Source organism: Thalassophryne amazonica, chromosome 1 (assembly GCF_902500255.1).
Source record: "Thalassophryne amazonica chromosome 1, fThaAma1.1, whole genome shotgun sequence".
NCBI lineage: Eukaryota > Metazoa > Chordata > Actinopteri > Batrachoidiformes > Batrachoididae > Thalassophryne > Thalassophryne amazonica.
Window position 1 is genome coordinate 172,083,981 of NC_047103.1, and position 144,179 is coordinate 172,228,159.

The 144,179-nt window shown below is 47.1% G+C and overlaps 2 protein-coding genes across 2 annotated transcripts in view; one reads left to right on the forward strand and one right to left on the reverse strand.

Moving 5' to 3' along the window:
• The window catches only part of LOC117520215 (spore wall protein 2-like), a 19,673-nt gene extending 8,485 nt beyond the window's left edge, over positions 1-11,188 (reverse strand). The window contains exons 1-3 of the mRNA XM_034181561.1: positions 11,058-11,188; positions 7,287-8,455; positions 6,768-7,245 (exon numbers count right to left, since the gene is read on the reverse strand). Coding sequence (XP_034037452.1) covers positions 6,768-7,245; positions 7,287-8,455; positions 11,058-11,145 — 1,735 coding nt within the window. The 5' untranslated portion in view covers positions 11,146-11,188. The remainder of the gene's footprint in view (positions 1-6,767; positions 7,246-7,286; positions 8,456-11,057) is intronic.
• Positions 11,189-39,930: 28,742 nt separating this feature from the next.
• On the forward strand, positions 39,931-118,363 carry LOC117520308. The gene is made up of 11 exons (XM_034181665.1): positions 39,931-40,681; positions 80,785-80,913; positions 81,583-81,719; positions 84,219-84,456; positions 85,078-85,209; positions 99,732-100,075; positions 100,165-100,516; positions 100,556-103,687; positions 116,215-116,308; positions 117,636-118,177; positions 118,233-118,363. The coding sequence occupies exons 1-11, from the start codon at positions 40,015-40,017 to the stop codon at positions 118,361-118,363; spliced, it is 5,898 nt and encodes a 1,965-aa protein (XP_034037556.1). The 5' UTR covers positions 39,931-40,014.
• The last annotated feature ends 25,816 nt before the right edge of the window (positions 118,364-144,179 follow it).

Genomic DNA, 144,179 nt, shown 5'->3' on the forward strand with positions numbered 1-144,179 from the left:
AATATATGGTAGAAAATAATATGCTTACATCCACTTCAGAGATTGTGCATTGTGTAATTTGGGAGATATTCGTATAGGAAGTGGGTGTCTACCATGACAAAAAACCCCACCCCCATGCAAAAAAGAAAACTGCAATATACGAGGTCTATTAGATAAGAAACCCTAACTTTTATTTTGTTTTTTTAACTATGGATTTGAATGACGTGCGATTACCAACATCATGCTTGAACCCTCGTGCGCATGCGTGAGTTTTTTTCACGCGTCGTCGGTGACGTCATTTCCCTGTGGGCAGGCCTTGAGTGAGATGTGGTTCAGCCCTCTCGGCTGAATTCCTTTGTTTCACACGCTGCTCGAGACGGCGCGCGTTTCTTTATCAAAATTTTTTCTGGACTGTGAGGAATATCCAAGTGGACACTATTCGAGAAATTTACTGGTTTTCAGTGAGAAGTTTAACGGCTGATGAGAGATTATGGGGTGTTTCTGTCGCTGTAAGGACTTCCCACGGAGCGGGACGTCGCGCAGCGCTTCCCGGCGCCGTCGTCAGCCTGTTTCGACCTGAAAACATCCTAATTTAGGCTTAATTCACCAGGACGTCGTGAGAGAACAGAGAAGATTCAGAACAGGCCGGCATGAGGACTTTATGCGGACATTCCACTGTTTTAAGGACATTTTGTAATGAAAGACTGCGCGCAATTCGCCGAGTCGTTTCCCGTGACAACTTGGCGAATCTGTGTGCGCCGCGACAGGAAAACACCTCCGTGTTGAAAACCATTGTAAAATTCAGCGCTGCTTTTTGATGGCTTTCAACAAGTGAGTAACTGAGAAATTGTTTAAACAGCTTGGGCATGTTCTAACTTGCCCGTTAAGGTTTCCAACGGAGGTGTTTTTCCTGTCGCGACCTCCCACGGTCGGGTCCGGCCCGACATGCGACTCTGCCCGCACGTTCTTTTTCATTACAAAATGTCCGTTAACAATGGAATGTCCGAATAAACTCCTCCATGCCGACTTCTTCTGAAAGTTCTCTGTTCTCTGACGACTTCCTGGGTCAACAGAGCCTGAAATGTGGAAGTTTTCAACTTGAAACGGCGAGACGCTGCCGCCGCGAAGCGCAGATCGCCGTCAGGCGCTGTGGGCCGTCCTTAAAGCGACACTACCAGACCAAAATCTTTCATCAGCCGTTAAATTTTTACCAAAAACCAGCTGAATTTATCGAATGGTGTCCACTCAGTTGCCTTACAGTTTTTGAAAAAATTTTTATCAAACAAAGCAGCAGTCTCTGAGCCATCCTAAACAATGAAAAAACGACGAGAGGGTGGGCAACCTCCTCACACAAAGACTGCCCACAGGCGAATGACATAACCGACAGGCGTGAAAAAACTCACGAGGGTTCAAGCATGTCTGATGTAATCACACGTGATTCAATCCATATGGTTTTTGAAAAATAAGGTCGGATACTTTTCTAACAGACCTCGTATACTGTAATTTTAACATCTTTCGAAATATTACAATGTAATTGTTTTGACTTCATTATTAGTTTTGTTGAACCCTGCATTGAACCAACATTCAAGTTTATGATAATCTACCAGACATTAACGCTTGTCCGATTGCCGGGACAAGTGCAAAATGTGATCGGACTAGCATAGCTCTAAATCGTTGTCAACCGGACAAGTTGTTTTCTCATTTACAAATTGTCTCACACCTCGCCAAGAAAGCGTCTTCAGTTTTTCCCGCCACTCACCACACAGCGGACAATTGGAAAACATGATATCACATGTTCTCCCCAGACAATGGAACAACGGCGCCGCACATCCAGAGTTTTCTGACAGCGCCGTCACACTCTGCCCTGCTATCAGGTAGTTTTTTAAAATCCAGCCAGGCTGTTTGTGCTGAACTGCCACTCATCCTCCACCGCCGACAGGCTGCAGCTCAGAGAGAACAGTGTAAAAAAAAAAAAAAAAACTCTGTCCAAGTCTTTAGGTAAAAGAGCTCATTCTGCTTGTATAGCCCCACAAATTCATTTATAGGCTTTATTTTACAGTTGAAAGCCTTCATGTTTCCAAAGTTTGCTCAATACGGTGTGAGAGTGAAAAGTCTTTCGTTCCCTCAGAGAGAGAGAGAGAGAGGGGGAGGGAGGAAAAAGTGTTATTAGACGCTACAGCTGTAAAAAGCAGCGAAACAATTTTAATAAACGATCATCTTCACCACACAGCCTCAGTGAAACAGTAAAGTGTGAAAAACTGATTCAGAAAGTTTATTACCCAGTTTGGCACAGCCCGAAAAGGCAGCATGGAACTTCTATCTCTACCCTGTGGGCTCACCACCTGCAGGGGAACCACTGGTGTCGTGTGCTCTGTCCCATGGGTGGCAGTGAAAAGTCAAGGCCTTGTGCACCACATCCAGACAGCAGGGGCTAGCTCTGGGGTGTGAAACATCACCTCGCTGAGGGCAGAGGTGGGCGATACCAGTTAGATCTGGAGGGCCTCGCCTCCACGCACAGCCTCGGCTCTGGAACCACTCTCCTTGATAGGATTTGGACCTATTCTTCTTGGAGTTACCCAGGGTGTGAGGTGCCGGCAGGTGTGGGGATACTCACAGTCCCCGGCTGAGTGCCGTTATGATGGAGTTTACCCCAGTAGATGAGAGGGTCGCCTCCCTGCGCCTTCATGTGGCGGGGGGAAAACTCTGACTGTTGTTTGTGCGTATGTACCGAACAGCAGTTTGGAGTATTCGGCCTTCTTTGAGTTTCTGAATGGAGTCCTGTATGGGGCTCCGGCGGGGAACTCCATTGTTCTGCTGGAGGAATTCAACGCACACGTGGGCAATGACAGAGACACCTGGAGAGGCATGACTGGAAAGAACGGCCTCCCCAATCTAAACCCAAATGGCTGAAGATTGATGATCTATTTTGTTGTCATATCATCTGATCTGAGGCCACATGTTCTGGACACTCGGGTGAAGAGAAGGGCAGAGCTGTCAACTGATCACCATCTGGTGATGAGTTGGATCAGAGGGTGGAAAGGACTTTGGACAGACCTGGTAAGCCCAAACGGATAGTGCGGGTGAACTGGGAATATCTGGAGGAGCCCACCGTCCGACAGATCTTTAACTCACACCTCCGGCAGAGCTTTTCTAGCATGCCTGTGGAGGTTAGGGGCATTAAACCAGAATGGGCAATGTTTAAAGCTTCCATTGCTGAAGGTGCTGCAGGGAGCTGTGGCCTGAAGGTCTTAAGTGCCTCAAGGTACGGCAACCCTTGAACACCGTGGTGGACACTAGTGGTCAGGGAAGGCGTCCAACTGAAGGACTCTTTCTGGGATATGTTATCTCGGAGGACTCCGGAAGCAGTTGCAAGGTACTGACGGGCCTGAAGGGCGGCAGCCTCTGCTGTGGGGGAGGCAAAGCAGTGGGTGTGGGAGGAGTTCGGAGCAATCATGGAGAAGAACTTGTGTTCGGCACCAAGGTGCTTCTGACGGACTAAGAGACACCTCAGGGGAAAATGGGAAATCATCCAAGCTGTCTACAGTAAGGATGGGACTCGATCAGCCTCAACTGAGGATGTAATCTGTCACTGGAAGGAACATTTTGAGGAACTCCTGCATCAGACGGAGCACCCTCTATAGTAGAGGCAAAGCTGGAAGCTGATGGAGGATTATCATCAATTTCCCTGGTGGAAGTCACTGAGGTAGTCAAACAACTCCGCAGTGGCAAGGCCCCGGGGGTTGATGAGATCCATCCAGAAATGCTGAAGGCTCTGAGTGTGGATGGACTGTCTTGGATGAGATGTCTCTTCAACACTGCTTTGAGGTCTGGGACAGTGCCTAAGGAGTGGCAAACTGGGGCGGTGGTCCCCTATTTAAAAAAAGGGGACAGAGAGTGGTGCCAAGTACAGGGGCATCAATACTCAGCCTCCCTGGTAAAGTCTACTCCAGGGTGCTGGAAAGGAGCCAATAGTCGAACCTCTTATTAAAGAGGAACAATATGGGTTCCGTTCTGGTTGTGGAACACGTGACCAGCTCTTCACTCTCTCAAGGATCCTAGAGGATGCCTGGGTGTATGTCCATGCAGTCTACCTGTCTTTTGTGGACTTGGAGAAGCGTATGATCGGGTACCCCGGAAGATACTTTGGGAGGTGCTGCGGGAGTATGGCATGAGGGGGTCCCTTCTCAGGCCATCCAATCTCTAACTCACAAGCGAGAGCTGTGTTCAGGTGCTCGGCAGTAAGTCAGACTCGTTTCCGGTGAGGGTTAGCCTCCGCCAGGGCTGCGCCTTGTCACCAGTCCTGTTTGTGATATTCATGGATAGGATATTGAGTGTAGTTGGGGGGAGGAGGGTTTCCAGTTTGGTGGGCTCAGGATCATTACTGGTTTTTGCAGATGATGTGGTCCTGTTGGCTTCATCGGTAATTTAATCGCCAAGACTTGGTGGGAGAGAGGAGCTCTCACGACGCAGCTGTGTACAGAGGGAGGGACTTTTCTTCACGTTTAGACACTGTTTTGGATTTGAAAAAGGGACGTTTTATGTGGATTATTTATTCAGATGAATCCCACTGAACTAACAGGCAAAAATTTATATTTACTACGTGTATTTTTATTCTGCCAATCAATGCATTAATGGACGTATTTCGGATGTTTAAGCTGCAGGGTTTAAAGCGTGTGAAAAAAGCAGCAGCTTTTAGTTTGTAAATGACGGTGTATCTAATACAGAGATAAACTGACTTCTAATACTGTGTTTTACTGCTTTTGAAAGATGAGTGTTTGTTGTTTTTTTGTTTTTTTTTTGTTTATTCATTTTTCATGTGTTGTTTGTGTTTGTGATCCTTGAATTTACCCAGCCCCCTGCAGTGATTAAAGTGAAACTGGTTTTGTCAGAAGCCGACAGTGTAGTCTGATGTGGCCGCATCCAAATCAATACTAAAAGTTATCTGTAACAAAGATAACTTTTCAGTTATCTGATTAATGGTTATCAAAGCTAACTTTTTGGTTAGCTGTGCACACCACTGGTAAAGGGTACTATGTACCCAGGACCCAGAGCATTTGGGGGGGGGCACAAAAAACTAGCATTAAATGCATTTTGTGTTGCATGTTAGTAATGTCCATACAATTCATGTAAAAGAATATAATTAGAATGAATGTATAAATGTTGGAAAACATAATTCTGCTCTAACAATAATACTGAAAGATCTCTGAGGGCCCTTCCCACCCCTGCACAGTTGTACATGGTTTAGTCCAGACGCACAGGTGGAACGCTGCCACACACACACACACACACCCAAACGGAATCAGACATGAGGAAAGGTGGTAGGCTGAAATAAGACATGTCTTTGCTAAAAAAAAAAAGTCCAGATTTCAAAAAAGAAGAGAAAAGAAGGACAGGGAAAAAACTGAGGGAAAACAGCTGCTAACCAAATTCTTTGAGAAGAGAGGTGCGCTCGAAAACTAGCTTAACGCACACGCGTTAGTTCTGAAAGTCTGTTGTTAATATAGACTGAGTTTACTGAAGACAATGACTATAAGATGAATAATCTGTTCTTTAACGTTTTGATTGCAGATGACTGTACATTGTATTATGTATTTTCCTTCACAAAGGGAATTACGCACTGTTAAGCCATGAATTACACTTTTATTTAATACTTGTTTTTTCAATTGTGTATTTATTTTTCTTTCTTTGACCAAATATAGAAGTAACATCCATCATCATTAAATGCAGATAAAACATATCAATAATCTGTACATCAGAGTTGTCCCACTTTGGGTCTGCCTCAGCCTCCAGTGCTGTGCAGTTCAATAAAACGTCTGAGAAGGAATTATTTTTATGCTTATACCCTGAACACCCACTCCTCCATCCAGTCACAGTATTATTAAACAAAGCAAATGTATAATAAAAAAAATACAAAAAATAATAAACCAAACGCGTAAAGTATTAATGATTTGAATGTCGAATAGTTGCGATTAAATTTGATATTTTGCTGTGACTGTAGATCTTATATCCCTAACTAGTAGTCAAGTTAACATTGGGGTATAGTCTGTTAAAATGGTGCAATTTGGTCCCCCAGATCCCTCAACTCAATATGGCTCCGCCAACTTAAAAAAAGGGTTCTGACTTCCAGGTGTGAGCTAAGGTATACATGATTTAGCCCTGGTTTGACTACGCATTAGAAATTTGGTGTTTCTGTTAATAAAAAAAGAACATAACAGTGGGGGGGCCTTCAATATGGGCCCAGAATTTGGTGCTATGCCCCTGGTCAGAGGTGGTCAATGTGGCCCAGGAAAGGCAAGACTGCAGTCCCCTGGTGGAGCTGTTGCCCCCGCGACCTGACTCCGGATAACCGGCTGAAGATGAATGAGTGACAGTGTAAGAGATGAATTCTGTCACCAAAACATCAAATCTAAGCTTGCTTAGATGTACCTTCTGGCAAATTGTACCTGTAGTTTTGACATAGGCACAGTAAGTGTTCTTAAAAGTACATTATGTGTTTTTCTTTTTGTTGCCATTTATTTATTTTTATCAATTTAGCTTTGCTAAGGGATCGATTCAGAAACACATCATTAATACACTTAAGTTTATATTGAGATATATATCATTACTGTGAATGGATTCAATTTATACCATGATATGAATTTTAGGTCATGGCCGCGCCCTGTGCACTCGCCTTCATTTGTCAGTTGACAGATTGCCCTCAGTAATGCGTCAGAGAAGGAATCTACGAAATCCGTGAAGGCATCAAAGTACAGACAGTGACCGTTAAGTGGTAGAATCTGTTTCGGTACCTTTCAGTTTGGTCTTCCAGCCACAGATCAAACAGACGAAGCGGCTGGAGGTGTAGTTGATGACTCTGGAGGTGGCTTCCATTTCCTGCTTTAACATCTCTCCGGTCAGCACCTCCTCCTCCTCAGCGCAGCCTCTCTGGGTCTGTCTGAGGGCCGCGGCAGCACTGGCGGTGTCCCGTGTGATGGCCTGGGCGCCGTAGGCTTTGGGAATGTCATGTTTCCGCACCACGTGGCTGACAGCCACAGACTTCAGCTGATGTTTCCAGCCACAGATCGTGCAGCAGTAACAGTAACCGTCGAACAGAAGGACCGATTTCCGCATGTCACGGGTAGACTTTGAATTTGGCGACTTTGTCACTTGTGCGTCATTTCGCTCATCATTCTCCTCTCTTGCCTTACCTTCCCCTTCCTCTCCTGCCTGCCCCTTACCTTCCCCTTCCTCTCCTGCCTGCCCCTTACCTTCCCCTTCCTCTCCTGCCTGCCCCTTACCTTCCCCCTCCTCTCCTGCCTGCCCCTTACCTTCCCCCTCCTCTCCTGCTGCCCCTTACCTTCCCCTTCCTCTCCTGCCTCCCCCTTACCTTCCTCTTCCTCTCCTGCCTCCCCCTTACCTTCCTCTTCCTCTCCTGCCTCCCCCTTACCTTCCTCTTCCTCGCCCCTGATTCCTTTAAGAGCTATGCCTTCCCCATCCTCTCCTACCTCCCCCTTACCTTCCCCATCCTCTCCTGCCTCCCCTTTACCTTCCCCCTCCTCGCTCCTGTTTCGTTTAAGAGCTATGTCTTCCCCCTCCTCTCCTGTGTCCCCCTTACCTTCCTCCTCACTGCTCCTCTTTCGTTTCAGAGGCATACCTTCCCCCCTCTCCTGTTTCACCCTCTGTCTTTTCTCCTCCCTCCTTTGCATCTTTGTCCTCACCCTCAGTATGTTTGGGAGGACTACCTTGTCCTCCTCCTCAGCGCCACGGCTCTGGGCCTGTCCAATGGCAGCGTCCTGCGTGATGGCCTGGGCACCGTAGGCTTTGGGGATGTCGTGTTTCCGCACCACGTGGCTGGCGGCCACAGACTTCAGCTGATGTTTCCAGCCGCAGATCATGCAGCCGTAGTAGTAACCGTCGAACCGAAGTACTGATGTCCGCAGGTCACGAGTAGTCTTTGGCGACTTCATCGCTTGTGTATCAGTTCCCTCATCCTTCTCCTTGTTCTCCCTTCCCACCTCCCCCTCTCCTGTTTTTCCCTCTGTCTTATCTCCTTCCTCCTCCTTACCTTTGTCCTCAGCACAATTAATAGGGCTACCTTCTTTTTCCTCCTCCTCCTGCTGCTGCACTTCATCCTCCCCTACTTTCTGCTCCCTTCTGTCACCCTCTTCTCCATCTCCACTTCCTGCTGGCCCTTTCTCCATCATGCAGTGTTTGGTTATGATGTGTTGGTACAGCTTGTTGAAATCACGGCACGTGTAGAAGCAGTCGAAGCAGTGGAACAGTTGGGCGGTGCTCTGGTACAGCAGGATGTTGCCAAGGCGACCCACAGACACACAGTCCAGGCGGGTGGGATGAGTGGCGGCAATGTGGGCCAGTTCCTGGGCATGACTTTTGGAGAAACTACCACAGAACTGGCACTGGAGGTGAGCCGCTACACTCCCACCCACTTCACCACGTGTTGGCACGGCAATGGACATGGTAGCTATGGTTACAGAGTCTGGAAACAATGGAGAGAAAAGACTAAACTCAGGTTGAAGAACATTGATTCTCAATGATGATTCAAACATTTCAGACTTTTATAATTTAAGAATAACCATTTGATTTATTTATAGAAGTTAACTCTGAACATGGTCTGCTTGTTTGGACTGGTTGCTGCAATCTAGGGCCCAAGATGGTTCCTTAGTAAACAGTTCCTACTGATGTATCTGTTGGCTGATAATAACGGCCGATATGAGCCAGCATTATTTTTGCGATATGAAAATGTTTATTTTACCAAATAATGCAGAAAGCGCTTTGCTGGAAATAGTGTCATTGCATAGTTTGTCCAGCAGATGGCGAGAGCATAGTTTACAACACTGTCAGGCAGGTCTGCGACCCCATCACCCCTTGGTCACATAAGCAACAAGGAGTTGTCAAAGCAGCCAGCTGCCATTCATTTTCAGGCAGAGTGGGCGGTTTAAGTCAGCAGGCAAAAATATTCCTGAGTGCGGTGATGCATAGCACCACCGCATGCTGCCACAAATTGTATACATTTTTTTCTACCCACACTTGCACAGTTAAAAACAGTAATATTGCGGAAGAAGGAACATTTCCAAGATCAGTCACCAGTATAAAAATGCTCTTTCACAAATTATGCTGAAATGACAATAACATTGTGATCACAAGGGGAACACTGTAATCAAAGCTCATCAATAATTAACCTTTTAAGTTATTTCAGATGTCAGGAGCGACGTTAGAAATGAGAAATGGAATGCATTCATGTCACGCTTTTCCATCTGCATCAGAAGCTCAAAGCACTTTGCAGTAATGCCTCACATTCACACCGATGTCAGAGTGCTACCATGCACCACACACCAGGAGAAACTGGGGATTAAGGACCTTGCCCAAGGGCCCATAGTGATTTTCCGGTCAGGCTGGGTTTTGAACCAAGGATCCTCTGGTCTAAAGCTCAACACTTAACCACTAGACCATCACCTCTTATAAGGAAGGTACAACTAACGGCTGGTTTCACTGCTGATGATTTTGTAAAATGGCAAAACTCTATTAAATTGACATTTTTCTGCTCAACATGCATTTTAAACACTTAGAAGGGAATGGGACTCATGCCACACTTTTGTCTGTGGATTTTTTCCTCTGCTTTTAATACAATCCAGCCCATGTATTGACCAGAAGGTTATTAGAACACTTTGATTTACATAACAATCTGGTGGGCTGGATTCTTGATTTTGTTAATAAACAGGACTCAGAGAGTGAGGGTAAATGGCATTTTCTCTGATCACAAGTGCACATCCACAGGTTCTCCTCAAGGGTGTGTACTGTCACCTTTACACTAATAGTGTTGGAGCAGACATGATAATAGAACGATACTGAAGCATGCAGACGATTCTGTAATTGTGAGTCTGCTCAAAGAGAATATCCGTCACGGCCCTGTGTTGATTAATTTGTAAAGTGGTGTGAGGAGTCTTACTGAAGGCCAGGCCATAGAATATGTGCAATCACACAAACCTTGGGACATTTATTGACTCGAAGCTGAAATTTGGAGCCAACTGTGAAGCAGTGTGTAAAAAGGGTCCAGCGCCTGTATTGTCTGAGAAGACTAGCACAATTTTGTATTGACCAAACAATAACTATGTTTTAGTGTGCTTTTACTGAATTGATTTATCATTTTCTTTGGTGGCATGGTTTGGACATATGTGTTTAAAGGAGAGAAATTCCCTTAATCAGATAGTGAAGTGGTCCATTAAGCTGATTTGGGGGGGGGGGGGGGGTGGCACAGCTCCATCCAGCTTCTCTGTATAAGAAGCAATTGCAGTGGATTGCTTCTTATATTTTAGAGGACAGCTCCCATCCTTTGCACAGTGATTTTAAACTTCTTCCCTCCAGATGGAGGTTTTCAGTCCCAAGGTGTAGGACAAAGCAAAACAGAAACAGCTTTGTTCCCGCTGCTATCACTGAACTGAATAAACACCAGCTATTGCACATGGATTTTTACTGTCTTTTACCAATCTATTCTTTAAAAATGCCCTGGACTTGTTGGAACCTTGAGCACTTTATTTTTAATCTTTCTTTAGTTATTTTTAATTTTTTTTTTTACAATTTTATGTCATATGTGTGGTGTAAGTGTGTTTTCTGTACATGGATACTGGATGTGTACCTCGATGGCTGCAAGCAAATCTACCTACAGTAACCTATTAAATCAAAACGTTAATTTTTTATTAAATGTCTAAATTATTAGTGATAATCCAAATAGGTGATCATTTGTCTGTGGATAAGCTAATTGATTTTTCACTTTAGCTCTACCTACTCCTAAAAAAAACTGCACAAAAATACTTTTCTGGGTGATAAATCACATGGGAGTATTCCTTGTATCTGTCAAAAAATGCACCATGAAGAGTGAAAGAAAAAATAATAATCTGGAAATAACATACTGTCAGACAAAATCTGAAACAAGACACTAAATAGCTTTCACTAACAGGCCACAGTTTTTAAAAGTTTCCGATCTTTGAATCCACTGAATTCTTCATCCTGTATTGCTTCTAAACAATTTGGTGGATGATGAAGAGCCGGTTCCTCCACTGCTAGGCTGCCATCATACTCACCATCAGCATCCGTTTCGATCAGTCCAGCCTTTCTGAATCCCGAGCGGATGGTGTCTCTTGTCACTGCACCCAGGCTTTGTCGATCCATCCCATGACTTCCTGGGAATTCGCGTGCGGCATCGTCCCAGTTGCAGTGAAGCTATGCTCCGTGCTGACCAACCATTTCTCCCACAGGTGACGTAAGATGGCCTTAAAGCTGCCGTTCACTGCAATGTCAAGCGGATGGAGGATTTTCTTCAAGCGCCAGGGGTGACGGCAGGTACGGTGTTGCAAGCTTTGATTTTGTCTGTGATCTGAGTGGTGACATGCGCTTGCTTACTGTCCATCACCAGCAGTGCTTTATGGGTTTTAAAGGCGCCATCCGGACGTTTGGAGTAACACTCGTCAGCCAGACGTTCATCGCCTCTTCATCCATCCAGCCTTTCTCATTGATGGTCACAACAACGCTGGAGGAAGATTCAGCACTCGGCACAGTCTTCCGTTTGAAAATGACCAACGGTGGCAACTTGGAACCGTCTCCGCAGCATGACAGCACCACAGTGAAGTAAGACTTCTCCTGAACAGCTGTCATGATACTCATGCTTCCTTCTTCCTCTGCCACACTTTGGCTCACAGGGATGTCAAAGGTCAGGGGAATCTCGTCCATGTTATCATATGCTCTGGCAACACATTGTGTGACGCAATCTCCTCTTTTACAAAAGCGTGGAAACTGTCGACTTTGGTTTGGAAATCTGGCGGCAGTTTCTTCGACGTGGTGGTCCGCTCTCTAATCGACAGGCGGTTGCGTTGCATGAAGCGGTAGCTCCAAGAACGCCCGCCTGCAAAGTCATCGATGTTCATCTCCTTGGCGATGATCTGGGCATAAAAAAGGAGCTGTTCGGTGGAGATGCGTCTGCCAGCAGCACGCTGTTCAAGGACCCAGCCGTGGACTCGATCCTCCAGCTCCGGCCATCGCGTTTTCAGCCCCCGGTTGGCCTTCTTGGACTTCTTCATGCTGCTGAGCATCACCTCGGCCTTCCTCCAGTCTCTGATCAGCTTCTCGCTCACGCCGAACTTCCTCTGCGCTGCTCGATTCCCCTCCTTGGCTGCGTAATTTATCAGACGCAGTTTAAACTCTGCGGTGTAGCTTTTTCTTGTCAACGGTGTTTTATTTGTGTGTTCCATCGGTTTTACTTCACTAATCTGACTTTTATTGATTCGGAGGCAGCAGTAGCGTGCAAAGAATATAAATCACTAAGAAATAATAACTTAAAGTCCGGAAAACAGAATGTCTGAGTTCCTGTCAGTCATGAAAAATAGCGCACATGTAAATGGGACCTGTGAGATTTAAACGTTAATAAAACCTGTCAGATTAGCACACGGAGCTAACAGGCTAACTGAGGCTAATTCTGTTCATCAGTCGTCTTCAGGACCCACCTGCTGTCTGACTTTATCTTAAACAAAGCTCCAGGAACGCCTGAAGATTACACGATGAGAATTAACCGTTGGTATCACCGCGTTTCGTCTTTTTATTAAATTATCTTTTTAAGAATTGACGCCGCTAACTTCCGTGTTTATGACGGTCACAGCCAATCAGCGTGCTGCCGCCGCACGTCTTTCGATCAATCACAACAACGCTTCTGATCAAGACCTATCGCGAGATCTGAGCCTGTCCACTATTCAAAAAAAAAAAAAATCGTCGTCCTTTGTTCGAATACTTAATAAGCACTAATGCCGGTTACTAAATAAAAAACACAAATACCCGTAAGTGCGGCACGAAGTATAAGTGGCCGAGCGCGGAGAGGAGCGCCGTTAGCGCGCCGCCACCATGTTCCCTGCCCTTTGACCCGGATGTTTACAGACAACGCGTTTGCGCAGACAGAGTCGTTTTTAAACGTTTCTTAGAGGATATTTTTTATAATTATTCAGACGTTGTTGACGTTTATTCATCTTTTCGTTCCGCCACCGCCGTTGAAGTTTGCCGGTAAGTTCTTGCTGCTCGAGATGCAGCGCTGCTGATTTTTCTTCTTCTTCTTTGGTTTTTGAAAAACAATTGTGGTGCAGAGCGCCATCTATTGCTTCTTAAAACTAAAACCCCTGACCTAAAAATAATAATAATAATCCTATTATTTATATCTTCAGTCATGTCTCACATTTCTTATTTTTACTACAACCTCTTTTTTTGCTGTACAGTTAGTCAGTAAAGGTGTAGATTTAACTCAGGAGTCATCAGTAGTGATGGCAATTTTGAAGCCTTATGAACCAATGAGCCACTGCAACACAACTGGCTGAAAATCGACACACTGCTTCGACGCGTTTGATACAGTTTGAAGGGTGACATCTGCTGGATTGCTTTGAGAATGACCTTGAGCGAGTGCTCTGACAAATGTTTGCATTAATTCATGACTGATGTGGTTTGTTCTTGAAAAATAATACATAAAAAAGTCATATGTATTATTGTGTCTTTTTAATGAAATAAATAGTCCCTACAGATGCACCATAATGGTTCTGAAAGCCTTTATTGTAGACTATATGTAGATTTGTGTTATCATTCCTCAAACTATATTTGGATAAAATGTGACGGGAAAAGTGAGAAAGACATGTGCTTCTGCAACTGGTGCTTATGTTGCTGTAATTTGTAAATTAGAATAGAGGGGATAGGAGACGGTGATTGTGCAACTTTCAACAATTTTTATTAAAAAAAAAAAGAATAATGTCAACGGTGCTGGACTTTAATCGGCTCCTCTTCTGCCTCACCACCTCTCCAGCTTTGGAGAAGACCCACTCACAAGGCACTGATGTTGCTGCATTGACAAATATTTTTTTGCCATTCTCTGTAAATTGGGATAGACTGTGACTCGTGTCACCCAATATTTGAGCCGGTCTTCTCCTCTGGAGGTGGGTGTTGGGAAAGTGTAGTGACACGGACCCACAACAGGGGGCGCAAATGAACGGACAATAGAGGGAGTTAAATTTGAACACTTTACGTTGTGAATGTCACAACCACACACAGCAGATTATAGAATAAATACAAGTCAATGGATAAAGGTGTCGTGTGGGCAGGCTCGACGATAGGAGACTCCGTCTGGAGATGAACCGGAACCACACGATTTCCACCACCACCGAACCTGAAGATACTGGAGCCGCCAGGTCCCGAATTCCCCAGGTGGCCACCGTCTCAGCGTGTCGGATCTGGTACTGCTGGCGAAGAGCAAAGACAGTCAAGTGTGGGTGTGTGTACACTCAGTAACAACAACAGTGGGAATTCCACCTCCACCTCTAACACACACTCATGCAACGTCTGAGTACCACTTATCTGGTGGGACGTAGAACGAAACAGTCGCGGCCCACACCGGTCCTCTGGGTGGACAGCTGCAACAAAGTAGCTCTTGAAATCAATTAGTACAATAGGCAGAGAAAGTTACCTCCAAGAAGTACGATATCTTGGCGACGTGGTGGAGGTGTCATCCTGCTTTTATCCAGGGTGAAGGGCAGATGATCGGTGACAGCTGTCATAGTTGATGAGTGACAGCTGTCACCTCAGCTGTTCCTGTAAGGCAGCAGCGCCCCCTCGTGCCTGAAGCCCGCACTTCAGGCAGGGCGCCCTCTGGTGGTGGGCCAGCAGTACCTCCTCTTCTGGCAGCCCACACAACAGGACCCCCCCCCTCAACGGGCGCCTCCTGGCGCCCGACCAGGCTTGTCCGGGTGGCGACGGTAAAAATCGACCAGGAGGGCCGGGTCCAGGATGAAGCTCCTCTTCACCCAGGAGCATTCTTCGGGTCCATACCCCTCCCAGTCCACCAAATATTGGAAGCCCCGGCCCATTCGACGGACATCCAAGAGCCGGCGTACTGTCCAAGCTGGCTCCCCGTCGATGATACGGGCAGGAGGTGGCGCCGGACCGGTGTACAGAGGGTGAGGTGTGATGCGGTTCGAACCGAGACACATGAAAGACTGGATGGATCCACAGTGAGGCCAGGAGTTGGAGCCTCACTGCGGTGGGACTGAGGACCTTGAGGATCCGGAAGGGCCCTATGTAGCGGTCCTTTAGTTTGGGGGAAGCCCCTGGAGGGGTATGTCCCGTGTGGATAGCCATACCTCCTGCCCGGGCTGATATGCGGGAGCCGGGGACCGTCGACGGTCTGCATGGGACTTTGCCCTTCCGGGCCCTCAACAAGGCCGAACGGGCGGTCCGCCACACCCGACGGCATCTTCGCAGGTGGGCCTGGACCGAGGGTACACCGACCTCTCCCTCCACCACAGGAAACAAAGGGGGCTGGTACCCCAGACACACCTCGAACGGGGAGAGGCCGGTGGCAGAGGACACTTGGCTGTTATGCGCGTACTCGATCCAGGCCAGGTGTTCACTCCAAGCCGTCGGGTGTGCGGATGTAGTACATCGTAGGGCCTGCTCCAGCTCTTGATTAGCCCGTTCAGCCTGTCCGTTGGTCTGAGGGTGATACCCAGACGAGAGGCTCACGGTGGCCCCCAGTTTCCAGCAAAACTTCTCCAAACCTGCGAGGAAAACTGGGGACCGCGATCCGAGACGATGTCTGTTGGTATCCCATGCAGACGGACGACATGGTGGACCAGGAGATCCGCCGTCTCCTGGGCCGACAGGAGCTTCGGGAGGGCCACGAAGTGGGCCACCTTGGAGAACCGGTCCACTATCGTGAGGATGGTGGTGTGCCCCCGGGACGGCGGGAAGCCCGTGACGAAATCCAGACCAATGTGAGACCAGGGGCGATGAGGCACAGGAAGTGGCTGAAGGAGTCCCTGTGCCTTTTGGTGGTCCGCCTTGCCCCTGGCGCAGGTGGTGCAGGCCTGGATGTAAGCCCGGACGTCAGCCTCCAGGGACGCCCACCAGAAGCGCTGCCAGACCACTGCCACGGTCCTACGCACCCCTGGGTGGCAGGAGAGCTTGGACCCGTGACAGAAGTCCAGGACGGCAGCCCTGGCTTCTGGTGGGATGTATAGTCTATTCTTCAGCCCTGTTCCGGGATCCGGGCTCTGTGCCAGGGCCTCCGGACGGTCTTCTCACGTCCCAGGTAAGGGTAGCCACGATAGTGGACTCCGGTACGATGGGTTCCGGTGGATCCGACAGCTCGGTCTTGACTTCATGTTCATGCACCTGGGACAAGGCATCCGACCTCTGGTTTTTGGTCCCGGGGCGGTAGGTGATCCGGAAGTCAAAACGGCCGAAGAACAGTGACCAGCGGGCTTGCCTGGGGCTCAGTCGCTTGGCGGTCCTGATATACTCCAGGTTCCGGTGGTCATAAAACCGTGAAAGGCACTGACGCCCCCTCCAGCAGGTGTCTCCACTCCTCAAGAGCCTCTTTCACCGCAAGGAGCTCTCGATTGCCCACGTCATAGTTCCGCTCTGCTGGGGTCAACCTGCGGGAGAAATAGGCACATGGGTGAAGAACCTTATCGGTCTCTCCGCTGGGATAGCACAGCTCCTATCCCTGAGTCAGAGGCGTCCACTTCAACCAAAAACTGGCGACTGGGATCAGGCTGCACCAAGAGGGTGCAGTCGAGAAGCGCTGTTTCAACTCCCTGAACACGGCATCGCACCGATCCGACCAGGTGAAGGGAACTTTTGGTGAGGTCAGGGCTGTCAGGGGGCTAACTACCTGACTATACCCCTTAATGAACCTCCTGTAAAAATTTGCGAAGCCGAGGAACTGTTGCAGCTTCCTACGGCTCGTATTGGGGCCAGTCTCTCACCGCTGCGACCTTGGCCAGATCCGGGGTGACGGAGTTGGAGGAGATGATAAACCCCAGGAAGGACAAAGATGTGCGGTGAAACTCACACTTCTCGCCCTTCACAAACAGCCAGTTCTCCAACAACCGCTGCAGGACCTGACGTACATGCCGTACATGAGTCTCAGGGTCTGGAGAAAAAATGAGTATATCGTCCAGATACACGAAGACGAATCGGTGCAGGAAGTCCCGCAAGACGTCATTTACCAAGCTTGGAACGTCGCGGGGGCGTTAGTGAGGCCGAACGGCATGACCAGGTACTCAAAATGACCTAACGGGTGTTGAATGCCGTCTTCCACGTCTCCCTTCCGGACCCGAACTAGGTGATATGCGTTCCTAAGATCCAGCTTTGTGAATATTTTGGCTCCATGCAGGGGGGTGAACACCGAATCCAACAAAGGCAACGGGTATCGGTTGCGAACCGTGATCTCGTTCAGTCCCCGATAATCAATGCATGGACGAAGACCGCCATCTTCTTGCCCACAAAAAAGAAACCTGCTCCCATCGGGGAGGTGGAGTTACGGATCAGCCCGGCAGCTAAGGAGTCCCGGATGTAGGTCTCCATCGATTCGCGCTCAGGTCGTGAGAGGTTGTACAGCCTGCTGGACGGGAACTCCGCCTGGAATCAAATCGATGGCGCAATCGTACGGACAGTGCGGGGGAAGGGTGAGTGCCAGATCCTTGCTGAAAACGTCAGCAAGATCGTGGTACTCAACCGGCACCGCCGACAGATTGGGAGGGACTTTGACCTGCTCCTTAGCCTGGGAACCGGGGGGGACCGAGGATCCTAAAACACCCGATGGCAGGTCTCGCTCCACTGTACCACCACCCAGGACGGCCAATCAATCCGGGGATTGTGTTTAGCATCCACGGGAAGCCCAAAATCACGCGGGAGGTAGAAGGAGTCACAAAAAACTCGATCTCCTCCCGATGATTACCAGACACCACCAGAGTTACAGGTGGTGTCTTGTGCATGATTAAAGGGAGAAGGGTGCCATCTAGTGCCCGCACCTGCAATGGCGAAGAAGCGCCACCAGAGGGAGCCCTACCTCCCTTGCCCATCTGCTGTCTAGCAGATTTTGTATGTTGTATATGTTGTGTTTGGTGTGTGTCTGTCTATGTTAGATCCTATGTGTATGTTGCTAACTATACTAAATGAACTCTAAACTAGACCTAAATATAAACTAATGCTTTCCTTGGCTCCAATTCACGCGGTAATTGGCAATAACAGAGTCGCTAGCGATCTCCTCCTCTCAAAAACCCACGGTTTGAGCTGTGATTCAGATCTCATTTAAATACTTGGTGGGTCATATTGAAACGCCCAGATTATTCGGATTTTCCGCGAAGCTCGACACGTAGTGTGACGTAATGAGGCCTCACTCGCAGTGGTCACGTGATGGGGCGTGCACGAAACGCTGCTCACTGACACTTCTGGTTCAAAAAGCTCGATGCTGTGTCGAGTAGACTGACTCGAGCTTAACATCACTAGTCATCAGTAACATATGTACCTTCTGGTTGTGTAGTAACCTGGTCTGCCGTTGGACATGTGGACACAATAGGAGACAGATGGACACCCAGATGATCTGATGGAAGGTTTCTCTCGGGTTCTTCACAGTCATTGCAGATCTTCTGTGGTGGACCTGGCTGGAACGTGGACTTATGGAATGGATGGAATGGAATGAGATTTATTATCATTGTCATTACAAATGCAACAACGAGATTACGTTTACACTCCAATTACCTCAGAATACGAGGTCTGTTAGAAAACTCTCCGACCTTTTTATTTTTTTAAAAAACTATATGGATTTGAATCATGTGCACTTGCATCAGCCAAGCTTGAACCTTCGTGCTCATGCGTGAGTTTTTTCACACCTGTCGGTTGCGTCATTCGCCTGTGGGCAGGCTTTGAGTGAGCACTGGTCCACCCCCCCTGTCGGATTTTCATTGTCAGGAAAATGGCTGAGCGATTGGAGCAGCGCTGAATCGGAAGATTCAGACGGCTTTCGGTGAGGATACTCTGGGCGTCACACAGATTAAGGAGCGTTACAACCGGATTAAAGACGGCCCACAGCGGCAGAGGGCGCTCCGCACTCCGAGCGGCCATCAACAGGCTGAAACGACCAGATCATTTCCAAAGTGAAGGCTGTGTTGATCCGGGACGTCGTCTGACTACCAGAGAAATTGCAGAAGAGTTGGACATCAGCACTTTTGCGGCACATTCAACTGTTACAGGAGATTTTGTAATGAAAGACGGGCGGAGGAATTCACGCATCGGGATGGAGTTGCAATGGCACGCAACAAAAAGCACGTCCGTGTTGGAAACCATTCGGAAGATTCAGACGGCTTTCGGTGGCTTTTCAGTCGAGTGAGTATCCGAGAAATTGTGTAACAGCTGGGCATGTCACAAATTGTCCTGTGAGACTTCCAACACGGATGTGCTTTTTGTTGTGCGCCATTGCAGCTCCGTCCCGACGCGTGAATTCCTGCACGTCTTTCATTACAAAATCTCCTGTAACAGTGGAATGTGCCGCAAAAGTGCTGATGTCCAACTCTTCTGCAATTTCTCTGGTAGTCAGATGACGTCCCGGATCAACACAGCCTTCACTTTGGAAATGATCTGGTCGTTTCAGCCTGTCGATGGCCGCTTGGAGCGCGGCGTGCCCTCCGCCGCTGTGGGCCGTCTTCAATCCGGTTGTAACACTGCTTAATCTGTGTGACGCCAGAGTATCCTCACCAAAAGCCGTCTGAATCTTCCGAATGGTTTCCACCTGGCTGTCTTCATAGTTTCTGGAAAAATTTGATTCAGCGCTGCTCCAATCGCTCAGCCATTTCCCTGACAATGAAATCTGACGAGGGGGGTGGACCAGTGCTCACTCAAAGCCTGCCCACAGGCGAATGACGCAACCGACAGGCGTGAAAAAACTCACGCATGAGCATGAAGGTTCAAGCTTGGCTGATGCAAGCACACATGATTCAAATCCATATAGTTTTTTAAAAAATAAAAAGGTCAGATAGTTTTCTAACAGACCTCGTACAGCAATTAATCCACAATTATTACTTGTTTACCATAATAATGGCACACATCAAAATTAAAGACAACGCATATACATTGTTTATGTGCTCTAAACGTGAAGCAGTCCGTCATCCAAATTGAGGCAAAGTGGGTGAAGGCCGCAGCAAACATGAGTTGCACCGCCATCAGCTTGGGGGGGAATGGTGTGAGCGGGGGCCGGTAGGGCGGGGGGGGGGGGGGGGAATGGAACATGCTTCCAGTCTCTGTCCATGTGTGAGTCAGTTCTGTCCATGTGGGAGTTAAGATAAGGGCAGCCGAATGTTCACCAAGGCCATAGACATTCTTCTGGAGGAAAACAATGGGCATTTTGTCCTTCAGAGGCTGATAAGCCTGCTGTGTTTGTGGTTGAGTAGTGAAAAACACTTTTATAGTTTCACATGAACAAGCCAGATCCCAAATTATGAATATTCCCTGGTCTCTGAAATGTTCTTCTGCAAGGTGCGCATTTGCTCCGAGATGTCATCCAACTTGCGTCTGTTAGCGCAGTCTGAGAATGCATCGCCTTGCCCAACTCATTAATCATGACGGACAGGTGAGGGGTTGTGGTTCTGGTGGCAGCCGTCTTGCCAATTTTCCGGTAGGTCAGAGCAGCACATAAGCCAATAAGTACCAGCCCTCCTACAGTAAAACCAAATATAAATAAATCCTGGACGTCCTCCACAGAGAATGACGCAAAGCATGTGACTCGCCACATCACCCATCAAGAACATAGCCCACAGCTTAGGTTCCATCTGGGCACGCAGGGTCTCCCGGCCCTGATCTTCTTGTAGAAAAAATGGTGTCAATAGCATTCAGAGACCAGCTGATCAATTCCATGGTTAATCCAATATAGTTTGACAAATTCAGTCTGGTGAAGTAGGGACTTTGAAAGTTGGAGCAGAGATAGAGGAGAGAGAAGGACATGCGTCCGCCCTCGCCGAAGTCCAAGCCAAAGTTTTATATGTCCACATCTGCCCCAGCCTCCTTTGGTGCTTTGGAGTCAGGACCAGGTGTCCTTTTGGCAGCTTTATTCCACTGACAGAGTTTTTCCGTGAATCTGTTTCAAACCTCTGGCCACCAAGTCCTCCACAGCAGAGCAGCTACACGACTTCACGCTCCAAACAACAAGAAGAACTACTGCAGAAGTTTACTGTCATCAAATAAAGTACAAGAAGTATTTGGTTTGTGTGTGTGTGTGTGTGTGTGTGTGTGTGTGTTGTGTGTGTGTTGTGTGTGGTGTGTGTGTGTGTGTGTGTGTGTGTGTATGTCTGCCTGTGTGTATGTGTGTGTCTGTCTGTGTGTATGTGTGTGTCTGTCTGTCTGTGTGTGTGTCTGTCTGTGTGTATGTGTGTGTGTCTGTCTGTGTGTATGTGTGTGTGTCTGTCTGTATGTGTGTTTGTGTGTGTATGTGTGTGTCTGTCTGTGTGTATGCGTGTGTGTCTGTCTGTCTGTATGTGTGTGTTGTGTGTGTATGTGTGTGTGTCTGTCTGTCTGTATGTGTGTGTGTGTTTGTGTGTGTATGTGTGTGTGTCTGTCTGTGTATGTGTGTGTGTCTGTCTGTGTGTATGTGTGTGTGTTTGTGTGTGTATGTGTGTGTGTCTGTCTGTGTGTATGTGCGTGTGTCTGTGTGTGTTTGTGTGTGTATGTGTGTGTGTCTGTATGTGTGTGTGTCTGTCTGTCTGTGTGTATGTGTGTGTGTCTGTCTGTCTGTGTATGTGTGTGTGTCTGTCTGTCTGTCTGTGTGTGTATGTGTGTGTGTCTGTCTGTTTGTGTGTGTATGTGTGTGTGTGTGTGTCTGTCTGTGTGTGTGTGTATGTGTCTGTCTGTCTGTGTGTGTGTTTGTGTATGTGTCTGTCTGTCTGTGTGTGTATTTGTGTGTGTGTCTGTCTGTCTGTGTGTCTGTATGTGTGTGTGTGTGTGTGTGTGTGTGTCTGTCTGTATGTGTTTGTGTGTGTGTGTCCCCATAACCAAAAATTTACATATATTCAAACGAATTTTGAGATTTTAACTTTCCTCAGTCCCAACATTTTTAATGATGTGTGACTCAGACACATACGTGCAGATTCTAGCCAAAACATCTGCGATTCCGTGTGCGTTTCTTTGTGTCACAGATGTCAGAAGTTTGGATTGTATGTGACATTTCTGTCTGTCACCAGGATGAACCTGGATCTCCTGCACTCACCCTTCACAGAACAACTTGTACACTTTCTGTGTTCTCTTCTAAATGTTTGTGTGGTGGGATTGTTGACTTTGTGCGGTGGGATTGTTGACTTTGTGCGGTCGGATTATTTACTTTGTGTGGTGGGATTGTTGACTGTGTACGGTGGGATTGTTGACTTTGTGTGGTGGGATTGTTAACTGTGTGCATTGGGATTGTTGACCGTGTGCGGTGGGAATGTTGACTGTGTGCAGTGGGATTGTTGATTTTGTGCGATGGGACTGACTTTGTGCGGTGGGATTGTTGACTTTGTGCGGTGGGATTGTTGACTTTGTGCGGTGGGATTGTTGACTGTGTGAGGTGGGATTATTTACTTTGTGTGGGGGATTGTTGACTTTGTGCAGTGGGATTGTTGACTGTGTGTGGTGGGATTGTTAACTGTGTGCATTGGGATTGTTGACTGTGTGCGGTGGGAATGTTGACTGTGTGCAGTGGGATTGTTGATTTTGTGCGATGGGACTGACTTTGTGCGGTGCGATTGTTGACTTTGTGCGGTGGGATTGTTGACTGTGTGCGGTGGGACTGTTGACTTTGTGCGGTGGGACTGTTGACTGTGTGCGGTGGGATTGTTGACTTTGTGCGGTGGGATTGTTGACTGTGTGTGGTGGGACTGTTAACTGTGCGGTGGGACTGTTGACTGTGTGGTGGGATTGTTAACTGTGTGCGGGGGACTGTTGACTGTGTGTGGTGGGATTGTTAACTGTGTGCGGTGGGACTGTTGACTCTGTGTGGTGGGATTGTTAACTGTGTGCAGTGGGACTGTTGACTCTGTGTGGTGGGATTGTTGACTTTGTGTGGTGGGATTGTTGACTTTGTGTGGTGGGACTGTTGACTTTGTGTGGTGCGATTGTTGACTTTGTGTGGTGCGATTGTTGACTTTGTGTGGTGGGATTGTTAACTGTGTGCGGTGGGACTGTTGACTGTGTGTGGTGGGTTTGTTAACTGTGTGTGGTGGGACTGTTAACTGTGTGCGGTGGGACTGTTGACTGTGTGTGGTGGGATTGTTGACTTTGTGTGGTGGGACTGTTGACTTTGTGTGGTGGGACTGTTGACTTTGTGCGGTGGGATTGTTGACTTTGTGTGGTGGGATTGTTAATTGTGTGCGGTGGGACTGTTGACTTTATGTGGTGGTATTGTTGACTTTGTGTGGTGGGATTGTTGACTTTGTGCGGTGGGATTTGTTGACTTTGTGTGGTGGGATTTGTTGACTTTGTGTGGTGGGATTGTTAACTGTGTGCGGAGGGACTGTTGACTGTGTGCGGAGGGACTGTTGACTGTGTGCGGAGGGACTGTTGACTGTGTGTGGTGGGATTGTTGACTTCGTGCGGTGGGATTGTTAACTGTGTGCGGTGGGATTGTTGACTTTGTGCGGTGGGACTGTTGACTGTGTGCGGTGGGATTGTTAACTGTGTGCGGTGGGACTGTTGACTCTGTGTGGTGGGATTGTTAACTGTGTGCGGTGGGACTGTTGACTCTGTGTGGTGGGATTGTTGACTGTGTGAGGTGGGATTATTTACTTTGTGTGGTGGGATTGTTGACTCTGTGTGGTGGGATTGTTGACTTTGTGCGGTCAGATTATTTACTTTGTGTGGTGGGATTGTTGACTGTGTGTGGTGGGATTGTTAACTGTGTGCATTGGGATTGTTGATTGTGTGCGGTGGGAATGTTGACTGTGTGCAGTGGGATTGTTGATTTTGTGCGATGGGACTGACTTTGTGCGGTGGGATTGTTGACTTTGTGCGGTGGGACTGTTGACTTTGTGCGGTGGGACTGTTGACTTTGTGCGGTGGGACTGTTGACTCTGTGTGGTGGGATTGTTGACTTTGTGCGGTGGGACTGTTGACTTTGTGTGGTGCGATTGTGGACTTTGTGTGGTGGGATTGTTAACTGTGCGGTGGGACTGTTGACTGTGTGTGGTGGGTTTGTTAACTGTGTGTGGTAGGACTGTTGACTTTGTGCGGTGGGACTGTTGACTTTGTGCGGTGGGATTGTTGGAGTAGCCAAACAAATACATAAAAGAGGTGATCAAAAAATACTAAGTGAAGGTCTGTAACAGAAAAGCAACGTGGGGCTCAGCATAAAAATAAACATGCTACAAAAACTAAACAATAACCACAAGGAAGTACATTAACCAAAAAGTAGAGAAGAACTGAAACCAGTGAGGGAGTGCAACAGAAAAATAAAACGGGACAGAGAAATCAGCACACAAAACCATCTTGCAAAAACCAAACATAGTGACACTTAAAGGGGCACTAATGGGACAAACCACAACAGGATGAGAGTGCCTTGATTGGAGAGGCGTCAACTCAGAACATGATGCCATTTACTATTGACTACTGAATGGACCTTTTATATTTTTAACATTTTTTTAAATCATTTAACCACATACTGTTATGTGTCGGACGCAGTCGGAGCACCGACCCAGCGTTTGACATTAGGACCCAGCATAAAGGAAACAGAGCACGGGTCAAAGGATAACAGAATTTAATGACATAACAGTGAGTGCTCAATTAATAACCAATAAGTGCGCGGTCTGGCGAGGTGGAAAAACGGCGCGCTCCCAGCAGCACAAATGGTCCGGAGCCAGAACAGTTCAGACCCAAGGACCCTGCCGACACCCCCCAGGTGGCCGCGACCAACCGAGTCTGTGAAAGAAAAACCATAATGTGAGTCCACCACTCCACACACAGAGAGACCACTCAAAGGTGTACATAATCAGCAAACACTTCCTGGCTTAATCACCAATCAGCTTCCCACCCTGCAGGCATGGAACACCCAGTTCAATTCTCCACTGCAGTGGAAGCTGATTAAACGACTAACATAACAGCTCATATAATAAGGTGTGAGGGACACCACATCTACTGACTGTACTCATGTTAGTCACAAAACCTAAAGTACCTCAGGAAGTGTGCTGACAAGCGTGAGACCTCACCCCCTCCTCTTTCACAGACCATGGCATCAAACCTGGTACGGTCTCTGCGTCCATAATGATGAGATGGTTCTCCAAACGTCGATCTCACCCGTCTGGTCACAAGGTCGAGTCTCTGGCAAATACACACTGTGTACTCCAGACTTAAATGCCACCATGCCCCAATCCATACAGATGCACCACAGCTGTGAGTCCTGACGAGCTGCACATGACAAGCCTCAGGTGATCAGGGTGAGGTCCTGATAACTCAGCCCACATCAGACTCATTCCTGAACACCTGGAAGGAAAGACAGAAAACAGAAACAAAAGCCAGCCAGGCACCCCAGCCACACAACAGATACAGCAACACATCCAGGTACAGGTGCTATCAAAATAAATATAAAAACAGTTAAACTATCACATTTACATAAATTTACAATTTATGATGATTTATTTAATTAATTTAAAGCCTGATTTATGCAGTTGCTGCTCTGGAACTCCGTGTCATGCAGTGACGTGTGTGACAGTTTTAAAGTTCTCCGTCTCTGGATTATGTTTTATTCTGGATTAATTTGACCCTCAACAAGCTTTTCTTTCTGTAATCATCATTTCCAAATCAAAGGTAAGCTGAACATTTTTCTCTTTTACTGACTTTGTGCTGTAAATTTGCAGACTTTTCTGATCCATTTATCAGCGTGCGCGCTATAATATGATGAGAGACAAGGATTAAAAGCGGAAAAGTGTCAAATCACAGCCTTTTGTGTCAGATTTTACAGGTGCACGTCAGGTTTCGGGTCCGTGTCTGAGCACCATTTGAAAAAACTAAACAGTCGGACTTTTAATCACAGAAATGATTCCTCTCCCACTTTCCACAAATTGGCGAGTGTCAGCACTGAACTTTAATTTGTACCTCAGTTACTGTGCACGTCCAGACTGCTCTGGGTTTTTAATGGAAATCCAGTGGTCCCTCGTTTATCACGGGAGTTACGTTCTAAAAATAGCCTGTGATAGGTGAAATCTGCGAAGTAGTCAGAGTATTTTTTACAATTATTGTAGATGTTTTAAGGCTTTAAAACCCCTCACTACACACTTTATAACTTTTCTCAAACAGGCATAAACATTTTCTCACTTTTCTCTCCTGTGTAAACACTGTCAAAGTTCAAATCAAATCAAATCATTTTATTTATATAGCGCCAAATCACAACAAACAGTTGCCCCAAGGCGCTTTATATGGTAAGGCAAAAGCCATAACCATAATTAGGAAAAACCCCAACTGTTCAAACGACCCCCTGTGCGCAAGCACTTGGCGGACAGTGGGAAGGAAAAACTCCCTTTTAACAGGAAGAAACCTCCAGCAGAACCAGGCTCAGGGAGGGGCAGTCTTCTGCTGGGACTGGGGGGGTTCACACCTTAGTAGAAAAATAAGTCCAGTATTATAAATGAAACCAAAGATCAAAACCTGTTTTCAGGCCCAAACATTTGTTTGAGAAATAAAAATAGAACGTTTTCCTATAAATAATTATGATGGCTTTTAGAACTAATGAATTTAATTTTAATGATCAACCTACGAGGTTGGACACATAAGAAATTATTAATAGTGACTGACCAGTATTTCACAGTTCATCTGATCGCGCCTCTTCATCCTGGCGCCGCTCCGCAGCGTGTTTTTCCACTGAGTGACACCTCGGTGCAGGTGTCTTTTTCTGAGTGAAGAAAACAGTTATGGGTAGTTGTTGGCGCTCTTTTTTCTTCTGGGTGAGAAGATTCTTATAAACAGACACGCAGAACACAATGCGCGTGCTCTCCCTTCGCTCACTGCCTCTGGTGATACCGTTGCGGGACGGATGTGGGACCCGCAAAGAATCCAAGTCATTAAAAAAACTTTTCTTAGTGGCCACAGAGCTCTGTGGCTGCAGTGACCGAGACCATGCAGCACTGCGTATTTTTCCGCAAGAATTCTATCCTTGCGGGCTGCTAGAGCGCTCTGCATCAAAACAGCGAGCGTAGTCTCTGGACCTGTTGCCAGATTTTGGCTGCAACTCCGCACAGCAGACAGTGGGGCGGTGTGAGTGGCCCGCTGCAGCGCTTACTGAGCCCGCAGACTTGGTAAGCGCATCGGAGGCAGTGAGAGCAATTGCGGTGATGCCTGATGAGGAAGCAGAACACAATGCACTGTTAAAAAAAAAAAAGAAGAAGCATGCAAAATTGCACTAAAAAAAATCCGCGAAAATGCGAGGCCGCGAAAGGTGAACTGCGATTATAGCGAGGGGACCACTGTATATTATGATCGGAGGGACATTTTATCCGATGTGAATGAAAAATCCGTTATACAAAATCTGTTATATACGATGTTTATTACATGGAAAACAATACAAAACATTGGGACTTTTTTGTCCGCGTGACTGTGAATATCTGGTTTCTATGATGACGGTTTCGGTGAGTTTTACTGTACATGGGACTCTCTGAACAATAAATTTACCTCTCAAGCTTTGATGAAGTCATTTTCCATCCCACATGGCTGACTTTATTTTCACAAAAGTTTTCTCTGTTCAGATTTGAAGGGAATCTGTACATCTTGAAGCCCTTGTTGTGTCTATTTGTGCCTCCGAATGCACAATAACCCGACATTTTCAGCAAATAAATAAATAAAATAGCTGAATTTACATGCAGACAGATTAACAGCCAATGGCTATTTTTGCCCCAAGATGGCACCATGAGTCACGTGACAGATTTTTTTTTTGACTCCTCATGTCGCCACTCTCTCTAATCAAGGCACTCTAAACAGGACCCCCCCCAAGGGACGGCCACCGATGTCCCACAAAGACCCCACCCCAACACAAAATGGAACCAACAATGCAGAGGAAGCAAAACACACACATGTAAAATGAGAAACAAAAAACAAAACCCGAAACCCACCAAAACATCAATAACCCGGGAGGGAGGTGGGGGCTAGAAAAGCAGAAAACCGCAAAAAACAAAACCAGGTACACACCCAGGAAGACCAATCTACAACACAACACACCACGAAACAGGCCGAACTGGCCAGCAGGACTCAAAATCCAGTCTGGAAGATGATGTATCGGCTGACAGAAGTCCAGAACCGAAGCAGGAGGAGAACAGAAGCTCACCACAGGGTTGGGGAGACAGTCAGGTGGTTCGACCAGACTGTAGAGGCAGGAGGAAAGCCAGTCATCTCCTGATGTTCATCGCAGCAACAGGAAGGAGGTGACCAACTCCCCCGAGTCCATGGCTGAGGCAGGAGAGCTGCAGGATGACCCCCCCAAGAAGACACTGCTATGACTGAAGTGCAGCCGGACGTCCTCCAGAGTCTACAGTGATAACTGGCAGGGTGGACGGTCCACCAGAGTCTACAGAGATGACTTGACGAGGCACTGGACGACCCACTGGAGTCCACAGTGGTGTCAGGTGGGCTGCTGGCTGATCCAAATAAGTTCACAGTGGCATCAGGCAGGCTGCTGAACGGCCCCACCAGAATCCACAGCCAGAGCAGGAGGGTGATCATACGGTGCACAGTGATCCACAGCAGATGTAGGAGGGTGACCCTGCTTCTCACAGTTTGACTGGAGCCCACCGGACTGGAGGCAGATGATTCCTTTTATGACACCATCGGAGACTGAGATGAATGATCCCTCTGTGACATTCTCAGGGAAGGAACCGATCATCTTCACCACCTCCAGCAAGGAACCAGACCCACTTATCGGCCTGAAACACAAAGCAGATGGTAAACGATCCTCATGCCCATCCGAGAGCCAAAAGACGGCTTGGCTGGGGCCCACGCATCAGCGAGCACAGGGAACAGATGGTTCCTCTGTGATGTTGCCAGGTCCAGAGGAGGCCAGTTCCACAGGAGCACCAGTTCTCAGGAGCACATCCAGATGGCTCTACCAGACCGGTGACATCAGAGGGAGAGTGCCCTGAAGGATCCTCCAGGAGCAGAGATGCTTTCAGGCACAGTGCTGATGTCATCCGGTAGGGGCGGAACCCGCAAGAGGGAGTAAGAAGAAGTGAGGACCTTAAATAGCAAATGATTAACTCAGCACAGATGTGTAACTAAGGCACAGCAGGTGCCTGTGGAAATCAGGGACGGAGGAGGAGGAAGTGCACATGAGGAAGTGACTGAGCAAAATGGAGGACTGGTGTGTGATTGGGTTCAAGGTCATGTGTAAAAAAACCTCAACATGTAATGGAAGGTGAGGAAAGGAAAAAACATAGTAAATTAGAAGAAAAGATGTCAAACCCTAAAGATGCAAAATACAAATCAAGTACCCAAAACCATGGACTTAAAAGGTGTGTAAAAGGAGTAACCAAAAAAATACATAAAAGAGGTGAACAAAAATACTAAGTGAAGGTCTGTAACAGAAAAGCAACGTGGGGCTCAGCATAGAAATAAACATGCTAATACTGTATACATAATGCACAAAAACTAAACAATGACCACAAGGAAGTACATTAACCAGAAACTATAGAAGAACTCAAACCAGTGAGGGAAGTGCAAAAAAAAATAAAACAGGACAGAGAGATCAGCACACAAAACCATCTTGCAAAAACCAAACATAGTAACCACTTAAAGGGGCACTAACAGGGGCAACAGGGGGATTGTTGACTTTGTGTGGTTGGATTTTTGACTGTATATGGCAGGATTTCTGACTTTGTTTGATGTAATTGTTTACTTTGTGCCCCGGGATTGCTGACTTTGTGCAGTGGAATTGTTTGCTTTGTGTGGTGGTATGTTGACTGTGCGTGGCTGGATTTTGACCTTGTTTGATGTAATTGTTTACTTTGTGTGCTGGGATCATTGACTTTGTGTGCTGGGATTTTTAACTTTGCATGGTAGGATTGCAGAGCTCTCAAGTTGAGATACACTCAAGGAATTATTTTCCACCAAATCTTGTCTTGCAGGTGATTTTGGTGAAATATCATGCATTAGCATGAGAGTGTGACAACATATTGAGTCTCATGCCAAGTGTATGAGACCTTAAAAGCGAGACCTTTAAAGAGTGAGTCTCACTCCGAATGAGTGAGACTTGAGAGCTCTGGGGTTGTTGACTTTGTGCGATGGGATTGTTGATTTTGTGCAGGGGGATTGTTCTCAATTTCAACTTATTTTCATTTATATAGCGCCAAATCACAACAAAGTTGCCTGAAGGCGCTTCACACAAGTAAGGTCTAACCTTACCAACCCCCAGAGCAAGAACACAGGCGACAGTGGTAAGGAAAAACGCTCTCTGATGGTCTGAGGAAGAAACCTCAAGCAGAGCAGACTCAAAGTGGTGACCCTCTGCTTGGGCCATGATACAGACACAAACTACAAAACAATTCGCAAAATGAAAATGCAGGAAATGTTGTTGGTGTGCAGGACAGGAGGGTACAGAAACAGATACCACTCCCATCTCTGGATAGAGCTGCACCTCAAACAGAGAGAAAAAACAGAATCAGGTATCAGAAAGACAACAAATACAGTATAATTTGTCAGCATTAAACAACAAGACAAACAGGAAATACTAAGGTGATCGCCGGCCACTAGCCCTAAGCTTCTCTAAAAGACCCAGACTTTAGATAAAGTTGAGGCCGCGGCATGCTCCGTTTACTAATAAAATGAATGTGAAAGAGTAAAAAGCATAGTAACATATAGTAAGTATAGTATAGTAGTATATAGTAGTATAGTATAGTATAGTAGCATAGTAACATACTATACCAGTATGCTAGCCATACGAAAGAGAAAATAAGTGTGTCTTAAGTCTGGACTTGAAAGTCCAGACTGTTTTATTGATGCAGGGAGATCATTCCACAGAACAGGGGCACGATAAGAGAAAGCTCTGTGACCTGCAGACTTTTTATTCACTCTAGGGACACAAAGTAGTCCTGCACCCTGGGAATGCAAAGCCCAGGCCGGTAGCTAAGGTTTAATTAGGTCAGCTAAGTTGGGAGGTGCCAGTCCGTGAACAATTTTATAGACTAGTAGCAGAAACTTGAAATCTGATCTCACTGAGACAGAAAGCCAGTGAAGAGACGCCAAAATTGGTGTAGAGCCCTAATGCTGGACTGCGGTAAACCAGAAAATAGAACATTGCAGTAGTCCAATCTAGAAGAGACAAACACATGAATCAGGGTCTCAGCATCAGCCATAGACAGGATGGGACGAATCTTTGCTATATTTCACAGGTGGAAGAAAGCAGTCCTAGTAATATCTCTAATGTTGACTATGTGTAGTGGGATTGTTGACTTTGTGTGGTGGGATTGTTGACTTTGTGTGCTGGGATTGTTGACTTTGTGTGCTGGGATTGTTGACTTTGTGTGCTGGGATTGTTGACTTTGTGTGCTGGGATTGTTGACTATGTGTGGTGGGATTGTTGACTTTGTGTGCTGGGATTGTTGACTTTGTGTGGTGGGATTGTTGACTATGTGTAGTGGGATTGTTGACTTTGTGTGCTGGGATTGTTGACTTTGTGTGGTAGGATTGTTGACTTTGTCTGCTGGGATTGTTGACTTTGTGGGCTGGGATTGTTGACTTGTGGGCTGGGATTGTGACTTTGTGGGCTGGGATTGTTGACTTTGTGTGCTGGGATTGTTGACTATGTGTAGTGGGATTGTTGACTTTGTGTGGTGGGATTGTTGACTTTGTGTGGTGGGATTGTTGACTATGTGTATGTTGGGAAAGTGTAGTGACACGGACCCACAACAGGGGGCGTAAATGAACAGACAATAGAAGGAGGTAAATTAGAACACTTTACTGTTGTGAATGCCACAACCAAACACAGCAGATTACAGAATGTATACAAGTCAATCAATAAAGGTGTCGTGTGGGCAGGCTCGACGATAGGAGACGCCGTCTGGAGATGAACCGGAAACCACACGATTTCCACCACCACCGAACCCGAGGGATACTGGAGCCGCCAAGTCCCGAAGTCCCCAGGTGGCCACCGTCTCGGCGTGTCGGATCTGGTTACTGCTGGCAGAAAACAAAAACAGTCAAGTGTGGGAATTCCACCTCCACCTCTCACTCAATACGTGTAAGCAGTGATCCCTCAGAGGAAAAGAGTGCCGTCTGCACTCACTCAGCCTCCACAAACTAAGGACCGATACTCCTGCAAACACTCACAATAGATAGATTAGTAGATTACCACAAAGGCTGAGGATATTACCTCTCGATGAAGATGATATCTCGGCGATGTGGTGGAGGTGTCTTCCTGCTTTTATTCCAGATGTGATGTAGATGATCAGTGACAGCTGTCATGGTTGATGGGTGACAGCTGTCACCTCGGCAGTTCCTGAAGGCGGCAGCGCCCTCTCGTGCCTGAAGCCCGCACTTCAGGCAGGGCGCCCTCTGGTGGTGGGCCAGCAGTACCTCCTCTTCTGGCGGCCAACACAACAGTGTAGTGGGATTGTTGACTATGTGTAGTGGGATTGTTGACTTTGTGTGCTGGGATTGTTGACTATGTGTAGTGGGATTGTTGACTTTGTGTGCTGGGATTGTTGACTTTGTCTGCTGGGATTGTTGACTTTGTGTGGTAGGATTGTTGACTTTGTCTGCTGGGATTGTTGACTTTGTGTGCTGGGATTGTTGACTTTGTGTGCTGGGATTGTTGACTTTGTGTGGTAGGATTGTTGACTTTGTCTGCTGGGATTGTTGACTTTGTGTGCTGGGATTGTTGACTTTGTGTGCTGGGATTGTTGACTTTGTGTGCTGGGATTGTTGACTTTGTGTGCTGGGATTGTTGACTTTGTGTGCTGGGATTGTTGACTTTGTGTGGTAGGATTGTTGACTTTGTCTGCTGGGATTGTTGACTTTGTGTGGTAGGATTGTTGACTTTGTCTGCTGGGATTGTTGACTTTGTGTACTGGGATTGTTGACTTTGTGTGCTGGGATTGTGACTTTTTGGGCTGGGATTGTTGACTATGTGTGCTGGGATTGTTGACTATGTGTAGTGGGATTGTGACTTTGTGTGCTGGGATTGTTGACTATGTGTGCTGGGATTGTTGACTTTGTGTGCTGGGATTGTTGACTTTGTGTGGTAGGATTGTTGACTTTGTGTGCTGGGATTGTTGACTTTGTGTGCTGGGATTGTTGACTTTGTGTGGTAGGATGTTGACTTTTTGGGCTGGGATTGTTGACTTTGTGTGCTGGGATTGTTGACTTTGTGGGCTGGGATTGTTGACTTTTTTGGGCTGGGATTGTTGACTATGTGTGCTGGGATTGTTGACTATGTGTAGTGGGATTGTTGACTTTGTGTGCTGGGATTGTTGACTATGTGTAGTGGGATTGTTGACTTTGTGTGCTGGGATTGTTGACTATGTGTGCTGGGATTGTTGACTTTGTGTGCTGGGATTGTTGACTTTGTGTGCTGGGATTGTTGACTATGTGTGCTGGGATTGTTGACTTTGTGTGCTGGGATTGTTGACTTTGTGTGGTAGGATTGTTGACTTTGTCTGCTGGGATTGTTGACTTTGTGTGGTAGGATTGTTGACTTTGTCTGCTGGGATTGTTGACTTTTTGGGCTGGGATTGTTGACTATGTGTGCTGGGATTGTTGACTATGTGTAGTGGGATTGTTGACTTTGTGTGCTGGGATTGTTGACTATGTGTGCTGGGATTGTTGACTTTGTGTGCTGGGATTGTTGACTTTGTGTGGTAGGATTGTTGCCTTTGTGTGGTAGGATTGTTGACTTTGTCTGCTGGGATTGTTGACTTTGTGTAGTGGGATTGTTGACTTTGTGTGCTGGGATTGTTGACTTTGTGTGGTAGGATTGTTGACTTTTTGGGCTGGGATTGTTGACTTTGTGTGCTGGGATTGTTGACTTTGTGTGGTAGGATTGTTGACTTTTTGGGCTGGGATTGTTGACTTTGTGTGCTGGGATTGTTGACTTTGTGTGCTGGGATTGTTGACTTTGTGTGGTAGGATTGTTGACTTTGTCTGCTGGGATTGTTGACTTTGTGTGGTAGGATTGTTGACTTTGTCTGCTGGGATTGTTGACTTTGTGTAGTGGGATTGTTGACTTTGTGTGCTGGGATTGTTGACTTTGTGTGGTAGGATTGTTGACTTTGTGTGCTGGGATTGTTGACTTTGTGTGCTGGGATTGTTGACTATGTGTAGTGGGATTGTTGACTTTGTGTGCTGGGATTGTTGACTATGTGTGCTGGGATTGTTGACTTTGTGTGCTGGGATTGTTGACTTTGTGTGGTAGGATTGTTGACTTTGTCTGCTGGGATTGTTGACTTTGTGTGGTAGGATTGTTGACTTTGTCTGCTGGGATTGTTGACTTTGTGTACTGGGATTGTTGACTTTGTGTGCTGGGATTGTTGACTTTTTGGGCTGGGATTGTTGACTATGTGTGCTGGGATTGTTGACTATGTGTAGTGGGATTGTTGACTTTGTGTGCTGGGATTGTTGACTATGTGTGCTGGGATTGTTGACTTTGTCTGCTGGGATTGTTGACTTTGTGTGGTAGGATTGTTGACTTTGTCTGCTGGGATTGTTGACTTTGTGTGGTAGGATTGTTGACTTTTTGGGCTGGGATTGTTGACTTTGTGTGCTGGGATTGTTGACTTTGTGGGCTGGGATTGTTGACTTTGTGTGCTGGGATTGTTGACTTTGTGTGGTAGGATTGTTGACTTTGTGTGCTGGGATTGTTGACTTTGTGTGCTGGGATTGTTGACTATGTGTAGTGGGATTGTTGACTTTGTGTGCTGGGATTGTTGACTATGTGTGCTGGGATTGTTGACTTTGTGTGCTGGGATTGTTGACTTTGTGTGGTAGGATTGTTGACTTTGTCTGCTGGGATTGTTGACTTTGTGTGGTAGGATTGTTGACTTTGTCTGCTGGGATTGTTGACTTTGTGTACTGGGATTGTTGACTTTGTGTGCTGGGATTGTTGACTTTTTGGGCTGGGATTGTTGACTATGTGTGCTGGGATTGTTGACTATGTGTAGTGGGATTGTTGACTTTGTGTGCTGGGATTGTTGACTATGTGTGCTGGGATTGTTGACTTTGTGTGCTGGGATTGTTGACTTTGTGTGGTAGGATTGTTGACTTTGTGTGCTGGGATTGTTGACTTTGTGTGCTGGGATTGTTGACTTTGTGTGCTGGGATTGTTGACTTTGTGTGGTAGGATTGTTGACTTTTTGGGCTGGGATTGTTGACTTTGTGTGCTGGGATTGTTGACTTTGTGGGCTGGGATTGTTGACTTTGTGTGCTGGGATTGTTGACTTTTTGGGCTGGGATTGTTGACTATGTGTGCTGGGATTGTTGACTATGTGTAGTGGGATTGTTGACTTTGTGTGCTGGGATTGTTGACTATGTGTAGTGGGATTGTTGACTTTGTGTGCTGGGATTGTTGACTATGTGTGCTGGGATTGTTGACTTTGTGTGCTGGGATTGTTGACTTTGTGTGCTGGGATTGTTGACTATGTGTGCTGGGATTGTTGACTTTGTGTGCTGGGATTGTTGACTTTGTGTGGTAGGATTGTTGACTTTGTCTGCTGGGATTGTTGACTTTGTGTGGTAGGATTGTTGACTTTGTCTGCTGGGATTGTTGACTTTGTGTACTGGGATTGTTGACTTTGTGTGCTGGGATTGTTGACTTTTTGGGCTGGGATTGTTGACTATGTGTGCTGGGATTGTTGACTATGTGTAGTGGGATTGTTGACTTTGTGTGCTGGGATTGTTGACTATGTGTGCTGGGATTGTTGACTTTGTGTGCTGGGATTGTTGACTTTGTGTGGTAGGATTGTTGACTTTGTGTGCTGGGATTGTTGACTTTGTGTGCTGGGATTGTTGACTTTGTGTGGTAGGATTGTTGACTTTGTGTGCTGGGATTGTTGACTTTGTGTGGTAGGATTGTTGACTTTTTGGGCTGGGATTGTTGACTTTGTGTGCTGGGATTGTTGACTTTGTGTGCTGGGATTGTTGACTTTGTGTGCTGGGATTGTTGACTTTTTGGGCTGGGATTGTTGACTATGTGTGCTGGGATTGTTGACTATGTGTAGTGGGATTGTTGACTTTGTGTGCTGGGATTGTTGACTATGTGTAGTGGGATTGTTGACTTTGTGTGCTGGGATTGTTGACTATGTGTGCTGGGATTGTTGACTTTGTGTGCTGGGATTGTTGACTTTGTGTGGTAGGATTGTTGACTTTGTCTGCTGGGATTGTTGACTTTGTGTGGTAGGATTGTTGACTTTGTCTGCTGGGATTGTTGACTTTGTGTACTGGGATTGTTGACTTTGTGTGCTGGGATTGTTGACTTTTTGGGCTGGGATTGTTGACTATGTGTGCTGGGATTGTTGACTATGTGTAGTGGGATTGTTGACTTTGTGTGCTGGGATTGTTGACTATGTGTGCTGGGATTGTTGACTTTGTGTGCTGGGATTGTTGACTTTGTGTGGTAGGATTGGTTGACTTTGTGTGCTGGGATTGTTGACTTTGTGTGCTGGGATTGTTGACTTTGTGTGCTGGGATTGTTGACTTTGTGTGGTAGGATTGTTGACTTTTTGGGCTGGGATTGTTGACTTTGTATGCTGGGATTGTTGACTTTGTGGGCTGGGATTGTTGACTTTGTGGGCTGGGATTGTTGACTTTTTGGGCTGGGATTGTTGACTATGTGTGCTGGGATTGTTGACTATGTGTAGTGGGATTGTTGACTTTGTGTGCTGGGATTGTTGACTATGTGTAGTGGGATTGTTGACTTTGTGTGCTGGGATTGTTGACTATGTGTGCTGGGATTGTTGACTTTGTGTGCTGGGATTGTTGACTTTGTGTGCTGGGATTGTTGACTATGTGTGCTGGGATTGTTGACTTTGTGTGCTGGGATTGTTGACTTTGTGTGGTAGGATTGTTGACTTTGTCTGCTGGGATTGTTGACTTTGTGTGGTAGGATTGTTGACTTTGTCTGCTGGGATTGTTGACTTTGTGTACTGGGATTGTTGACTTTGTGTGCTGGGATTGTTGACTTTTTGGGCTGGGATTGTTGACTGTGTGCTGGGATTGTTGACTATGTGTAGTGGGATTGTTGACTTTGTGTGCTGGAATTGTTGACTATGTGTGCTGGGATTGTTGACTTTGTGTGCTGGGATTGTTGACTTTGTGTGGTAGGATTGTTGACTTTGTGTGCTGGGATTGTTGACTTTGTGTGCTGGGATTGTTGACTTTGTGTGGTAGGATTGTTGACTTTTTGGGCTGGGATTGTTGACTTTGTGTGCTGGGATTGTTGACTTTGTGTGCTGGGATTGTTGACTTTGTGTGGTAGGATTGTTGACTTTGTCTGCTGGGATTGTTGACTTTGTGTGCTGGGATTGTTGACTTTGTGTGCTGGGATTGTTGACTTTGTGTGCTGGGATTGTTGACTTTGTGTGCTGGGATTGTTGACTTTGTGTGGTAGGATTGTTGACTTTTTGGGCTGGGATTGTTGACTTTGTGTGCTGGGATTGTTGACTTTGTGTGCTGGGATTGTTGACTTTGTGTGGTAGGATTGTTGACTTTGTCTGCTGGGATTGTTGACTTTGTGTGCTGGGATTGTTGACTTTGTGTGCTGGGATTGTTGACTATGTGTAGTGGGATTGTTGACTTTGTGTGCTGGGATTGTTGACTATGTGTGCTGGGATTGTTGACTTTGTGTGCTGGGATTGTTGACTTTGTGTGGTAGGATTGTTGACTTTGTCTGCTGGGATTGTTGACTTTGTGTGGTAGGATTGTTGACTTTGTCTGCTGGGATTGTTGACTTTGTGTGCTGGGATTGTTGACTTTTTGGGCTGGGATTGTTGACTATGTGTGCTGGGATTGTTGACTATGTGTAGTGGGATTGTTGACTTTGTGTGCTGGGATTGTTGACTATGTGTAGTGGGATTGTTGACTTTGTGTGCTGGGATTGTTGACTATGTGTGCTGGGATTGTTGACTTTGTGTGCTGGGATTGTTGACTTTGTGTGGTGGGATTGTTGACTTTGTGTGCTGGGATTGTTGACTTTGTGTGGTAGGATTGTTGACTTTTTGGGCTGGGATTGTTGACTTTGTGTGCTGGGATTGTTGACTTTGTGTGCTGGGATTGTTGACTTTTTGGGCTGGGATTGTTGACTTTGTGTGCTGGGATTGTTGACTTTGTGTGCTGGGATTGTTGACTTTGTGTGCTGGGATTGTTGACTTTGTCTGCTGGGATTGTTGACTTTGTGTGGTAGGATTGTTGACTTTGTCTGCTGGGATTGTTGACTTTGTGTGCTGGGATTGTTGACTTTGTGTGCTGGGATTGTTGACTATGTGTAGTGGGATTGTTGACTTTGTGTGCTGGGATTGTTGACTATGTGTGCTGGGATTGTTGACTTTGTGTGCTGGGATTGTTGACTTTGTGTGGTAGGATTGTTGACTTTGTCTGCTGGGATTGTTGACTTTGTGTGGTAGGATTGTTGACTTTGTCTGCTGGGATTGTTGACTTTGTGTGCTGGGATTGTTGACTTTGTGTGCTGGGATTGTTGACTTTTTGGGCTGGGATTGTTGACTATGTGTGCTGGGATTGTTGACTATGTGTAGTGGGATTGTTGACTTTGTGTGCTGGGATTGTTGACTTTGTGTGCTGGGATTGTTGACTATGTGTGCTGGGATTGTTGACTTTGTGTGCTGGGATTGTTGACTTTGTGTGCTGGGATTGTTGACTTTGTGTGCTGGGATTGTTGACTTTGTGTGGTAGGATTGTTGACTTTTTGGGCTGGGATTGTTGACTTTGTGTGCTGGGATTGTTGACTTTTTGGGCTGGGATTGTTGACTATGTGTGCTGGGATTGTTGACTATGTGTAGTGGGATTATTGACTTTGTGTGCTGGGATTGTTGACTATGTGTGCTGGGATTGTTGACTTTGTGTGCTGGGATTGTTGACTTTGTGTGGTAGGATTGTTGACTTTGTGTGGTAGGATTGTTGACTTTGTCTGCTGGGATTGTTGACTTTGTGTGGTAGGATTGTTGACTTTGTCTGCTGGGATTGTTGACTTTGTGTGCTGGGATTGTTGACTTTGTGGGCTGGGATTGTTGACTTTGTGGGCTGGGATTGTTGACTTTGTGTGCTGGGATTGTTGTCTTTGTGTGGACTTTGTGCAGTATTACAGTCATATCTCGTGTACAGTAGAGTGCGCTGTGTGCGCTGTAGTAGGTCGGCGTTGTGTGCAGACCATCTGTAGGCCCGGATAATCCTCATTAGTAGATTAGAGAGAGGAGAAGTGGAGCAACACAGTCACATCTTCTGTTGAAATATCACTTCAGTGTTTGGAAGATTTTGGACTGTAAGTGTTTTTGGATGGATGATGGGACTGATGGATGTGGTTTGGTTTTTGAGGATTTCTACAATGACAGTTATGTGTTGAGATTTTATTGTGATGGACAGAATTACAGTGTTTTTCCATGAAGGGTGTGAGCTTTTATTGTGTAAAGAAAAAGTGAAATTTTATTTTATTTTGAAGACATGCTTTTTCAATGAAGAACTGAGCATGTTTGGGACATGTGTTGTGAGCAAGTGTGAAAGATTTCACTATTATTACTTATTTATATTTTTTTCTAAACAAAATTCTGGCTGTGGATTCTTCACTGAAGGAGTAGACAAAAATATTTATGTAGTTATTAATTAATTAATATATTTATTTATGTTCTTATTTATTGTAAATTTGAAGAATTAACAATCTTTTGTGACTTTTTGTTTGAGAAACATTTCATTTTGTGGACTAATCTGAAGAATTACAAGTAACATTTGTTTTGAATTTTTCAATTATACTTTTGTTAATTTTGAATTATGGTTTGAATTTTTTTTTTCCACTTTGTTTAAGTGATTGTCTTTTTTTTACAAAATAGTTTTTGGGGGGCATTAATGGTTAAATGTGATGGACTAAAAAATAATTTGTTTCATATAAAATTACAGTTTTACTGTGAAAATTTTTTTTTTTTTAAATCACATGGACTTTTATTCTGAAGAACCAAGAATGTCAATCACCTGTATTTTGCATTAAAGGCGGAGTCAGTCCACCACCAGCTCATCAGCTCTTGGTACAGGATGATTTCTTATGTGGAGTGTCTGGGAGGTGAAGGGGCGGGGCCAGGCGGGGCGGCTCACTGCTGGAAACCCAGTCCCGATGAAGAGCGAGATAAGCTGCTTCCACACAAGATGGCTGCCCTACAGCCCAAGACTGATGGCAGCCTGCGGCGCCGGCTGCTCAAGGCCAAAATGTACCAGCGCCACGATGCTGTCTGGGGACTGAATGCAGGTAGCCCCAGTGGGATGGGCATGTCTCCAGGTGAAAGAAAGCCCCTCCTACCTCACGGTCAGTGTCCTGGGAACAACCCCTGGTTTCTCCACCAGCAGTTCCCACTGCGACCACACAGTCACGTTTTTCTCGAGCCTGACAGAAAATTAGTCTTCACTCCAGAAACGCACAAGAAACCCCTCCCATTGGCTCCACCCTTTCAGATGTCACGCTCCACCTGCCCCATACTCACCCAGCAACGGCGAACAACTTTGTGTCCTGTCACTCCAGAGCCCCGCCGCGGCTACTCCCTGCCCCTTACCTCCATTAGCGCATCACCACCCCCTCTGAAGGAGCGGAAGCAGCTGCCGCAGTACCACTGGTGGTCCACTGGACGAAGCATCTTCAGCTTCACGCACCACAATGTGAAGCACTTGAAACAGGAAGCTACACAATCCTCACCCCTCATACAGAAAGGTAGATTTCCTGGATTGATTCTTTCTTTTTTAACACTATATAGGTAAACTGTTTAAGCTCCTTGTTATTATATCCTAGCATCCCTGAGGTCACTCTGTTTAATCCTGTGAAGTTAAACCAGCCTGTTAGTTATCAGGTCACCTGATTCCAATATGGCTTAGTTTGGTCTTGAAATAGGGCCACCTATAGTGGTCCGGCTGTGTTTAGTTCCTGATCCCAGTGATCCTATTGCAGCTCCATTAGGTTTCAGTTTGGCTGTTTTGGTGATTCCCCTGGTTCAGCCCTGTTTGACAGTGACCCCAGCAGTCTTGGTACCTGGATCTGTTGTGTCTGACTATGTCCACACTGTCTTGCCGTTTCTCTGTTTCTCTGGTCTGAATGGTACCAGACCAGTCAATTCAGTTTATTTATATAACACTAAATCACAAAATAAGTTGCCCCAAGGTGCTTCACCAGGGTATAGTCTAAGTGGTAGCTAAGCAAAAACTCCCTTCAGGAAGAAACTTAAAGCAGACCAGACTTATGGGGTGACCAACTGCTTCTGCCAAACAAGCAATAACAAAGCTCAATGAAACAAAATGCAACAAAGATTTTCAAACATGCAAAAGGCTGAGACCTGCTCTAATTTAGTAACAAAATTAAAATGGACAGAAAAGTAGTTCAGCGCAACACTAATGTTTTAGTCATACAAAAGGGAGAACTGTAAACTGGACTTAAATGGCTGCAGACAATCAGACTGTTTAATCTCAGCAGGAAAATCATTCCACAGAACAGGCGCACAATAAGAAAAGTTCTGTGACCGGCTGACTTCTTTTCAACCTTTGGAACACACAGTATTTTGGCTCCTGAGAACGCAGATCACAGGCTGATATGTAAGATTTAATTAGAGCAGCCAGACAAGGAGCCACTAGTCCAAGAAGCACTTTGTATCTTACTAACAAAACCTTTAAAATGTGACCTCGCAGGGACAGGAAGCCAGTGAAGGGAGGCCAAATTTGGGGTAAAATGGTCAAACCTTCTACTCCTAGTTACAACGATTGTTCCTGGTCTGTTGGTTAATGTCTGATTCCTGTCAGCTTTATTGAATAACAGTTGTTCCTGGTCTGTTGGCGAATGTCTCGTTCCTGTCGGTTTTATCGAGCGACGGATGTTGCCTCTTTGCTTCACTTGTTGACTTTGCAGATTGTCTTCGTCTGCTGAGCTGCAGCCCAGCTCTGGTTCGACCAGGTGTTTGTGGTCAGGAGGAGGAACACGATATCCTGTAGTTGGTGTGGTATCACTTCAGTTGACTTGAAAGGGGTCTTGATGGTGCCTTTGAACCTTGTCCTAGGATGACTATGTTTGTGACTGACATGAACCAAATCCCTGTGAACATGGCCTTGGGATTCTGGACTCATCTCTCTATGATATTGAAGTTTCTGTTGCAGGATCCTGGATTCAGTGATTGTTTTGTTGGCATGATTTGCTATTAAATGCCTTGTTTGTGTAAACAGCTTTTCTTCTCATTGATCAGTCGAGAATTGATCATTTTTAAACGTGTAATCCTTCGGTGATGTAACAGCAGCCTGACCTACTTAGGGTCTTATCTCAGTCTGTCACCTCTAAAGAATTAAACTCATTAATATGAGATGGAGGCAAAGTGAGATGAGCTGTCAGCCACTCCGGTGATTTAATTAGCCGGCCCGAATACTCGGCACACTTTCTGACCAAATCCACCCCAGTTTGTGACAAAGACAATCAAAATATCCTGTCTGAAGCTGAATGAGGAATCAGAGTCTGTGGGTTTGTGATGGTTCTGGATCCAGACGAAGATCCAGGTTTCAGTGATTTCCTGGAGTCGCCCATCAGAAGTGTCTCTGAATGTGGTCCATATGTTGAACTTGCAGAGACGTTCATTGATCTCAGCAGGGACGTTCATGTCTCTGGGTCCTCAGCCTTTGAGATCCAGAGACACCTGGGAAGATGAAGAAGAGCCTTTATTGTCATTGTACATACAACATAATGTGTCCTCTGCACTTAACGGCCCTGATTACAGTTAGACACAATCCAACCACTAGGGGCAGTGGGCAGCCACAGTCCAGTGCCCCGGGACCAACTCCAGATGTAGAGACGCTGCCTTGTTCAGGGGCAGAGAAAGGAGCAGACCCTAAATAATTAGGTTTTTGACTGTGGAAGGAAACCAGAGGAAACCCACACAGAAAGGGCAGGAAGTGATCCCACAACTTTCTTACTGTGAGGCAACAGTGCAAACCACTAATCAATCAATCAATCAATCAATTTTTTTTTTATATAGCGCCAAATCACAACAAACAGTTGCCCCAAGGCGCTTTATATTGTAAGGCAAGGCCATACAATAATGATGTAAAACCCCAACGGTCAAAACGACCCCCTGTGAGCAAGCACTTGGCTACAGTGGGAAGGAAAAACTCCCTTTTAACAGGAAGAAACCTCCAGCAGAACCAGGCTCAGGGAGGGGCAGTCTTCTGCTGGGACTGGTTGGGGCTGAGGGAGAGAACCAGGAAAAAGACATGCTGTGGAGGGGAGCAGAGATCGATCACTAATGATTAAATGCAGAGTGGTGCATACAGAGCAAAAAGAGAAAGAAACAGTGCATCATGGGAACCCCCCAGCAGTCTACGTCTATAGCAGCATAACTAAGGGATGGTTCAGGGTCACCTGATCCAGCCCTAACTATAAGCTTTAGCAAAAAGGAAAGTTTTAAGCCTAATCTTAAAAGTAGAGAGGGTGTCTGTCTCCCTGATCTGAATTGGGAGCTGGTTCCACAGGAGAGGAGCCTGAAAGCTGAAGGCTCTGCCTCCCATTCTACTCTTACAAACCCTAGGAACTACAAGTAAGCCTGCAGTCTGAGAGCGAAGCGCTCTAGTGGGGTGATATGGTACTACGAGGTCCCTAAGATAAGATGGGACCTGATTATTCAAAACCTTATAAGTAAGAAGAAGAATTTTAAATTCTATTCTAGAATTAACAGGAAGCCAATGAAGAGAGGCCAATATGGGTGAGATATGCTCTCTCCTTCTAGTCCCCGTCAGCACTCTAGCTGCAGCATTTTGAATTAACTGAAGGCTTTTTAGGGAACTTTTAGGACAACCTGATAATAATGAATTACAATAGTCCAGCCTAGAGGAAATAAATGCATGAATTAGTTTTTCAGCATCACTCTGAGACAAGACCTTTCTGATTTTAGAGATATTGCGTAAATGCAAAAAAGCAGTCCTACATATTTGTTTAATATGCGCTTTGAATGACATATCCTGATCAAAAATGACTCCAAGATTTCTCACAGTATTACTAGAGGTCAGGGTAATGCCATCCAGAGTAAGGATCTGGTTAGACACCATGTTTCTAAGATTTGTGGGGCCAAGTACAATAACTTCAGTTTTATCTGAGTTTAAAAGCAGGAAATTAGAGGTCATCCATGTCTTTATGTCTGTAAGACAATCCTGCAGTTTAGCTAATTGGTGTGTGTCCTCTGGCTTCATGGATAGATAAAGCTGGGTATCATCTGCGTAACAATGAAAATTTAAGCAATACCGTCTAATAATACTGCCTAAGGGAAGCATATATAAAGTGAATAAAATTGGTCCTAGCACAGAACCTTGTGGAACTCCATAATTAACTTTAGTCTGTGAAGAAGATTCCCCATTTACATGAACAAATTGTAATCTATTAGACAAATATGATTCAAACCACCGCAGCGCAGTGCCTTTAATACCTATGGCATGCTCTAATCTCTGTAATAAAATTTTATGGTCAACAGTATCAAAAGCAGCACTGAGGTCTAACAGAACAAGCACAGAGATGAGTCCACTGTCCGAGGCCATAAGAAGATCATTTGTAACCTTCACTAATGCTGTTTCTGTACTATGATGAATTCTAAAACCTGACTGAAACTCTTCAAATAGACCATTCCTCTGCAGATGATCAGTTAGCTGTTTTACAACTACCCTTTCAAGAATTTTTGAGAGAAAAGGAAGGTTGGAGATTGGCCTATAATTAGCTAAGATAGCTGGGTCAAGTGATGGCTTTTTAAGTAATGGTTTAATTACTGCCACCTTAAAAGCCTGTGGTACATAGCCAACTAACAAAGATAGATTGATCATATTTAAGATCGAAGCATTAAATAATGGTAGGGCTTCCTTGAGCAGCCTGGTAGGAATGGGGTTTAATAAACATGTTGATGGTTTGGATGAAGTAACTAATGAAAATAACTCAGACAGAACAATCGGAGAGAAAGAGTCTAACCAAATACCGGCATCACTGAAAGCAGCCAAAGATAACGATACGTCTTTGGGATGGTTATGAGTAATTTTTTCTCTAATAGTTAAAATTTTGTTAGCAAAGAAAGTCATGAACTCATTACTAGTTAAAGATAATGGAATACTCAGCTCAATAGAGCTCTGACTCTTTGTCAGCCTGGCTACAGTGCTGAAAAGAAACCTGGGGTTGTTCTTATTTTCTTCAATTAGTGATGAGTAGAAAGATGTCCTAGCTTTACGGAGGGCTTTTTTATAGAGCAACAGACTCTTTTTCCAGGCTAAGTGAAGATCTTCTAAATTAGTGAGACGCCATTTCCTCTCCAACTTACGGGTTATCTGCTTTAAGCTACGAGTTTGAGAGTTATACCATGGAGTCAGACACTTCTGATTTAAAGCTCTCTTTTTCAGAGGAGCTACAGCATCCAAAGTTGTCTTCAATGAGGATGTAAAACTATTGACGAGATACTCTATCTCCCTTACAGAGTTTAGGTAGCTACTCTGCACTGTGTTGTTATATGGCATTAGAGAACATAAAGAAGGAATCATATCCTTAAACCTAGTTACAGCGCTTTCTGAAAGACTTCTAGTGTAATGAAACTTATTCCCTACTGCTGGGTAGTCCATCAGAGTAAATGTAAATGTTATTAAAAAATGATCAGACAGAAGGGAGTTTTCAGGGAATACTGTTAAGTCTTCTATTTCCATACCATAAGTCAGAACAAGATCTAAAATATGATTAAAGTGGTGGGTGGACTCATTTACTTTTTGAGCAAAGCCAATAGAGTCTAATAATAGATTAAATGCAGTGTTGAGGCTGTCATTCTCAGCATCTATGTGGATGTTAAAATCGCCCACTATAATTATCTTATCTGAGCTAAGCACTAAGTCAGACAAAAGGTCTGAAAATTCACAGAGAAACTCACAGTAACGACCAGGTGGACGATAGATAATAACAAATAAAACTGGTTTTTGGGACTTCCAATTTGGATGGACAAGACTAAGAGACAAGCTTTCAAATGAATTAAAGCTCTCTCTGGGTTTTTGATTAATTAATAAGCTGGAATGGAAGATTGCTGCTAATCCTCCACCCCGGCCCGTGCTACGAGCATTCTGACAGTTAGTGTGACTCGGGGGTGTTGACTCATTTAAACTAACATATTCATCCTGCTGTAACCAGGTTTCTGTTAGGCAGAATAAATCAATATGTTGATCAATTATTATATCATTTACCAACAGGGACTTAGAAGAGAGAGACCTAATGTTTAATAGACCACATTTAACTGTTTTAGTCTGTGGTGCAGTTGAAGGTGCTATATTATTTTTTCTTTTTGAATTTTTATGCTTAAATAGATTTTTGCTGGTTATTGGTAGTCTGGGAGCAGGCACCGTCTCTACGGGGATGGGGTAATGAGGGGATGGCAGGGGGAGAGAAGCTGCAGAGAGGTGTGTAAGACTACAACTCTGCTTCCTGGTCCCAACCCTGGATAGTCACGGTTTGGAGGATTTAAGAAAATTAGCCAGATTTCTAGAAATGAGAGCTGCTCCATCCAAAGTGGGATGGATGCCGTCTCTCCTAACAAGACCAGGTTTTCCCCAGAAGCTTTGCCAATTATCTATGAAGCCCACTTCATTTTTTGGACACCACTCAGACAGCCAGCAATTCAAGGAGAACATGCGGCTAAACATGCGGCTAATCCACCATGCCACCCTATGGAGTCATCTTATGGAGTCATGAGGTCAAAGGTCAGAGGTGTTTGGTGATGCTGATATCTTTGCAGGAGAATGAAGGTCCAAGTCTTCAGGGTCCTGGTGCTTCTTGTCTGGTTGTCAGACTTGGACTCTAACCAGTGACCTCAGGTGAGGACTGAATGTCTTTGGTCCCAGGTCTCTGTGGAGGATCTTTGGGTCCTGGTGGAATGACTTTGTGTCCAGGGAACGGTTACTTAGTGAGACTCAGATGAGGAGGATCACTGACACTGTGAGGGAACATCAGACACCACATTTAGTCCATGTGGGGAGTTTCTCTGGACAGGATCAAAGACACAGGTGTGGAGGACCACAGAGACTGGAGAAAGTCAAGGACACGCCCACATTTCAACTGACGGTTACTTTGAAGAGGTGTTGATGACCTGGCTGTCTGCCCGGCTGGTTGCCGTCCAGGCCCTGGGGTGGTTCTGCTGTGTGATGTGCAGCTGCAGTGGTCTGAGTAGATATTTTGGAGGTTGTATTTAAAGAGGCTGTGAGGAGCTGAAACGTCCTCAGTTTGTGGAAACTGTCTCTGATGAAGAAGACAGAATAAAAGATGAACACAGCTTCAAAGTGAACGCTTTGACATTTAACCTTCATCACCTACACACACACACACACACACACACACACACACACATAAAGGACACGCATGCGTGCTGGCGTCCTGCCAGCATGGCGTGTGCTGCAGGGTGAGAGACGGAGAGGGGAGGGGGAGGAGAGCAGCGCTGCAGCAGGTCCAGCTGCATCACTGCTGCTGCTGCGTCGCCATGGTTCTGATCGGAGCAGCTTTCAAATCCATCCTGAAGTATCTTCACAGGAGCTCAGGTAGGCGAGCGTAACGTGTTCACCACAGGATGAGAGAGCATCATGTAATTCTGTAGAATCCTTTTTTCCGATTGGCTGCCTAAATGCTTTGCACTTTAGACGGAGTTTGACTTTAAAATGTGTGAGGATTTAAACGCGACCATATACTTTAATCTGCTGCAGCAGTGGACACCTGAGGGTTGCTGGTTCTATTCCCTCTGGGTCAGGACCATGAAAGAGCTGTGTTAGCGCCACTCTTATTAGCAGTGCTGAGGTATCCTTGAGCAAGGCACTGCTCAGTGGGCTTCAGTGTGCAGTAACAGTCAGCATCATAAAATATGACAATGACTGTATGTCCACATGGATGTAGCCCACCTAGGATTCAGGTGTCAGCAGACCGAGGTTTCAGTGGCCAGCAGACCGAGGTTTCAGTGGCCAGCAGACCGAGATTTCAGGGGCCAGCAGACAGAGATTTCAGTGGCCAGCAGACCGAGATTTCAGTGGCCAGCAGACCGAGATTTCAGTGGCCAGCAGACCGAAGTTTCAGGGGCCAGCAGACAGAGATTTCAGTGGCCAGCAGACCGAGATTTCAGGGGCCAGCAGACAGAGATTTCAGTGGCCAGCAGACCGAGATTTCAGTGGCCAGCAGACCGAGATTTCAGTGGCCAGCAGACCGAAGTTTCAGGGGCCAGCAGACCGAAGTTACAGTGGTCAGCAGACCGAAGTTTCAGGGGCCAGCAGACCGAAGTTTCAGGGGCCAGCAGACCGAAGTTTCAGGGGCCAGCAAACCGAAGTTTCAGGGGCCAGCAGACCGAAGTTTCAGGTGCCAGCAGACCGAAGTTTCAGTGGCCAGCAGACCAAAGTTACAGTGGTCAGCAGACCGAAGGTTTCAGTGGCCAGCAGACCGAAGTTTCAGGGGCCAGCAAACCGAAGTTTCAGGGGCCAGCAAACCGAAGTTACAGTGGTCAGCAGACCGAAGTTTCAGGGGCCAGCAGGCCGAAGGTTTCAGGGGCCAGCAAACCGAGATTTCAGTGGCCAGCAGACCGAGATTTCAGTGGCCAGCAGACCGAGATTTCAGGGACCAACAAACCGAAGTTTCAGGGCCCAGCAAACCAAAGTTACAGTGGTCAGCAGGCCAAAGGTTTCAGGGGCCAGCAGACTGAGGTTTCAGGCACCAGCAGACCGAAGTTTCAGGCACCAGCAGACTGAGATTTCAGTGGCTAGCAGACTGAGATTTCAGTGGTCAGCAGACCGAAGTTTCAGGGACCAACAAATCGAAGTTTCAGGGGCCAGCAAACCAAAGTTACAGTGGTCAGCAGACCGAAGTTTCAGGGGCCAGCAGGCCGAAGGTTTCAGGGGGCAGCAGACCAAGGTTTCAGGCACCAGCAGACTGAGATTTCAGTGGTCAGCAGACCGAGATTTCAGGGGTCAGCAGATCGAAGTTTCAGAGGTCACCAGACCGAAGTTTCAGGGGTCACCAAACCGAAGTTTCAGGGGTCACCAAATTGAACTTTCATGGGTCAGCAGACTGAGGTTTCAGTGGTCAACAGACCGAGATTTCAGTGGCCAGCAGACCGAGATTTCAGTGGCCAGCAGACCGAGATTTCAGCGGCCAGCAGACCGAAGTTTCAGGGGCCAGCAAACCGAAATTTCAGGAGCCAGCAAACCGAGATTTCAGTGGTCAGCAGACCGAGATTTCAGGGACCAACAAACCGAAGTTTCAGGGGCCAGCAAACCGAAGTTACAATGGTCAGCAGACCGAAGTTTCAGGGGCCAGCAGGCCGAAGGTTTCAGGGGCCAGCAAACCGAGATTTCAGTGGCCAGCAGACCGAGATTTCAGGGACCAACAAACCGAAGTTTCAGGGGCCAGCAAACCGAAGTTACAATGGTCAGCAGACCGAAGTTTCATGGGCCAGCAGGCCGAAGGTTTCAGGGGCCAGCAAACCGAGATTTCAGTGGCCAGCAAACCGAGATTTCAGTGGCCAGCAGACCGAGATTTCAGTGGTCAGCAGACTGAAGTTTCAGGGACCAACAAACCGAAGTTTCAGGGGCTAGCAAACCAAAGTTACAGTGGCCAGCAGGCCGAAGATTCAGGGGCCAGCAGGCCGAAGATTCAGGGGCCAGCAGGCCGAAGGTTTCAGGGGGCAGCAGACCAAGGTTTCAGGCACCAGCAGACTGAGATTTCAGTGGTCAGCAGACCGAGATTTCAGGGGTCAGCAGATCGAAGTTTCAGAGGTCACCAGACCGAAGTTTCAGGGGTCACCAAACCGAAGTTTCAGGGGTCACCAAATTGAACTTTCATGGGTCAGCAGACTGAGGTTTCAGTGGTCAACAGACCGAGATTTCAGTGGCCAGCAGACCGAGATTTCAGCGGCCAGCAGACCGAGATTTCAGTGGCTAGCAGACCGAAGTTTCAGGGGCCAGCAAACCGAAATTTCAGGAGCCAGCAAACCGAGATTTCAGTGGTCAGCAGACCGAGATTTCAGGGACCAACAAACCGAAGTTTCAGGGGCCAGCAAACCGAAGTTACAATGGTCAGCAGACCAAAGTTTCAGGGGCCAGCAGGCCGAAGGTTTCAGGGGCCAGCAAACCGAGATTTCAGTGGCCAGCAGACCGAGATTTCAGGGACCAACAAACCGAAGTTTCAGGGGCCAGCAAACCGAAGTTACAATGGTCAGCAGACCGAAGTTTCATGGGCCAGCAGGCCGAAGGTTTCAGGGGCCAGCAAACCGACATTTCAGTGGCCAGCAAACCGAGATTTCAGTGGCCAGCAGACCGAGATTTCAGTGGTCAGCAGACTGAAGTTTCAGGGACCAACAAACCGAAGTTTCAGGGGCTAGCAAACCAAAGTTACAGTGGCCAGCAGACCGAAGTTTCAGGGGCCAGCAGGCCGAAGATTTCAGGGGCCAGCAGGCTGAAGGTTTCAGGTACCAGCAGGCCGAAGTTTCAGGCACCAGCAGACTGAGATTTCACTGGTCAGCAGACTGAAGTTTCAGGGGTCAGCAGACTAAGGTTTCAGTGGTCAGCAGACTGAAGTTTCAGAGGTCAGCAGACTGAGGTTACAGTGGTCAGCAGACCGAAGTTCCAGGGGTCAGCAAACCGAAGTTACAGTGGTCAGCAGACTGAGGTTTCAGGGGTCAGCAAACCGAAGTTACAGTGGTCAGCAGACTGAGGTTTCAGGGGTCAGCAGACTGAGGTTTCAGTGGTCAGCATACTGAAGTTACAGTGGTCAGTAGACTGAGGTTTCAGTGGTCAGCAGACTGAAGTTACAGTGGTCAGGAGACTGAGGTTTCAGGGGTCAGCAGACTGAGGTTTCAGTGGTCAGCAGACTGAGGTTTCAGGGGTCAGCAAACCGAAGTTACAGTGGTCAGCAGACTGAGGTTTCAGGGGTCAGCAGACTGAAGTTTCAGTGGTCAGCAGACTGAAGTTACAGTGGTCAGCAGACTGAGGTTTCAGTGGTCAGCAGACTGAGGTTTCAGTGGTCAGCAGACCGAAGTTTCAGGGGCCAGCAGACCGAAGTTTCAGTGGCCAGCAGACCAAAGTTACAGTGGTCAGCAGACCGAAGGTTTCAGTGGTCAGCAGACCGAAGTTTCAGGGGCCAGCAAACCGAAGTTTCAGGGGCCAGCAAACCGAAGTTTCAGTGGTCAGCAGACCGAAGTTTCAGGGGCCAGCAGGCCGAAGGTTTCAGGGGCCAGCAAACCGAGATTTCAGTGGCCAGCAGACTGAGATTTCAGTGGCCAGCAGACCGAGATTTCAGGGACCAACAAACCGAAGTTTCAGGGCCCAGCAAACCAAAGTTACAGTGGTCAGCAGGCCAAAGGTTTCAGGGGCCAGCAGACTGAGGTTTCAGGCACCAGCAGACCGAAGTTTCAGGCACCAGCAGACTGAGATTTCAGTGGCTAGCAGACTGAGATTTCAGTGGCCAGCAGACCGAGATTTCAGTGGTCAGCAGACCGAAGTTTCAGGGACCAACAAACCGAAGTTTCAGGGGCCAGCAAACCAAAGTTACAGTGGTCAGCAGACCGAAGTTTCAGGGGCCAGCAGGCCGAAGGTTTCAGGGGGCAGCAGACCAAGGTTTCAGGCACCAGCAGACTGAGATTTCAGTGGTCAGCAGACCGAGATTTCAGGGGTCAGCAGATCGAAGTTTCAGAGGTCACCAGACCGAAGTTTCAGGGGTCACCAAACCGAAGTTTCAGGGGTCACCAAACCGAAGTTTCATGGGTCAGCAGACTGAGGTTTCAGTGGTCAACAGACCGAGATTTCAGTGGCCAGCAGACCGAGATTTCAGCGGCCAGCAGACCGAGATTTCAGTGGTTAGCAGACCGAAGTTTCAGGGGTCAGCAAACCGAAATTTCAGGAGCCAGCAAACCGAGATTTCAGTGGTCAGCAGACCGAGATTTCAGTGGCCAGCAGACCGAGATTTCAGGGACCAACAAACCGAAGTTTCAGGGGCCAGCAAACCGAAGTTACAATGGTCAGCAGACCGAAGTTTCAGGGGCCAGCAGGCCGAAGGTTTCAGGGGCCAGCAAACCGAGATTTCAGTGGCCAGCAGACCGAGATTTCAGGGACCAACAAACCGAAGTTTCAGGGGCCAGCAAACCGAAGTTACAATGGTCAGCAGACCGAAGTTTCATGGGCCAGCAGGCCGAAGGTTTCAGGGGCCAGCAAACCGAGATTTCAGGGGCCAGCAAACCGAGATTTCAGTGGCCAGCAGACCGAGATTTCAGTGGTCAGCAGACTGAAGTTTCAGGGACCAACAAACCGAAGTTTCAGGGGCTAGCAAACCAAAGTTACAGTGGCCAGCAGACCGAAGTTTCAGGGGCCAGCAGGCCGAAGATTTCAGGGGCCAGCAGGCTGAAGGTTTCAGGTACCAGCAGGCCGAAGTTTCAGGCACCAGCAGACTGAGATTTCACTGGTCAGCAGACTGATGTTTCAGGGGTCAGCAGACTAAGGTTTCAGTGGTCAGCAGACTGAAGTTTCAGAGGTCAGCAGACTGAGGTTACAGTGGTCAGCAGACCGAAGTTCCAGGGGTCAGCAAACCGAAGTTACAGTGGTCAGCAGACTGAGGTTTCAGGGGTCAGCAGACTGAGGTTTCAGTGGTCAGCATACTGAAGTTACAGTGGTCAGTAGACTGAGGTTTCAGTGGTCAGCAGACTGAAGTTACAGTGGTCAGTAGACTGAGGTTTCAGGGGTCAGCAGACTGAGGTTTCAGTGGTCAGCAGACTGAGGTTTCAGGGGTCAGCAAACCGAAGTTACAGTGGTCAGCAGACTGAGGTTTCAGGGGTCAGCAGACTGAGGTTTCAGTGGTCAGCAGACTGAAGTTACAGTGGTCAGCAGACTGAGGTTTCAGGGGTCAGCAGACTGAGGTTTCAGGGGTCAGCAAACCGAAGTTACAGTGGTCAGTAGACTGAAGTTTCAGGGGTCAGCAAACCGAAGTTACAGTGGTCAGCAGACTGAGGTTTCAGGGGTCAGCAGACTGAAGTTTCAGTGGTCAGCAGACTGAAGTTACAGTGGTCAGCAGACTGAGGTTTCAGGGGTCAGCAGACTGAGGTTTCAGTGGTCAGCAGACTGAGGTTTCAGGGGTCAGCAGACTGAGGTTTCAGTGGTCAGCAGACCGAAGTTTCAGGGGCCAGCAGACCGAAGTTTCAGGGGCCAGCAGACCGAAGTTTCAGGGGCCAGCAGACCAAAGTTACAGTGGTCAGCAGACCGAAGGTTTCAGTGGCCAGCAGACCGAAGTTTCAGGGGCCAGCAAACCGAAGTTTCAGGGGCCAGCAAACCGAAGTTTCAGTGGTCAGCAGACCGAAGTTTCAGGGGCCAGCAGGCCGAAGGTTTCAGGGGCCAGCAAACCGAGATTTCAGTGGCCAGCAGACCGAGATTTCAGTGGCCAGCAGACCGAGATTTCAGGGACCAACAAACCGAAGTTTCAGGGCCCAGCAAACCAAAGTTACAGTGGTCAGCAGGCCAAAGGTTTCAGGGGCCAGCAGACTGAGGTTTCAGGCACCAGCAGACCGAAGTTTCAGGCACCAGCAGACTGAGATTTCAGTGGCTAGCAGACTGAGATTTCAGTGGTCAGCAGACCGAAGTTTCAGGGACCAACAAACCGAAGTTTCAGGGGCCAGCAAACCAAAGTTACAGTGGTCAGCAGACCGAAGTTTCAGGGGCCAGCAGGCCGAAGGTTTCAGGGGGCAGCAGACCAAGGTTTCAGGCACCAGCAGACTGAGATTTCAGTGGTCAGCAGACCGAGATTTCAGGGGTCAGCAGATCGAAGTTTCAGAGGTCACCAGACCGAAGTTTCAGGGGTCACCAAACCGAAGTTTCAGGGGTCACCAAATTGAACTTTCATGGGTCAGCAGACTGAGGTTTCAGTGGTCAACAGACCGAGATTTCAGTGGCCAGCAGACCGAGATTTCAGCGGCCAGCAGACCGAGATTTCAGTGGCTAGCAGACCGAAGTTTCAGGGGCCAGCAAACCGAAATTTCAGGAGCCAGCAAACCGAGATTTCAGTGGTCAGCAGACCGAGATTTCAGTGGCCAGCAGACCGAGATTTCAGGGACCAACAAACTGAAGTTTCAGGGGCCAGCAAGCCGAAGTTACAATGGTCAGCAGACCGAAGTTTCAGGGGCCAGCAGGCCGAAGGTTTCAGGGGCCAGCAAACCGAGATTTCAGTGGCCAGCAGACCGAGATTTCAGTGGCCAGCAGACCGAGATTTCAGGGACCAACAAACCGAAGTTTCAGGGGCCAGCAAACCGAAGTTACAATGGTCAGCAGACCGAAGTTTCAGGGGCCAGCAGGCCGAAGGTTTCAGGGGCCAGCAAACCGAGATTTCAGTGGCCAGCAAACCGAGATTTCAGTGGCCAGCAGACCGAGATTTCAGTGGTCAGCAGACCGAAGTTTCAGGGACCAACAAACCGAAGTTTCAGGGGCTAGCAAACCAAAGTTACAGTGGCCAGCAGACCGAAGTTTCAGGGGCCAGCAGACCGAAGTTTCAGGGGCCAGCAAGCCGAAGTTTCAGGGGCCAGCAAACCGAAGTTACAGTGGTCAGCAGACCGAAGTTTCAGGGGCCAGCAGGCCGAAGGTTTCAGGGGCCAGCAAACCGAGATTTCAGTGGCCAGCAGACCGAGATTTCAGTGGCCAGCAGACCGAGATTTCAGGGACCAACAAACCTAAGTTTCAGGGCCCAGCAAACCAAAGTTACAGTGGTCAGCAGGCCAAAGGTTTCAGGGGCCAGCAGACTGAGGTTTCAGGCACCAGCAGACCGAAGTTTCAGGCACCAGCAGACTGAGATTTCAGTGGCTAGCAGACTGAGATTTCAGTGGCCAGCAGACCGAGATTTCAGTGGTCAGCAGACCGAAGTTTCAGGGACCAACAAACCGAAGTTTCAGGGGCCAGCAAACCAAAGTTACAGTGGTCAGCAGACCGAAGTTTCAGGGGCCAGCAGGCCGAAGGTTTTCAGGGGGCAGCAGACCAAGGTTTCAGGCACCAGCAGACTGAGATTTCAGTGGTCAGCAGACCGAGATTTCAGGGGTCAGCAGATCGAAGTTTCAGAGGTCACCAGACCGAAGTTTCAGGGGTCACCAAACCGAAGTTTCAGGGGTCACTGGTCTCTGTGGAGGATCTTGGGTCCTGGTGGAATGACTTTGTGTCCAGGGAACGGTTACTTAGTGAGACTCAGATGAGGAGGATCACTGACACTGTGAGGGAACATCAGACACCACATTTAGTCCATGTGGGGAGTTTCTCTGGACAGGATCAAAGACACAGGTGTGGAGGACCACAGAGACTGGAGAAAGTCAAGGACACGCCCACATTTCAACTGACGGTTACTTTGAAGAGGTGTTGATGACCTGGCTGTCTGCCCGGCTGGTTGCCGTCCAGGCCCTGGGGTGGTTCTGCTGTGTGATGTGCAGCTGCAGTGGTCTGAGTAGATATTTTGGAGGTTGTATTTAAAGAGGCTGTGAGGAGCTGAAACGTCCTCAGTTTGTGGAAACTGTCTCTGATGAAGAAGACAGAATAAAAGATGAACACAGCTTCAAAGTGAACGCTTTGACATTTAACCTTCATCACCTACACACACACACACACACACACACACACACACACACACACACACATAAAGGACACGCATGCGTGCTGGCGTCCTGCCAGCATGGCGTGTGCTGCAGGGTGAGAGACGGAGAGGGGAGGGGGAGGAGAGCAGCGCTGCAGCAGGTCCAGCTGCATCACTGCTGCTGCTGCTGCGTCGCCATGGTTCTGATCGGAGCAGCTTTCAAATCCATCCTGAAGTATCTTCACAGGAGCTCAGGTAGGCGAGCGTAACGTGTTCACCACAGGATGAGAGAGCATCATGTAATTCTGTAGAATCCTTTTTTCCGATTGGCTGCCTAAATGCTTTGCACTTTAGACGGAGTTTGACTTTAAAATGTGTGAGGATTTAAACGCGACCATATACTTTAATCTGCTGCAGCAGTGGACACCTGAGGGTTGCTGGTTCTATTCCCTCTGGGTCAGGACCATGAAAGAGCTGTGTTAGCGCCACTCTTATTAGCAGTGCTGAGGTATCCTTGAGCAAGGCACTGCTCAGTGGGCTTCAGTGTGCAGTAACAGTCAGCATCATAAATATGACAATGACTGTATGTCCACATGGATGTAGCCCACCTAGGCTTCAGGTGTCAGCAGGACCGAGGTTTCAGTGGCCAGCAGACCGAGGTTTCAGTGGCCAGCAGACCGAGATTTCAGGGGCCAGCAGACAGAGATTTCAGTGGCCAGCAGACCGAGATTCAGTGGCCAGCAGACCGAGATTTCAGTGGCCAGCAGACCGAAGTTTCAGGGGCCAGCGACAGAGATTTCAGTGGCCAGCAGGACCGAGATTTCAGGGGCCAGCAGACAGAGATTTCAGTGGCCAGCAGACCGAGATTTCAGTGGCCAGCAGACCGAGATTTCAGTGGCCAGCAGACCGAAGTTTCAGGGGCCAGCAGACCGAAGTTACAGTGGTCAGCAGACCGAAGTTTCAGGGGCCAGCATACCGAAGTTTCAGGGGCCAGCAGACCGAAGTCTCAGGGGCCAGCAAACCGAAGTTTCAGGGGCCAGCAGACCGAAGTTTCAGGGGCCAGCAGACCGAAGTTTCAGTGGCCAGCAGACCAAAGTTACAGTGGTCAGCAGACCGAAGGTTTCAGTGGCCAGCAGACCGAAGTTTCAGGGGCCAGCAAACCGAAGTTTCAGGGGCCAGCAAACCGAAGTTACAGTGGTCAGCAGACCGAAGTTTCAGGGGGCCAGCAGGCCGAAGGTTCAGGGGCCAGCAAACCGAGATTTCAGTGGCCAGCAGACCGAGATTTCAGTGGCCAGCAGACCGAGATTTCAGGGACCAACAAACCGAAGTTTCAGGGCCCAGCAAACCAAAGTTACAGTGGTCAGCAGGCCAAAGTTTCAGGGGCCAGCAGACTGAGGTTTCAGGCACCAGCAGACCGCAGTTTCAGGCACCAGCAGACTGAGATTTCAGTGGCTAGCAGACCGAGATTTCAGTGGTCAGCAGAGCGAAGTTTCAGGGACCAACAAACCGAAGTTTCAGGGGCCAGCAAACCAAAGTTACAGTGGTCAGCAGACCGAAGTTTCAGGGGGCCAGCAGGCCGAAGGTTCAGGGGGCAGCAGACCAAGGTTCAGGCACCAGCAGACTGAGATTTCAGTGGTCAGCAGACCGAGATTTCAGGGGTCAGCAGATCGAAGTTTCAGAGTCACCAGACCGAAGTTTCAGGGGTCACCAAACCGAAGTTTCAGGGGTCACCAAATTGAACTTTCATGGGTCAGCAGACTGAGGTTTTCAGTGGCAACAGACCGAGATTTCAGTGGCCAGCAGACGCGATTTCAGCGGCCAGCAGACCGAGATTTCAGCGGCCAGCAGACCGAAGTTTCAGGGGGCCATCAAACCGAAATTTCAGGAGCCAGCAAACCGAGATTTCAGTGGTCAGCAGACCGAGATTTCAGGGACCAACAAAACCGAAGTTTCAGGGGCCAGCAAACCGAAGTTACAATGGTAGCAGACCGAAGTTTCAGGGGCCAGCAGGCCCGAAGGTTTCAGGGGCCAGCAAACCGAGATTTCAGTGGCCAGCAGGACCGAGATTTCAGGGACCAACAAACGAAAGTTCAGGGGCCAGCAAACCGAAGTTACAATGGTCAGCAGACCGAAGTTTCATGGGCCAGCAGGCCGAAGGTTTCAGGGGCCAGCAAACCGAGATTTCAGTGGCCAGCAAACCGAGATTTCAGTGGCCAGCAGACCGAGATTTCAGTGGTCAGCAGACTGAAGTTTCAGGGACCAACAAACCGAAGTTTCAGGGGCTAGCAAACCAAGTTACAGTGGCCAGCAGGCCGAAGATTCAGGGGCCAGCAGGCCAAAGATTCAGGGGCCAGCAGGCCGAAGGTTTCAGGGGGCAGCAGACCAAGGTTTCAGGCACCAGACTGAGATTTCAGTGGTCAGCAGACCGAGATTTCAGGGGTCAGCAGATCGAAGTTTCAGAGGTCACCAGACCGAAGTTCAGGGGTCACCAAACCGAAGTTTCAGGGTCACCAAATTGAACTTTCATGGGTCAGCAGACTGAGGTTTCAGTGGTCACAGACCGAGATTTCAGTGGCCAGCAGACCGAGATTTCAGCGGCCAGCAGACCGAGATTTCAGTGGCTAGCAGACCGAAGTTTCAGGGGCCAGCAAACCGAAATTTCAGGAGCCAGCAAACCGAGATTTCAGTGGTCAGCAGACCGAGATTTCAGTGGCCAGCAACGAGATTTCAGGGACCAACAAACTGAAGTTTCAGGGGCCAGCAAGCCGAAGTTACAATGGTCAGCAGACCGAAGTTTCAGGGGCCAGCAGGCCGAAGGTTTCAGGGGCCAGCAAACCGAGATTTCGTGGCCAGCAGACCGAGATTTCAGTGGCCAGCAGACCGAGATTTCAGGGACCAAACCAACCGAAGTTTCAGGGCCAGCAAACCGAAGTTACAATGGTCAGCAGACCGAAGTTTCAGGGGCCAGCAGGCCGAAGGTTTCAGGGGCCAGCAAACCGAGATTTCAGTGGCCAGCAAACCGATTTCAGTGGCCAGCAGACCGAGATTTCAGTGGTCAGCAGACCGAATTTCAGGGACCAACAAACCGAAGTTTCAGGGGCTAGCAAACCAAAGTTACAGTGGCCAGCAGACCGAAGTTTCAGGGCCAGCAGACCGAAGTTTCAGGGGCCAGCAAACCGAAGTTTCAGGGGCCAGCAAACCGAAGTTACAGTGGTCAGCAGACCGAAGTTTCAGGGGCCAGCAGGCCGAAGTTTCAGGGGCCAGCAAACCGAGATTTCAGTGTCCAGCAACGATTCAGTGCCAGCAGACCGAGATTTCAGGGACCAACAAACCGAAGTTTCAGGCCCAGCAAACCAAAGTTACAGTGGTCAGCAGCCAAAGGTTTCAGGGGCCAGCAGACTGAGGTTTCAGGCACCAGCAACCGAAGTTTCAGGCACAGCAGACTGAGATTTCAGTGGCTACAGACTGAGATTTCAGTGGCCAGCAGACCGAGATTTCAGTGGTCAGCAGACCGAAGTTTCAGGGACCAACAAACCGAAGTTTCAGGGGCCAGCAAACCAAAGTTACAGTGGTCAGCAGACCGAAGTTTCAGGGGCCAGCAGGCCGAAGTTTCAGGGGCAGCAGACCAAGGTTTCAGGCACCAGCAGACTGAGATTTCAGTGGTCAGCAGACCGAGATTTCAGGGGTCAGCAGATCGAAGTTTCAGAGGTCACCAGACCGAAGTTTCAGGGGTCACCAAACCGAAGTTTCAGGGGTCCACAATGAACTTTCATGGTCAGCAGACTGAGGTTTCAGTGGTCAACAGACCGAGATTTCAGTGGCCAGCAGACCGAGATTTCAGCGGCCAGCAGACCGATTTCAGTGGCTAGCAAACCGAAGTTTCAGGGGCCAGCAAACCGAAATTTCAGGAGCCAGCAAACCGAGATTTCAGTGTCACAGACCGAGATTTCAGGGACCAACAAACTGAAGTTTCAGGGGCCAGCAAACCGAAGTTACAATGGTCAGCAGACCGAAGTTTCAGGGGCCAGCAGCCGAAGGTTTCAGGGGCCAGCAAACCGAGATTTCAGTGGCCAGCAGACCGAGATTTCAGTGGCCAGCACCGAGATTTCAGGGACAACAAACCGAAGTTTCAGGGGCCAGCAAACCGAAGTTACAATGGTCAGCAGACCGAAGTTTCAGGGCCAGCAGGCCGAAGGTTTCAGGGGCCAGCAAACCGAGATTTCAGTGGCCAGCAACCGAGATTTCAGTGGCCAGCAGACCAAGATTTCAGTGGTCAGCAGACCGAAGTTTCAGGGACCAACAAACCGAAGTTTCAGGGCAGCAAACCAAAGTTACAGTGGCCAGCAGACCGAAGTTTCAGGGCCAGCAGGCCGAAGATTTCAGGGGCCAGCAGGCTGAAGGTTTCAGGCGCCAGCAGGCCGAAGTTTCAGGCACCAGCAGACTGATTTCACTGGTCAGCAGACTGAAGTTTCAGGGGTCACAACTAAGGTTTCAGTGGTCAGCAGACTGAAGTTTCAGAGGTCAGCAGACTGAGGTTACAGTGGTCAGCAGACCGAAGTTCAGGGGTCAGCAAACCGAAGTTACAGTGGTCAGCAGACTGAGGTTTCAGGGTCAGCAAACCGAAGTTACAGTGGTCAGCAGACTGAGGTTTCAGGGTCAGCAGACTGAGGTTTCAGTGGTCAGCATACTGAAGTTACAGGGTCATAGACTGAGGTTTCAGTGGTCGCAGACTGAAGTTACAGTGGTCAGTATACCAAAGTTTCAGGGTCAGCAAACCGAAGTTACAGTGGTCAGCAGACTGAGGTTTAGGGGGCAGCAGACTGAGGTTTCAGTGTCAGCAGACGAAGTTACAGTGGTCAGCAGACTGAGGTTTTCAGGGGTCAGCAGACTGAGGTTTCAGTGGTCAGCAGACTGAAGTTACAGTGGTCAGCAGACTGAGGTTTCAGGGGTCAGCAGACTGAGGTTTCAGTGGTCAGCAGACTGAAGTTCGTGGTCAGCAGACTGAGGTTTCAGGGTCAGCAGACTGAGGTTTCAGTGGTCAGCAGACTGAGTTACAGTGGTCAGCAGACTGAGGTTCAGGGTCATCAGACTGAGGTTTCAGTGGTCAGCAGACAGCGCACAATAAGAAAAGTTCTGTGACCGGCTGACTTCTTTTCAACCTTTTGGACACACAGTATTTTGGCTCCTGAGAACGCAGATCACAGGCTGATATGTAAGATTTAATTAGAGCAGCCAGACAAGGAGCCACTAGTCCAGAAGAGCACTTTGTATCTTACTAACAAAACCTTTAAAATGTGACCTCGCAGGGACAGGAAGCCAGTGAAGGGAGGCCAAATTTGGGGGGAAAATGGTCAACCTTCTACTCCTAGTTACAACGATTGTTCCTGGTCTGTTGGTTAATGTCATGATTACCCTGTCAGCTTTATTGAATAACAGTTGTTCCTGGTCTGTTGGCGAATGTTCTCGTTCCTGTCGGTTTTATCGAGCGACGGATGTTGCCTCTTTGCTTCACTTGTTGACTTTGCAGATTGTCTTCGTCTGCTGAGCTGCAGCCCAGCTCTGGTTCGACCAGGTGTTTGTGGTCAGGAGGAGGAACACGATATCCTGTAGTTGGTGTGGTATCACTTCAGTTGACTTGAAAGGGGTCTTGATGGTGCCTTTGAAACCTTGTCCTAGGATGACTATGTTTGTGACTGACATGAACCAAATCCCTGTGAACATGGCCTTGGGATTCTGGATCATCTCTCTATGATATTGAAGTTTCTGTTGCAGGATCCTGGATTCAGTGATTGTTTTGTTGGCATGATTTGCTATTAAATGCCTTGTTTGTGTAAACAGCTTTTCTTCTCATTGATCAGTCGAGAATTGATCATTTTAAACGTTGTAATCCTCGGTGATGGTAACAGCAGCCTGACCTACTTAGGGTCTTATCTCAGTCTGTCACCTCTAAAGAATTAAACCTCATTAATATGAGATGGAGGCAAAGTGAGATGAGCTGTCAGCCCACTCCGGTGATTTAATCTAGACGGCCCGAATACCGGCACACTTTCTGACCAAATCCACCCCAGTTTGTGACAAAGACAATCAAAATATCCTGTCTGAAGCTGAATGAGGAATCAGAGTCTGTGGGTTTGTGATGGTCTGGATCCAGACGAAGAATCCAGGTTTCAGTGATTTTCCTGGAGTCGCCCATCAGAAGTGTCTCTGAATTGGTCCATATGTTGAACTTGCAGAGACGTTCATTGATCTCAGCAGGGACGTTCATGTCTCTGGGTCCTCAGCCTTTGAGATCCAGAGACACCTGGGAAGATGAAGAAGAGCCTTTATTGTCATTGTACATACAACATAATGTGTCCTCTGCACTTAACGGCCCTGATTACAGTTAGACACAATCCAACCACTAGGGGCAGTGGGCAGCCACAGTCCAGTGCCCCGGGACCAACTCCAGATGTAGAGACGCTGCCTTGTTCAGGGGCAGAGAAAGGAGCAGACCCTAAATAATTAGGTTTTTGACTGTGGAAGGAAACCAGAGGAAACCCACACAGAAAGGGCAGGAAGTGATCCCACAACTTTCTTACTGTGAGGCAACAGTGCAAACCACTAATCAATCAATCAATCAATCAATTTTTTTTTTATATAGCGCCAAATCACAACAAACAGTTGCCCCAAGGCGCTTTATATTGTAAGGCAAGGCCATACAATATGATGTAAAACCCCAACGGTCAAAACGACCCCCTGTGAGCAAGCACTTGGCTACAGTGGGAAGGAAAACTCCCTTTCTAACAGGAAGAAACCTCCAGCAGAACCAGGCTCAGGGAGGGGCAGTCTTCTGCTGGGACTGGTTGGGGCTGAGGGAGAACCAGGAAAAAGACATGCTGTGGAGGGGAGCAGAGATCGATCACTAATGATTAAATGCAGAGTGGTGCATACAGAGCAAAAAGAAAGAAACAGTGCATCATGGGAACCCCCCAGCAGTCTACGTCTATAGCAGCATAACTAAGGGATGGTTCAGGGTCACCTGATCCAGCCCTAACTATAAGCTTTAGCAAAAAGGAAAGTTTTAAGCCTAATCTTAAAAGTAGAGAGGGTGTCTGTCTCCCTGATCTGAATTGGGAGCTGGTTCCACAGGAGAGGAGCCTGAAAGCTGAAGGCTCTGCCTCCCATTCTACTCTTACAAACCCTAGGAACTACAAGTAAGCCTGCAGTCTGAGAGCGAAGCGCTCTATTGGGGATATGGTACTACGAGGTCCCTAAGATAAGATGGGACCTGATTATTCAAAACCTTATAAGTAAGAAGAAGAATTTTAAATTCTATTCTAGAATTAACAGGAAGCCAATGAAGAGAGGCCAATATGGGTGAGATATGCTCTCTCCTTCTAGTCCCCGTCAGCACTCTAGCTGCAGCATTTTGAATTAACTGAAGGCTTTTTAGGGAACTTTTAGGACAACCTGATAATAATGAATTACAATAGTCCAGCCTAGAGGAAATAAATGCATGAATTAGTTTTTCAGCATCACTCTGAGACAAGACCTTTCTGATTTTAGAGATATTGCGTAAATGCAAAAAAGCAGTCCTACATATTTGTTTAATATGCGCTTTGAATGACATATCCTGATCAAAAATGACTCCAAGATTTCTCACAGTATTACTAGAGGTCAGGGTAATGCCATCCAGAGTAAGGATCTGGTTAGACACCATGTTTCTAAGATTTGTGGGGCCAAGTACAATAACTTCAGTTTTATCTGAGTTTAAAAGCAGGAAATTAGAGGTCATCCATGTCTTTATGTCTGTAAGACAATCCTGCAGTTTAGCTAATTGGTGTGTGTCCTCTGGCTTCATGGATAGATAAAGCTGGGTATCATCTGCGTAACAATGAAAATTTAAGCAATACCGTCTAATAATACTGCCTAAGGGAAGCATATATAAAGTGAATAAAATTGGTCCTAGCACAGAACCTTGTGGAACTCCATAATTAACTTTAGTCTGTGAAGAAGATTCCCCATTTACATGAACAAATTGTAATCTATTAGACAAATATGATTCAAACCACCGCAGCGCAGTGCCTTTAATACCTATGGCATGCTCTAATCTCTGTAATAAAATTTTATGGTCAACAGTATCAAAAGCAGCACTGAGGTCTAACAGAACAAGCACAGAGAGAGTCCACTGTCCGAGGCCATAAGGAAGATCATTTGTAACCTTCACTAATGCTGTTTCTGTACTATGATAATTCTAAAACCTGACTGAAACTCTTCAAATAGACCATTCCTCTGCAGATGATCAGTTAGCTGTTTGTACAACTACCCTTTCAAGAATTTTTGATGAGAAAAGGAAGGTTGGAGATTGGCCTATAATTAGCTAAGATAGCTGGGTCAAGTGATGGCTTTTAAGTAATGGTTTAATTACTGCCCCCTTAAAAGCCTGTGTTACATAGCCAACTAACAAAGATAGATTGATCATATTTAAGATCGAAGCATTAAATAATGGTAGGGCTTCCTTGAGCAGCCTGGTAGGAATGGGGTTTAATAAACATGTTGATGGTTTGGATGAAGTAACTAATGAAATAACTCAGACAGAACAATCGGAGAGAAAGAGTCCAAATACCGGCATCACTGAAAGCAGCCAAAGATAACGATACGTCTTTGGGATGGTTATGAGTAATTTTTTCTCTAATAGTTAAAATTTTGTTAGCAAAGAAAGTCATGAACTCATTACTAGTTAAAGATAATGGAATACTCAGCTCAATAGAGCTCTGACTCTTTGTCAGCCTGGCTACAGTGCTGAAAAGAAACCTGGGGTTGTTCTTATTTTCTTCAATTAGTGATGAGTAGAAAGATGTCCTAGCTTTACGGAGGGCTTTTTTATAGCAACAGACTCTTTTTCCAGGCTAAGTGAAGATCTTCTAAATTAGTGAGACGCCATTTCCTCTCCAACTTACGGGTTATCTGCTTTAAGCTACGAGTTTGAGAGTTATACCATGGAGTCAGACACTTCTGATTTAAAGCTCTCTTTTTCAGAGGAGCTACAGCATCCAAAGTTGTCTTCAATGAGGATGTAAAACTATTGACGAGATACTCTATCTCCCTTACAGAGTTTAGGTAGCTACTCTGCACTGTGTTGTTATATGGCATTAGAGACATAAAGAAGGAATCATATCCTTAAACCTAGTTACAGCGCTTTCTGAAAGACTTCTAGTGTAATGAAACTTATTCCCTACTGCTGGGTAGTCCATCAGAGTAAATGTAAATGTTATTAAAAAATGATCAGACAGAAGGGAGTTTTCAGGGAATACTGTTAAGTCTTCTATTTCCATACCATAAGTCAGAACAAGATCTAAAATATGATTAAAGTGGTGGGTGGACTCATTTACTTTTTGAGCAAAGCCAATAGAGTCTAATAATAGATTAAATGCAGTGTTGAGGCTGTCATTCTCAGCATCTATGTGGATGTTAAAATCGCCCACTATAATTATCTTATCTGAGCTAAGCACTAAGTCAGACAAAAGGTCTGAAAATTCACAGAGAAACTCACAGTAACGACCAGGTGGACGATAGATAATAACAAATAAAACTGGTTTTGGGACTTCCAATTTGGATGGACAAGACTAAGAGACAAGCTTTCAAATGAATTAAAGCTCTCTCTGGGTTTTTGATTAATTAATAAGCTGGAATGGAAGATTGCTGCTAATCCTCCACCCCCCCGTGCTACGAGCATTCTGACAGTTAGTGTGACTCGGGGGTGTTGACTCATTTAAACTAACATATTCATCTGCTGTAACCAGGTTTCTGTTAGGCAGAATAAATCAATATGTTGATCAATTATTATATCATTTACCAACAGGGACTTAGAAGAGAGAGACCTAATGTTTAATAGACCACATTTAACTGTTTTAGTCTGTGGTGCAGTTGAAGGTGCTATATTATTTTTTCTTTTTGAATTTTTATGCTTAAATAGATTTTTGCTGGTTATTGGTAGTCTGGGAGCAGGCACCGTCTCTACGGGGATGGGGTAATGAGGGGATGGCAGGGGGAGAGAAGCTGCAGAGAGGTGTGTAAGACTACAACTCTGCTTCCTGGTCCCAACCCTGGATAGTCACGGTTTGGAGGATTTAAGAAAATTAGCCAGATTTCTAGAAATGAGAGCTGCTCCATCCAAAGTGGGATGGATGCCGTCTCTCCTAACAAGACCAGGTTTTCCCCAGAAGCTTTGCCAATTATCTATGAAGCCCACTTCATTTTTTGGACACCACTCAGACAGCCAGCATTCAAGGAGAACATGCGGCTAAACATGCGGCTAATCCACCATGCCACCCTATGGAGTCATCTTATGGAGTCATGAGGTCAAAGGTCAGAGGTGTTTGGTGATGCTGATATCTTTGCAGGAGAATGAAGGTCCAAGTCTTCAGGGTCCTGGTGCTTCTTGTCTGGTTGTCAGACTTGGACTCTAACCAGTGACCTCAGGTGAGGACTGAATGTCTTTGGTCCCAGGTCTCTGTGGAGGATCTTTGGGTCCTGGTGGAATGACTTTGTGTCCAGGGAACGGTTACTTAGTGAGACTCAGATGAGGAGGATCACTGACACTGTGAGGGAACATCAGACACCACATTTAGTCCATGTGGGGAGTTTCTCTGGACAGGATCAAAGACACAGGTGTGGAGGACCACAGAGACTGGAGAAAGTCAAGGACACGCCCACATTTCAACTGACGGTTACTTTGAAGAGGTGTTGATGACCTGGCTGTCTGCCCTGGTTGCCGTCCAGGCCCTGGGGTGGTTCTGCTGTGTGATGTGCAGCTGCAGTGGTCTGAGTAGATATTTTGGAGGTTGTATTTAAAGAGGCTGTGAGGAGCTGAAACGTCCTCAGTTTGTGGAAACTGTCTCTGATGAAGAAGACAGAATAAAAGATGAACACAGCTTCAAAGTGAACGCTTTGACATTTAACCTTCATCACCTACACACACACACACACACACACACACACACATAAAGGACACGCATGCGTGCTGGCGTCCTGCCAGCATGGCGTGTGCTGCAGGGTGAGAGACGGAGAGGGGAGGGGGAGGAGAGCAGCGCTGCAGCAGGTCCAGCCTGCATCACTGCTGCTGCTGCGTCGCACATGGTTAATGATCGGAGCAGCTTTCAAATCCATCCTGAAGTATCTTCACAGGAGCTCAGGTAGGCGAGCGTAACGTGTTCACCACAGGATGAGAGAGCATCAGGTAATTCTGTAGAATCCTTTTTTCCGATTGGCTGCCTAAATGCCTTTGCACTTTAGACGGAGTTTGACTTTAAAATGTGTGCGGATTTAAACGCGACCATATACTTTAATCTGCTGCCAGCAGTGGACACCTGAGGGTTGCTGGTTCTATTCCCTCTGGGTCAGGACCATGAAAGAGCGTGTTAGCGCCACTCTTATTAGCAGTGCTGAGGTATCCTTGAGCAAGGCACTGCTCAGTGGGCTTCAGTGTGCAGTAAACCAGCATCATAAAATATGACAATGACTGTATGTCCACATGGATGTAGCCCACTAGGATTCAGGTGTCAGCAGACCGAGGTTTCAGTGGCCAGCAGACCGAGGTTCAGTGGCCAGCAGACCGAGATTTCAGGGGCCAGCAGACAGAGATTTCAGTGGCAGCAGCAGACCGAGATTTCAGTGGCCAGCAGACCGAGATTTCAGTGGCCAGCAGACCGAAGTTTCAGGGGCCAGCAGACAGAGATTTCAGTGGCCAGCAGACCGAGATTTCAGGGGCCAGCAGACAGAGATTTCAGTGGCCAGCAGACCGAGATTTCAGTGGCCAGCAGACCGAGATTTCAGTGGCCAGCAGACCGAAGTTTCAGGGCCAGCAGACCGAAGTTACAGTGGTCAGCAGACCGAAGTTTCAGGGCCAGCAGACGCGAAGTTTCAGGGGCCAGCAGACCGAAGTTTCAGGGGCCAGCAAACCGAAGTTTCAGGGGCCAGCAGACCGAAGTTTCAGGTGCCAGCAGACCGAAGTTTCAGTGGCCAGCAGACCAAGTTACAGTGGTCAGCAGACCGAAGGTTTCAGTGGCCAGCAGACCGAAGTTCAGGGGCCAGCAAACCGAAGTTTCAGGGGCCAGCAAACCGAAGTTACAGTGGTCAGCAGACCGAAGTTTCAGGGCCAGCAGAAGCCGAAGGTTTCAGGGGCCAGCAAACCGAGATTTCAGTGGCCAGCAGACCGAGTTCAGTGGCCGCAGACCGAGATTTCAGGGACCAACAAACCGAAGTTTCAGGGCCCAGCAAACCAAAGTTACAGTGGTCAGCAGGCAAAGGTTTCAGGGGCCAGCAGACTGAGGTTTCAGGCACCAGCAGACCGAAGTTTCAGGCACCAGCAGACTGAGATTTCAGTGGCTAGCAGACTGAGATTTCAGTGGTCAGCAGACCGAAGTTTCAGGCGACCAACAAATCGAAGTTTCAGGGGCCAGCAAACCAAAGTTACAGTGTCAGCAGACCGAAGTTTCAGGGGCCAGCAGGCCTGAAGGTTTCAGGGGGCACAGACCAAGGTTTCAGGGCACCAGCAGACTGCGATTTCAGTGGTCAGCAGACCGAGATTTCAGGGGTCGCAGATCGAAGTTTTCAGAGTCACCAGACCGAAGTTTCAGGGTCACCAAACCGAAGTTTCAGGGGTCCCCAAATTGAACTTTCATTGGGTCAGCAGACTGAGGTTTCAGTGGTCAACAGACCGAGATTTCAGTGGCCAGCAGACCGAGATTTCAGTGGCCAGCAGACCGAGATTTTCAGCGGCCAGCAGACCCGAAGTTTCAGGGGCCAGCAAACCGAAATTTCAGGAGCAGCAAACCGAGATTCAGTGGTCAGCAGACCGAGATTTCAGGGACCAACAAACCGAAGTTTCAGGGGCCAGCAAACGACGAAGTTACAATGGTCAGCAGACCGAAGTTTCAGGGGCCAGCAGGCCGAAGGTTTCAGGGGCCAGCAAACCGAGATTTCAGTGGCCAGCAGACCGAGATTTCAGGGGACCAACAAACCGAAGTTTCAGGGGCCAGCAACCGAAGTTACATGGTCAGCAGACCGAAGTTTCATGGGCCAGCAGGCCGAAGGTTTCAGGGGCCAGCAAACCGAATTTCAGTGGCCAGCAACCGAGATTTCAGTGGCCAGCAGACCGAGATTTCAGTGGTCAGCAGACTGAAGTTTCAGGGACCAACAAACCGAAGTTTCAGGGGCTAGCAAACCAAAGTTACAGTGGCCAGCAGGCCGAAGATTCAGGGGCCAGCAGGCCGAAGATTCAGGGGCCAGCAGGCCGAAGATTCAGGGGCCAGCAGGCCGAAGGTTTCAGGGGGCAGCAGACCAAGGTTTCAGGCACCAGCAGACTGAGATTTCAGTGGTCAGCAGACCGAGATTTCAGGGGTCAGCAGATCGAAGTTCAGAGGTCACCAGACCGAAGTTTCAGGGGTCACCAAACCGAAGTTTCAGGGGTCACCAAATTGAACTTTCATGGGTCAGCAGACTGAGGTTTCAGTGGTCAACAGACCGAGATTTCAGTGGCCAGCAGACCGAGATTCAGCGGCCAGCAGACCGAGATTTCAGTGGCTAGCAGACCGAAGTTTCAGGGGCCAGCAAACCGAAATTTCAGGAGCCAGCAAACCGAGATTTCAGTGGTCAGCAGACCGAGATTTCAGGGACCAACAAACCGAAGTTTCAGGGGCCAGCAAACCGAAGTTACATGGTCAGCAGACCAAAGTTTCAGGGGCCAGCAGGCCGAAGGTTCAGGGGCCAGCAAACCGAGATTTCAGTGGCCAGCAGACCGAGATTTCAGGGACCAACAAACCGAAGTTTCAGGGGCCAGCAAACCGAAGTTACAATGGTCAGCAGACCGAAGTTTCATGGGCCAGCAGGCCGAAGGTTTCAGGGGCCAGCAAACCGACATTTCAGTGGCCAGCAAACCGAGATTTCAGTGGCCAGCAGACCGAGATTTCAGTGGTCAGCAGACTGAAGTTTCAGGGACCAACAAACCGAAGTTTCAGGGGCTAGCAAACCAAAGTTACAGTGGCCAGCAGACCGAAGTTTCAGGGGCCAGCAGGCCGAAGATTTCAGGGGCCAGCAGGCTGAAGGTTTCAGGTACCAGCAGTCCGAAGTTTCAGGCACCAGCAGACTGAGATTCACTGGTCAGCAGACTGAAGTTTCAGGGGTCAGCAGACTAAGGTTTCAGTGGTCAGCAGACTGAAGTTTCAGAGGTCAGCAGACTGAGGTTACAGTGGTCAGCAGACCGAAGTTCCAGGGGTCAGCAAACCGAAGTTACAGTGGTCAGCAGACTGAGGTTTCAGGGGTCAGCAAACCGAAGTTACAGTGGTCAGGCAGACTGAGGTTTCAGGGGTCAGCAGACTGAGGTTTCAGTGGTCAGCATACTGAAGTTACAGTGGTCAGTAGACTGAGGTTTCAGTGGTCAGCAGACTGAAGTTACAGTGGTCAGGAGACTGAGGTTTCAGGGGTCAGCAGACTGAGGTTTCAGTGGTCAGCAGACTGAGGTTTCAGGGGTCAGCAAACCGAAGTTACAGTGGTCAGCAGACTGAGGTTTCAGGGGTCAGCAGACTGAAGTTTCAGTGGTCAGCAGACTGAAGTTACAGTGGTCAGCAGACTGAGGTTTCAGTGGTCAGCAGACTGAGGTTTCAGTGGTCAGCAGACCGAAGTTTCAGGGGCCGAGCAGACCGAAGTTTCAGTGGCCAGCAGACCAAAGTTACAGTGGTCAGCAGACCGAAGGTTTCAGTGGTCAGCAGACCGAAGTTTCAGGGGCCAGCAAACCGAAGTTCAGGGGCCAGCAGACCGAAGTTTCAGTGGTCAGCAGACCGAAGTTTCAGGGGCCAGCAGGCCGAAGGTTTCAGGGGCCAGCAAACCGAGATTTCAGTGGCCAGCAGACTGAGATTTCAGTGGCTAGCAGACCGAGATTTCAGGGACCAACAAACCGAAGTTTCAGGGCCCAGCAAACCAAAGTTACAGTGGTCAGCAGGCCAAAGGTTTCAGGGGCCAGCAGACTGAGGTTTCAGGCACCAGCAGACCGAAGTTTCAGGCACCAGCAGACTGAGATTTCAGTGGCTAGCAGACTGAGATTTCAGTGGCCAGCAGACCGAGATTTCAGTGGTCAGCAGACCGAAGTTTCAGGGACCAACAAACCGAAGTTTCAGGGGCCAGCAAACCAAAGTTACAGTGGTCAGCAGACCGAAGTTTCAGGGGCCAGCAGGCCGAAGGTTTCAGGGGGCAGCAGACCAAGGTTTCAGGCACCAGCAGACTGAGATTTCAGTGGTCAGCAGACCGAGATTTCAGGGGTCAGCAGATCGAAGTTTCAGAGGTCACCAGACCGAAGTTTCAGGGGTCACCAAACCGAAGTTTCAGGGGTCACCAAACCGAAGTTTCATGGGTCAGCAGACTGAGGTTTCAGTGGTCAACAGACCGAGATTTCAGTGGCCAGCAGACCGAGATTTCAGCGGCCAGCAGACCGAGATTTCAGTGGTTAGCAGACCGAAGTTTCAGGGGTCAGCAAACCGAAATTTCAGGAGCCAGCAAACCGAGATTTCAGTGGTCAGCAGACCGAGATTTCAGTGGCCAGCAGACCGAGATTTCAGGGACCAACAAACCGAAGTTTCAGGGGCCAGCAAACCGAAGTTACAATGGTCAGCAGACCGAAGTTTCAGGGGCCAGCAGGCCGAAGGTTTCAGGGGCCAGCAAACCGAGATTTCAGTGGCCAGCAGACCGAGATTTCAGGGACCAACAAACCGAAGTTTCAGGGGCCAGCAAACCGAAGTTACAATGGTCAGCAGACCGAAGTTTCATGGGCCAGCAGGCCGAAGGTTTCAGGGGCCAGCAAACCGAGATTTCAGGGGCCAGCAAACCGAGATTTCAGTGGCCAGCAGACCGAGATTTCAGTGGTCAGCAGACTGAAGTTTCAGGGACCAACAAACCGAAGTTTCAGGGGCTAGCAAACCAAAGTTACAGTGGCCAGCAGACCGAAGTTTCAGGGGCCAGCAGGCCGAAGATTTCAGGGGCCAGCAGGCTGAAGGTTTCAGGTACCAGCAGGCCGAAGTTTCAGGCACCAGCAGACTGAGATTTCACTGGTCAGCAGACTGATGTTTCAGGGGTCAGCAGACTAAGGTTTCAGTGGTCAGCAGACTGAAGTTTCAGAGGTCAGCAGACTGAGGTTACAGTGGTCAGCAGACCGAAGTTCCAGGGGTCAGCAAACCGAAGTTACAGTGGTCAGCAGACTGAGGTTTCAGGGGTCAGCAGACTGAGGTTTCAGTGGTCAGCATACTGAAGTTACAGTGGTCAGTAGACTGAGGTTTCAGTGGTCAGCAGACTGAAGTTACAGTGGTCAGTAGACTGAGGTTTCAGGGGTCAGCAGACTGAGGTTTCAGTGGTCAGCAGACTGAGGTTTCAGGGGTCAGCAAACCGAAGTTACAGTGGTCAGCAGACTGAGGTTTCAGGGGTCAGCAGACTGAGGTTTCAGTGGTCAGCAGACTGAAGTTACAGTGGTCAGCAGACTGAGGTTTCAGGGGTCAGCAGACTGAGGTTTCAGGGGTCAGCAAACCGAAGTTACAGTGGTCAGTAGACTGAAGTTTCAGGGGTCAGCAAACCGAAGTTACAGTGGTCAGCAGACTGAGGTTTCAGGGGTCAGCAGACTGAAGTTTCAGTGGTCAGCAGACTGAAGTTACAGTGGTCAGCAGACTGAGGTTTCAGGGGTCAGCAGACTGAGGTTTCAGTGGTCAGCAGACTGAGGTTTCAGGGGTCAGCAGACTGAGGTTTCAGTGGTCAGCAGACCGAAGTTTCAGGGGCCAGCAGACCGAAGTTTCAGGGGCCAGCAGACCGAAGTTTCAGGGGCCAGCAGACCAAAGTTACAGTGGTCAGCAGACCGAAGGTTTCAGTGGCCAGCAGACCGAAGTTTCAGGGGCCAGCAAACCGAAGTTTCAGGGGCCAGCAAACCGAAGTTTCAGTGGTCAGCAGACCGAAGTTTCAGGGGCCAGCAGGCCGAAGGTTTCAGGGGCCAGCAAACCGAGATTTCAGTGGCCAGCAGACCGAGATTTCAGTGGCCAGCAGACCGAGATTTCAGGGACCAACAAACCGAAGTTTCAGGGCCCAGCAAACCAAAGTTACAGTGGTCAGCAGGCCAAAGGTTTCAGGGGCCAGCAGACTGAGGTTTCAGGCACCAGCAGACCGAAGTTTCAGGCACCAGCAGACTGAGATTTCAGTGGCTAGCAGACTGAGATTTCAGTGGTCAGCAGACCGAAGTTTCAGGGACCAACAAACCGAAGTTTCAGGGGCCAGCAAACCAAAGTTACAGTGGTCAGCAGACCGAAGTTTCAGGGGCCAGCAGGCCGAAGGTTTCAGGGGGCAGCAGACCAAGGTTTCAGGCACCAGCAGACTGAGATTTCAGTGGTCAGCAGACCGAGATTTCAGGGGTCAGCAGATCGAAGTTTCAGAGGTCACCAGACCGAAGTTTCAGGGGTCACCAAACCGAAGTTTCAGGGGTCACCAAATTGAACTTCATGGGTCAGCAGACTGAGGTTTCAGTGGTCAACAGACCGAGATTTCAGTGGCCAGCAGACCGAGATTTCAGCGGCCAGCAGACCGAGATTTCAGTGGCTAGCAGACCGAAGTTTCAGGGGCCAGCAAACCGAAATTTCAGGAGCCAGCAAACCGAGATTTCAGTGGTCAGCAGACCGAGATTTCAGTGGCCAGCAGACCGAGATTTCAGGGACCAACAAACTGAAGTTTCAGGGGCCAGCAAGCCGAAGTTACAATGGTCAGCAGACCGAAGTTTCAGGGGCCAGCAGGCCGAAGGTTTCAGGGGCCAGCAAACCGAGATTTCAGTGGCCAGCAGACCGAGATTTCAGTGGCCAGCAGACCGAGATTTCAGGGACCAACAAACCGAAGTTTCAGGGGCCAGCAAACCGAAGTTACAATGGTCAGCAGACCGAAGTTTCAGGGGCCAGCAGGCCGAAGGTTTCAGGGGCCAGCAAACCGAGATTTCAGTGGCCAGCAAACCGAGATTTCAGTGGCCAGCAGACCGAGATTTCAGTGGTCAGCAGACCGAAGTTTCAGGGACCAACAAACCGAAGTTTCAGGGGCTAGCAAACCAAAGTTACAGTGGCCAGCAGACCGAAGTTTCAGGGGCCAGCAGACCGAAGTTTCAGGGGCCAGCAAGCCGAAGTTTCAGGGGCCAGCAAACCGAAGTTACAGTGGTCAGCAGACCGAAGTTTCAGGGGCCAGCAGGCCGAAGGTTTCAGGGGCCAGCAAACCGAGATTTCAGTGGCCAGCAGACCGAGATTTCAGTGGCCAGCAGACCGAGATTTCAGGGACCAACAAACCTAAGTTTCAGGGCCCAGCAAACCAAAGTTACAGTGGTCAGCAGGCCAAAGGTTTCAGGGGCCAGCAGACTGAGGTTTCAGGCACCAGCAGACCGAAGTTTCAGGCACCAGCAGACTGAGATTTCAGTGGCTAGCAGACTGAGATTTCAGTGGCCAGCAGACCGAGATTTCAGTGGTCAGCAGACCGAAGTTTCAGGGACCAACAAACCGAAGTTTCAGGGGCCAGCAAACCAAAGTTACAGTGGTCAGCAGACCGAAGTTTCAGGGGCCAGCAGGCCGAAGGTTTCAGGGGGCAGCAGACCAAGGTTTCAGGCACCAGCAGACTGAGATTTCAGTGGTCAGCAGACCGAGATTTCAGGGGTCAGCAGATCGAAGTTTCAGAGGTCACCAGACCGAAGTTTCAGGGGTCACCAAACCGAAGTTTCAGGGGTCACTGGTCTCTGTGGAGGATCTTTGGGTCCTGGTGGAATGACTTTGTGTCCAGGGAACGGTTACTTAGTGAGACTCAGATGAGGAGGATCACTGACACTGTGAGGGAACATCAGACACCACATTTAGTCCATGTGGGGAGTTTCTCTGGACAGGATCAAAGACACAGGTGTGGAGGACCACAGAGACTGGAGAAAGTCAAGGACACGCCCACATTTCAACTGACGGTTACTTTGAAGAGGTGTTGATGACCTGGCTGTCTGCCCGGCTGGTTGCCGTCCAGGCCCTGGGGTGGTTCTGCTGTGTGATGTGCAGCTGCAGTGGTCTGAGTAGATATTTTGGAGGTTGTATTTAAAGAGGCTGTGAGGAGCTGAAACGTCCTCAGTTTGTGGAAACTGTCTCTGATGAAGAAGACAGAATAAAAGATGAACACAGCTTCAAAGTGAACGCTTTGACATTTAACCTTCATCACCTACACACACACACACACACACACACACACACACACACACACACATAAAGGACACGCATGCGTGCTGGCGTCCTGCCAGCATGGCGTGTGCTGCAGGGTGAGAGACGGAGAGGGGAGGGGGAGGAGAGCAGCGCTGCAGCAGGTCCAGCTGCATCACTGCTGCTGCTGCGTCGCCATGGTTCTGATCGGAGCAGCTTTCAAATCCATCCTGAAGTATCTTCACAGGAGCTCAGGTAGGCGAGCGTAACGTGTTCACCACAGGATGAGAGAGCATCATGTAATTCTGTAGAATCCTTTTTTCCGATTGGCTGCCTAAATGCTTTGCACTTTAGACGGAGTTTGACTTTAAAATGTGTGAGGATTTAAACGCGACCATATACTTTAATCTGCTGCAGCAGTGGACACCTGAGGGTTGCTGGTTCTATTCCCTCTGGGTCAGGACCATGAAAGAGCTGTGTTAGCGCCACTCTTATTAGCAGTGCTGAGGTATCCTTGAGCAAGGCACTGCTCAGTGGGCTTCAGTGTGCAGTAACAGTCAGCATCATAAAATATGACAATGACTGTATGTCCACATGGATGTAGCCCACCTAGGCTTCAGGTGTCAGCAGACCGAGGTTTCAGTGGCCAGCAGACCGAGGTTTCAGTGGCCAGCAGACCGAGATTTCAGGGGCCAGCAGACAGAGATTTCAGTGGCCAGCAGACCGAGATTTCAGTGGCCAGCAGACCGAGATTTCAGTGGCCAGCAGACCGAAGTTTCAGGGGCCAGCAGACAGAGATTTCAGTGGCCAGCAGACCGAGATTTCAGGGGCCAGCAGACAGAGATTTCAGTGGCCAGCAGACCGAGATTTCAGTGGCCAGCAGACCGAGATTTCAGTGGCCAGCAGACCGAAGTTTCAGGGGCCAGCAGACCGAAGTTACAGTGGTCAGCAGACCGAAGTTTCAGGGGCCAGCATACCGAAGTTTCAGGGGCCAGCAGACCGAAGTCTCAGGGGCCAGCAAACCGAAGTTTCAGGGGCCAGCAGACCGAAGTTTCAGGGGCCAGCAGACCGAAGTTTCAGTGGCCAGCAGACCAAAGTTACAGTGGTCAGCAGACCGAAGGTTTCAGTGGCCAGCAGACCGAAGTTTCAGGGGCCAGCAAACCGAAGTTTCAGGGGCCAGCAAACCGAAGTTACAGTGGTCAGCAGACCGAAGTTTCAGGGGCCAGCAGGCCGAAGGTTTCAGGGGCCAGCAAACCGAGATTTCAGTGGCCAGCAGACCGAGATTTCAGTGGCCAGCAGACCGAGATTTCAGGGACCAACAAACCGAAGTTTCAGGGCCCAGCAAACCAAAGTTACAGTGGTCAGCAGGCCAAAGGTTTCAGGGGCCAGCAGACTGAGGTTTCAGGCACCAGCAGACCGAAGTTTCAGGCACCAGCAGACTGAGATTTCAGTGGCTAGCAGACCGAGATTTCAGTGGTCAGCAGAGCGAAGTTTCAGGGACCAACAAACCGAAGTTTCAGGGGCCAGCAAACCAAAGTTACAGTGGTCAGCAGACCGAAGTTTCAGGGGCCAGCAGGCCGAAGGTTTCAGGGGGCAGCAGACCAAGGTTTCAGGCACCAGCAGACTGAGATTTCAGTGGTCAGCAGACCGAGATTTCAGGGGTCAGCAGATCGAAGTTTCAGAGGTCACCAGACCGAAGTTTCAGGGGTCACCAAACCGAAGTTTCAGGGGTCACCAAATTGAACTTTCATGGGTCAGCAGACTGAGGTTTCAGTGGTCAACAGACCGAGATTTCAGTGGCCAGCAGACCGAGATTTCAGCGGCCAGCAGACCGAGATTTCAGCGGCCAGCAGACCGAAGTTTCAGGGGCCAGCAAACCGAAATTTCAGGAGCCAGCAAACCGAGATTTCAGTGGTCAGCAGACCGAGATTTCAGGGACCAACAAACCGAAGTTTCAGGGGCCAGCAAACCGAAGTTACAATGGTCAGCAGACCGAAGTTTCAGGGGCCAGCAGGCCGAAGGTTTCAGGGGCCAGCAAACCGAGATTTCAGTGGCCAGCAGACCGAGATTTCAGGGACCAACAAACCGAAGTTTCAGGGGCCAGCAAACCGAAGTTACAATGGTCAGCAGACCGAAGTTTCATGGGCCAGCAGGCCGAAGGTTTCAGGGGCCAGCAAACCGAGATTTCAGTGGCCAGCAAACCGAGATTTCAGTGGCCAGCAGACCGAGATTTCAGTGGTCAGCAGACTGAAGTTTCAGGGACCAACAAACCGAAGTTTCAGGGGCTAGCAAACCAAAGTTACAGTGGCCAGCAGGCCGAAGATTCAGGGGCCAGCAGGCCAAAGATTCAGGGGCCAGCAGGCCGAAGGTTTCAGGGGGCAGCAGACCAAGGTTTCAGGCACCAGCAGACTGAGATTTCAGTGGTCAGCAGACCGAGATTTCAGGGGTCAGCAGATCGAAGTTTCAGAGGTCACCAGACCGAAGTTTCAGGGGTCACCAAACCGAAGTTTCAGGGGTCACCAAATTGAACTTTCATGGGTCAGCAGACTGAGGTTTCAGTGGTCAACAGACCGAGATTTCAGTGGCCAGCAGACCGAGATTTCAGCGGCCAGCAGACCGAGATTTCAGTGGCTAGCAGACCGAAGTTTCAGGGGCCAGCAAACCGAAATTTCAGGAGCCAGCAAACCGAGATTTCAGTGGTCAGCAGACCGAGATTTCAGTGGCCAGCAGACCGAGATTTCAGGGACCAACAAACTGAAGTTTCAGGGGCCAGCAAGCCGAAGTTACAATGGTCAGCAGACCGAAGTTTCAGGGGCCAGCAGGCCGAAGGTTTCAGGGGCCAGCAAACCGAGATTTCAGTGGCCAGCAGACCGAGATTTCAGTGGCCAGCAGACCGAGATTTCAGGGACCAACAAACCGAAGTTTCAGAGGCCAGCAAACCGAAGTTACAATGGTCAGCAGACCGAAGTTTCAGGGGCCAGCAGGCCGAAGGTTTCAGGGGCCAGCAAACCGAGATTTCAGTGGCCAGCAAACCGAGATTTCAGTGGCCAGCAGACCGAGATTTCAGTGGTCAGCAGACCGAAGTTTCAGGGACCAACAAACCGAAGTTTCAGGGGCTAGCAAACCAAAGTTACAGTGGCCAGCAGACCGAAGTTTCAGGGGCCAGCAGACCGAAGTTTCAGGGGCCAGCAAACCGAAGTTTCAGGGGCCAGCAAACCGAAGTTACAGTGGTCAGCAGACCGAAGTTTCAGGGGCCAGCAGGCCGAAGGTTTCAGGGGCCAGCAAACCGAGATTTCAGTGGCCAGCAGACCGAGATTTCAGTGGCCAGCAGACCGAGATTTCAGGGACCAACAAACCGAAGTTTCAGGGCCCAGCAAACCAAAGTTACAGTGGTCAGCAGGCCAAAGGTTTCAGGGGCCAGCAGACTGAGGTTTCAGGCACCAGCAGACCGAAGTTTCAGGCACCAGCAGACTGAGATTTCAGTGGCTAGCAGACTGAGATTTCAGTGGCCAGCAGACCGAGATTTCAGTGGTCAGCAGACCGAAGTTTCAGGGACCAACAAACCGAAGTTTCAGGGGCCAGCAAACCAAAGTTACAGTGGTCAGCAGACCGAAGTTTCAGGGGCCAGCAGGCCGAAGGTTTCAGGGGGCAGCAGACCAAGGTTTCAGGCACCAGCAGACTGAGATTTCAGTGGTCAGCAGACCGAGATTTCAGGGGTCAGCAGATCGAAGTTTCAGAGGTCACCAGACCGAAGTTTCAGGGGTCACCAAACCGAAGTTTCAGGGGTCACCAAATTGAACTTTCATGGGTCAGCAGACTGAGGTTTCAGTGGTCAACAGACCGAGATTTCAGTGGCCAGCAGACCGAGATTTCAGCGGCCAGCAGACCGAGATTTCAGTGGCTAGCAAACCGAAGTTTCAGGGGCCAGCAAACCGAAATTTCAGGAGCCAGCAAACCGAGATTTCAGTGGTCAGCAGACCGAGATTTCAGGGACCAACAAACTGAAGTTTCAGGGGCCAGCAAACCGAAGTTACAATGGTCAGCAGACCGAAGTTTCAGGGGCCAGCAGGCCGAAGGTTTCAGGGGCCAGCAAACCGAGATTTCAGTGGCCAGCAGACCGAGATTTCAGTGGCCAGCAGACCGAGATTTCAGGGACCAACAAACCGAAGTTTCAGGGGCCAGCAAACCGAAGTTACAATGGTCAGCAGACCGAAGTTTCAGGGGCCAGCAGGCCGAAGGTTTCAGGGGCCAGCAAACCGAGATTTCAGTGGCCAGCAAACCGAGATTTCAGTGGCCAGCAGACCAAGATTTCAGTGGTCAGCAGACCGAAGTTTCAGGGACCAACAAACCGAAGTTTCAGGGGCTAGCAAACCAAAGTTACAGTGGCCAGCAGACCGAAGTTTCAGGGGCCAGCAGGCCGAAGATTTCAGGGGCCAGCAGGCTGAAGGTTTCAGGCGCCAGCAGGCCGAAGTTTCAGGCACCAGCAGACTGAGATTTCACTGGTCAGCAGACTGAAGTTTCAGGGGTCAGCAGACTAAGGTTTCAGTGGTCAGCAGACTGAAGTTTCAGAGGTCAGCAGACTGAGGTTACAGTGGTCAGCAGACCGAAGTTTCAGGGGTCAGCAAACCGAAGTTACAGTGGTCAGCAGACTGAGGTTTCAGGGGTCAGCAAACCGAAGTTACAGTGGTCAGCAGACTGAGGTTTCAGGGGTCAGCAGACTGAGGTTTCAGTGGTCAGCATACTGAAGTTACAGTGGTCAGTAGACTGAGGTTTCAGTGGTCAGCAGACTGAAGTTACAGTGGTCAGTAGACCAAAGTTTCAGGGGTCAGCAAACCGAAGTTACAGTGGTCAGCAGACTGAGGTTTCAGGGGTCAGCAGACTGAGGTTTCAGTGGTCAGCAGACTGAAGTTACAGTGGTCAGCAGACTGAGGTTTCAGGGGTCAGCAGACTGAGGTTTCAGTGGTCAGCAGACTGAAGTTACAGTGGTCAGCAGACTGAGGTTTCAGGGGTCAGCAGACTGAGGTTTCAGTGGTCAGCAGACTGAAGTTACAGTGGTCAGCAGACTGAGGTTTCAGGGGTCAGCAGACTGAGGTTTCAGTGGTCAGCAGACTGAAGTTACAGTGGTCAGCAGACTGAGGTTTCAGGGGTCAGCAGACTGAGGTTTCAGTGGTCAGCAGACTGAGGTTTCAGGGGTCAGCAGACTGAAGTTTCAGCGAACAGCAGACCGAGGCCAGTCTGTCAGTCAATCAATCTGTCCATTCAAATCCATCCACATGGTGACACTTTTACTTTGAACAGAAAAATGCAGCTGCTCTTTTGGAGCAACATTAAAATTTAAACTTTCAATCTCGGATCTGTCATTTAAATGCTTTATCTGTCCCTTCAAAATAAAAGCCTGGCTGCTGCTCCTTTGTGTTTTTTTTCTTTTTCTCTCACTGAGGTCACCTTGAGGAGTGTTGAGCACCGCAACACCAAGCCAGATTAAATAGCTGTTCCACACCCTGGTCTCTCTCTTTCTCTCAATTCAATATCAATGGAGTTTTATTGACATGGGAAACGTACCTTTACATTGTCAAAGCAACTGTAACATAGAGCTCACACTCACGCTCACACTCATCTTCAACCGCTTCGTCCAATTAAGGGTCGCGGGGTGCTGGAGCCAATCCCAGCAGTCATAGAGCGCGAGGCGGGTTTACCCAGGACAGGACGCCAGGGTGTAACATAAAGCAAAAACTAAAAATTAATATGTACATACAGTTAACAATATTCTAAACAGGTGTAAACAGGAGATGTGGGATTGAAGTAACAGTAAAAATCGTGCTTTCGGTGTAAAAATATACTATCCTACAAAATGTGTTATACACACAGATAAAGTGACAGAGCAGTTTAATGTCTCTCTGTCTCTCTGTCTCTCTCTCTCTCTCTCTCTCTGTCTCTCTCTGTCTCTCTCTCTCTGTCTCTCTGTCTCTGTCTCTCTGTCTCTCTGTCTCTCTCTCTCTGTCTCTCTGTCTCTCTGTCTCTCTCTCTCTTTCTCTCTCTCAGGTGACAGGGACAGCAAGTGGTCAGTTCACTACAGTACCCAGACGTCCCACCAGAGGCTGCTGTTTCTTCCCAGGAAGACCAGGTCTGGCAGTGCAGAAGACCTGAAAGGTCAGAGGTCAAAGCAAACATTTTTGCATGGGGTGGGGGGTGGGAGGGGGACATGTTGACTATCTGTCTTCTGGCAAAGTCCAGTCACCTGACTTCAGAGTAAAAGTCCTTTGTGTTTGTTCATTGGTCAGATCAGCTGTTTCAGCTGCACAGGTAGAAACAACACGTGGTGGATCTCTCTCCAGGGACTTCGAGGTCTCCGAGGTCTCCGGGGACTCCAGCCAACATTACATGTTTTCATTTGAACAGTATTTCTGCGTTACTCGACCATGAAGCTGTGAGTGGAGAAGTGGCAGAGACACGGCTCCAGTCGCTGTCTGTCCTTTTTGGTGGCTTCCCTCACGTGTCTCCGTTGTGTCCTCTGAGGTTTTGTCCCATTCAGCACACTGTGTCTCACTCTCTTCCTCTTGGTTAATTTAAGACAAACCTTAGAATATACAGGACCTTTTCAAATGAACTTTGCTCCGTTAGAAATCTAAAAGTGTTTCTTTTCAGATTCTTCTGTTATTCTTGTTATTTTTTTAACTAGTTGCTTTTATAAACCATGTTTTAATTAACAGGTAGAACTGTTTAAACTTTTGAAATTCTACTTTAAATTCTGAGTTATTTGTTTTCTGTGTTTTGTTTATCTTGTGTATTATTATTTGTTTATTTTTGTGTTGTTTTTAGGATACAGTGGATTGACCAATCATGACCACTACAGCCGTCAGCCCCTCCCACATGACCCTGCTTGTTCCGATTTCTCTGGCCTCAACCAGTCAGAAGGCAGAACAGGCAGACGGTGGAAGGATCAAAGCAGGAAGTTTGTTAGTACAAACACTAATAGCTCCACCTACTGACCAGCTGACTAATAACTGTTTTAATTATGAGATGAAGCCTCAACATTCTGAAGCAGGCTTCATGATACAGGACCTGCATGTATCACTTTTTTTAGATTAGGCTGGATTTTGGTTCCGGATCATTTGTATCCAGTTGGGGCTGTCTGATCCGTTTTGGTTAGGTTCTGATCCAGATCAGTGCAGTCTGACATGTTTTGGTTCGGTTCCGATCCAGATCAGTACAGTCTGACCTGTTTTGGTTTGGTTCCAATCCAGATCAGCACAGTCTGACATGTTTTGGCTAGGTTCCGATCCAGATCAGTACAGTCTGACTTGTTTTGGCTAGGTTCCGATCCAGATCAGTGCAGTCTGACCTGTTTTGGTTAGGTTCCGATCCAGATCAGTGCAGTCTGACCTGTTTTGGTTAGGTTCCGATCCAGATCAGCACAGTCTGACATGTTTTGGCTAGGTTCCGATCCAGATCAGTACAGTCTGACTTGTTTTGGCTAGGTTCCGATCCAGATCAGTGCAGTCTGACCTGTTTTGGTTAGGTTCCGATCCAGATCAGTGCAGTCTGACGTGTTTTGGTTTGGTTCTGATCTGCACAGTCTGACGTGTTTTGGTTAGGTTCCGATCCAGATCAGTACAGTCTGACCTATTTTGGCTAGGTTCCGATCCAGATCAGTGCAGTCTGACATGTTTTGGTTAGGTTCCGATCCAGATCAGTACAGTCTGACCTATTTTGTTTAGGTTCCGATCCAGATCAGTGCAGTCTGACCTATTTTGGTTAGGTTCCGATCCAGATCAGTGCAGTCTGACCTGTTTTGGTTAGGTTCTGATCCAGATCAGTGCAGACTGACGTTTTGGCTAGGTTCCGATCCAGATCAGTACAGTCTGTCATGTTTTGGCTAGGTTCCGATCCAGATCAGTACAGTCATGTTTTGGTTAGGTTCCGATCCAGATCAGTGCAGTCTGTCATGTTTTGGTTAGGTTCCGATCCAGATCAGTGCAGTCTGTCATGTTTTGGTTAGGTTCCGATCCAGATCAGTACAGTCTGTCATGTATTGGCTAGGTTCCGATCCAGATCAGTACAGTCTGTCATGTTTTGGTTAGGTTCCGATCCAGATCAGTGCAGTCTGTCATGTTTTGGTTAGGTTCCGATCCAGGTCAGTGCAGTCTGTCATGTTTTGGTTAGGGTCCGATCCAGATCAGTGCAGACTGACATGTTTTGGTTAGGTTCCGATCCAGATCAGTGCAGACTGACATGTTTCCTGATCTTCTTGCTTTTCCTCTCTTCTTGTTTCCTTTCCTTTTGTCATTTTATCTCTTTATTTTTCCTTCCTTCCTTCTCTCTTTTCCTGGCCTTTGTTCGTCTTTTCATTACCTTGCTTCCTCATTCTCACGTTTTAAAATATCCTCTTCATCTTTCCTCTGTATTTCTTTCTGTCCTTATTTTGTTTCATTTCCTTGCCTCCTCATCTTCTTTCCTTGTTTTTTGTTTGTTATTTCTTTCATGTCTTAATCCCCTCTGTCCTCATCATCTCACCTCTCATTGTTTCCTCTCTTTCTTTTCTTGTCTCATTTCCTCTCAGCGGTCCAGAGTCTTGGACTTTTTCTCTCAGTCTTGCTTTTCAGATTGTTTTCAGATTTGTTTTTGGAGCAGAAAGGTAAACAACAAGAGAACTAGACAGAACTAGATTAGCCTGGAATAGTTCTTTAGTAATCCATGTAAATTACACCACCCTCACTAAACTCCAGTTAATCCAAGGTTAATCTTTACTGCATTAGAATAAATTTCAGTGGAATTACATGATTCTACCAGGGTTATACTGTGACATGCTGCTGAGGTTAAACCTAACCTGACCCTGATTAGTTAAACTGCACAGCAGCTAAACTGGTTTATTGGGGTTAACACTAACCTGACTCTGTTTAGTTAAACTCTACAGCTGTTAACTTGGAGTTTATTGGGGTAGTTAATTTCTACAGCAGTTAAACTGGAGTTTATTTGGGTTAAACCTAGCCTGACCCCGATTAGTTAACCTCTACCGCAGTGAAACTGGACTTTACACTGGGTTAAACCTAACTTGACCCTGATTAGTTAACCTCTACAGCAGTTAAACTTGAGTTTATTTGGGTTAAACCTAACCTGACCCCGATTAGTTAACCTCTACAGCAGTTAAACTGGACTTTACACTGGATTAAACCTAACTTGACCCTTATTAGTTAACCTCTACAGCAGTTAAACTGGACTTTACACTGGGTTAAACCTAACCTGACCCTGATTAGTTAACCTCTACAGCAGTGAAACTGGAGTTTATTTGGGTTAAACCTAACCTGACCCCGATTAGTTAACCTCTACAGCAGTTAAACTGGACTTTACACTGGATTAAACCTAACTTGACCCTTATTAGTTAACCTCTACAGCAGTTAAACTGGACTCTCATGAGATGAACATTTACATGGTTAAACTGATCTGTTTGTGTTCAGGCTTCCACCTCCTCAGAAGACGATGAGAAGTTTATCTGGAACAAAATGAGACCTCTGACTCCGCTGGTCCTGAATCCTGTCCACCTCACTTCCTGCTGGGACGTCACAGACCTGACCGCAGGTCCATTGGTTGCCATGGAGTCAGAGGCCCCGCCTCCCCGGCTTCCGACACCGGAGGAGAGAATGAGGCAACACGCCGACGCTGTCACAGCCGACGTCGTCCCGATCAATATCACAGGTCAGGAACTCGGGTCTGATACTCAGAATCACTTTGACTTTGAGTTGGAATCGACGTGAACTCGTCATGTCATCTATCAAACCGTCATACTTTAAATTCGACTCATATGAATCCTGCTCAGAATTTGACTCTGATTTGACATTCAGGTCAGACTGAACTTTGAGTCATATTCAGGAGCACTTGGGTCACCTGGACTTGATGAGGAATTCAGGCTTAGAACACAAAGTTCAACTTGAATTAGGAGCCGAACGCTAACTTGAAACTCGCCCCTTATTTGAAACCTGCAGAGACTCAAAACTTGTTTCAGATTTGGGATTGGCACTGAAATTCAATTCCGACTTGGAATGTGATTTGTACTTGGATCCAAATTTGATTCATGCTGGAATACAGACTTGATGAGGAATCCAATATGTAATTCAAGCCAAACTCGAGTGCAGAACCCAGACTGGATTTGAGACTTGACTCAGACGTGATACTGAGCTCAAATCTGAGATTCAATTTGACGTTTGTGCTGAAAAATCTCACTGTTATGTCGGCTTTATTTCTTGCAAGGTTGCACATGGGAATTTCTGCTGGTGAAAATAACTTTTTTGTTTGTTTGTTTGTTTGTCTGGACATCAGGTGAGAGTTTTGATCGTCAGGCCAGTTGTCGGCGAGGGGTCACCAACACTGACACGCTGACTCAACCATCCTGTAACCTGAACCGCTGCACCACCATTACCGGAATGCCTGATGATGTCAGCAAGAAGATGGGTATAAGCTCTGCCCACACATCTCCCTCACTGAATTTACAACAAAAAATAATGTGCATGTGCTCACAAACACATGGACGTTTGGCGATGTCATGTTGCGTTTGTGTTGTTAGTATGATGCTAATCATCACTCAGAAATACCCAACTGCAATGTTCTATAGGGTTGCCTGCTTCATTTCCAAATTCTCCACACATTTTCTACGAGGGACAGATGTGGAGCACGGGCAGGCCAGTCTAGTACCTGTACCTTCTTCTTCTGCAGCTGTGTCTTTGTAATGTGTGCAGAATGTAGTTTTGCATTGTCTTATTGTAAAATACATGGGCGTCCCTGGAAAAGACATCGTCTTGAAGGCAGCAGATGTTGCTCTAAAATCTCAGTGTACTTTTCTGCATTAATGCTTCATCACAGAGTGTAAATGACCTTTAAGGGCACAGACACAAACCCAGACCAGAACAGATCCTGGCTTTTGGACATGTTTCTGATAACAGTCTGGAAGGTCCTTTTCATCTTTGATTCAGAGTACACGGTGTCCATTTCTTTCAAAAAACATCTGGAATACTGAGTCTTCTGGCCACATTACACATTTGCACTGTTTGATGGTCCAACCCAGATGGTTCGGGATAAGGTGAACATTAGACTTGTTTAATTTAGGATTGTAACTCTGTATTGTTGTGCTTGACAAAGGTTTCTCAAAGGAATCTTTTTTCTCGTGGTTATGTCAGTTATTGATGAATGACACTTCTTTATGCAGTGCCATCTGAGGGATCAGAGATCACAGATGTTTGGTTTAGGCTTTCATCCTCATCCTTAATACACTGAAATTCCTCCAGATTTCTTGAACTGTTTAATGATATTTTGCACTATAGAAGGAGGAATATGTGCAGAGCATCCAGAAAGTATTCACAGCGCTTCACTTCCACATTTTATTATGTTACATCCTTATTCCAAAATGGATGAAATAAATTTTTTTTCCTCAAGATTTTGCACACAATACCCCATAATGACAAAGTGAAAAAAGTTTTTTTGTTTGTTTTTTTTTGGGTTTTTTTTTGGGTTTTTTTAGGTTTTTGCAAATTTATTAAAAAGAAAAAAAAAACAACAACTTATGCCTGGTTCACATGACAGGATTTTAAAATTATCTGTAGGTTTCCAAAACCTGAGAGACCACACACATGGAGATAAGAAATCATACATCTGACAGGTTTGTTCGTACAGTGTGTGGTGTTGAGCCACACGGTAAAAACAACACACACCACATATGAGCAGATTTCACACACGAACATTCCCAGGTCAGACAGGAAATCTCGCAAAATCTCAAGATTAAATGTGACTTCAGAGGAAAGAGATAGAGATCGTTTGTGGACTATTTAAAATGGAGGGGAAAAAAATGATACAAAAAGAAAAAGATGTTCTTTAAAGGAGTAGAGACAGCATGACCACTGGACTTTCTGGTAAGTCAGAACAGCTGTTTTGATTTTATTTTCCGTGCATCCGTCACCTCTCTTTCTGTTTGGCTGCACGTCACATTCAGCAGGCTGCGTGCTGGTTTGTGGTCAGAGGACACAACACACGCTGCGATATTGGGCCAAGACAATCCAACATGTTGAATATCCCCGATTTGCGATCAGAGCGCTCTTAACACACATGGCAGGAATATCTGATAAGATTATCTTTAGGGTCATCACGATTGTTGGGGCGTCTTTAAGATTGTCGGAAGGTGAAGATCAGGTCCGATATCGGCCTAATTATCCTGCTGTGTGAACCAGGCTTAAGAAATCACATGTACCTAAATATTCACAGTCTTTGAAGCTCTAAATTCAGCTCAGGTGCCTCCTGTATCCACTGATCATCCTTGAGATGTTTCTACAGCCCACCTGGAGTTTGACAAAAGGCACCTGAAGGACTCTCAGACCAGGAGAAACAAAATTCTCTGGTCTGATGAGACAAAGATTGAACTCTTTGGTGTCATGTTTGGAGGAACCCAGGCATCATTCCTACAGTGAAGCATGGTGGTGGCAGCATCAGACTGTGGGGATGTTTTTCAGCAGCAGGAACTGGGAGACTAGTCAGTATTGAGGAAAAGATGAATGCAGCAATGTACAGAGACATCCTGGATGAAAACCTGCTCCAGAGCGCTCTTGACCTCAGACTGGGGCGATGGTTCATCTTTCAGGAGGACAATGACGCAAAGATTTGAAAATGTCTGTGCACCAACGCTCCCCATCCAACCTGATGGAGCTTGAGAGGTGCTGCAAAGAGGAATGGACCAAACTGCCCAAAGATAGGTGCACCAAGCTTGTGGCATCATATTCAAGAGGATTTGAGGCTGGAATTGCTGCCAAAGGTGCATCAACAAAGTATTGAACAAAGGCTGTGAATATTTATGTACACATATTTTCTTAGCTTTTGTTTTTAATAAATTTGCAAGAATTTAAAAAAAACTTACTTTTTCATGTTGTCATTATGGGGTTCTGTGAGTAGAATTTTGAGGAAAAATGAATTTATTTAGGAATAAGACTGTAACATAAATATGGAAAAATTGAAGCACTGTGAATACTTTCCAGATCACCCTAAATCCCTTTCAATCTTTCTTTGAGGATTATTTTTCTTGTTTTTAAACATTTCAATCATTTTTTCACACATTTGTTGACTCACTAGAGATCTACTGTCCATCTTTGCCCAACCAAGACTCAACTTTCATGGATACTGCTTTTGTACCAAATTATGACTACAGTCATCTCTTTGAAGTAACATTATTTATTATTTTGTTTATTTTTAACTTTAACTATATAAATATATATACACACACACACACACATATATGTATATGTATATGTATATGTATATATATATATATATATATATATATATATATATATATATATATATATATATATATATATATATATATATATATATGTCACATTAAGCCCTGGTCACACAGCACTAACAAAGGACACTGAAGCCCAAATCTAATTCAAATTTCAAATCAAATGTATTCATTTGTATATCGCCAATTCACAACAGGGTTGCCTCAAGGCGCTTCACACAATGCAATTCGAAAATAGAACAAAATGAATTAAAAGATCAAAAGGCACAATAAAAGAGTAAAAACATAAAAGAGTAAAACAAATATATAAAAACATAATATACTAAGCCCAAATGCGACAAGAAATATGGACTTTTGTTGACTTTCGATCCTGCAGCTGGCACTTCGTCAGAATTTTTAAACTTGAAAAATTTGAACAAATACCAACGACAGCCTCAATTCATCCGTATTTCGTTCTGCTTTTGTTCTTGACCGTTTCTTATCGTTTGCTTAGTTTTCGGAACGTTAGTGTTTTGTTTGACTTTCGTGCAACTTTGTTGAACCTCCCAAGTCTGACATATTGAACAAAGGTTGACGATATCTGAACAAATCAATAACTAAAGCTTTGATGAGCTGAACAAAACATCCTTGTACTACTAATGAATCATTCATGCTTGGGATGAAAAAGCAACGTTCTCATACAGAAACATTAGCATTAAGAATGCTTTATCAACTACTATAACTATTTACGCACGTTTCAACCATTTGTGGCTGGCCTGCATGTGCCTGCGTGTGCGTGTCTTTGGGACTAGCCTTCGTCTGACACGGACAGTTCTCCATGGCTGATACCATGGACTCATCAAAGGTACTTGTCAGGACAAGAACTATCACAGATAAAGTGTACAACAACGTATAGACATGCTGCGAGAACTCAAACTGTGAAGACAAATAAAATCCTGCACCTGCACTGTGGACATGAGGACAAGGCTGGCTGCGCTCGGTTTTATACTCAGTTTCAGTCACGTCATCGTGAATGTTTCATTTTGAGTTTGTTTAAAGTGTTGAAGTTGACGTTTGCTTCATTTTTCTTTTCGTTTTAAGTTAGGGTTGGGCGATATGACTTCAATTTCATATCGTGGTATAAATTGAATCTTTTCATGGTAACGGTATATATCGCGATATAAACTTAAGTGTAAAAATTATAATGGAAGTCCCTTAGCAAAGCTAAATTGATTTAAAAAATTCTGTTTAATTTAATTTCAATTTAATTAGCTTATAATGTACCAAATCACAGCAAAGGCCATCTCAAGGCGCCTCACATGAAATAATTCAACATAAAATTGAAATAAATAATTAAAAATTAATAAAAAAAATTCAAATACATAATTAAAAACAGAAGTAAAAGAATAAAACAGATACAAAAATATTAAAAAAAAACTATTCATGAGAAAGAGAATAAAAATAGGTTTTCCTGTCTTGACTTAAAAATGTCCATGGACTCCAACTGCCTCATGGTCGCAGGAAGACTGTTCCACAGGGTGGGTGCATGATACGATCCGCTCTTTGACCCGCTGACTTCTTCTTCACCCTGGGAACACAGAGAAGATAAATAAAAACAAGAAAAAATACAAACAGATATAATGTAATTTTGAGCGCCTGACTCTCTGACTTGTGTTAGAAATGTAATTTTGGACATTGCAATGACCTCATACTGTCATTCCTGCTTTTGTCCAGCTGGGGGCAGTTTAGTTTGTCTGCCTTTGGTGGCGTTTTGTCCAGAAAGTCCTCAGAGACCACCCCACGTGGGTTGATGATCCTGATTGGCTCAGGTCCTCGGACTCTCTGCATGCTGAGGTATACCAGCTTTCTGCACACCGAGTTAAACCGATTCTCTGTGCGCCGACTTATACTGACTCTCTGCGCACCGCATTAAACCGGGTCTCTGCGCACTGAGTTAAATGACTCTCTGTGCGCAGAGTTAAACCGACTCTGCGCACCGAGTTAAACTGACTGCATGCCGAGTTAAACCGACTCTCTGTGCACCGAGTTATACCGGCTCTTTGCACTCCGAGTTAAATGGACTCTCTGTGCACCGAGTTATATTAACTCCATGTGCGCCGAGTTATACCGGCTCTCTGCCCACAGAGTTAAAGTGACTCTCTGCACACCGGGTTATACAGACTCTCTGCGCACCGAGTTAAACCAACTCTCTGCATGCCAAGTTAATCTGACTCTCTGCATGCTGAGGTATACTGGCTCTCTGCGCGATGCGTTAAACTGACTCTCTGCGCACCGAGTTAAACAGACTCTGTGTACCGAGTTATACCGGCTCTCTGCGCGCTGAGTTAAAACGGACTCTCTGCGCACTGAGTTAAACAGACTCTCTGTGCTCCGAGTTATACTGACTCTCTGTGTACTGAGTTAAACCAGCTCTCTGCGGACTGAGTTAAACCGACTCTGCGCACCAAGTTAAACCGGCTCCCTGCGCGCCAAGTTAAACAGACTCTGCATGCCGAGTTATACTGACTCTCTGCACGCCGAGTTATACCAGCTCTCTGCACGCAGAGTTATACCAGCTCTCTGCGTGCTGAATTAAACGGACTCTCTGCACGCCAAGCTAAACCAACTCTGTGTGCCGAGTTATACTGACTCTCTGCGCACTGAGTTAAACCAACTCTCTGCGCTGCAAGTTATACCAACTCTCTGTGCACCGAGGTCTACAGACCCTCTGTGCGCCGGGTTATACCAGCTCTCTGTGCACCGAGTTAAACCGACTCTCTGTGCGCCGCGTTATACCGGCTCTTTGTGCTCCGAGTCATATTGACTCTGCGCGCCCGAATTATACCAGCTCTCTGCACACCAAGTCAAACTGACTTTCTGCACACCAAGTTAAACAGACTCTCTGTGCACCGAGTTATACCGGCTCTCTGCGCGCTGAGTTAAAACGGACTCTCTGCGCACCAAGTTAAACAGACTCTTTGCGCTCCGAGTTATACTGACTCTCTGTGTACCGAGTTAAACCAGCTCTCTGCGGACTGAGTTAAACCGACTCTGCGCACCAAGTTAAACCGGCTCCCTGCGTGCCAAGTTAAACCGACTCTGCATGCCGAGTTAAACTGACTCTCTGCACGCCGAGTTATACCAGCTCTCTGCGCGCTGAGTTAAAACGGACTCTCTGCAAACCGAGTTAAACAGACTCTCTGCGCTCCGAGTTATACTGACTCTCTGTGTACCAAGTTAAACCAGCTCTCTGCGGACTGAGTTAAACCGACTCTGCGCACCAAGTTAAACCGGCTCCCTGCGCGCCAAGTTAAACAGACTCTGCATGCCGAGTTAAACCGACTCTGTGCGGCGAGTTATACTGACTCTCTGCGCACTGAGTTAAACCAACTCTCTGCGCTGCAAGTTATACCAACTCTGTGCACCGAGGTCTACAGACCCTCTGTGCGCCGGGTTATACCGGCTCTCTGTGCACCGAGTTAAACCGACTCTCTGTGCGCTGCGTTATACCGGCTCTTTGTGCTCCGAGTCATATTGACTCTGCGCGCCGAATTATACCAGCTCTCTGCACACCGAGTCAAACTGACTTTCTGCACACCGAGTTATACCAGCTTTCTGCACACCGAGTTATACCGGCTCTCTGTGCACCGAGTTAAACTGACTCTCTGCGCGCCCAGTTAAACCAACTCTGCGCTCCGAGTAAAACTGACTCTCTGTGCACCGAGTTATACCGGCTCTCTGCGCACCAAGTAAAACAGACTCTGCATGCCAAGTTAAACCGGCTCTCTGCACGCCGAGTTATACTGGCTCTCTGCGCGCTGGGTTAAATGGACTCTCTGCACGGCAAGCTAAACCGACTCTCTGCGCGCCGAGTTATACTGACTCTCTGCGCAGCAAGTTATACTAACTCTCTGTGCACCGACGTCTACAGACTCTCGGCGCGCCGGGTTATACCAGCTCTCTGTGCACCGAGTTAAACCGATTCTCTGTGCGCCGACTTATACTGACTCTCTGCGCACCGCATTAAACCGGGTCTCTGCGCACTGAGTTAAATGACTCTCTGTGCGCAGAGTTAAACCGACTCTGCGCACCGAGTTAAACTGACTGCGCACCGAGTTAAACCGACTCTCTGTGCACCGAGGTCTACAGACCCTCTGTGCGCCGGGTTATACCGGCTCTCTGTGCGCCGAGTTAAACCGACTCTCTGTGCGCCGCGTTATACCGGCTCTTTGTGCTCCGAGTCATATTGACTCTGCGCGCCGAATTATACCAGCTCTCTGCACACCGAGTCAAACTGACTTTCTGCACACCGAGTTATACCAGCTTTTTGCACACCGAGTTATACCGGCTCTCTGTGCACCGAGTTAAACTGACTCTCTGGGCGCCCAGTTAAACCAACTCTGCGCTCCGAGTTAAACCGACTCTCTGTGCGCCGAGTTATACCGGCTCTCTGCGCACCAAGTAAAACAGACTCTGCATGCCAAGTTAAACTGGCTCTCTGCACGCCGAGTTATACCGGCTCTCTGCGCGCCGGGTTAAATGGACTCTCTGCACGCCAAGCTAAACCGACTCTCTGCGCGCCGAGTTATACTGACTCTCTGCGCGGCAAGTTATACTAACTCTCTGTGCACCGACATCTACAGACTCTCGGCGCGCCGGATTATACCAGCTCTCTGTGCACCGAGTTAAACCGATTCTCTGTGCGCCGACTTATACTGACTCTCTGCGCACCGCGTTAAACCGGGTCTCTGCGCACTGAGTTAAATGACTCTCTGTGCGCAGAGTTAAACCGACTCTGCGCACCGAGTTAAACTGACTGCGCGCCGAGTTAAACCGACTCTCTGTGCACCGAGTTATACCGGCTCTTTGCACTCCGAGTTAAATGGACTCTCTGTGCACCGAGTTATATTAACTCCATGTGCGCCGAGTTATACCGGCTCTCTGCCCACAGAATTAAACTGACTCTCTGCGCACCGAGTTAAACAGACTCTCTGCGCGCCGGGTTATACAGACTCTCTGCGCACCGAGTTAAACCAACTCTCTGCACGCCAAGTTAATCTGACTCTCTGCATGCTGAGGTATACTGGCTCTCTGCGCGACGAGTTAAACTGATTCTCTGCACACCGAGTTAAACAGACTTTCTGTGTGCCAAATTATACTGGGTCTTTGTACTCCGAGTTATATTGACTTTGCGCACCGAATTATACCAGCTCTCTGCACACCGAGTCAAACTGACTTTCTGCACACCAAGTTAAACAGACTCTCTGTGCACCGAGTTATACCGGCTCTCTGCGCGCTGAGTTAAAACGGACTCTCTGCGCACCGAGTTAAACAGACTCTCTGCGCTCCGAGTTATACCGACTCTCTGCGTACCGAGTTAAACCAGCTCTCTGCGTGCTGAATTAAACAGACTCTCTGCATGCCAAGCTAAACCGACTCTGTGCGCCGAGTTATACTGACTCTCTGTGCACCGAGTTAAACCGACTCTCTGTGCACTGAGTTATACCAGCTCTCTGCGCACCAAGTAAAACAGACTCTGCGCACCAAGTTAAACCGGCTCTCTGCGCGGCAAGTTAAACAGACTCTGCATGCCGAGTTAAACTGACTCTCTGCACGCCGAGCAATACCAGCTCTCTGCACGCCGAGTTATACCAGCTCTCTGCGTGCTGAGTTAAACGGACTCTCTGCACGCCAAGCTAAACCGACTCTGTGCGCCGAGTTATACTGACTCTCTGTGCACCGAGTTAAACCAACTCTCTGCGCTGCAAATTATACACTCAACAAAAACTTAAACGCAACACTTTTGGTTTTGCTCCCATTTTGTATGAGATGAACTCAAAGATCTAAACTGTCCACAATAAAAGGCCACTCTGAAAGGTGCAGTTTTGTTTTATTGGGGGGGGATACCAGTCAGTATCTGGTGTGACCACCATTTGCCTCATGCAGTGCAACACATCTCCTTCGCATAGAGTTGATCAGGTTGTCAATTGTGGTCTGTGCAATGTTGGTCCACTCCTCTTCAATGGCTGTGCGAAGTTGCTGGATATTGGCAGGAACTGGTACACGCTGTCGTATACGCCGGTCCAGAGCACCCCAAACATGCTCAATGGGTGACATGTCCGGTGAGTATGCCGGCCATGCAAGAACTGGGACATTTTCAGCTTCCAAGAATTGTGTACAGGGGCCGTGCATTATCCTGCTGCAACATGAGGTGATGTTCTTGGATGTATGGCACAACAATGGGCCTCAGGATCTCGTCACGGTCATTCAAAATGCCATCAATAAAATGCACCTGTGTTCTTCGTCCATAACAGACGCCTGCCCATACCATAACCCCACCGCCACCATGGGCCACTCGATCCACAACATTGACATCAGAAAACCGCTCACCCACACGACGCCACACACGCTGTCTGCCATCTGCCCTGAACAGTGTGAACCGGGATTCGTCCGTGAAGAAAACACCTCTCCAACGTGCCAAACGCCAGCGAATGTGAGCATTGGCCCACTCAAGTCGGTTACGACGATGAACTGGAGTCAGGTCGAGACCCCGATGAGGACGACGAGCATGCAGATGAGCTTCCCTGAAATGGTTTCTGACCATTTGTGCAGAAATTCTTTGGTTATGCAAACCGATTGTTTCAGCAGCTGTCCGAGTGGCTGGTCTCAGACGATCTTGGAGGTGAACATGCTGGATGTGGAGGTCCTGCGCTGGTGTGGTTACACGTGGTCTGCGGTTGTGAGGCTGGTTGGATGTACTGCCAAATTCTCTGAAACGCCTTTGGAGACGGCTTATGGTAGAGAAATGAACATTCAATACACGAGCAACAGCTCTGGTTGACATTCCTGCTGTCAGCATGCCAATTGCACGCTCCCTCAAATCTTGCGACATCTGTGGCATTGTGCTGTGTGATAAAACTGCACCTTTCAGAGTGGCCTTTTATTGTGGGCAGTCTAAGACACACCTGTGCACTAATCATGGTGTCTAATCAGCATCTTGATATGGCACACCTGTGAGGTGGGATGGATTATCTCAGCAAAGGAGAAGTGCTCACTATCACAGATTTAGACTGGTTTGTGAACAATATTTGAGGGAAATGGTGATATTGTGTATGTGGAAAAAGTTTTAGATCTTTGAGTTCATCTTAACAGTAGACTTAACTTAACAGTATTCCCTGAAAACTCCCTTCTGTCTGATCATTTCTTAATAACATTTACATTTACTCTGATGGACTACCCAGCAGTGGGGAATAAGTTTCATTACACTAGAAGTCTTTCAGAAAGCGCTGTAACTAGGTTTAAGGATATGATTCCTTCTTTATGTTCTCTAATGCCATATACCAACACAGTGCAGAGTAGCTACCTAAACTCTGTAAGTGAGATAGAGTATCTCGTCAATAGTTTTACATCCTCATTGAAGACAACTTTGGATGCTGTAGCTCCTCTAAAAAAGAGAGCTTTAAATCAGAAGTGCCTGACTCCGTGGTATAACTCACAAACTCGTAGCTTAAAGCAGATAACCCGTAAGTTGGAGAGGAAATGGCGTCTCACTAATTTAGAAGATCTTCACTTAGCCTGGAAAAAGAGTCTGTTGCTCTATAAAAAAGCCCTCCGTAAAGCTAGGACATCTTTCTACTCATCACTAATTGAAGAAAATAAGAACAACCCCAGGTTTCTTTTCAGCACTGTAGCCAGGCTGACAAAGAGTCAGAGCTCTATTGAGCTGAGTATTCCATTAACTTTAACTAGTAATGACTTCATGACTTTCTTTGCTAACAAAATTTTAACTATTAGAGAAAAAATTACTCATAACCATCCCAAAGACGTATCGTTATCTTTGGCTGCTTTCAGTGATGCTGGTATTTGGTTAGACTCTTTCTCTCCGATTGTTCTGTCTGAGTTATTTCATTAGTTACTTCATCCAAACCATCAACATGTTTATTAGACCCCATTCCTACCAGGCTGCTCAAGGAAGCCCTACCATTATTTAATGCTTCGATCTTAAATATGATCAATCTATCTTTGTTAGTTGGCTATGTACCACAGGCTTTTAAGGTGGCAGTAATTAAACCATTACTTAAAAAGCCATCACTTGACCCAGCTATCTTAGCTAATTATAGGCCAATCTCCAACCTTCCTTTTCTCTCAAAAATTCTTGAAAGGGTAGTTGTAAAACAGCTAACTGATCATCTGCAGAGGAATGGTCTATTTGAAGAGTTTCAGTCAGGTTTTAGAATTCATCATAGTACAGAAACAGCATTAGTGAAGGTTACAAATGATCTTCTTATGGCCTCCGAGTTATATTGGCTCTCTGTGCACTGAGTTAAACTGATTCTCTGCGCACCAAGTTAACTGACTCTGTGCATTGAGTTACTCAGACTCTCAGCGCACCAAGTTAAACCGGCTCTCTGCGCTCCAAGTTATATTGGCTCTTTGTGCGCCGAGTTATACAGACTTTCTGCACACCAAGTTAAACTGACTCTGCGCGGTGAGTTATACAAACTTTCTGCACACCGAGTTAAACTAACTCTCTGCATGCCGAGTTATACCTGACTCTCTGCGCACCGAGTTATGCTGGCTCTCTGCGCACCGAGTTAAGCTGACTCTCTGCACACAGAGTTAAACCGACTTTCTGCATGCCAAGTTATACTGGCTCTCTGTGCACCGAGTTATTCAGACTCTCTGCGCATTGAGTTATACATACTCTCTGCGCACTGAGGTATACAGACTGTCTGCGCGCCAAGGTCTACAGACTCTCTGTGCGCCAGGTTATACAGACTCTCTGCATGCCGACTTATACCGGTTCTCTGCACACCGAGTTATTCAGAGTATCTGCACATCAAGGTATTCAGACTCTCTGCGCATCGAGGTATTCGGACTCTCTGCGCATTGAGGTATTCGGACTCTCTGCACATTGAGGTATTCGGACTCTGTGCGCATTGAGGTATTCGGACTCTGTGCGTCGAGGTATACAGATTCTCTGCGTACCAAGGTCTACAGACTGCGCACCAAGTTATACAGACTCTCTGAGCATTGAGGTATACAGACTCTCTGCGTGCCGAGTTATACAGACTCTCTGCGCGTCGAGGTATACAGACTCTCTGTGTGTCGAGGTATATAGATTCTCTGCACGCCGAGGTCTACAAACTCTTTGTGCACTGAGTTATACAGACTCTCGGTGCATTGAGTTATACAGACTCTCTGTGTGCCAAGGTCTACAGACTGCGCGCCAAGTTATACAGACTCTCTGAGCGTTGAGGTATACAGACTCTCTGTGTGTCGAGGTGTACAGACTCTCTGCACACCGAGCTAAACCGGCTCTCTGCGCACCAAGTTACACTGACTCTCTGCTCACAGAGTTAAACCGGCTCTCTGCGCACTGAGTTAAACTGACTCTCTGCGCACCGAGTTAACTGACTCTGCGCATTGAGTTATACAGACTCTCAGCCCACCAAGTTTAACCGGCTCTCTGCACTCCAAGTTATATTGACTCTCTCTGCACCGAGTTATACCGGCTCTCTGGGCACAGAGTTAAACTGACTCTTTGCACACCAAGTTAAACGACTCTCTGTGCTGCGAGTTATATTGGCTCTTTGTGCGCCAAGTTATACAGACTTTCTGCACACCAAGTTAAACCGACTCTGCGCGGTGAGTTATACTAACTCTCTGCACACCGAGTTAAACTGACTCTCTGCATGCCGAGTTATACCTGACTCTCTGCGCACCAAGTTAAGCTGACTCTCTGCACACAGAGTTAAACCGAGTTTCTGCATGCCAAGTTATACTGGCTCTCTGTGCACCGAGTTATTCAGACTCTCTGCGCATTGAGTTATACATACTCTCTGCGCGCTGAGGTATACAGACTGTCTGCACGCCAAGGTCTACAGACTCTCTGTGCACCAGGTTATACAGACTCTCTCCGTGCCGTGTTATACCGGTTCTCTGCACACCGAGTTATTCAGACTCTCTGCGCTCCGAGGTATTCAGACTCTCTGCGCATCGAGGTATTCGGACTCTCTGCGCATTGAGGTATTCAGACTCTGCGCATTGAGGTATTCAGACTCTGCGCGTCGAGGTATACAGATTCTCTGTGCATCGAGGTATACAGACTCTCTGCACGCTGAGGTCTACAAACTCTTTGCGCACCGAGTTATACAGACTCTCGGCGCATTGAGTTATACAGACTCTCTACGCACCAAGGTCTACAGAAACTCTGCGCACCGAGTTATACAGACTCTCGGTGCATTGAATTATACAGACTCTCTGGGCACCAAGGTCTACAGACTGCGCGCCAAGTTATACAGACTCTCTGAGCGTTGAGGTATACAGACTCTCTGCGTGCCGAGTTATACAGACTCTCTGTGCGTCGAGGTATACAGACTCTCTGTGTGCTGAATTATACAGACTCTCTGCGTGCCGTTATACAGACTCTCTGAGCATTGAGGTATACAGACTCCCTGCGTGCCGAGTTATACAGACTCTCAGCGTACCAAGTTTAACCGGCTCTCTGCAGTCCAAGTTATATTGACTCTCTGTGCGCCGAGTTATACCGGCTCTCTGGGCACCGAGTTAAACTGACTCTTTGCACACCAAGTTAAACGGACTCTCTGTGCTGCGAGTTATATTGGCTCTTTGTGCGCCAAGTTATACAGACTTTCTGCACACCAAGTTAAACCGACTCTGCGCGATGAGTTATATCAACTCTCTGCACACCGAGTTAAACTGACTCTCTGCATGCCGAGTTATACCTGACTCTCTGCGCACCGAGTTAAGCTGACTCTCTGCACACAGAGTTAAACTGACTTTCTGCATGCCAAGTTATACTGGCTCTCTGTGCACCGAGTTATTCAGACTCTCTGCGCATTGAGTTATACATACTCTCTGCGCGCTGAGGTATACAGACTGTCTGCACGCCAAGGTCTACAGACTCTCTGTGCACCAGGTTATACAGACTCTCTCCGTGCCGAGTTATACCGGTTCTCTGCACACCGAGTTATTTAGACTCTCTGCGCATCGAGGTATTCAGACTCTCTGCGCATCGAGGTATTCAGACTCTGCGCGTCGAGGTATACAGATTCTCTGTGCATTGAGGTATACAGACTCTCTGCACGCTGAGGTCTACAAACTCTTTGCGCACCGAGTTATACAGACTCTCGGCGCATTGAGTTATACAGACTCTCTACGCGCCAAGGTCTACAGAAACTCTGCGCACCGAGTTATACAGACTCTCGGTGCATTGAGTTATACGGACTCTCTGCGCACCAGGGTCTACAGACTGCACGCCAAGTTATACAGACTCTCTGAGCGTTGAGGTATACAGACTCTCTGCGTGCCGAGTTATACAGACGCTCTGCGCATCGAGGTATACAGACTCTCTGTGTGTCGAGGTATACAGACTCTCTGAGCATGGAGGTATACAGACTCTCTGCGTGCCGAGTTATACAGACTCTCTGCGTGCCGAGTTATACAGACTCTCTTCACATGAGGTATACAGACTCTCTGTGTGCTGAATTATACAGACTCTCTGTGTGTCGAGGTATACAGACTCTCTGCGTGCCGAGTTATACAGACTCTCTGTGTGTCGAGGTATACAGACTCTCTGCGTGCCGAGTTATACAGACTCTCTGCACGCCGACTTATGCTGTGGTTTTGTCTTAACCCCTTTTTGTTAACCCTTACTTTTCTTTCTCTGTTGCCATTTCTTTCTCACCAGACTTAGCCTCTGTGTTTCTTCCAGGTCTGTTTCGCGCTCTGGGTCAACCCACTTCGCCATCTCTGCTCCAACAGAAGACACCTGAGGTGAAGCGAAGGGAGAAGGGAGGAGTGAGGAAAGAGGTGGACTTATCAGCAAGAAGGATCCGAGCCCCAAAAGGAGAGGGGATCTCCAGTCTCATGGCCTCTCTGACCACTTCGCCCCGTATCAGCTGCTCCTCCTGCTCACCCTCCTTGGAGCTCTCCACCCCTTCCCATGTGGACACTGAGTCCTTCATGAGTTCAGGGTCTAGCTCTAACAGCATTTCTTGCAGGATGGTCAACTACTCTTCACCATCTTTTCAGGTCAGGTTTGGAAGACGTTTTGTAAAGTACAAAATTTCATGTTTTCTCTCACATCTTCCTGTTTCTAATTTTCCCATCTCCACTCACAGGATCTACAAGGTTTCCCCAGTGATCTACAACCCCTGCTGCCCTCTGACCCCAACTGCAGAATCACACCTCACTCTCTTCAATCCTCCTCCTCTTGTTTCCCTTCTTCTCCAGTCACCTCCTCTCCCTCAGGCAACCCTGGCTGTGTGCTGCAGTCAGATCAGTCCTACCCCAGTGATACGTCCTTGGATGAGGCTGTCCGCTCTCTCAGCTCTCCTTCATCACCCCGTTGCCTCTCCTCTTCTTCCATTGCAGAATCTCAGTTTAGCTACCAGGTTCTGGATGATGATGAGCTCTGGAGCTACAATACTCTCAGCCCCAGCTCCAGTGTTCACATCAGCCAGAGAGGAAGCAGCTGGAGCAGTCCAGAGAAGAACTCTGTTTCTGCAGAAGGTTGGAGCTGCAAACCTCTTATCTCTTCCAGTTCCTCTTCCCCATCTCATACTGCCTGTAGCTCCCGATGTTCAGGAGACTTGGCCTCTGTAATCCTGAACAAACGGCCAGTATCCACCACTTACTCGTCCTACTCTCACATCTTCTCTCTACGCAAGTCAATGCATCCACCCCCACCTCCACTGCGTTCCGACTCTTTGAGGCAACATTCGGATGGTAGCAAGCCCTATTGCTACTCCTCCAGCTCCCTCCAGGACTGTAGCACCCAGAAAGCTGTTAGTTCTGTGTCTCAGAGTGTCCAGGATCCCTGGGTGCTTAGGAACGAGAGCAAGAGATGCCAGAGTGGGTTCAACTGTGGAACAGTCACAACCTTTGAACCTTTAAGCCCAAAATGTCAAGCAGTGGCATTAGTTAACTCTGGAGGTAGCAAACCGTGTCAGGACACCAGGTCCCAGGACTCAAATGAGTCCTCAAGCTTTGAGGAGGAACCTCAGTTGGCTATGTTGTCTCTATCTGGCTTTGCTTCACCATCCAGTGGCTACTCCAGCCAATCCAACTCCCCAACCCAAGGAACTCCTCTCACCTCCCCTCTCCCAACGAGCCCTGAAACGAGCTCTCTTTCCTTGACCCTTTGTCTTTCTGACCCCTCCCTGCTCAGAGTGACGTCTCGGGTGAATGCGAGGGTAAAGCCACCAGTACCACAGAGGAAGTCATCCCTCCTCTCCTCATCTTTCTCTTCCACCTCCTCACTCTCCTCCTGCGCCTCCTTAGAGTCATCTGCCAAGCACCCTCCTGCTCCTCCTCGACCAGAGTATTTTCCTTTGCTTCCTGTGTTAAATGAATCTGTTCTTCCAGCTGCTCCTCTCCCTGAGTCTTTTCTGTCTTCTCCATCCTTTAATAAGTTGTCTTTCGTCCCATCTCTTCCTCCTCCTCCTCCTCCACCCCCTCTTGCTCCTCATCTTCCACCTTCATCTCTCCCTGTTCCTTCTTCCCTTCCTCCTTCCTACAGGTCTCCTCCTCCACACTGTTCCTGCACCACGTCCACCCTGACTTCAGCCAGCTCACCTCCTCCACCACGTTCTGCTCCTGCTCTCCTGTCAGAATTCTCAGAATTGCCAACCACTGTTCCTCCATCTCCAGCTCCAGCTGCCCACACCTGCCCTGCCTCCTCTCCCCTGTCCTCAGTGCTTGACAAACCTCCTACACTCCTGCAGTCAGCTACGCCCCTCTGCCCTCTGGTGACTGCCCAAGCTCTGCAGCAGGTCAAGCTTCGGTCGGTCAAGACCCAGGAAGGACTGCTCACGAGCATGATGCTAACAAATGCTGTATCTACTGAACCTACTGACCAATCCACAGCTGGCACATCAGCTAATGCTAATCAGGATCTGCCAGTTAAAGAATCACGTATAGAAAACACGGTTCTGTCCAGTGTTGATGGCTCGGCTAACATGGACGTTAAGCTCAGAGGACCTGTGGCCGAAGTCCTCATTGCTGATCTTGGTTTGAATGAGTTTAATGGAGTGAGGTTTCACAGCCCGACTAGAACTAACGTAACAGAACCAAGACCCGAGTTCTATCATGATAACTATTTCTTAGTAAAACATGAGGCGGTGATGGCCACCAATGAGTCAGCTAGTTTTCAGAGTTTAGAAGGCATCATGGCTCACCAAGAAAGGTCTGGATCTCAGACAGTCTGTCACAAAACAACCCCAGGCCGGCGGAGGGAAGAGTTCGACTGGTGTGTTCTGCTAAAAAAGAGCCAGTCTTCCAGTCATGAGATGGTTAATGTGCCTGTTGGGACTGATGATAACCACATGATCACACAGTATCCTCCCCTGACACAACAGATCAGTCACACCGCTTCTGAGGATACAAAGGAAAGTGAGGCCTTTGGTAAAAACATCGGGCCTGCTAGCGAGGAGTCTTCCTCATATTTGAGCTTGTCAGACAAAAATGAAGAAGCAGTGAAAAGCAAAGAAACCAAAACGCTGTCTGACAGCAGAGACCAAATCGAGACAGAAAAAGATCATTCAGAAATACTGAGTCCAGCTGAGGACAAGTCAACAGCATACATCGATTTCAAAGAGTTTAAAAGTGTCTTTGAGTCAGGAACACCAGAAAAGAACATCCCTCCAAAGAGACCTGTCCCACCCAAGAAGCCTGATCTGTGCATTCTGGGTTTCACAACATCCTGTAAGACCCAACCAGGACAAGGTGGGCTGACGAGCAGTGGACAGATGTCTTCTCCTGAGATCATTGGTCCATCATCTGACTGCTCCCTTCTGATTTTACACAAGAAGCCAGATCGCTCATCTATAGTGTCTAAAAGTGTGAGCCAGCCTTTCAAGAGGAAGCTGGGAACATCCAGAAACTTAGAGCTCTCTGGCACCTCATGGACCGAGTACACCACAGGCTCCTGTACCATCTCTGCCGCCTGTGGTACCCCAGGAATCATGGGTAATGTACAAGCCTCATGTCCACCAGGGTTGAGTGTCACTGCCAGTGATGCCATGGGACACATGGGGAGAGTCAGTGTTTCAGGAGCCTTGAGAACCTCGCCAACCTCTGAGATTTCAGGGCCCCACAGAGGTTCTTCCAACTACACTGGAACCACGCAGCCGTACCATGCTTCAGTCACCAGGAGTGAACTTCAGGCTGAGGAAAAAATGCTTAATAAGAGGATAATGAGGTCATCACTGGCTGAAGATGAAAAGGACAATGAGGAAGGAGTGGAGGAGAGCGAGTCTAAAAGGACAATGATGACGTCATCCACCAAGAAAAATGACAAAGTACAAAAAGGGAGGAGGAGGAACAGACAACTGCTGATGGCATCATTGCCCAATGAACCCTTCCCTTCATCATCATCATTAACGTCATCATCTGGGGATGAAGAAAATGTGGAGAAAGCAGGAGTTCATGGGAAAGAGAAAGTGTTGGAGGTGAGCGAGGAAGACAGCTGTCAGTCTGGGGGGTCTTGTGATCTGATTGGTCAGAGCAAGTTTTCCCTCAGAGGTGCATTGTCTGCTGAGAGCCTACAGGGGGAGTTCTTGCTTCCAGAACTCCTGATAGAGGAACGAGAAGAGGAGGAGAAGCGAACACAGAAACATATAAAGGAGGCCGCAGAATCTTCAGGGGGTGCGTTGATTTCACACACTTCTTCTTCTTCAGTATTTAGACTGTACATGATGTGAATTATCCAGTACTTTGCTGTGTACTGTGTATAACTGAAGAATTATGAAGTACATCCATCAGGGGGAAGATTATGAATGAATCAAAGTAGCCCAACAGTGCAGTATGTTGTGAAAGTGTAGGAACACGGACCCACAACAGGGAGCGCAAATGAACGGACAATGGAGAAGATAAATAACAAGTTTTACTATTGTGAAACGAGCACAACCAATACAACAATCAACAATTTGGGGATAAGCCGAATTCTGCTGGTGTCGTGTGGGCAGGCTCGAAGGTAGGAGACGTCCGTCCAGGTCGAACCGGAACCATCCAGATTTCCTCTGCCACCGAACCCTGGAAGTACTGGAACCGCCAAGTCCCGAATTCCCAGGTGGCCACTGCCTCCGCTCGGCGGATCCGGTACTGCTGGCAAGAGAGAGCAACAACACACAGGTGTGGATGCGGCTGCACCCAGTAACACGGAGAGGGGAGAAGCTGCCTCCACCTCTCATCCCAAAAAAGCAGGAAGGTGAGTACTTATCTAGTCACTCGGCCTGCGGTAGGCCGCTGTCCTGAAAGGTTTAACAAGTTTATCGATTAACACAGAATATGCTGCAGAGAATGTTACCTCTATCTCAAGGCGATATCTCGGCATCGAGGTGGAGACGCCGTCCTGATGATATACCTCCGTGCTGAGTGGAGTCAGCTGTGTCCGGTAATGGGTGACAGCTGTCACCCTGGCTGCTCTCATCAGGCGGCAGCGCCCTCTGGTTCCTGGAGCCCGCACTCCAGGCAGGGCGCCCTCTGGTGGTGGTGGGCCAGCAGTACCTCCTCTTCAGCGGCCCACACAACAGGACCCCCCCCTCAACGGGCGCCTCCTGGCGCACGACCGGGCTTGTCCGGATGGCGACGGTAGAAGTCGGCCAGGAGGGCCGGGTCCAGGATGAAGCCCTTCTTCACCCAGGAGCGTTCCTCGGGGCCGTACCCCTCCCAGTCCACCAGGTACTGAAAACCCCGGCCCATTCGACGGACATCGAGGAGCCGGCGCACGGTCCAAGCCGGTTCCCCGTCGATGATCCGGGCAGGAGGTGGTGCCGGACCCGGGGTGCAGAGGGGTGAGGTGTGATGGGGTTTTATCCGGGAGACATGAAACACTGGGTGAATCCGCAGCGAGGCCGGAAGCTGAAGCCTCACTGCGGCGGGATTGATGACTTTGAGGATCTTGAAGGGACCGATGTATCGTTCTTGGAGCTTGGGGGAGTCCACTTGAAGGGGAATGTCCTTGGTGGACAACCACACTTCCTGCCCAGGACGATACGTGGGGGCCGGGGCCCGCCGCCGGTCTGCATGTTTCTTCGCCCTCGTCCGAGCCTTCAACAAAGCAGAGCGGGCGGCACGCCACACCCGACGGCACTTCCGTAGGTGGGCCTGGACCGAGGGCACACCGACCTCTCCCTCGACCACCGGAAACAAGGGGGGCTGATACCCCAAGCACACCTCAAACGGGGAGAGGCCGGTGGCTGATGACACTTGGCTGTTGTGGGCGTACTCGATCCAGGCCAGGTGGGTACTCCAGGCCGTCGGGTGCGCGGCTGTCACACAGCGTAGTGTCTGCTCCAATTCTTGGTTGGCCCGCTCTGCTTGCCCGTTGGTCTGGGGTGGTACCCGGACGAAAGGCTGACCGAGGCCCCCAGTTCCTGGCAGAAGCTCCTCCAAACGTGTGAGGTAAACTGGGGACCGCGATCGGAGACGATGTCTGATGGTATACCATGCAGACGGACGACGTGGTGGACCAGGAGGTCCGCTGTCTCCTGGGCCGTTGGGAGCTTCGGGAGGGCCACGAAGTGAGCCGCCTTGGAGAAACGGTCCACTATCGTGAAGACGACGGTGTTTCCCTGGGACGGCGGGAGACCGGTGACAAAGTCCAGGCCGATGTGGGACCAGGGGCGATGAGGCACGGGCAGTGGCTGTAGCTGCCCTGAGGTCTTTCTGTGGTCGGCCTTGCCCCTGGCGCAGGTGGTACAGGCCTGGACGTAGTCCCGGACGTCGGCCTCCAGGGATGCCCACCAGAAGCGTTGCCGGACGACTGTCACGGTCCTTCGCACCCCAGGGTGACAGGAGAGTTTAGAACCGTGACAGAAGTCCAGGACTGCAGCCCTAGCTTCTGGTGGGACGTATAGTCTGTTCTTTGGTCCGTTTCCGGGGTCCGGGTCACGGGTCAGGGCCTCCCGGACGGTCTTCTCCACGTCCCAGGTGAGGGCGGCCACGATAGCGGACTCCGGGATGATGGGATCCGGGGGATCCGACGGTTCCGTTTTGACTTCGTCTTCGTGCACCCGGGACAATGCATCCGATCTTTGATTCTTGGTCCCGGGACGGTAGGTAATCCGGAAGTCAAAACGGCCAAAGAACAGTGACCAGCGGGCTTGCCTGGGGTTCAGCCGCTTGGCGGTCCTGATGTACTCCAGGTTCCGATGGTCAGTGAAAACCGTGAATGGCACGGCTGTTCCCTCCAACAGATGTCTCCACTCTTCGAGGGCCTCTCTCACAGCAATGAGTTCCCGATTGCCGACGTCATAGTTCCGTTCAGCGGGGGTCAACCTGCGGGAAAAATAGGCACACGGGTGAAGGACCTTATCGGTCTTCCCGCTCTGGGAGAGCACCGCTCCTATCCCTGAGTCCGAGGCATCCACTTCAACCACTAACTGGCGGCTAGGATCGGGCTGCACCAGAACTGGTGCAGACGAAAAGCGCCGTTTCAACTCCTTGAACGCGGCTTCGCACCGATCCGACCAGGTGAAGGGGACTTTTGGTGAGGTCAGGGCTGTCAGGGGGCTAACTACCTGACTGTAGCCCTTAATGAACCTCCTGTAGAAATTAGCAAAGCCGAGGAACTGTTGCAGCTTCCTACGGCTTGTGGGTTGGGGCCAATCTCTCACCGCCGCAACCTTGGCCGGATCAGGGGCGACGGAGTTGGAGGAGATGATAAACCCCAGGAAGGACAAAGAAGTGCGGTGGAATTCACACTTCTTGCCCTTCACAAACAGGCGGTTCTCCAACAACCGCTGCAGGACCTGACGGACATGCCGGACATGAGTCTCAGGATCCGGGGAAAAGATGAGTATATCGTCCAGATACACGAAGACGAACCGGTGCAGGAAGTCCCGCAAGACATTGTTTACCAACGCTTGGAAAGTCGCGGGAGCATTAGTGAGACCAAACGGCATGACCAGGTACTCAAAATGGCCTAACGGGGTGTTAAATGCCGTCTTCCATTCGTCTCCCTTCCGGATCCGAACCAAATGATACGCATTCCTAAGATCAAGCTTGGTGAAGATTTTGGCTCCATGCAAGGGGGTGAACACTGAATCCAACAAGGGCAACGGGTATCGATTGCGAATCGTGATTTCGTTCAACCCCCTATAATCAATGCATGGACGAAGCCCGCCATCCTTTTTACCCACAAAAAAGAAACCAGCACCCATCGGAGAGGTGGAATTCCGGATCAACCCGGCAGCTAATGAGTCCCGGATGTAGGTCTCCATTGATTCACGCTCCGGCCGTGAGAGGTTGTACAGCCTACTGGACGGGAACTCACTGCCTGGAACCAAATCAATGGCACAATCATACGGGCGGTGGGGAGGAAGCGTGAGAGCCAGATCCTTGCTGAACACGTCAGCGAGGTCATGGTACTCCGCCGGCACCGCCTTCAGATTGGGCGGGACTCGGACCTCCTCCTTAGCTTGGGAGCCGGGAGGAACCGAGGAACCTAGACACTCCCGATGGCAGGTTTCGCTCCACTGAACCACTACCCCGGACGGCCAATCGATCCGGGGATTGTGTTTTAGCATCCAGGGAAAACCCAAAACCACACGGGAGGTGGCCTGAGTCACAAAGAACTCGATCACCTCCCGGTGGTTACCTGACACCACCAGAGTTACTGGAGGTGTCTTATGCGTGATTGGTGGGAGTAGGGAGCCATCTAGTGCCCGAACCTACACAGGCGAGGTAAGAGCCACCAGAGGGAGCCCTATCTCTCTCGCCCATCTACTGTCTAGCAGATTCCCCTCGGAGCCCGTGTCCACCAGTGCTGGGGCCTTCAGGGTTGAATCCTCAAACAGGATCGTGACTGGGAGTCGTGTGGCAATGTGGGTGTGTCCCACGTGAATGTTTCGGCCCACCCCTGGCCCAGTCTCTAGGGGCGGGCGTTGGAGTTTAACCGCTCGGGGCAGTCGTTTGCCAGATGCTCAATCGAGCCACAAACAAAACAAGCTCCGTGGGCCCGCCTCCTTTGTGCTCCAGGTGCCCTAAATGTTGCCCTGCTCGTGTCCATAGCTTCGTCAGCAGGGGGAGCCGTAGGCGCACGGAGCGCAGGAACAGAGGAGCGTGGGGAGGGCGGAGCTCGGTCTGAACCGGAAGGGAGAGGGACGACGCGTGCCTGGCCACACCCTTCGCCTCGTTCCCGACGGCGTTCCTCTAGCCGGTTGTCGAGTCGTATGACTAGATCGATGAGCCCATCTAAATCCTTTTAGGACCAGTGACAGTCCGTTTACGCGGAGGGCAGTGCTATTCCAGCCGGATCTCGCCGCCGCGATGCGGAAGGCGACTGCATAGGCAGCTGCGCTCCGACGCCCCTGTCTTATTGACAGTAGCGCGGTTGAAGCGGTCTCTCCTCTATTAGGATGATCGAACACCGTTCTGAGCTCCCGCACAAACCCATCGTATGTATGAAGGAGCCGTGAGTTCTGCTCCCAGAGCGCTGTAGCCCAAGCGCGTGCCTCCCCGCGAAGCAGGTTTATTACATAAGCTACTTTGCTAGCGTCAGTCGCGTACATCACGGGACGCTGTGCGAAGACGAGCGAACACTGCATCAAAAAATCCGCGCACGTCTCCGCACAGCCTCCGTACGGTTCTGGAGGGCTTATGTATGCTTCTGGGGACGGAGGGAGGGGCCGTTGAACGACCAGTGGAACGTCACTATTACGCGCAGGGTCCTCGGGAGGGAGAGCCGCAGCGGCGCCCGAAGGGCGTGCTTCCACTTGTGCGGCGAGAGCCTCCACCCTGCGGTTTAGGAGAACGTTCTGCTCGGTCATTAAATCCATCCGAGTGGTGAAAGCGGTGAGGATCCGCTGCAACTCACCGATTACCCCTCCCGAAGACGCCGACGCTCCCTGTTCTTCCATTGGCCGTTCAACAGCCGGTTGACGCCCCTCGGGATCCATGACGCTGGCCGAGATATCCTGTTGTGAAAGTGTAGGAACACGGACCCACAACAGGGAGCGCAAATGAACGGACAATGGAGAAGATAAATAACAAGTTTTACTATTGTGAAACGAGCACAACCAATACAACAATCAACAATTTGGGGATAAGCCGAATTCTGCTGGTGTCGTGTGGGCAGGCTCGAAGGTAGGAGACGTCCGTCCAGGTCGAACCGGAACCATCCAGATTTCCTCTGCCACCGAACCCTGGAAGTACTGGAACCGCCAAGTCCCGAATTCCCAGGTGGCCACTGCCTCCGCTCGTCGGATCCGGTACTGCTGGCAAGAGAGAGCAACAACACACAGGTGTGGATGCGGCTGCACCCAGTAACACGGAGAGGGGAGAAGCTGCCTCCACCTCTCGTCCCAAAAAAGCAGGAAGGTGAGTACTTATCTAGTCACTCGGCCTGCGGTAGTCCGCTGTCCTGAAAGGTTTAACAAGTTTATCGATTAACACAGAATATGCTGCAGAGAATGTTACCTCTATCTCAAGGCGATATCTCGGCATCGAGGTGGAGACGCCGTCCTGATGATATACCTCCGTGCTGAGTGGAGTCAGCTGTGTCCGGTAATGGGTGACAGCTGTCACCCTGGCTGCTCTCATCAGGCGGCAGCGCCCTCTGGTGCCTGGAGCCCGCACTCCAGGCAGGGCGCCCTCTGGTGGTGGTGGGCCAGCAGTACCTCCTCTTCAGCGGCCCACACAACACAGTATGTTGGTTAGTGATCTCATACTAGCTCTCGCGGTTGTATGAAGGACGTTTGTGAAGACGACTCTGGGTGAGAATCAGTGTCATGCATTCAAATATGGTTTTACTTGAAACGTCTCCTTTAGGAGCAAACTTCTACATGCCAAACCTACCATCCCTGGTTCTCAAAACCAGGCACTTAAGTGGCTCTACTCTACTCTTTTTCTTCTTTTTTAGATATACCTTAGTATACACTAGTAGAGTTCTACCTTAGAATTGGAATGTATAATAGAAGACATACCTTACTAAATTTTCATGCTAACATCAAAATCTAGCCTGCTAGCAAAAAACAAACCATGCTATGCTAACAGTAATAGTCTGGTTTGCAATAAATGGATGAATGGTCCTATGAAATCACTATTACATTCCGAAGTGTTAAAGCTACGTAAATAGTCCAAAATATTTTCACGGCCAATCAAACAGTCCAGGAAGCAAAACCAAGAACTTAAATAAATACTGAAAAAAGAAAATAAAAATAGCTTCTACCAACTAGCTTACCCTTGTGGTTCCTGGGACCCTGGAATCCCTCAAACACAAGGAACAAAAATATAAACAACACTTTTGTTTTTGCTCCCATTTTTCATGAGCTGAATTCAAATGTCTAAAACATATTCTATCTACACAAAACACCTGTTTCTCTGACATATTGTTGACAGATCTGTCAAAATCTGTGTTAGTGAGCATGTCTCCTTTGCCGAGATAATTCATCCCACCTCACAGGTGTGACGTGTCAAGATGCTGATTAGACAGCATGATTACTGCACAGGTGTGCTGGGCACAATAAAAGGCCACTCTGAAATGTGCAGTTTTGCTTTATTAAGGGGGTCTGGGGGGTCAGAAATCCAGTCAGTATCTGGTGTGACCACCATTTGCCTCATGCAGTGCAACACTTCTCCTTCGCATAGAGTTGATCAGGTTGTTGATTTTGGTCTGTGGAATGTTGGTCCACTCCTCTTCAGTGACTTCAATGGCTTCTCTTCAAGTTGCTGGATATTGGCTGGAACTGGATTATGCTGTAGTATATGCCAATCCAGAGCACCCCAAACATGCTCAATGGGTGACATGTCCAGTGGGTATGCTGGCCATCCAAGAACTGGCATGTTTCCAGCTTCCAGGAATTGTGTACAGATCCTTGCAACACGAGGTGATGATCGTGGATGAATGGCACAACAACGGGCCTCAAGATCTCATTACTGTATCTCTGCATTCAAAATGGCATCAATAAAATGCACTTGTGTTTGTTGTCCATAACATGCACCTACCCAAACCATAACCCCACTGTGGGCCACTCTATCCACACCGATGACATCAGCAACCTGTTCACCCACACGACACACACACACACATAATAAATTAACAATAAGACAGTCTACAAAAGTCAGTCTTCAGTCTTGATTTAAAAGTCTCTACCATGTGAGACTGCCTTATGGATGCAGGTAGATCGTTCCAGATATCAGGACCACGGTAAGAGAAGGCTCTATACCCCACAGACTTTTTATTCACCCTTGGAACACACAGTTCTGCGCCTTGTGAACGCAAGGGCTGCGTCGGCACATAGGGCTTGACCAAGTCCGCCAGGTAAGAAGGAGCCAGTCTATGAACAATTTTATGGACCAGCAACAGGACTTTAAAATCTCATGTGACAAAAACTGGAAGCCAGTGAAGAGACGCCAAAATGGGTGTAATGTGGTCAAACTTTCTACTTTGTGTCAAAAGTCTGGTAGCAGCATTCTGCACTAATTGAAGACCCCTAATGCTGGGCTGTGATAAACCAGAAAATAAAGCATTGCAATAATCCAATCTAGAAGAGATAAATACATGTATCAGAGTCTCAGCATCAGCCATAGACAGGATGGGACGAATCTTCGCTATGTTTTGCAGATGGAAGAAGGCAGTCCTCGCAATATCTCTAATGTGGAGGTCAAAGCACAACGTAGGATCAAAAAGTACCCCAAGGTTCCTCACTTTATCCGTATGATGTATAACACAGGAACCCGAACTAAGCACCAGCTGGTCAAATTGATGCCGATGTCTGGCTGGACCAAGAACCAACAATTCAGTCTTATCAGAGTTTAAGATTAGGAAGTTACTAGACAACCAACTTCTCACTGATACAAGGCAATCTTCTAAGGATTTTATATGGGTAAGATTACCAGCAGTTATCAGCATGTACAATTGAATATCATCAGCATAGCAATGAAAGGCAATCCCATAATGCCGCAGAATATGCCCAAGGGGCACTATATAAAGGGAGAAAAGCAAGGGGCCTAACACAGACCCCTGTGGAACCCCAAATTTCATGTCACCAAGGCCAGAGGTAGTGTTATAGTAGTAATGTTATAGGTAGTGTCTTTTGTGGATATAGAAAATGTTTTAGGTCTTTGAGTTCAGCTCGTAAAAAATGGGAGCAAAAACAAAAGTGTTGCTTTATATTTTTGTTCAGTGTGCGAATCCAGTGGTCCTCTGGATAATGTGTGTGAGTTTGGAAAGCATGACAGTTAATGCAATCCCCACAGTTAAAAAACAGATATAAATAAATTTATGAAATTAAAGAATTATCTCAACTCTCCCAAATAACAACAGCTATTTTATATTAGGTATCTTTATTTGTAGCTTTTATGGAACATATAGTAAATGTGTCTGTAATGTGACTTTTTTGTTTGTTTTTTTTCCTTTGAATAATTTATTGGGATAAACATGTTCAAGGTCCTTCTAAATGATACATATTTAATCCAGCTGAAGTTCATAAATGTTGTCATTAGTCTGCAGCATGAACAAAACAAAAATATAGTCAAAAATTTCAAGATGCACATAGAACCTTTATTATTAAGCAACATCACAGTGCCCGTTTCATTGTTCCATGCAAGTGCTATGTTAAAGATTGGCCAGCAGGTGTTGCCATATTTAATTGTATCAAATGCTTCTAAACACTGAACCATTTCAGTACAATTGCTTCATGTTGACTCAGTGGTTCAAAATGCTTCGGTTTCTCCATCAGTAATAAAATACATCAGCAACCACATTGTTTTTTAGTGTATGTGCACAGATAGACTTAAAATCATGAATACTTGCAAACCAGGACATTAACGTATGGCATGTGCTTTAAATGACCTAGTTTACAACTAGTTGAAGTCTGTAGCCTACTGTGTCAACACACAATTCGTCTGATTAGGCTACATCTGTAGTGACAAGGGTCACAATTTTAATAGACAATAGATTATCCCATTTGTTAGGCTATTTATTGGTTTACCTTATCACCCAAAAAGTGGCCAACTCAGAAACAAGATTTGAACCTAGGATCAAATTCTCTCTGAACTCTTCACACACAGCTGACGTATCAGCAGTGTTGCCACAGTTAGTTTGAAAAAGTAATCCAATTACTGATTACTCCTTGAAAAAGTAACTTAGTTAGATTACTAGTTACTGTCAGCAGCTGCCGACAACACCCCCCCCCCCCCCACCCTGTCACATCAACCTGAAAATGAAAACCCACTTTGTCAATATACTCACTTTATAGTCTCCTTTTCTTAACTTCAGTGAACATAAATACTTGTCTTTATTTTATTTTTAATAAAACATTTTTCTTGACCTCATATTTAACTCATATTTTACAGCACTGTAATGGTAAAACTTACAATTTCTAACCAATATTGTTTATAAATGTAACTACTAAATTCTTTCTAAACATTTTAGTTGTTGAAATTATCATTATTATTATGTAATTGTGCTGTTTATTATTATTTATTATTCTTCCCTTTTCAAGCCCAAATTTCGGCCTTTTCCCATGTTCAAAACTTACCAAACTTTGCAAAGTCGTTCGGCCGGATCCGAAATTCGATATTTTGGGGGTCACGCACATGCTCACAGCGAAATGGCGAAATAGTGACCCCTTACAAATTTTCAAAAAACCCTCCCCATTGGGGTTTGTTTGTTGTAGCTTCGCGAAATTTGGTACACATATTTACCATGCTGGGACGCATAAAATTTCCATTTCCATGACTTACATTTGAATGAACTCATCCTCGGGATTTCATCCAATCGTCTTCAAATTTGGTCCACATCATCATGAACCCATGCTGATCAAAAGTTAACAAAAGAATTTCTGTAGGTCAAAAGGTGTGGCTGCTAGGGTTCGTCAAACTTTGGCGAGCATTTCGGACCACGCTGTTTCACTTTGAACAACTGTCACCTCCACATACTTCATCGTAGATCCTTCAAACTTGCTGGACATGATGAGGGCTCCACCCTGAACGTCTGCATACATTAAATTCCCACCTAACTCATAGCGCCCCCTGGTGGTAACAGGAAATGTCATATTTATACTTTAACAGGTCCTGATGTCACATAGTTAACCCAAACAACTTCATTCCACTTCTAAAACATGCAGAACAAGTTCGTGAACATAGGCGATGATCGCCGTGAAGTTTTGAGTAACGGTGTCCGTGTGGCGGCGTGCCAAATATCGCCCCTTTGCCATGAAATCACGTTTTTCATTTTAATGGCTTTAATTTTGTTATATCATCATGAAAATTGATACACAGGTCGAGCACGACATCCTGTTACAATTCATAGGGGCGTTGCCCATGGGCGGGGCAAAATGCCTCAATAGTGCCCCCTTGCAACTTTTGAAAACCCCTCCCCATAGGGTTTGTTTGTTTTTTTTGCAGTAGGGACATGAAAATTGGTACATGTGTGATTTGCATAGACGTACAGGTCACCATTGGTCTATTCTGAACAGGAAGTCCACCATTTTGAATTTTTGTGTCATTTTGTTGTGATTTCCACGTTGTATTTGAATGAACTCCTCCTCGGGATTTTGTCCAATACACTTCAGATTTCTTTCACAGCATCCAGAGACTTGAACTGTGTGAAGAGGGTCGGCCCCTGAACAGAAATCGCACTGGCCCGAGAAGGCAGTGGCGCGGACACGAGGGACAGTATATGACTGCTTGCAGTCCTTGTTATTATTATTCTGACTTTTCATGCCCCAATTTCTGCCCTTTCCCACGCGCAAAAACTGACCAAACTTTGCAAAGTTGTTTGGCCAGATCCAAAATTCAATATTTTGGGGGTCACACACATGCTTGCAGCGAAATGGTGAAATAGCGCCCCCTGCAAATTTTCAAAAAACCCTCCTCATTGGGGTTTTTTTCTCATTGCCTCACAAAACTCAGTACACATATTTACCATTCTGGGACGCACAAAAAAGTCTCTTAGTGTCGTGGTGAAATGTCGCCATGGAACTTCAAGTCATAACTCCTTCATGCTTTGTCTAATTGACTTGAAACTTCACGTGTGATGAGGATCGGCCCCTGAACAGAAATCGTGCTGGCCCGGGGAGGCGGTGGCACAGACACGAGGACCCGTATATGACTACTTGCAGTCCTAGTTATTATTATTAGTGGTATTAGTAGTAGTAGGAGTAGTAGTAGTAGTAGTAGTGTGAAAAAAATGTCTTCAAAACCTTGAATCTTGGGCTATTGTGGGGAGCCCCTCCCCGATGCCCCCTTTCTGGCTGGATTCACCCCTGGTTTGTTGTCTGTGAAGGATGAATGGATAACGCTCATTTATGCAGGAAACATGACCAGACTGACAGGTCAGCGTTTTTTTTTTTACGTTGTGTCGTCCTCAGAAAGAGGATCACCTGTTTTTAGTGAGGAGACACACAGCAGTACAGTTTTAAAGAAAAAAAATGTAAAAATGTCTTTGGAACTGTGCTGCTGAACAGCGGATGAAAAGCTGGCAGCTCGCTGAAAGTGGGTGAATTGGTCAGTTCATCCGAACCCCGACCTCCCCCTGCTCACGGGCTGGTTTTAATACTGCGATCAACTCAAAATGCAAAGATAATCGTCACGCACAGTGACTTGGAGAAGTCACTTTATTCTGATTATGGTTAAACTTCTCTCCTTTCATTAAGAAACAATGCGCTGTGGTCTGGTCAAGTCTGATCTAGTCATCAACAGAAAATTAACAAGAGAAATTTTTATTTTGGCGTGACATTTCTTGCTTGTGCGTGAGAGCGTGAGATTGATGCTGAAAGCGTGAGTGTCAGTCCAGATGCGTGAGAGTTGGCAACTCTGAATACATGTTTGTGGTTTCTGAGGACCTGAGCGAGGGGCGTGGCTTAAAACAGTGACTCACAATGAAAACCCGCGAGTGTGACATAACAGATTCTAACGGGCTAACATTGACATGAAAACTTGCTAGCATCACATAACATCACACCAACAGACTAATGTTAACATGACGAGTTGCTAGTGTCAAATAACGAGATGCTAACATCCTAGTGTTAGCATTAGCTAAGTTCCTCCTTTTAAACAGACTTAGTTACAGTTTTGTTTAGAAATTTTTTTTTGCTCATCTTCAGGTAGTTTTACATGTTGCCTGACAAACGATCATCTCACCGCGTGTGTGCAGTTTGAGTTTGTCGCAGGACAGCCATGCTAACGTTTGATTCTTTCTCTCTTGTGTGCTCTTTCTGTAGCTGATCTGTTCATCAGCGTTTCAGCGGAACAGATGTTCAGTCAGACGTCCAGACAACCGCGATCCACCAAGGAGCTGTTCATCGCCATCCACAGGTCGGACCGCAGCAACGCGTCGCACGCTGTCACTACGTTAAACTCTGAACCACATTCTCATGTTTTTGCTTCCTCCCTCAGCAGTGCATTATGGGAAGGCACAGTGTGACAGCCCAGTGGGCGGGGCTTGGACACAGGTACCGTGTTGTGGGTGAAGTTTAGTTCTTCAGCCCATAACCGTAGGTTGGTAGAGGAGTGACTGTGAGTAGTGAGGACTAGATAACTAGTCAGCCCTGAAAAGTCAGCCCTGTTTTTTTTCCTTGTCCGTGTTTATGAATCATCCATCTTTCTAAATTCATATCTCGTTAGTTTACTGAAAAAGGTTCAAGTCTTCTCATATTTTATGTTTTTCATCTCCTTTATTCCTCATAATAATGCTTTTTTTCCTTCTCCCCAATAAACTTCTTATGTCTTTGCTTCCTATCCTGGCCATCCTATGTCCTTGCCTCCCCAGGAACCATCCTGTTGCCTTTATTGCTGAGGTCAAACTTCATATGTTCTCGTTTCCTCAGTAAACCTCGCTGTCTCAGGTGGAAGCTTCCTATGTCCTTGTTTCCTCAGTACACGTCCTGAGGCCTCGCTCTCTCAGGTGGAAGCTTCCTATGTCCTCGTTTCCTCAGTAAACGTCCCGAGGCCTCGCTGTCTCAGGTGGAAGCTTCCTATGTCCTTGTTTCCTCAGTACACGTCCTGAGGCCTTCCTCTCTCAGGTCGAAGCTTCCTATGTCCTCATTTCCTCAGGACATGTCCTGATGCCTTGCTCTCTCAGGTGGACGCTTCCTATGTCCTCGTTTCCACAGTACACTTCCTGAGGCCTTGCTTGCTCAGGTGGAAGCTTCCTATGTCCTCGTTTCCTAAGTAAATGTCCCGAGGCCTCGCTCACTCAGGTGGAAGCTTCCTATGTCCTCGTTTCCTCAGTACACTTCTGAGGCCTCACTCGCTCAGGTGGAACCTTCCTATGTCCTCGTTTCCTAAGTAAATGCCCCAAGGCCTCGCTGTCTCAGGTGGAAGCTTCCTATGTCCTTGTTTCCTAGGTACGCATCCCGAGGCCTCGCTGTCTCAGGTGGAAGCTTCCTATGTCCTCATTTCCTCAGTAAACATCCTGAGGCCTTGCTCTCTCAAGTGGAAGCTTCCTATGTCCTTGTTTCCTCAGTACGCGTTCTGACACCTCACTCTCTGAAGTGGAAGCTTCCTATGTCCTCGTTTCATCAGTAAATGTCCTGAGACCTCGCTCTCTGAAGTGGAAGCTTCCTATGTCCTCGTTTCCTCAATTTTACCAGGCTTTAGATGACACACTTGTCCTAGCTTTGTCTTTTTCTTCTCCACTCAGGTCAAAGAGGAAGATGCTGCTCAGAAAGGATTCAGAAGAAGGAAAACATCACGTCCCCTTGTGTCCTCTGAGGACCGTGAAGCCATCGTGCAGTTTGTTCCAACCCCTCCGAGGTCAAAGGTTAGGGCGCACGGAAAGCTTCAAGGCTCTTCTCCTCAGGAAGGGACGTTGGTCTGCTGCCTCTTCTCGAGTCTCAGCTGTTGAGAGACTTTGCAAAGTTGCTGCTTTGAGTGCGGGTACCAGCCCAGAGGTTCAGAGCGCCCCGTCACCATCGACCACCCGACCCAATGCCAACCACACGAGTTCAAGCTGTACCTCAGACATGCATGACGTCATGGCCCACATGACTGTGGATGTCCTGGTGCCTCCCTGTAGTCCAGCTGTCTCCGTGGAGTTTGGATGGACGCAGGCTGATTCACTGATCCGCACCTCCTCCTCCATCCAGCCGGGTTCCCTCGTTCCTCCGTGTTTAGCCAATCGGCGCTTTGGTGCTCGACGCCATCTCATGGCCACCACAATGACTGCCATCTTAGAGGGAGAAGGTGAGGAAGAAGAACATGTTGTTTGAGTCACCAGATGATGTCTCAGTGTGAGCAGAAGGATCCAGCCAGAGAGCGGTGGGGACCTCTTACCAGATGAGCCAGAGGAGTCCATCCATCAGTACCAGGATGTCGGACAACTTCAGTGCTCCTGAAGAACTTCTGAAGGTCTTTCTCAAAGACAGTTAAGATAAACTGAACTGAGTGCGACAAGGTCTGGGCAGTCTCCAGGCCCCATCAGGTTCACAAAAATGTGTCCCAATACCTCCTCAGACTGGACTAGACTAGAGCGACTGAGCTGTCTCAGAGATGGACCAGTTAAATGAACACATGTTGTCTCTGATAGCTGCTGGAAACAACATATTTTCTTTAGATTTTGAAGAAAGTCAAAGTCGTTGTGGTTCCAGTGACCTTCAGAAACATCTCTGAAGGACTGAGTTCTTGTTGATAACACTCCGGTCCAGCAAGGGGAGCAGCGTGGCCACACGTTGCCAGGAGGCACACTGTACAGATTGGCCACGATAAATATCAAATATCAGCTACGGTGATTTAACCACCAGTTTGGCAAAAGTGATTCATGAGCGTATTTTGCACTGAGTTCAGCTTCCATCAACTCTGATCTACAAATGTCGATGCCCACCAGAAGCTGCGGCTCTCTGTGCAGAATGACGACAACTAGCGTTTTAGAATAATGACAATTTTAAAATCCAATATCAGAGAAAAGAAAGCTCCAAAAACTGAGTGATATAGTTTGCAGTCAGTTTTAAGAGAAGACAAATTTGTAGAAATACACTCACGACAACTGATAAACCGTTAGTTAGCCACCGCGGTTTACATCAGTAGCTTGCATGTGTTTGAACTTGAACTTGGTCAGCTCATTCATGAGCTCATAATATGTTCTTTTCAAGCTTCCAACAAAAATGTTTGGCACAAAAAATCTTTTCCCCCCAAATTTTCATATTATATACAGTGGTGGGCACACTTCCGATAATCCGATAACAGATAATTATCGAAGATAATGTTTTCATTATCGGATTATCTTTTTAGATAACTTTAAAAACCATTATGGAATATTTTACAAAAGGACATTTATCTGTAAACACCAACACACAACAGACATCACATTAACGTGTTGGTTTACAGAATGAATGACTGAACCAATCAGTGTTTAGCAGAGGCACTTTTACCCAGAATCCCTTGCCTGTATTTGTTACAAAACCTCAGAATTAGTGCATTAGTGCATTTAACTTTGTACAAATGACAGAATTGACATTAATTGAGTTATTCTATCGGTATTAATGTTATTTATAAATCAAAACCATAAGTCTGTATGACTTTATTTTTCAAGACCTCCGCCTGACCGGAGCGTTGATATTGATAGAGAGCTGGCTTTATGGCTGCTCTCAGAGTGCCTCTGTGCTGGGAGCTCTGTAGTAAACAAGAGCTTCCAGCAGGCGCAGAATGTTCAAAGAAAAAAGTGTGGTCTCATTGTTTGGGTCTGTTGTGTTACTTTTAATATTAGTAGAAGCTGTTGTGGCATTAAAACTTAAATTGGTTTTATTAGTAGTTGCAAATGTACCAGAGATAATATTGGAAATTATCTGTTATCGGTTATCTGTAACTTCCGATACATTTTTGGGTGGATTATTGTTTTATCTTTATCGAAGATAACTTTTCAGTTATCTGATTGTCTGTTATCAAAGTTAATTTTTTGGTTATCTGTGCCCACCACTGATTTTATATATATATACAGTGAGGAAAATAAGTATTTGTTGTGAACAGCATATGAATGCTTCTAAAACGTCAGTAGCGTGCTTGTTTGGATGTTTGGATGTTTTTGGCATCCTTGGAGTTCAATATTTCCACCAGTTCCTCCTCTGTGAACTCAGCAAACCTCGCTGGCAGACGATTTTCTGCTGTTGTTGACATGTTTGTTGCCATTTTTTCCACCAGCGTCTGTCAGCAAGTTCCTGACCTCCGCTACGTCATTAGTGATGTCATCTCATGAATAATTGTATGCCGCGCTGTGATTGGCTAGGTGTTGGCAGTAAGCTCTAACGCTATTGGTCAGCGGGAACCGATCCAATATAAGTTTTGGTCAGTTTTGTCCCTGGTGTCCTTAGACAGCTCTTTGGTCTTGGCTATGGTGGACAGGTTGGAGTGTGATTGATTAAGTGTGTGAACAGGTGTCTTTTATACAGGTAACGAGTTCAAACAGGTGCAATTAATACAGGTAAAGAGTGCAGAATAAGAGGGCTTCTTAAAGAAAAATTAACAGGTCTGTGAGAGACAGAATTCTTGCTGGTTGCTAGGTGTTCAAATACTTATTTGCAGCAGTAACATACAAAAAAATTATTAAAAAATCATACATTGTGATTTCTGGATTTTTTCCTTTTTTTTTAGATTATATCTCTCACAGTGGACATGCACCTAAGATGGAAATTTCAGACCCCTCCATGATTTCTAAGTGTGAGAACTTGCAAAATCGCATGGTGTTCAAATACTTATTTTCCTCACTGTATATATATATATATACTTATATACACACACACACACACACACACACACACACACACACACACACACACACACACACACACACACACACACACACACACAGTCTAATGACACAGCAGAGGAGAAAAGATAAGTGGAACTTTATTTATCCCAAAGGAGAGTTCATTTCAGTCAGTGAGCTCCTCTGTTTATCCAGTCTGATGGAGTTTTATCCATATTCAGGGTCCAACTACGATTTTGGAGATGTTAGTTAATTATTTGGATTGTTGTCATGGTGAATCAGTGAATCTGTGATTGTTGGCAGGGTCTGTTTGAGGAAGCCACACTGTGCACTGATCCAGGATCAGTGTCACCTGGCTTGATAATCTGGTGTCTGCTCATCCTGGATTGGTCTCTGAGCATCCAGTTGAACTTGTTTTGGATTTGTTGAACTCAGCTCAGTTATTTATCCTGGATATCTGAATCTTACGGTAGTGCAACAGGCTCCTGTTGTTAGTTTGTTGATTTGTTTATCTGTTGTTTTGTTGATTTATCTTTTGTTATTTAATTTACCTTTTGTGTTTTGTTGATTTGTTTACCTTTTGTTTTGTTTTTTTGTTGATTTGTTTTTCTCTTGTTTTGTTGATCCGTTGGACCTGATATAGTTCTGGTGGGTCAGTTCAGGTTTGTATTTGATTTCAGACATTTAAAATCCTGAGTTGTTGTTGTTGATATTTGACTTTTTGTTGCCAACGGAGATGCTGAACACACCATGTTATTAACACACTAATTAAAACAGTCTCACTTTCAGTGTTGCTGGTAAGGTTGGTGAGGTTGATGAGGTTGATGAGGTTGGTGAGAATGTTAAGATTGGCAAGTTTGGTGAGAGCCGGTATAACTCAGCGCACAGAGTCAACATAATTCGGAGCGCAGAGAGCCGATTTAACTCGGTGCACTGAGCGTCTGTATAACTCAATGCACAGTCATTTAACTCAGTGCGCAGAGAGTCAGTTTAACTCAGTGCGCAGAGAGCCAGTATAACTCGGTGCTCAGAGAGCCGGTATAACTCAGTGTGCAGAAAGTCTGTATAACTCGGTGCACAGAGAGCCAATATAACTCGGAGCGCAGAGAGACGGTTTAACTCGGTGCGCTGAGAGTCTGTTTACCTCAATGCACAGAGTCTGAAAAACTCGGTGTGCAGAGAGTTGGTTTAACTTGGCGTGCCGAGAGCCAGCTTAACTCGGCGCGCAGAGAGCTGGTTTAACTCGGTGCGCAGAGAGTCTGTTTTACTTGGTGCGCAGAGAGCTGGTATAACTTGGTGCACAGAGAGGCGGTTTAACTCAGTGCGCAGAGAGTCGTTTAACTCGGTACGCAGAGAGTCAGTATAACTCAGCGCACAGAGAGTCTGTATGACCCGGCGTACAGAGAGTCTGTTTAACTCAGTGCGCAGTGAGTCCGTTTTAACTCAGCGCGCAGAGAGCCTGTATAACTCAGTGTGCAGAAAGTCAGTTTGACTCAATGTGCAGAGAGCTGGTATAATTCGGCGCGCAGAGTCAATATAACTTGGAGCACAAAGAGCCGGTATAACTTGGCGCACAGAGAGTCGGTTTAACTCGGTGCACAGAGAGCCGGTATAACCCGGCGCACAGAGAGTCTGTAGACCTCGGTGCACAGAGAGTTGGTACACTCATTAAAAATATAAACGCAACACTTTTGGTTTTGCTCCCATTTTGTATGAGATGAACTCAAAGATCTAAAACTTTTTCCACATGCACAATATCACCATTTCCCTCAAATATTGATCACAAACCAGTCTAAATCTGTGATAGTGAGCACTTCTCCTTTGCTGAGATAATCCATCCCACCTCACAGGTGTGCCATATCAAGATGCTGATTAGACACCATGATTAGTGCACAGGTGTGCCTTAGACTGCTCACAATAAAAGGCCACTCTGAAAGGTGCAGTTTTATCACACAGCACAATGCCACAGATGTCGCAAGATTTGATGGAGCGTGCAGTTGGCATGCTGACAGCAGGAATGTCAACCAGAGCTGTTGCTCGTGTATTGAATGTTCATTTCTCTACCATAAGCCGTCTCCAAAGGCGTTTCAGAGAATTTGGCAGTACATCCAACCAGCCTCACAACCGCAGACCACGTGTAACCACACCAGCCCAGGACCTCCACATCCAGCATGTTCACCTCCAAGATCGTCTGAGACCAGCCACTCGGACAGCTGCTGAAACAATCGGTTTGCATAACCAAAGAATTTCTGCACAAACTGTCAGAAACCGTCTCAGGGAAGCTCATCTGCATGCTCGTCGTCCTCATCGGGGTCTCGACCTGACTCCAGTTCGTCGTCGTAACCAACTTGAGTGGGCAAATGCTCACATTCGCTGGCGTTTGGCACGTTGGAGAGGTGTTCTCTTCACGGACGAATCCCGGTTCACACTGTTCAGGGCAGATGGGAGACTGTGTGTGGCGTTGTGTGGGTGAGCGGTTTTCTGATGTCAATGTTGTGGATCGAGTGGCCCATGGTGGCGGTGGGGTTATGGTATGGGCAGGCGTCTGTTATGGACGAAGAACACAGGTGCATTTTATTGATGGCATTTTGAATGCACAGAGATACCGTGACGAGATCCTGAGGCCCATTGTTGTGCCATACATCCAAGAACATCACCTCATGTTGCAGCAGGATAATGCACGGCCCCATGATGCAAGGATCTGTACACAATTCTTGGAAGCTGAAAATGTCCCAGTTCTTGCATGGCCGGCATACTCACCGGACATGTCACCCATTGAGCATGTTTGGGATGCTCTGGACCGGCGTATACGACAGCGTGTACCAGTTCCTGCCAATATCCAGCAACTTCGCACAGCCATTGAAGAGGAGTGGACCAACATTCCACAGGCCACAATTGACAACCTGATCAACTCTATGTGAAGGAGATGTGTTGCACTGCATGAGGCAAATGGTGGTCACACCAGATACTGACTGGTATCCCCCCCAATAAAACAAAACTGCACCTTTCAGAGTGGCCTTTTATTGTGGACAGTCTAAGGCACACCTGTGCACTAATCATGGTGTCTAATCAGCATCTTGATATGGCACACCTGTGAGGTGGGATGGATTATCTCAGCAAAGGAGAAGTGCTCACTATCACAGATTTAGACTGGTTTGTGAACAATATTTGAGGGAAATGGTGATATTGTGCATGTGGAAAAAGGTTTAGATCTTTGAGTTCATCTCATATAAAATGGGAGCAAAACCAAAAGTGTTGCGTTTAAATTTTTGTTGAGTGTATAACTTGCAGCGCAGAGAGTTGGTTTAACTCGGTGCACAGAGAGTCAGTATAACTCGGCGCACAGAGTCGGTTTAGCTTGGCGTGCAAAGAGTCCGTTTAATTCAGCACACAGAGAGCTGGTATAACTCGGCGTGCAGAGCTGGTATAACTCGGCGTGCAGAGAGTCAGTTTAACTCGGCATGCAGAGTCTGTTTAACTTGCCGCGCAGAGAGCCGGTTTAACTTGGTGTGCAGAGTCTGTTTTACTTGGTGCGCAGAGAGCTGGTATAACACAGTGCACAGAGAGTCGGTTTAACTCGGTGCACAGAGTGTCAGTATAACTCGGAGCGCAGAGAGTCTGTTTAACTCGGTGCGCAGAGAGTCCGTTTTAACTCAGCGCGCAGAGAGCCGGTATAACTCGGTGCACAGAGAGTCTGTTTAACTTGGTGTGCAGAAAGTCAGTTTGACTCGGTGTGCAGAAAGTCAGTTTGACTCGGTGTGCAGAGAGCTGGTATAATTCAGTGCGCAAAGTCAATATAATTCAGAGCACAAGGAGCCGGTATAATTTGGCACACAGAATCTGTTTAACTCGGTGCGCAGAGAATCAGTTTAACTCGTCTCGCAGAGAGCCAGTATACCTCAGCATGCAGAGAGTCAGATTAACTCGGTGTGCAGAGAGTTGGTATAACTCACCGCGCAGAGTCGGTTTAACTTGGTGTGCAGAAAGTCTGTATAACTTGGCGCACAAAGAGCCAATATAACTCGCAGCACAGAGAGTCCGTTTAACTTGGTGTGCAAAGAGTCAGTTTAACTCAGTGCCCAGAGAGCCGGTATAACCCGGCGCACAGAGAGTCAATATAACTTGGAGCGCAGAGAGCCGGTTAAACTTGGTGCGCTGAGAGTCTGTATAACTCAATGCGCAGAGTCAGTTAACTCGGTGCGCAGAGAGTCAGTTTAACTCAGTGCGCAGAGAGCCGGTTTAACTCTGTGAGCAGAGAGTCAGTGTAACTTGGTGCGCAGAGAGCCAGTTTAGCTCGGTGTGCAGAGAGTCTGTATACCTCGACACACAGAGAGTCTGTATAACTCGGCGCACAGAGTTTCTGTAGACCTTGGCACGTAGAGAGTCTGTATAACTCAGTGCGCCGAGAGTCTGTATAACTCGGCGCACAAAGTTTCTGTAGACCTTGGCACGTAGAGAGTCTGTATAACTCAGTGTGCAGAGAGTCTGTATACCTCGACACACAGAGAGTCTGTATACCTCGACACGCAGAGAGCCTGTATAACTCGGCGCACAGAGTTTCTGTAGACCTTGGCACGTAGAGAGTCTGTATAACTCAGTGCGCCGAGAGTCTGTATAACTCGGTGCACAAAGAGTTTGTAGACCTCAGTGTGCAAAGAACCTATATACCTCGGCATGCAGAGAGTCTGTATTCCTCGATGCTCAGAGAGTCTCTATAACTTGGCGCGCAGTCTGTATACCTCGACGCGCCTCAATTTACATGACGGACTGTTTCAAAGTTTAGTGAACATAAACAAATCAAATGTATATGTGCGGTTGTTTTAATTCTGATGTGTGCCATTATTACGTTCAACTAGTAATAATTGTGGATTAATTGCTGTATTTTTGTTTGAGGTAATTGGGTGTGAAGATGAGTTGCCCTTTTAGGGATCAATAAAGTTGTTTGACTCAGGACCCAGAACTTGGATAACTTCTCCATTCACCCATTTCTCTCCTCCCCTGTAGCAGTCAAGTACAGCTTAACCTCCAGAGAATCCTCCAAGTCTCTGTTTTGTATGAGACTGTTTGTGAGCAAGGCAATCCTGGACCTTGTCAGAGAATTTTGGTTTCAGCAAAGACAACCTGGTGCAAACCGATCTTTTTGAGAACAGTTCTGCTGATGTTTTCCCAGTTTGCTTCCACCAGTACGTTTTAACCGTTTCAAACCTCTGTTCTTTTTACCCTTTCTGGTTTTGCTACCGGAGTCTCCTTTGGATAAAACCTTTCTCTCCACTGCTGAAGGAACGTGCAGCTCTGTTGCTCCATGGTGTTCCACAGCCTCCTCGGATGAAGCTGAGAGGATGATGTCATTATGCGGCATCTCCAGAGCCGTCTGCTGCTTCATCGGAGAGTCAGTCTTTGCTCCTACAATCACCTATGGTCAAAGAACTAGATCGCAGGTACAAGTGGCCGAAATGGGCTTCCTCAGGAGGGTGGCTGGTGTCTCCCTTAAGGTGAGAAGTTCAGTCATGCGTGGGGAGCTCGGAGTAGAGTCGCTGCTCCTTCATGTTGAAAGGGGCCCGCTGAGGTGGTTCAGTCATCTGGTAAGGATGCCCCCTGGGAGGAGACTCCGGGGAAGACCCAGGACTAGGTGGAGAGATTATATCTCCACACTGGCCTGGGAACGCCTCAGGATCCCCCATTCAGAGGTGGTCAGTGTGGCCTGGGAAAGGGAAGGCAAACTTATTTGTATAGCTCAGTTCATACACAGACAACTCAAAGTGCTTTACAGAAAAAAACTACGTCATTAAAATGACAGTAAAAATGCATTTAAAAGACAAAAAATAAAATAAAAAAAAATAAAACAAAAACTAATAAAAGTCAGAACAATCAGCCTTGACCTTTTCGCTCAGCTACATGTGCTTTTTCTGTATTTTATGTATTTTTCCTTTTTGTTTAATTTTATTTATTTTTTCATTTGTTTTTCTGTTATTGCATGAGCATGCCGAGCGAAATAAATGAACCTCAAATCAAATCAACAGTGAAGAGATTACGGATAGTAATTTCTGTTTTTAGCCTTGATTTAAAGAACTGACAGTTTGAAGTGTTCAGGAGGTTCGTTCCACAGGTGGGAAGCATCACGACTCAATGCTGCCTGGGAAAGACAAGTCTGGGGCCCCCTGCTGGAGCTGTTGCCTCCGCGACCTGATCTTGAAGATATACGTATATAATATATATATATATATCATATTGTGACATGTTTTAATTTTTCCATTTTGTTGTTTGGAAACTAAACATCAAAGGTTGTAGCGATGCTGCTGGCGTTTGGGCGTATGAACAGTTATTGGTGGTTAATCCATCTGTGATGTCAGATACAGATCTGTCTCCAGGCGGTGGATTGGTCATGGGTGGCTGGCAGAGAAGACACCAGTCTGACTAACTGTTGCTGACAGCAAGATGTTGAAAAGACTTAAATTTAGCCTCCCAAAGAGCCACAAAGATAAAAACAGATCTGCAAATTCAAGCGAGTCCTTTGTACTGAAGTGGTTGGAAAGTCTGGAGAACATTAAAGAGATTGTGGGCAAATTCCTTTAGTGTTTCAGAAGGATTCGGAGGTTGTCATTTGGGTTGAGGACCGTCTCAGTCGTCCAGGTCGCGCTATCTGAGCACGTTGACTCGGATCTGCTGGACGTGTTTGTGTCCTTGAACACGTTTTGCTATTCATCAGTTCTAAGTTACAGGAGTCAGAGGATCTCATATCTGTCCTCTGTGGGGACACTGGTGTCTCTGTCGGCAGGTTTTCATCACTCTCCTAATTTTGCAAAGTGAAATAATTAATTAAAAATACATTTAACAGAAACGTGTGTTTTTTTTGGGGGGGAACTTACAAATGTGACAAAAAAACATGTTTGCACTCACATGAGGTGGTTTTTCAGTTGATTTAAAAAATGGCAACGGAAATAGTTTTTCTGTTATTGCACGTCATGTGGCAAACACAAAACATCACGTGACACTTTGTGTTCGTCACGTGATCCACCTTAGATCTGCTGTGGCGACTCCTAATGAAAACAACGGAGCAGCTGAAGGGACTTACTTGCCTTTATTTAGTCCAAACCACAAACATTTTGTGAACGTTTGACCTACCATTCTGGAAACATCTGTGCTAACATTACTGTCAAACATTCTGGGAACCAAAAAGAAACTTTCCTTGAAAATGTTCAGAGAACATCACAGCTAACATTTTGATAACATCTGATAAATGTTCTTATACGAGTAAAACAGTGTGAAGCTCGCTCGTGGTACATTGTGTCCCAAACAGGAAGTGCCAGATTTTGAGTCCACGGTGAAACAGGAAATGTCAAACACTTTCTGGGTCGACACTTCCTGGATTGACAGAGGGAGATGGGAGATGTTCTGAGGACAATGCTTATGTCAAATTGGAACGCGCGATGGAAATGGGCCTGAAAGATGAAGGGCAAAAACATCATGCCGCAGCCAACAGATTGAAGGTCATTCTACTCTTGACCACCTGTCTGCACACAATCTTATATTGATTAGTATGGTCTGAAGTACCGGAATCCGTTGAGAAAACCTTGACAGGAAAAAATGGCAGTTTTTACCAGGCTCGGACCTGTCTATTACTAGGATGCAGCAGTTTTCTAGTTTGGCAGATAGTTCTGGAAGAAATCACTGAAGAAATTAACAAATTGAAAATATGGTTTGACCAAAACAAATTGTCATTAAACAAATAAAACAGGGATAAAGTGGAGGTGTAAGAGTCACTAGGTGTTCACAGGAAACATTTATTTATGTTCATTGTTAGATGGTTTTATATTTTCTGTTGTGTTTTGTTTTATCAGGTTCTTTTTTGTCTCTTTTTGGTCTGAAATTGTATTGTATTGTATTAGTTGTTGTGAGTTTTTATTACTATTGTTGTTGTTGCTGCTGCTATTATTATTCATATATGAATAAAAATAAATTAAAAAAAATTACAATTTCACTCTTTTACAACAACATTAATTATTATACAACACATGCAAAAAAAAACAAATGCACACAAACTGTGCTGAGATGCGAACAGCTTAATGTTAACTTTAACACTGAAAATGCCATAGACATGCTAACACGTTTTTAAGTTATAAAATACATCTATCAACTGTTTCAGAAGACCATAACAGGTCGCTTTAACATGAAAAAGGTTAATATTACTTACAGACATATGCTCTTTGGGGTTTTAGCGGGGAAAAATTAAGATAAAGTGAAATAAAACAATGAACCAACAAAGCAGCAGATCGAAGCACTGTTTCGATGCAAATCACTGCTTCGATTGGTTCAAGGTTCAAAGCAAAGCCGCGCCACAGAAAAGTTGATTACAGACCTGCTGCAGGGTCTGTAATCAATGTAGAGAAATGATCATTTTCCTGACAAACACCCTAAAAAACAACGGCCGCTCTGAAGGACCGATAAGGGAATCGTTAAGCAAAAAGGTTATTGATGTCGGTGGATCGAATCATTTCTTAACGATACCCGAAAGGAACCAGTTCTCGATACCCAACCCTACTGCTGACACACGCAAAACACGTGAGAGTACAATAAGTAGAGTAACGAACACTACATAGGTGAGACTAAGCAACCTTTACACAAAAGGCTATACCAGCACCGCAGAGAGGGCGCCAGTGGACCTCAGTCTGCAGTTCATCTCCACCTTAAAGACACTAACCACACGTTTGAGGACAAGGAAGTTAAAATCTTAGCCAGAGAGAAGAAATGGTTTGAGAGAGGGGTCAAGGAGGCATTCTTTGTGAAACGTTTGAAACCCAGCCTTAACAGGGGAGGGGGTCTGAGACACGCTTTATCCCCTGTTTACAATGGGGTACTCAGGTCAAAGCAGTTTCAGTCTTTTGTTCATGGTCATTCACGTCATCAGCAGAGTTGTCAAGGGAGCCATCAGGAGAGGCTTCCATCCCATCATTAAGAGGGACAGCAGCCCTGTCATTAGGAGGGTGCTAACTAGAGCACAATAGGTGCTAATTAGAGCTATTGTTTAGTCACTAGCCTATAGCAGTCTGCCTCTCGGTAGGAGGGGTCTGGTTAGGTTTAAAATTCCAGCTTTTGTGACTTCTTGATTATTCTTCTCTACAAGAGTCAGACAGAAGTCAGACCACGTGAGAATGAATTTTAGCTGAGGAAGCTTCTGCGATTTGAAGCGAAACGTCCTCGCGTCAAGCAACCCAGTCCAGTCGAAGATTCAAGCTTCTCTACTATGGAAACCACCTGGACAACTGAGAGCCTACACAGAAACGTGAGAGTACAAGAAGTAATCTAAAAATAAGCTTCATTATCATCATCTGTGAATACATTGAGGAGGGAAAACTAAACCATACAGAGACGTTCAGGGCACAGCTAACAGCTATGTTTCAGCCACAAAGTCCCGTTACTGTTACTCCGAACCAAGGAAGCATTGAGGAATGTTTTGGTTCCTGGTGTAACTCTCAGCTCTTGAGACGAGTTGAGGTGAACTTCAGGAGGTTTTGTCAGATGCTGCACATCGTGCTCTCGATGCATTTTCAGTGTTTTGGGAGAAATTTCCCATCCTCTTTGAAAGTGTTTTTTGAGTCCTCAATCACTCTGTGTTTTTACAGCGAATTTCCCAAAAAGACTTCATCATGCTGTCCCAAGAACAAATACAAGCTTTGTTCTTCAAAATACCAAGATGAATTAGCAGTTAACCATCCAAACACACTAATTTCCTTTCTAACATGGAGCATCAGCAGTGTGTTTGCCCTGGAGGACGGTCTAGTAATCATTGTCTTTGTTTTTGAGATTGCCGTTTAATTGCTAATGGAACGGCTGAGGTTTGAAACCAGGACAAGTCGAGCTGCCGGGCAGAACGTAGCTTATCGAACTGCCCGGCAGCTCAATAAGCTATAAATCATCTTCTGTGTCAGACACAAAGCACAATTACAGCAAAAGATTTACTGACGTCCCCAAGCAGAACTAAAACACCACAACCCTGTGCGACCTTTGACCTCATCTCTGTGGCTTTAGTTGGCGTCATAAATGTGTTGGAGATTTAGGCAGGATGATGGCAGGGTCACAAGTAGTCATAGTGTTTCTTCTTCCTTTCCTCATTTTTCTTCTTTCTCTCATTTCTTTTCAACATGAGGTCAAAGAGTACGCGAGTATGCACAGTGCCCACTTCCACCATGCACGAGTGGCGCACCAACCCTGTGTATTGTGTTGTACTGCAAAGTCACTGTAGGTATATTTCTAGACTGCAGAACTGAGACGCACCTTACAAAACCAGGTTTGCTACAGATGTGCACAGTGATGACCAAAGTATCTGCTGGTAGTCCACAGTTACAAAGCAGAGCAATCTGTGTGTTGGTCCAACACATTACACCCATGACACACTCCAGCCTTATAACAGACAAAGAATAATAATAATAATAATGAGTTGGATTCATAGAGCGCTTTTTCAAGACACCCAAAGTACTTTACAACTTGCATTATTCATTCACTCACACATTCACACACTGGTGGTGGTGAGCTACTGATGTAGCCACAGCTGGCCTGGAGCAAACTGATGGAAGCCTGACCGCGATTCTGCACCTACGTTCCCTCCAACCACCACCTCATTCAAACACAGGCAAGGTGAATTAAGTGTCTTGCCCAAGGACACAACGGCAATATGCAGGGAGCCGGATTCGAACTGCCGACCCTTCAGTCATAAGACAGCTCGCGCTACCAACTGAGCTATTGCCGGCCCTTTCTGAAGTCAGAACTTTGACTCCAGAGAGGAAATGAATCAGGATGCCAAGTGACATTAACACGGACCTAAAAGAAACTGGGAAAGAGAGACTGAACGGAGAGCGCTGAAGTTAAAGACGTGCTCTCCTACACGCACGAACTACAGGAGCAGCTCGGGACTCAACTCACAGATCTCGAGGTGAGTTCACTGAGAAACAACATCCGCATCCACGGGTCACTCCAACTGTGTCAGGGTGCACAGATAAAGACAGATGGACAGCTCTTAAGTTAACCTTCAAAAACTGCTGCAGGTCAACAAGTCTGTCTACATGTGTGAGGTCCATCTCAAACTCCAGCTGCAGCAGCCACACTGCACGCGTGCCTCGTGCACGGTGCTCAGAGGACATGTTTCACACAGTGGAGAAACAGGTGTTAAAGGTGGCCAAACCCCTCACATGACACTATCCCCAAAGCGGGACACACCCAGCGGGACCGGGGGCTTGACACCAGAAGCGAGAGCTGCTCAGATCACCTCCCCACCTCACCGGCTGTAATGACCCCCCCAAAAAAAGAAAAATCATTTTTGCGGTGATAGGGTTTGCGATCAAGATTTCCTGCAGTACTTGATCAGTAAACTGAAATCCACAAACTACTTAAACTGAAAGTATCTATATATCATGGCTCCAGCCCCCTGCAACCCTTAATTGGACTAAGCGGTTGAAGATGAGTGTTTGAGTGTGTGTGTGAATGATATTCATGTTTTGTGAGATATTTTTTTCAGTATTCACATTTTGCAATTAACGGTTTGCAGATAATTCATGATTTGCAGCTGATTCGTGTTTTGGGTGTTAACAAAAAACATATCGTTGTGCTCAAAAATTTTCTGCACTAATTTCCCCACTAAGCTAATGGATTCCACACCCACATTTGTCATAAGCCTTGCAGGGTCTCTAATCACCAGCTCCGTGGCCTGCTGTAGATTCCTAATGTTACCCTCCCTGTAGAGCTCTATCAATGTTTTCAGACAAGATGGCGATGCCTTCCCCAGTAGGGTGGAGGTTGTCCGGCATCAGCAAGCCACGGCGGCCTCAGAACAAAGGCCAGTTATCAATATAGCTAAAGCCTTGCTGTCTACAAAACTGCGCCAGCCACCTATTTAACGATGTCAGCCTGGTAAACGCCTCATCGGTACCCCGAGGGGAGGGGACCAGAGACTATTAATCGATGCCGACACATCTTTCTGGCAAGGTCACAAGTCCTCTCTATGTCCATTTTTGTGACCTCTGAGTCCTTCATCCTGATATCATTGGTGCCAACGTGAATAACTATGTGACTATATCTCATGTCATGTTCCTTCGTCTGTCTTCCCTTCTGCAGTGTCAGCAAACTAAGATGAGATGCAATGTTGGGAACTCTGGCTCCAGGAATACATTTAACGTCAGCAGGCGTCTGTAACCTGACTTGGCGGGTGATCAAATCCCCTATCACTAAAGTCCGGAGTTTTGGCCTGGAGACAGGAGTGGAAGTCACTTGTGGGCTCAGAGAATTCACATCAGGCAAATCCAAGGGGGAGAACCGATTCACAGTTCGCACTGGCGAGTGTGATCGGGGTGCCACAACCGGGCACCAAGCCCTACGGGGCTTCCTCCGCCTAGCCACAGTCCGAAAGCCATCCTCCACAGCCGGCGTTTCTAAGCTGATGGGCTTGCTAGCCAGCCCAACACTAACCTCATCTGGAGTGCCCGTAACATCTAACTCCACTGAGCTAAGAAGCTGCTCTTACCTACGGACACGGCTCTCTAAGAGAGCCACCCTATCTTCCAACATCACGCAGGATTTACGGAGGGTGTAAAGTAGAATTAGTAGTGTACTTTGTGCACTAAGAAATTCAAGAATGTAGCCAAGCAAACACAAGCTAACCAATAATGGATAAGCTAACCACTCCTAAGGCTCACACAGATGCAAATAAATGAATTAAAATTCACAACAGTTACACTGAAAAACTAACAGAAGTATTAAACAGGTAAAAAAAAAAACAGCAGCTATAAAAATAACGATGGGGGAGGGGAGGAGTCAACTTAGCTAGCAAGAAAAAAAAACTACTAAAATTAACACAAGAGTAAAGTACTAAGCTAAAATTCACAAGTTACTCTAAACAGTTAATTAACCAACAGAAGTATAAAAAAAAATGAAAAAATGATGCTAGCCGCTCCTAAGATTTTACACAGGAGTAAAATAATTATTTAAAATTCACAGCAGTTCGACTGAAAAACTAACAGAAGTATTAAACGGGTAAAAAAGAAACAGCTATAAAAAGTAACGAAAGGGGGAGGGGAGGAGTTGACCTAGCTAGCGAAAGCTAACTGCTAGCGAACGCTAACTGCTAGTGATTCACAACAGGACTGTTTTTAAATAGCGTTCAGAGTAGATACAATTAATAACCAGGAGAGTGCTAAACAGAAATAAAAGAAGCGTATACAACCGTGTGAAGTTCAGAGTAGCGTCACAGCAACAAACAATCTGTCAGAAGCAAGTTGCCAGATTGCGCCTCCTGTGTTAAAACCACACTCCCCCAAAACACAGTCAGCTTGGTTCAGTGATTACTTGCGTGACCTCAAGCATAAGGCAAGAGGTCTAGAACGGAAATGGCGTAGTTCAAAATTTGAAGTATTCAGTGGTGAGCACAGATAACCAAAAAGTTAGCTTTGATAACTGGTAATCAGCTAACTGAAAAGTTATCATTTTTAACACTAATGGAAGCTACAGATAACTTTTAATTTTGCCTCCCATATGCTTTCAGCGACTAAGAAGCTAATTTTGAGTTTAAACACCACCAAAGCTTCTAACAGAACTAACAGCGATCACAAACCCAAACAGCCAATGAGCCAGCACTTCTGTCTTTGTGCGCTCTGCCCCCTGCTGTAGAAAAGCATCATTTACCCTGACAGGATACAGTGGTCCGGTGACGAGGCAGAGGTATTGAAATGGAAAGCAGGTTTGAATTATGGTTTTACTTTATAAATAACATTTTCCGGATAGAATAACTACATTAATGTAAACTCTTAAAATGTACAAAGTGATATATAACACATATCTGTTAATTTTAAAATAATGCACTAATTCTGAAGATTTGAACATTAACACACAGATCCCCAAAGGGATTATGAGTAACTAAGCCTCCGCTCATACTGATTGGTTGATTTATTCATTCTATGGAAAAACCAACACAAGTGAATCAATGTAACATGTTGGTGTTTACAAATAAATGTGCTTTTGTAAAATATGTCTTTTTTTTTCATTTGTATGAAAAAAGAAAGAAATTTTCAAGATCCTGCTAGACAGCGCCTAAGCGCACACGTGATGACATCACAACTCTATCCGGTTAGGGAGACAAGGTTTCCTTCAATAACAAGAACTGTCAAAAAACTTTCTCGTGTGTAGTTGGAGTTGTGTGGCGATAGGAATCGCCTTTTGAATGTTTGAATAATGATGTCAGTCGCACAAAGAAATTAAATAACAGTGAAAACATGATCATGCGGTGTCATAACGCATCAATCAGTTGCTCTGTGAGGTGTCATAACATCAAGCCTGTTTCACATGGCAAGATAATTAGGCCGATATTGGACCCGATCTTCCCCTTCGGACAATCTTAAGGACTATAACTATATGGATTTGAATGACATGCGATTACACCAATCATGCTTGAACCCTCGTGCGCATGCGTGAGTTTTTTCACGCGTGTCGGTGACGTCATTTCCCTGTGGGCAGGCCTTGAGTGAGATGTGGTCCCGCCCTCTCGGCTGAATTCCTTTGTTTCACACGCTGCTCGAGACGGCGCGCGTTGCTTTATCAAACTTTTTTCTGGACCTGTGAGGAATATCCGAGTGGACACTATTCAAGAAATTTAGCTGGTTTTCGGTGAAAGGTTTAACGGCTGATGAGAGATTATGGGGTGTTTCTGTCGCTGTAAGGACTTCCCACGGAGCGGGATGTCGCGCAGCGCTTCCAGGCGCCGTCGTCGGCCTGTTTTGACCTGAAAACATCCTAATTTAAGGCTTAATTCACCCAGGATGTCGTGAGAGAACAGAGAAGATTCAGAAGAGGCCGGCATGAGGACTTTATGCGGACATTCCACTGTTTAAGGACATTTTGTAATGAAAGACGTGCGCGCAAATTCGCTGAGTCGTTTCCGTGACGACTCGGCGAATCTGTGTGTGCCGCGACAGGAAAAACACCTCCGTGTTGAAAACCATTTGTAAAATTCAGGCGGCTTTTGATGGCTTTCAACAAGTGAGTAACTGAGAAATTGTTTAACAGCTTGGGCATGTTCCAACTTGCCCGTTAAGTTCAAAGTTCAAAGTTCAAAAAGGTTTATTGTCATATGTACAGTAAGAAACGTATTTCCCTGTGCAATGAAATTCTCTTCTTTGCTCCTCTCACCGGGTGTCTATAGTAATAGTCAAAATAGGCATTAAAAAAAAAAAAAAGAAAAGAAAATAATGTGCAAATAGCAAGATTCAAGTGTTAACAGTTAACAGTAAGGTAACAGTAAGGTGCAGTAACAGTGTAAAGTGCTCAGTCCTTAGCAGCATTCAGCAGTCTGATGGCAGTGGGGTAGAAAGAGTTTTTGAAGCGGGTGGTTTTGCATTTCACACTCCTGAACCTCCGTCCTGAAGGCAGCAGTGTGAACAGTCCGTGTTGGGGATGTGTAGGGTCTTTTATGATGGCGGCAGCTCTATTGTGGACTCTCCGATGGTAGATGCTCTGCAGAGATGGTAGTGGCGTCCTCGTGATCTTTAATGCGGTCTTCACTACTCTCTGCAGGCGTTTGCGGTCATTCACCGTTGAGCTGCCATACCACGCAGTAATCGAGGTGGTGAGAATGGACTCAATAATGCAGCTGTAGAAGTTGCTGAGAATCTTGGGTGACATGCCAAATTTCCTCAGCATCCTCAGGAAGTACAGCCGCTGCTGAGCCTTCTTTACCACCTGTGTGGTGTTGAGTGTCCAAGTGAGGTCACTACTGATGTGGACCCCCAGATATTTAAAGCTGCTCACTCTCTCCACCTCGCGGCCTTGGATAGACAGTGGCTGATGAGGTTCCCTCTCCCTCCTCATGTCCACTATCATTTCCTTGGTTTTATCTGTGTTCAGGGTGAGGTTGTTGACTCCACACCATGTCACCAGGCCTTCCACCTCCCTCCTGTAAGCTGCTTCGTCTCCGCCGGTGATGCGTCCAATCACAGCAGTGTCGTCAGCAAACTTTATGATGGTGTTATCGGGGTGAGAGGCGGCACAGTCGTAGGTGAAGAGGGTGTAGAGAATAGGGCTGAGGACGCAGCCCTGCGGGGTACCAATGTTGGTGGTGATGCTGGCTGAGGTCCTATTCCCAATCTTGACAGACTGTGGTTTGCCAGTCAGAAAGTCCAGGAGCCAGTCACAGAGGGTGGGATGGAGTCCAAGGGCAGACAGTTTGTAGGTGAGTTTGTGAGGGATGACCGTGTTGAAAGCAGAGCTGTAGTCAATGAAAAGTACTCTGATGTAAGAGTCTTTATTTTCCAGGTGGGAGAGGGAGGCGTGCAGAGCAGGCGGCAATGGCATCCGAGGTTGACCTGTTGTGCCTGTAAGCGTACTGCAGGGGGTCTGTGATGTCCGGTATGCAGCCCTGAATGTATGACAGTACCACTCTCTCGAAACACTTCATAATGATTGGAGTGAGTGCTACTGGCCTATAGTCATTCAGGCAAGATGGGGGGTTCTTCTTGGGGAGGGGGATAATGGTGGTGGTCTTGTAGCAGGTGGGAACAGTGCATTGACTGAGGGAAAGGTTGAAGATGGAGGTAAGAACGTCAGTCAGCTCGTTGGCACACGCTCTGAGGGCACGACCAGGTATGTTATCCGGGCCAACAGCTTTCCGGAGCCGAATACTCCTCAGTGCTCTGTGTACCTGGGCTGGTGTGATAACGAGAGGGGAGGAGGGAGGTTGGGCAGCCGAGGTGTGTGTATGATCTATGGATGTGGTACAGGTGGAGGTGGAGCTCTCAAAGCGTGAGTAGAACACATTGAGGTCTTCCAGGAGGCTGTCTGAAGAGCTGATGGTGGTGGTCCTGGAACCGGTTCTGAAGTCTGAGATGTGGTTCAGACCTTGCCACATCCTCCTGGGGTCAGCATTGGAGTAGAAGTTCTCTGTCTTCTCTCTATGCTGCCTCTTGGCTGCTCTTATGGCCTTCTTCAGTCTATATTGTGCGGCTTTGCGCTCAGCCTCGTTGCCAGATTTAAATGCAGCAGTGCGAGCACGCAGTAAGCGCAGTACCTCGGTATTAATCCAGGGCTTCTGGTTGGGGAACTTCTTGACTTGTATGGTGGGTATGATGTTCTCAACACAGGTGCTGATATACCCAGATACATACTCAGCATATTCTACTACGCTAACAGAAGAATCCTCCTGGATGGCCGCGGTTCTAAACACATCCCAGTCTGTTTTAGCAAAACAGTCCTGCAGAGTGCTCTCAACCTCTGGTGACCATAGCTGCACCTGTCTGGTGACAGGATTCGATTGTTTAAGTCTCTGTCTGTAAGCTGGGTACAGGAACAAAGAGATGTGGTCGGAGCTGCCAAATGAGGGGCGTGGTGCTGCCCTCAGAGCGCCACAGATATTACTGTATGCGTGGTCCAATATATTTTTACCCCTGGTGGGAATGTCCACATGCTGGTAGTATTTGGGGAGTACAGTCTTTAGGTTGCCCTTGTTAAAATCTCAGACGATTATGCAAACGGCGTCTGGGTGAGCGGTCTCTGTCGCGCTGATGACGTCATGCAGTTTACTGAGTGCTGTTGTGTAGTTAGCGCCCGGGTGGATATAAACAGCGGCTAAAAATACACTGGTAAACTCCCTCAGTAGATAAAAGGGGCGACATTCCAGTAATAGAAACTCCAGATCAGGTGAGCAGTATTTCTGTACAGTCCAAGCATTTCTACACCAAGAGTTATTTATATAAACACACACACCTCCTCCTGCGCTCTTACCGGAATCCGCTGTCCTGTCCCCTCGGAACAATGAATGTGTTTCCAGCTGAACGGCAGAGTCCGGGACGGTCTCTGTGAGCCAAGTCTCGGTGAAAATCAAAGCACAACACTGTCTAGTCTCTCTCTGTGCTGTAATCCTCGCCCGCAACTCGTCCAGTTTGTTTTCCAGCGACCGTACATTAGCCAGCAGCAGGCTGGGGAGCGGTGGCTTACTCGGACGTGCCTTTAGCCGAACATGAAGCCCGTCTCTCTTACCCCGCTTCCGACGCCGCCGGCGGAGGACTTTCCTCGGGTCTGCGCCCTCACTTGGGGTCGAGGCTTTGGGGCCTTCCTGGGTGTTACGATGCTGGCGTTCCTCACGGACAATGAGCTGCAGTTCCGGTGGAATATATCCAGTAAAGACAGAGCTATGCAGAGCAATGTCCAATAATGCCTGTCTGTCATAGGTCTGTAGTGCATGAGATTTGGAAACGAAAGAAAACAAGCAAGAAAAAAGTATAAAAAGACTCAAAACGTGACATCCAGTGACGGAGCTAGCAACGACGGCTGTAGCCACGGTGGGCGCCATCTTTCTTGAAGCGTGTGCTGTCCACAGCTCCAACGGTTCCCAACAGAGGTGTTTTTCCTGTCACAACCCCCCGCGGTCGGGTCCGGCCCGACATGCGACTCTGCCCGCACGTTCTTTCATTACAAAATGTCTGTTAACAATGGAATGTCCGAATAAACTCCTCATGCCGACTTCTTCTGAAAGTTCTCTGTTCTCTGACGACTTACTGGGTCAACAGAGCCTGAAATGTGGAAGTTTTCAACTTGAAACGGTGAGACGTTGCCGCCTCGAAGCGCAGATCGCCGTCAGGCACCGTGGGCCGTCCTTAAAGCGACACTACCAGACCAAAATCTCTCATCAGCCGTTACAATTTTTACCGAAAACCAGCTGAATTTATCGAATGGTGTCCACTCAGTTGTGCCTTACAGCTTTGAAAAAATTTTTGATCAAACAAAGCAGCAGTCTCTGAGCCATTCCTAAACAATGAAAAAACGACGAGAGGGTGGGCGACTCCTCACTCAAAGACTGCGCACAGGTGAATGACGTAACCGACAGGCGTGAAAAAACTCTCGCATGCCCACGAGGGTTCAAGCATGTCTGATGTAATCACACGTGATTCAAATCCATATGGTTTTTGAAAAAAATAATAAGGTCAGATACTTTTCTAATAGACCTCGTATATCTGATATTTTCACTTTATAAAACTTCAGATGTGACATTAAATAACTTGTCCGAAATTAGTTTGGTTAAAATTTGAACCATAAGTTAAAACTGTATGCCTCTGGATGACTTGGGTGCTATTGTCAGCATATTAGTATGGGCTCAAAAGAAATGATATTTTTTCTTTTTGATGGCCAGTTCTCATTTGTCTGCAGAGGATAGTGTGGTTTCTTCTGGAACCAGCTCTTCTCTGTTTGTAGAGGATAGAATTGTGCATCTACTACAAAAAGCTACATCTGCAAAAATGTTAGCAGGTCTAAAAAGTATGGACCAAACCTTATCGGAAGATAATTGGTGCGATGACGGTTTTCAAACTTATCTGAAAAGCTAATCTGATAATGAAAACATTATCTTTGATAATTAGCGGAACTGTGCCCACCACTGGTTAGTGAGGTCTTCTGAGAACATTTGTGGGGCTTCTAGTGTTGAGAAGGTATTGTAGTTTTAAGATTGTCTTGAGCACATTTAAGAAGTTCTTGGAAAATGTTTTAGAAGTTCTCAGAGAGGCTCCAGTTCAGAACATGGAGTGTTCTGATGCAGGCCCAGATCTGCACAACGTGGAGTAAATGGCCGTGAGAAAATATTGTTGGTGCTGCTTTGACCTGCATGAGCAAACAGCCTGAATAAATAAAGATTTAAAAGCATTTATTCTCATGCACAGGTAAAGTGTGCACGACACACATGGAAGCTGGCAGCGTACCAGCACACATTCCTGAGGAACACTGATCTTGATGTACAGTAACTGTGGACACACAAACACAATCTGATAGATCAAATAAGGGTGGAGCACATCATCACTCACAGGAGGCGTGGCCACAGTCTGAACTTTGACCATTTGGGCTGCTTCCCAATCCTGATGTCTTTGTACTGTTTTCTTCTGTTGCTGTGAGTTTCTGACTTTGAGTCTTCAGACAGTGTTGTCGCAGGCTGCTGTTTTATTTTTATTTATTTATTTATTTATTTATTTATTTATTTTTGAATATGTGCTGAAAGTTTGGTTGAAAATCTCCAACCGGTTTGGCCACAACAGCATTTTAATTTGGAAAGTGCAGTTTATGTGCCAGGGAGGGAAATTCATCAAGTTGAGACTGTGGTCTGTTTTTGTAGATGCTTTGCAAACTTAATATCCATTACTACATTGGATGATGTTGAAATTGAGGATGGCCCAGTGGTTGTTCCAACAATATCAAAGATTTTGTGTCTGCTACCTACAACTCACGTGGAATATCTCAAACCTAAACCTACTTCTAGGCATCTTATATATGCTACTCTGGAACCACCCCTAAACCCAAACAGTTCAACTGTCAACCCCACTGAGGTCCTTAGTCTGGGTCTCATTAACATAAGATCACTGTCCTCAAAATCACTGTTGATTAATGATCTAATTATTGATCATCACTTAGATATGATTGGGTTATGTGAAACCTGGCTTAAACCTACAGCTGTCCTCCCTTAAATGAGGCCTGCCCACCAGTGTACACATTTAGTCACATCCCTCGTGATGCGAAGCAAGGCGGGGGTGTTCCTCATATTTATAAATCTAGGTTTAGCTTATTAGCTGTTGGGGGTCACAAATATAACTCATTTGGGCATCTGATTCTCTGCTCTGTCCACGATGCTACATATTGCCAAGGTCAGAAGAATAAAAATCAGCCGTATTACTTTGTCACTGTATATAAGCCTCCTGGCCCATATTCTGAATTCTTAGATGAATTTGGTGCATTCATCTCTAACTTATCAACTAGTGCAGATAACATTGTGATTATTGGTGACTTTAATGTTCATATAAATAAGCCTTCTGATCCCCTCTGCAAATCATTTATGGTAATTCTGGATGCATTAGGATTTTGGCAATGCATTCAGGACTTGACGCACATTAGTGGAAATACCCAGGATTTGGTTCTCGCACGTGGTATTGCTGTCATGAATATTGACATCATGCCTCTTACATCAGTGGTCTCTTATCACTCACTTATTAGGTTTACAATTTCACTGCCGTGTTTAGTGGAACAGCAACCTTATTTATCACCACAGCAATGCATCAACTCCTCAACTACGACTGAACTTGGCCTGCACCACCACCATGTCCAGATCCAATGATAACAGGGCTGTTACCTGTTGACCTACCACCCCCACCACCAACACATAACAGTGTAGGCAACAGTCAAGCCTCCATATGTTAAGGATGAGGCTGTCTCAACATCTATTACTCAAGCATTTAGAAGCCTGCCACAGGCTCAACGGTCAATATATGGTGTCACTTCTGTTACAAGACCATCTGATGACACTGCTCATTATCCACATCCCTGATTTAAGCCAGTTCATCCCCCAGTGCTATCTAGTTTGCCTATGGCTTTTTAAAATTTATTTTCATTTTCATTTATGTAGCGCCAAATCACAACAGAGTTGCCTCAAAGCGCTTCACACAGGTAAGGTCTAACTTTACCAACCCCCAGAGCAACATGGTAAGGAAAAACTCCCTCTGTGGAAGAAACCTCAAGCAGACCAGACTCAAAGAGGTGACCTCTGCTTGGGCCATGATACAGACATAAATTACAGAACAATTCACAGAACAATTCACAGAACAATTCACAGACGAATATACAAGAAATGCTATTGGCGCACAGGACAGGAGGATCAAATCAAATCAATTTTATTTATATAGCGCCAAATCACAACAAACAGTTGCCCCAAGGCGCTTTATATTGTAAGGCAAAAGCCATACAATAATTACAGAAAAACCCCAACGGTCAAACGACCCCCTATGAGCAAGCACTTGGCAACAGTGGGAAGGAAAAACTCCCTTTTAACAGGAAGGAACCTCCGGCAGAACCAGGCTCAGGGAGGGGCAGTCTTCTGCTGGGACTGGTCGCCAACAAGAATACAACTCCCATCTCTGGATGGAGCTGCACCTTAAACAGAGAGAAAAAAACAGAATCAGGTATCAGAAAGACAAAAAATACTGTATAATTTGCCAGCATTAAACAACAAGAAAAACAGAGAAGTACTAAGGTGATCGCCGGCCACTAGCCCTAAACGTCACTAAAAAACCCAGAATTTAGGTCAAGTTCAGGCCGCAACCCGCTCCAATTACTAATAAATGAATTAAAAGAGTAAAAAGCATAAAACAAAACTGTACCAGTATGCTAGCCATATGGAAGCAAAAATAAGTGCGTCTTAAGTCTGGACTTGAAAATCTCCACAGAATCTGACTGTTTTATTGACGCAGGGAGATCATTCCACAGAACAGGGGCACGATAAGAGAAAGCTCTGTGACCCGCAGACTTCTTATTCACCTTAGGGACACAATGTAGTCCTGCACCATGAGAACGTAAAGCCCGGGCTGGTACGTAAGGTTTAATTAGGTCAGCTAGGTAGGGAGGTGCCAGTCCATGAATAATTTTCTAGGTTAGTAGCAGAACCTTAAAATCTGGTCTCACTGGGACAGGAAGCCAGTGAAGAGATGCCAAAATGGGTGTAATGTGGTCGAACGTTCTGCTTCGTGTCAAAAGTCTGGCTGCAGCATTTGAACCAATTGGAGACCCCTAATGCTAGATTGCGGTAAACCAGAAATAGAACATTGCAGTAGTCTAATCTAGAAGAGATAAATGCATGGATCAGGGTCTCAGCATCAGCTATAGACAGTAGGGGACAAATCTTCGCTATATTTCGCAGGTGGAAGAAAGCAGTCCTAGTAATATTTCTAATGTGGAGGCCAAAGGACAACGAAGGATCAAAAATTACCCCAAGGTTCCTCACTTTGTCAGTGTGATGTATGACACACGAGCCGAGGCTGAGCGTTAACTGCTCAAATTGATGCTGATGTTTCACTGGACCAAGAACCATCATTTCAGTCTTATCAGAGTTTAAAAGTAGGAAGTGTCGAGACACCCAACTTCTCACTGCTGCAAGGCAATCTTCTAAGGATTTTATGTGAACGAGATTACCAGCAGTTATCGGCATGTACAACTGAGTATCATCTGCATAGCAGTGAAAGGTAATCCCAAAATGCCACAATATGTGCCCAAGGGGTGCTATATAAAGGGAGAAAAGTAGGGGGCCTAAGACAGACCCCTGTGGAACCCCAAATTTCATGTCACTAAGGTTAGAGGTAGTGTTACTGTACAAAACACAGTGAGAACGACTGGTCAAGTATGACGTCAGCCATGCAAGGGCACTCCCAGTAATCCCAAAATGATTTTCCAGCCTATCAAGTAGAATATGATGATCCACGGTATCAAATGCAGCAATGAGATCTAACAGCAACAGAACAGTAGTACTGTCTGAATCCATTGTAAGCAGAAGATCATTCACCACTTTAGTGAGAGCCGTCTCTGTGGAATGATATTTTCTAAAAGCAGACTGCAGTGGCTCAAAGAGATTATTCTCAGTAAGATAGTCTACGAGCTGCCGTGACACCACTTTTTCCAGAATTTTAGAGAAAAAATGATAGATTTGATATCGGC

Bases quoted from the DNA above. Each gene is read 5' to 3' on its own strand.
- LOC117520308 (XM_034181665.1), top strand. From the start codon at position 40,015: ATGATTTCTTATGTGGAGTGTCTGGGAGGTGAAGGGGCGGGGCCAGGC. The intron at 84,457-85,077 runs GTCAGGAACTCG...TCTGGACATCAG, and splicing joins CGTCCCGATCAATATCACAG to GTGAGAGTTTTGATCGTCAG. The intron at 100,076-100,164 runs GTCAGGTTTGGA...CTCCACTCACAG, and splicing joins ACTCTTCACCATCTTTTCAG to GATCTACAAGGTTTCCCCAG.